At 46.0% G+C, this 126,641-nt stretch overlaps 1 protein-coding gene, 1 long non-coding RNA gene, 2 other non-coding genes and 1 pseudogene across 6 annotated transcripts; 2 read left to right on the forward strand and 3 right to left on the reverse strand.

The window, feature by feature from the left end:
* The first annotated feature begins 10,863 nt into the window (after positions 1-10,863).
* TEX2 (testis expressed 2) lies at positions 10,864-117,269 on the forward strand. 3 transcript variants are annotated; one of them, XM_044247632.1, is made up of 12 exons: positions 10,864-10,955; positions 56,453-58,118; positions 75,362-75,562; positions 76,733-77,072; positions 78,538-78,785; positions 89,493-89,639; positions 94,443-94,542; positions 103,989-104,121; positions 109,725-109,850; positions 111,958-112,167; positions 114,099-114,219; positions 115,813-117,269. In XM_044247632.1, the coding sequence occupies exons 2-12, from the start codon at positions 56,478-56,480 to the stop codon at positions 115,933-115,935; spliced, it is 3,390 nt and encodes a 1,129-aa protein (XP_044103567.1). In that variant the 5' UTR covers positions 10,864-10,955; positions 56,453-56,477; the 3' UTR covers positions 115,936-117,269. The 3 variants fall into 3 exon arrangements, with proteins under 3 accessions (XP_044103567.1, XP_044103570.1, XP_044103569.1); XM_044247635.1 differs by having other exon boundaries at positions 109,731-109,850; XM_044247634.1 differs by lacking the exon at positions 10,864-10,955 and adding an exon at positions 55,094-55,112.
* LOC122907943 lies at positions 31,236-31,390 on the forward strand (annotated as a pseudogene).
* Positions 117,270-118,371: 1,102 nt separating the features above from the next.
* Positions 118,372-118,506, reverse strand: LOC122908146. The gene has a single exon (XR_006384925.1). It is a non-coding gene; the product is annotated as a small nucleolar RNA SNORA76 (small nucleolar RNA).
* A 29-nt stretch (positions 118,507-118,535) lies between these two features.
* LOC122906079 lies at positions 118,536-118,921 on the reverse strand. Its single transcript, XR_006384516.1, has 2 exons — positions 118,832-118,921; positions 118,536-118,621 (listed from the first exon to the last, which is right to left on the reverse strand). It is a non-coding gene; the product is annotated as an uncharacterized LOC122906079 (long non-coding RNA).
* LOC122908123 lies at positions 118,700-118,770 on the reverse strand. Its single transcript, XR_006384902.1, has one exon. It is a non-coding gene; the product is annotated as a small nucleolar RNA SNORD104 (small nucleolar RNA).
* Positions 118,922-126,641: the final 7,720 nt, after the last annotated feature.

The following is a 126,641-nucleotide window of genomic DNA, read 5'->3' on the forward strand; positions in this document are numbered from 1 at the left end:
CTGTCCACCTGGGCCCTCTGGGGATGGAGGAGATGAGACCAGCAGCTGAGAGGGGGGAGGCGGTGTTGGGCATCTGCTGGGAGAGCGGTCAGCACTGTCCCAGAGAGCAGGAGCATGAACCTACTGGGGAAAGGCAGCCTTGCTGTCCGGCCTGGCGTGCCCATGCAGGGGGGAGGGGGTCTTTCGGGATGGATGTAAGCTCGAAGCACTGAGTGAGGGTGAAGGCAGAGGGTCCCCACGGGGGCTGCTGGTGGCTGTGGGGAAGGAAAGAAGCAGACACATTGGAGAGGGACTTGCCTGTGGACTGGATATGGCCAGGAGAGGATGAAATCAGGAATAACTCACTGGGGGCGCCTGGGTGGCTCAGTGGGTTAAAGGCTCTGCCTTCGGCTCAGGTCATGTTCCCAGGGTCCTGGGATCAAGCCAGGGAGCCTGCTTCCCCTGCTCTGCCTGCCTCTCTGCCTACTTGTGATCTCTGTCTGTCAAATAAATAAAAAAAAAAAAAAAGAAAAAAAAGAATAACTCATTGTTCTTGACTTGAGCAAGCAAGTGGGGCGGGGCCATGGACTAAGATAGGGGTGGCAGGGACCAAGAGATGCACGTGAGGAATTTTAACATGAGCTGACTAGGAGGCATCACAGAGACAAGCAGGCAGGTGGGGAAGGCTGGAGCGTAAGGGGGAGGTTTTCTCCTCTGCTCTGCTCCGCAGTGCATGAGGCTGACGCGGGAGCCGGGCCTGGGTGTGGCCTCACCATCCTGACTTGCACAAGGAGGAGGAAAGTCTCCAGCCCTTGACTACAAGCTCCTTGCAGACAGGGCCTGTGTTTTGTTCACTGATATATCTCCAGCACCTCGCAGAGCACCTAGAAGGCAGTAGGCTTTAATCGATATTTTCTGTGAAGGTAGATGAATAGCAGGCAATGGTCCTGTAATAGTGATCCCCCAGCCTCCAGAAACTAGGTGACTTTGTAGAGTCTGGGACAGATACCTTCAGAGCTTCACGAAAGAGGCCTTGCTAATTACAATGATGACAAGGATTTGGGGATGACTTACAGTCAGCGAGGACCAATTACTCTTCTGAATAATCACTTAAATGGGTCATACCATGATTGCTCAGAGCAACACGGGAGGGGTGGATGGAGGGGGCGGGGTGGTCAGAAGATGGGAGAAAGGCAAGTTCAGTTCCACCAGGGAGCTGGGTTTGCTTAGTGACCTCAGGCTAACTACTTGACTTCTCCCATCTTGTTTAATTTGTTTTTTGTGGGGGGGTTAATGGAATTGATAGAGATCTACCACCCCAGGTGGCCATAGGCACCACTAATAAAATTGCAGCACCTTTGTGGCAAACAAGGGAACCTGAGAAACCAGAAGCTGACACGAGTTCTCAGAAGCAGAAACTTAGCCAGGGGCCTGGAGTGTGTACGCAGCACAGGAAGAAAGAAGAAGGAACTGTGTGGGGTGAGGAACAGAGCTGCCACAGACACCGATTCTCCTATAATAGTAAAGTGACCACGTGGCAGGCAGCCAGGTAAACAGCCATAAAACAACAGACAGATGGACACACACAGAATGTAGGGCACGTAATGGCCTCACCTCTGTGATGTTAAAGGAGACTGAAGTCCAACAAAGGTCATTCATTTATTCACCGGGCATTTCTCAAGAGCCAATTATGAGTCAAGTGCTGGGCCAGCGTTTTGGTTAAGTATTGTGGCACAATACATTACCCCAAAACTCAGAGGCCTAAAACAACCGTCATTTTATGATTTCTCACATATCTGTGGTTCAACTGATCTCAGCTCTGTGGTTCTTTTTCTCCACAGGGTGATGGCCAAGGCCCCAAGTTATCTGGACAAGGCAAGACTCTGCTAGAACCTTCAAGATGGCTCACTCAGAAAGATGGTGGTTGGTGCCAATCTTTGGCTGGGAGATAACCCGTATCTCTCACCTGGCATGCCTCGGTTCTCTTCTGTATGGCTTCTCTGCCTGGCTTGGGCTTCTCAAAGCATGGTGACTGATTGCCAAGAGCCAGGGAAGTGGAAGCTGTCAGTCTCCATAATGCCCAGGCTCAGAAGTCCCGGAACGCTACTTCTGCTGCATTCTATTGGGGTAGAGCCAGTCATAGTGTGTGTAGTAGTTACCTACTGCTGCATAACAAGTGATTCTAAAACTTAGTGGTGTAAAATGATGATAAATATTTATCTCTCACATCTTCTGTGGGTTAGTTAGGAAATATGGAGCAGTTTTGCCTGCCTCTCTGCCTGCTTGTGATCTCTCTCAATAAATCTCTCTCAAATAAATAAATAAAATCTTAAAAAAAAAATGTCAGCCAGAGCTGTGCTCATCTGAGGGCTCAACTGGGATTGGAGGATCCATTTCCAAGATGGCTGACTCACTGAGTTGGCAAATTTGGGTTTGCCCTTGGCAAGAAGACTCAGTTCTTCTGGATGGGCCTCTCCATGACCTACATGAATATTCTTGTGACATGGTGGCTGGCTTCCTCAGAGTGAGTGATCCAAAAGACTAAGGCAGCCCTTTATAAATAAGTGAGCTTCGAAGCAGACTTCATCATGTCTGCCATAACTTTTTGTCACACAGGCCAGCCCCAATTTGCAATGGGAGGAGACTGTGAAAGGACATGAATGACCAGGAAGTGAGGACCACTGGGACCATCCTGGAGGCTGGAGGTCACACCAGGCCAGTCCAAGATTCCAACGGGTAGAGAAATAGACTCTACATCTGGATGGGGAGAATGACCAAGCCTTTGTGACCATCTTTACTCCCCCACAGCCCAAGGCCCAAGGGATTTAGCAGAGGACTAGACAAAAGAGCCTTGTGCTTACAGAATTTATACTCCAGACCACAGGTCTCGCTCCTACAGTCCAGGATCACACACACAAACACTAGTGCCAGAGAATGGCTGTGTCTATCATATTCTTTATACAGATGGCAAGCCTGAGGCTGAGAAGAGGAAAAAAAAAAAAAAAAGGCCAATAATATGCCCAAAGTCATACCATAAGTGGCAGAGCTGAAATTAACACTCAGACCCTTCTGACCCCCAGTCAAGCCCTGTTTTCCCACAACCTATACTGCCATCCATTATTTACAGTGTTAAATGTCAAATAGGGAATACAACATTGTATAGAGTATGAAATAACAGCTATATAAATCAAATTATGCTTTTAAAAAGAACAGAAAGAGGGGTACCTGGGTGGCTCAGTGGGTTGAGCCTCTGCCTTCAGCTCAGGTCATGATCCCAGGGTCTTAGAATCCGAGCCCCACATGGGGCTCTCTGCTAGGCAAGGAGCCTGCTTCCCCCTCTCTCTCTGCCTGCCTCTCTGCCTACTTGTGATCTCTGTCTGTTAAATAAAAAAATAAACAAAATCTTAAAGAAAAATAAAAAGAACAGAAGGAAATACAGACAAAATGTTGACAGTTTTTAATAAGTGGTAAGAAAATGAGGGAGGTTGTTTGTTTTTTTTTTTTTCCCCCTTCTTCTAGGTTTCTGTTTTTTTAATAATCTAAACTGAGCTTCTGTCACTTTCACAGTGGAAAACCACAAACCATTTCCTGCTGTGGTGGACCACACAGGCCTAGGAGGAGAGTGGGGTGCTGCGGGGGTTGAGGGGGAGCTGGGGGAGCAGTGAGGAAGGAGCCCCCCCACCTGTGGATTTGGGTTCTTCCTCTGCTGTTGGCTGTTAATTAGCTCACCTGTGCAAACAAAGCTGAGCCCTGCACTGAGGTGTAGGAAGAAGAACCTTGTCCTAGAGAAGACCTATGCTTCCCACTCTCCAGGAGTGGGCAGGGCAAAGGAAAGCAGAGGGTTGAGGTTTCTCCTTAATGGGATATATCTACCATGTTATTTCCTGGTCTGAGATCAAGATGACTTCCTCTCAAATATGAGCTTACATACTGACAGAATATTTGATACTGATGCTTTCCTTCAAACTCCAATATAGGTAGCCACCGTAGTTGAAACTGTTTGGTTGTTTAAAGTATTAAGAGTCCTTTTTTTTGTTCCCTACAACCATGTGATCTCTTCTTTTACTTTTATATTTGAGGCTTAAGCCTGTCAATCCATCGTCTTCTTCCCTGGCCAGAGTGTGTTTTCCCTAGAGTGAAAAAGCAACAGCTTCCATTAACTGAGCAACTACTATGGAAAGATGCTATATTAAGCATTTATGCATACAGTTAATCTTTACAATAGTATATGATGTGGGTATCTCAGTTTACAGATAAGAAAACAGGGCTCCAGGAAATTCAATATCTTCTCCAAGGCCACACGGCTCAGAAATGACAAAGGTGAAACCTGAACCAGGTCCAAAATGCCCCCAAGGCTACTCACCTGATGCCGATTCCCTAAAATGAACATTATAACAACATCAAAAGACATTTGAAAGCTTGTATCCCGATACCCCATGATGGCAGTTTGGGGAGGACTGTACAAGGTTCTCTTTTTGAAAATGGTCTTTGTATCAGAAACGTCTTAAGCACCACACCACTTGAGAACTTCCAGCTACGGCCACCATGGCCGATTCCGTGGCCATATCCCCACGAGCTTCCCAAACATTTCCTTTCCTTAAACGCTCCCTCAAATACAGACCATCCTTCTCTTCTGAACTGCAGAGGTGTTGAGTAGAATAGATATGTGGAAATGGCCAAGACGAGCAAGCCCACTTTCATTTCAATTCTGTTTAACAACCTGGTCAGGAGCTAACATTTCCCACTAACTCCTGGGAAATATACCAGGGTGTGAATATATAATACATATTGTATAAATCTCCTTTCCAAGATTTAAAAACCAAAAACAAAATGCCCAACCTTCCCCTATGTTTAGGTGGACGTATATGCCACTAAATGTCCAGCTGAGCCCTCCCATTTCTGCTGCTTAAGGGGTGATGTGTTCTGGTGGGGATAAAAGATGCACGGCTGAGGCTAACTTTATTGGCGGCACTCCTAAGCCTCTCATCCCCGGAGTCAGAACTATGCTCCAGGGTGATTCTGGGCAAGCTGGAGATTGAATTTCCCATACTGCAGTGGAGCAGTGGGCCTGGTGGTTGGAAGACAGCAGGGATGGTGGGTGACATCAAGATTATCGGGAAAGCAAGGGAATAACCTCTCTACTGTGTATTCATTCTCTATGAGCATTGGGGCAGGGGGCCTGGGAGGCAAGGCTTAGAGTGGACAGGGAACGGGAAGGAAATATCAGTCTTTCTCCCTAGAAATTTCATTCTGGCTGGTCCACACCAGTTGGAAGCCTCCATTCCCCCAGTTACCCCCGGGAATGACAGAGTTTTGAGACATTTGTATTTGATAAACGCAGGTCTCACATGCTAACTAGCAGAGCAAACAATTGACATCACCTTGCTGTTTGCTGTTCCATGATGGCTAGGAAACCTTCACAGAGCGGCAGCCCACTGATGGAGGCCTCTCTGAAGGCCCTGAAGACTTCTCTCAAGCATCCCTTCCCCCAGATGCTCGTGTCTTGACGATGGTGTGAGTCCTGATTATTAGCAGATTTTTATTTTATTATTATTTTTTAAACAAAAATATTTTTTTAAGATTTTATTTGTTTATTTGACAGAGAGAGAGATCACAAGTAGGCAGAGAGGCAGGCAGAGAGAGAGGAGGAAGCAGGGTCCCTGCTGAGCAGAGAGCCCGATGTGGGGCTCGATCCCAGGACCCTGAGATCATGACCTGAGCCGAAGGCAGAGGCTTAACCCACTGAGCCAACCCAGGTGCCCCAGATTTTTATTTTAGAAGGAAAACCAGATGAGAATATCTTCTCCCCACCGTGTACCCTCTACCCACTACCGCCGGTCGTTTTGAAGCCTCACCCCAGTGCTGGTGCAGAGTAAACAGAAAGTGCTAGAAGTCTCACTGTGGCTGATCATTCTTCATACAGAGCAGAGGGAAGGGAAACCCAGGAACTGACCATCTTCAGAAGTTCCAGTTCTTTGGCCACACCTGACATTGTCATCACTCGGAATCATTTTTCTCTGAAAACCTTGCCTCTACCATCCCACTCCGAATGAAGGCAACTCTGGTTTCCCTCATCTCTCCTGCCACCACATGTTCCCCCTGCCAAGCTCCCCTCCCAATCCCCTCCCAATCCCCTCCCCTGTCTTTGGGTTTCCCTCTATCTCTATCCAACATAGGACCAGAGACCCATCACTTCAAATTCCCTGTTGTCAGTATCTGAGCTGTTTTGTTTTGTTTTTAAGATTTTATTTGTTTAGGGGCGCCTGGGTGGCTCAGTGGGTTAAGCCGCTGCCTTCGGCTCAGGTCATGATCTCGGAGTCCTGGGATCGAGTCCCGCATCGGGCTCTCTGCTCAGCAGGGAGCCTGCTTCCCTCTCTCTCTCTCTGCCTGCCTCTCTGCCTACTTGTGATTTCTCTCTGTCAAATAAATAAATAAAATCTTTAAAAAAAAAAAAAGATTTTATTTGTTTATTTATTTACTTACTTACTTGTCAGAGAGAATGAGGAAGAGAGAAAGAGCACAAGCATGGGGAGCAGCAGACAGAGGGAGAAGCAGGGGTCCCTGCTAATCAAGGAGTCCGACGTGGGACTCCATCCCAGGACCCTGGCATCCCAGGACCCTGGGATCATGACCTGAGCTGAAGGCAGACACTTAACCAACTGAGCCACCCAGGTGTCCCTGGGCTGTTTTGTTTTCCTCCTGCTCCTGACCCTGTGAATTCGTGACTCTGGTTTCTGTGCACCTGGGCCCCCGCTGCCTAGCCCTCCGCAGTCCTGGGGCTGTGCATGGTAAGTGCATGAGCCCATGGCGCCGCCCAGAATTCTCCCTCTCAATCTGGCAGCTCCTTCTTTCATCTCTCTCAGAGGCTTTTCCAGTTCTTTACTGTTTCCTTCAAACCCTGTTATCACCTCCCACCTACAAGAGATGACTATGCTTCTCACTTTAGAGCTAAAAAAGTAGGAGCCAGCAGGCAGGAATTTCCTCAACTTCCTGCTTTCCACCTATGAATGAAGCTGCGCCCACACCCATTCTTAGTTGCATCGAACTTACTGTGGAAGCGAGGACCCTCTTCCTGCCCCAGGACAGCTCCCCTGCCCTGTGTGCCTCCTGGGACCCCGTCCTGTGGGTCCTCTCCTGCCCAACCTTTTCATTCTCTTTTCTTAGCTCTTCTCTTCAGCCCAGCTCCGGGGGTCCTCTGCATTTCCTACACTGCCCCACTACACCACTTTGGTCAGTGACCCAATAGTTGTCTAATATCCAAATGCCAAGCTTCACGGTTCAGACCTCTTCCAACTTGAACCTTCGGAGGCCATGTTGCTATCGACCACTTCTTCCTTCTCCAGTCTCCTCTCCCTTGGCTTTGGCGACAACGCTCTTTCTGGGGTTTTTATCGCCTTTCTGGTTTCTCTTCTTCATAGCCCTATTCTGGCTACCCCTAAAACCTCATCTGTTCCCCAGGGGTTAGTAGCATCTACTCTGTGCCCCCATAGCTCCTGGGCTTACATTCGCGGAAGCCTATAGTCGTCTATCAACTTGTTGATCTTTCTCTACTAGCTCTAGTGCCCAAATTCAACCTTCTTCTTCTTCTTTTTTTTTTTTTTACACTTTTTTATAGTTACCTTCATCTCTATCTTTAGTGCTTACAACACCACCTGGTACGTACTGAGCTCTCCGTGTTTGCTCATTAATGGTACAGCTTGCAGCATAATGGGTCCCTAGCCTTTGTTAAGCATACAAGTGGATCAACTTTTTTGTTTTTGTATATGTCGCAACCACTTCTCCCTTCAAAAGTGCAATGCAGTGTCAAAACATTGGACTAAAAGGGGGTGCCTGGGTGGCTCAGTGGGTTAAGCCTCTGCCTTGGGATCAGGTCATGATCTCAGCGTCCTGGGATCAAGCCCCACATCAGGCTCTCTGCTCTGCAGGGAGCCTGCTTCCTTCTCTCTCTGCCTGCCTTTCTGCCTACTTGTGATCTCTGTCTGTCAAATAAATAAATAAAAATCTTAAAAAAAATTTAAAACATTGAATTAAAAATCATCGAGCGTTTTTGTTTGTTTAGAGTTTCGGAGAAAATAAGGATTATCTTGAAATATCACAATGGGGAATAAGTCAAGTATACCAGAACCCAGGTAGGCTCAAGCTGCAGTCCAGGTTGTGAGAGAGACTGGGCTGATGGCTGGGGACAAAGAGGGGGGCAGATGCCAGAATAATACTAATAACTTGGGCTTGAATTTCTATGACTTTTACCTCTACTATAGGTACAAAAATTTATTTTACTTTGTATATGAGGTACATATAGAGCAGCTATTAGGGGGATAGAGTAAGGAATCTTGCTTCGTATCTGAATTTTGCATCACAATCCCTGCCCTTTGTCATAGGTCACCATAGGAAGTCACAGATGCCAAGCTCTAAAATGACTCATTTATAAGTTCAAAGTCCATGTAGATTCATATACATATTCTTTATTTGACTGGATTTTCATACCAGCCCAAGGGCCTGGTGAATGATCCCATTTTATAAAATGATTCCATTTTATAGATGAGCAATCAAGGGCCAAAGAGATTTAATTATGTGACTTGTTCAAAGTCAAACAGATGTAAGTTAGAGCAATGGAACTTCAACTCCAAGGCGGTGTCTATATCACAGGGTCTTTTGGTGAAGGTTAGTAATAATAGCTTCTTTTTGCCTTCTGAAGTTATCCATCCTGTTTCTGGCAGCAACAAAGGGCATTTTGCCAGGCACTGGAGCAGAGCAGTTAGGAGGATCCTGGTCATTAGGGTCATGAATGCTGGCTCTTTCTTTAGCTAGTCTTGTGATCTTGGACGTATCAGCAGTCCTCTCTGGGCTTCAGTTTCTGCATCTGTAAAATGGAGAAAATAGCAATCCTATCTACCACACAGGATTATTGTAAGGTTTCAGTGAATTAATATGTGCAAAGGTCTTGACAGAGTAAGGCACATAGTAGCCTCTTTTTTTTTTTTTTTTTAAGATTTTATTTATTTGACAGCGAGAGAGAGGGATCACAAGTAGGCAGAGAGGCGGGGGGGGGGTGTTGGGGGGTGGAGGGGAGGAAGCAGGCTCCCCACTGAGCAGAGAGCCTGATGTGGGGGCTCAATTCCAGGACCCCGAGATCATGACCTAAGCGGAAGGCAGAGGCTTAACCCACTGAGCCATCCAGGTGCCTCTTAATAGGTAGGAAGTGTTAGATTATTATTATATATTCATTTATTTTTCAAAGAATCCAAATTCCTCACTTTTCAAAAAGAAGGGATTCTTCTAAGTGTTCGTGCTAGATCTTATTGGCCTCCACTTTGAGGTCAGATTGATGAGGCATTAATTAACCTAATATTTATATAGGGCTTGGAATAGGCACAAAGGAGGGTGGGTATCCTCTGATGCACCTTGCCAGTTTCCAAGGACCCTTGCAGCCATGCAGCTTCAGGAGTTGCTCCCCTCCAAACCCCCACCAAGGTGGAGATTTTAAGATGTGGCCAAAAAGAATCTGGGGCTGTTTCTCTACTGATAATCACCCTTGTTGGACATTTCCACAGATCCATGAATGGAGCCCTCTCCTGTTGAGACAAGAGCTCATTTCCCTTTGGGAATGCCAAGAGGAGACATGGTAATACCAGGCAGTGATATCAGCAACCCCGAGACTGAACCCTGACAAGGGAGATCGCTGTGTGTGTGGAGCTGTCCCTGCAAACACAGCACCCAGCAGATACTACAACAAAATACGGGGTGTTTTGTGGAGGCCATTTGCTCCTCATAGGAGGGTTCTAGGGGGACAGGGCTGACCTTGAAACTGAAGGCAGTAACTTCTGGGTCAGATGTATATCTGGGACACTGGGGATGAGGAGAGGAATGTGGCTGGGAGGGCGGGCAGGGCTCAGGCGCGTTGGAGGGATGCTCCAGAGGGGCAAGGCGCGCTCCTAGGCTTATGACTGGGTCTGGGTGTGTTTGCCATTAAGATATTTCAACACTGTCTCACCAGTCAGAGGACAAGACTGGTTTCTTGCTTCATCCCACCCCGGTTCCCTTCAAATTCAGTTCTTCGCATGACGCTCTCAGGGAACTGCTCTGAGTTTCTTAGTAGGCGACCTCCAGCCCACTAAAGAGTCTCCTAGCCATATTACTGATTTGGAGGATAAAAAGGAATTTAGCTTTATTTTTGACAGTTATATTTGAATTTCATGACTATGATGGACTTGAAAGATGCACCTGAGCGTGCGTGGATCTGTTTGTACCATCTACATTAGATTCACCTCGGGGGAGGGATGTTGAAAAAGGCATATTTTCTCCAGACCCATTCCAGAAGCGGACAATTAGAGACTCGGGTGGGACCTAGGGATCTTCATGTTAAAATCCTCCATGGTGAGACTGAGAATGTGCCTTTTCAAGTGAATTTCTGGGACTGGACGGGATAGATGACGGCCTTCTAACACCCAAATTTTAGTGAATATGCCCCGCGCGGGACCCCTGGTTCTCGTAGCCTCGGCTTCTCCCTCCAACCCGGCCAGGTTCTGTCTCCACTTGTTTGCTAGACTGCAGGAAGAGTGAATTAATAAGTGCAAAGAACTGAAGAAAGCTTTGCAGCCCGAAGATAAGAGAAGCTCTTACCCCTCCCATCTGGACTCTTAACAGTAACGCCGCCGCCGCCCCTCTCTAGCCCCGTGGGCGGCGATCCCTTTAACAGACCTGGCCAATCGCGCGCCCATTTCCGCGGCCGCTCCCCGGCGCGCGGATAGGGGCTGGATTGGCCGGGCCTGGCGCGCGGCCTGCTCCGCCCCTGCCGTCCTCTGGTTGGCGGCGGCGGCCGCGGGCGCGGGGCGGGTCTGCCGGCGGGGCGGGGCGGCCGGTGCCCGGGGGCGGGCGGGCGGCAGGACAGCGGCCGGAGCTGGAGCCCAAGCCGGATCCGCGGCGGCCGCGGAGCACGGGCGCCGGCGCAGTACAATGAAGGAGCCAGCAGAGCCGGGGTGAGCGCGACTGGGGCCGGGCAGGGGGGCGGTGGAAGGGGCGTCCGCAGAGAAGGCCCGGTCTGGGGGCGGTCCAACCCCGCTGGGTCCCGAATGCGCTGGGGGCCGGCGGCCGTTGGTGAGGCGGGGCGCGGGGATCGGGCCCCCCCAGGGCTCCGCCCCGCTGTCACGGCCCCGTGTTGACGGAGACGCCCACCCGCGACGCCCCCGGGCGAACCCCTCTTTCCTTTGGGGTCGGGTGTGGCGGTTTAGGCTTGACCCCGACCGGTGGTGGCGGCCAGCCCGTCCGTTCTCCGCCCCCCCGTCCCCGCCTCCCGTACCTCGAGCCTGCGGTCCGCGGGCTCCCGGCTCGGCCCGGACCAGGGAGGGCAGTCCACACGCAACTAAGGGAAAACAGCTTGTAAATTTATGAATGGGGCCCCGGGTTCCTGCCGCCCCCCTCGCCCACGTCACGAAACGCTTTGCAAGTCAAGAAAACCGCGGTTACTTTTACGCGGATCTGTCAGGGGCTGACTGCGCTCGGGTTGTTTCCCCCAACTCCTGGAGATCGCGGGTGGCCGTGGACAGGAGGCGGCGGCGTGCCGAGAGCCGGGGGATCGGAAGGTTAACAAGTGACATTGGGCCGAGGCCTAACGCCAGGTGCCCTGCCCGCGAGCGCGGGTGTGACGGTGGAGGCTGTGGCTGCTGGCCGCTGGCTAGCACACCAGCGAAGCCGAGGGACGGGGAGAAGGAATGCACCGCAACTCCAGTTGCACCATGCACGCCGCCCGAATTGCACGGCCGACGCGGGAGTTGGTGCAGGGGAGTTTTCCCCTTTTGAAAACGGTTTTTTGGAAAACTTAGCCCCTCAGTGGGTTGATGGTTACTTAAACCATCGGTTGTTATGGTTACAGGGCATCAAATATAAGGGCAAAGTCTGTTCCCACCCTCGCTCTTTTTCTCCAAAGCTATGAAGTACTTTGTCACTACGTTTTACAGACGCTGCGCTGGGAGGGCATACTTTTTTAGAGTTGAAGGGAAAGCGTGGGCTCCTTGAAGGCAGGGGTGGTACCATATTCCTGTTTGAAGTCCACCGTGGCAGCTCTGCTCAAGAACTGAAAGGAACCAGCCTTCTGCATGTTTGATGATCCCCATCAAAGGATTTAAAGGAGTCCTTTCAGGAGCCAGATGTAAGGTGGAAGAAATCAATGAATGGCTGTTATATGGAAACCAATAAGGAAAAACGGAGGGGCAAATGATCCTTGAACTCCAGAGTAAGGGGGTATTTGAGGAGTCTAGGTTTGAGGGGTTAGAACTAGGTGACACTGTGGAGCTTATCTCGTAGGAGGTATTGGAAGAGTCATTCCAAGCAGTCATTCTTATTAGCTGTTCTTTTTTTTTTTTTTTTTTTAAGATTTTTATTTATTTATTTGAGAGAGAGACAATGAGAGAGAGCATGAGAGGCGAGAAGGTCAGAGGGAGAAGCAGATTCCCCATGGAGCTGGGAGCCTGGGGACCTTGTCGGGACTCGATCCTGGGACTCCGGGACCGTGACCTGAGCCGAAGGCGGTTGCTCAACCAACTGAGCCACCCAGGCGCCCCTTATTAGCTTTTCTTAACCCTTAAGCTATTTTGGTATTTCAGATTCTTCCAGGAATGGGTAGTTGGTCCAAACTTTCAGAAAACAGTAAGCCTTCTAAGGTGATGGGTACAGAGTGGGTCTTTAGGCAGACAGTTTCTTTCACATGGGGCTCTCCAGGAGTGTCAGTGAAAGCCTCCAGTCAGCGTATGGAGGGCTCTGGGTGAACTCAGCTTGGCCTGTTCATTTATCTGCAGGAAGAGGGGCTGTGCCTGAGAGGAAGGAGATTAACAACCCGATTCAAGTTGGAAGTTGGTGTTAATGGAGACAACCGACAAGGGACCCAGGGACTGGGACGGAGTGGGGGAGGGCAAGTGCAGGAGTTTGCTTGGGCTGAGTTTCTGGGGCTTGGAGGTTTGAAGAGAGTAGAATGTCCTCCTATGAGAGGGTTGGAGAAATCACATGTACCAAATGTATTGTTTGTTCATTAGAGATGATGATTTTAGAATACTTCTGGAAAAGCAGAAGAGATTAGGCTTTCAGGTAGAATAAATGTACAGGGTGTTTTGGAGTCTTCGTCAAAAAGAAATTTCATGTAGCTGAAAAATATTCATTTGAGTAATTTTTTTTTTTAAGGTTTTATTTATTTGACAGACAGAGATCACAAGTAGGCAGAGAGGCAGGCAGAGAGAGAGGGGGAAGCAGGCTCCCTGCTGAGCAGAGAGCCCAGTGCTGATGCTGGACTTGATCTCAGGACCCTGAGATCATGACCTGAGCCGAGGGCAGAGGCTTAAGCCACCTAGCCACCCAGGCGCCCTATCATTCGACTTATTTTTATTAAGTCGGTAGTGTACCAGAACCTGGAAGGCATTGTGGGTTATGGTGGAAAAAACCAAAAGGGGTGGAGGGTTTAGTTCTATGTGCCCTATGATTTGCCTTCCCTCCAAGTCAAAAGCTCTCTTCTGAGGTTGTTCTGAAGTTCTTGAGGAAAGAAAGGGGAGAAATGCACAGAATATTACTTAATGTAAGAACAAAATGAAACAATGGGAAATTCTTCCCACTTTAGTTCACTTCTGGGGTCAAACTGAAACTTCAAAGAGTGGTTTTCTGTTTCAGGTTTGGTATAAGATTATCTGCATTCTCATATCTATTCACTGGTATCATTTCATGGTATTGGTTCCTGTTCTTTCTTTTTTCCCTTTCTGCTATCTATTTATTAAAAAACTTGGAAGTTCGTTAGACAAATACTGTCCCTGGCCTCTAGGTGCTTCCACTTCATTTTCTTTGCCAGACTATCCCTCAGCATCTACTTTCTTCTCTCTGATCCTTATTCTCCCCTGAGGGTCCCCCTTGGGCATTGTTGAGGTCACAGGGAATGTTTGTTATTTGATTCTGTCCCAAAGCAGAAGGAAGCTAGTATAGAAAAGAAAGGTTTGTTGAATTTCAACTCTGCTCTGTACTACTATCTTTCTCTCTCTCCAGGAGATGTCTCTATCAGATAGATGTAGATGTGGATATAGGTATCTTCTGCAGTCCTTGAGCAACCCTCTAAGGGAGACAGATGGTGGGAGCTTCATTTTATGGACAAGCAAATTGAGGCTCTGAGCAGTCTCAGTAACTTGTCTAGAATGATAAGCTGGTTAGATAGTGGAGCAAGAATGTCAGTCGAGGACTTCGTGATTTCAAAACATGCTTTTCCCATTGTACTATGTTGCTTCTCCCAGAAGAGGTATGGCAGTTGTAGCACAGGGCCTTCTTTGGACGTATGAAAGGTCAGGTTCAGAGATGTTCAGAGAATTGCCACAGTTACTGTGCTTATGGTGGACCAAGAGTTAGCACCCTATGTCCTGTGTCTCTACCTGGTGCCTTTTTGGGTCATTCGTGTGGCTGCCAGGAAATTTGAGTTTACTGCTGTGAAAAGGTGACCTGACCTACCAGGGCATATCCCAGTGCTTTCATTTAGCAGCTCTGTGACTTTGGGCAAATTATTTTTTCTCTTTCTGTACATCAGTTTCTTTATCTGTAAAATGGGACAGTATTCACATTCCAACAATGGTAAGACAAGTACAGTTTGTCTCATTTTAACATTTCTGAAGAAAAATATCTTATAATCTATGGGGTCTCACAGTTGTAGTTGGCAATGATGTCCTTTTTTGGGTACATAATATAATGGTACGTCTTACAGTAGTGGTCTCTAGATCAGATGAACTATAGTAGTGCATTCTTCATTTAAAAAAATATTTATTTATTTGAGAGAGAGCATGTACATGCATGAACGGAGGGAGCGGCGGGAGAGGGAGAAACAAACTCCCTGCTGGGCAGGGGTCTGACACGGGGCTGGATCCCAGAACCCTGAGATCGTGACAAAGGCAGACGCTGAACTGACTGAGCTACCCAGGCACCCCAGTAGTGCGGTCTTCATAGGTAGTTGTGGGGATTACATGAAGTCACTCCCGTGCCTGGCACATAGTGGGCACCCAATGTCAGTTGATGGTACTGAATGACAGGGTTAGGGTTAACTGGTGGGTGGCTCTGGGCTGAAGCCGGTGAACACCTCCAAAAATTTGCCACTTGGAGCCTAGGCAATAATCCTTGATCTGTGGGCCGGAGGAACGTTTTCCTGTTTGCCTGGAACTCTGTCCTTTGGCTGACTCTTGTCCCCATGAGGAGCATTAACTCTAGGAGCTAACGAGCCATGGGCAGACAGCTCCCTTTGTCCTGCCTCTTCATTAAGGTCTTTGTCAACTTTAAATCCCAAGTTAAAAATAAATATCATTATAAGAAGATTGGAAACCTGCATAGTCTTACATGTGAATTTTAAAGCTCCTCAAGGTTATATACAGGATTCTGTGTTTCCCCTTTCAAAACTCCTTGTGATGTTTAATTGCTTTGGGTAAAGTATCATGAGATGCCATTACACAGTAGGGGCCTAGGGGGTCATGAATGTGTAGAAGCCCTTTACTAGCACTGGATGAGGCAGAGAGAGCTCTAGAGTGGGCATTGTAAGGCCTGCTCCCAGTCCTGGGGTTTATCTTGGTATTGTGTTTGTTCTTGGGCCCTGGGCCCAAGGGTGTCCCTGGGCCTCGAGGCTCTCTTTTCCAAAATGAAGACTTGATTTCTCAGTCTCCTCCGCTGACTCCCTTCAGCACAGTATCAGAGATTATGTGAGTTTATGAACTAAGGATCTGAGAAGTTATTTACTTATTTATTCTTTTAAAAGATTTTATTTATTTATTTGACAGAGAGGGACACTGTGAGAGAAGGAACACAAGCAGGGGGAGTGAGAGAGGGAGAAGCAGACTCCCCGCAGGGCAGGGACCCCGAGGCAGGGCTTGATCCAAGGACCCTGGGATTGTGACCGGAGCCAAAAGCAGATGCCTAATGACTGAGCCACCCAGGTGCCCCAGGATCTGAGAAATTGAATGGTTGAAAGGAGTTCCTTCATTCAGGGCTCGTGAAGTCTCACTTGGGTGTCTGTGATCATGCTTTGTAAAGCAGAAACCAGTAGTCGGGTGATAACAATACGGAGTAACTCTCATTTATGGAGAATTGCTGTGTGCCAGGCACTGTCTCTTTTTCAGTTTCACACGGCCCTTTGAGTAGGGGAGACCATGGGCAATCTTATTGTAAGATGAGAGCACTGAAGTTCAGAGAAGTACGAACCTCATCCAAGGTCACACAGCAAAGATGAGGGCTTCTGTTGCTCTCCAGTGCGAGCTTTTTGGTTGCTTTCTGGTGGACCCTGCCTGTTCTTGGAATCCTCCCAAGCCACGTGCATTGGGCTCTCTGCTCAGCGGGGAGCCTGCTTCCCCCTCCTCTCTCTGCCTGTCTCTTTGCCTACTTGTGATGTCTCTCTGTCAAATAAATAAATAAAATCTTAAAAAAAAAAAAAATCTGAGTTCTTGTTCAGGGCATCACTATGAATTGGGAGAATTTTGCTCAACCTTTAAAGAATAGCCCCTGTGCTAGTTGCGGGCGACCTAAGTCCTTGAAAGGCAAGATTTTCCTTTGGTGAACAGAAGCCGCAAGCTGGGTCACCGTGAGCATAAGTGGGACCGTTGAGAGCAGAATCCAGTCTTTCTCTGTGGAGCTGGTGGGATGGGAAACATAGGTGGGCTTTGAAACAATCAGGTAGCCTTTTGCTTTTGGGTTTGCCTGGAGTGTTGGTTCTTTTTTTTTTTTTTTCTTTTTAAAAGATTTTATTTATTCATTTGACAGAGATCACAAGTAGTCAGAGGCAGGCAGAGGGAGAGGAAGGGAAGCAGGCTCCCTGCTGAGCAGAGAGCCCGACGACACGGGGCTCGATCCTAGGACCCTGGGATCATGACCTGAGCCGAAGGCAGAGGCCTCAACCCACTGAGCCACCCAGGCGCCCCTGGAGTGCTGGTTCTAAGGGCTTTTCCCTAGGCAGGTTATTGGACCTAACAAATTGAGTGCCTCCTGGACTTATCCTAATAGTTGAGATGGGGGCGCTTGGGGTGCTCAGTGGATTGGGCCTCTGCCTTCGGCTCAGGTCATGATCTCAGAGTCCTGGGAATGAGCCCTGCCTTCTGCTCTCTGCTCAGCAGGGAGCCTGCTTCCACCCCCCCAAACCTCTGCTGGCCCCTCTGTCTACTTGTGATCTCTGCCTGTCAGATAAATAGATAAAGTCTTTAAAAAAAATTTTTTTTGAGAATAGCACAGGCAAGCAGAGCCCACTTCAGTCTTAAGCTTCTTTGGGATTTGAGATTTAAACCCACCCCTTCGGATCCCTCCTGCAGTAACCTTTCAGAATCACAACAGGCACTTCTGAGTTTCATTTCTCTGTTGTTTCTTACAGCTGGTGTAAGCTGGCCTGTTTTCGTATTCAATTTTAAATTCCTTTTTGCATCTAATGCTGCCTTTTAAACAGTGTTCCTAAAAATGGTCATATTTATCATTTGGGGCTTGAAATAGAGAATTTAAAAATCTTTTCACTGAAAGGACTGACTAAACAATGATTATTACGCGTTCAATAAATATTTGAGCATCTACTGGAGCCAACCATTGTGCCTGTCCTTGGAAATCCAGTGGGGAGCAAAACAGATGTGGTCTCTGCCGGCACATAGCACATTATCTAGACCAGACAGTAAACAAGTCAAGAGATGTATACATTGTGTATTACATTGTGATAAGTGTGAAGGCTCCTTCCTAGGAAGGGGAAGACTGAGAAGGAAGAAAGGGAGGGAGCTAGCAATTGGCAGTGTCCAGCAAAGCATTTCTAGAGGGAACAGGATGTATGTAGAAAGTGTGGCGTGGGGAGGAGAGAAGGGAGGAGGTGCAGAGGAGGTTGTGGGAAGGCCAGTCATCAGAGCCCTGCAGGGTAGAGGTGAAGATCCCCGGCTCAGGAGCCAGATACTTCTTTAGGGGACCTGGGGATTTCTTAGGCTACTGCTGCCTCAATTTCCCATCCTAAGTGGCCGTTAGGGTAGAATGAGCTGATGTCTGGGGATTCTGGAGGACAGTGCGAGGCACGTACAGGAAGGACTGGGGCTAAGGGTTTGCTGATTCTCACACAGTCGGCATCTTGACCTGGAGTGGATGAGCTTCTGTTCGTGGTCAGCATTTCCCATCATTCCATGTGTAAAGTAACCACAGGGCTGAAGTTGAGACCAGATGGCTAATATGCACGTCTGCTGGGCGCGTTCTGAGGTGGCTTGGTGTTAGATGCTCTGTGGTGTGCTAACCATGGAGCACCTGTGCCTGGGGAGCGCTTGGCAGGGAGCCTCGGCCCCGTCTGCCGTGGGAGCCGTGGTCAGCCGGAAGCTTCGTTGCTCAGCTCCTTCCTGCAGCGGTCTGCTTTGGGGTTTGATATGGAGGGTAGATTTTTAGCCCTTTTTCCCCCCCATAAAAGGAGGCAGAGGCCAGTGGCATCACTACCAGGCGATCAAAGGTGACAACTCAGAGTTGCTAAGTGGTACCCACCTGAACTTCATGCTCGATGAGATTTGGTGTGGTGCTTTCTCGGGGAAATGGCCACACCTCGGGATCATACAAGAGGAAAACTTCATGAAACGAGTCACTGGCTTTGGTTCTTTGGCCTGCTTTGGGATGTTCAGTAAAATAGAATCCCAGCCATATCAGAGTTTGTTAGTATCCTACAGGGTATTTTGTTAGAACTGATCAAATTTGTATATAATTGCGCTAGTTCCTTTTTAAAAAAAAATTATTCTGGAAACATTTTTTAAATTCACAAAAATGGAGAATAATATAATGAGGCCCATGTATCTATCATTGTTTCAATAATTATCGACATTTTGCTAATCTTGTTCCAAGATAGTTTCCCTTTGAAGCATTTTTGGTGGATTTTGTCACAGTATAAATTTATCTTTGTAATATAAAATTATATGGTAGATATGGTCCTAGAGAAAAAAAAATTATCACATGCTGCCTAATTACAGGACTGGTGTTAGTAGTTGAAATTCAGAATCCTAAATGAACATTTCTTGCAAGTCTGCATAGTCTTGCTTATGAAAATTAGGCGTCCCTGACCTGGCTGTATAGGGAAGGTTATAACCTTGGGGTCTCAGGTTGGAGCCCCATTCTTCCGATGACATACTCAGTGAGAGTGATGCCTCCTGAGCCTGGGACAGGAAGCCCACCCAGACGAGAAGGCCACCCTTAAAAGTTGGCAGGAGAATGCATTTCAAGTCTGGGACAAAGGCACAGAACATGCTTCTTCTGTGAGATGGGTCTGAACCCATTGGACAGCTCCAGGCATGGATTCCCAAGACTCTTTCCCCCCTTATTTCCCGTTCTGGATTATTCTACTCTAAAAACTGTTTGACTCCTTCTATGGACCCAAGTTTTGAAGAGCGTATCTCAAGTTTCTCCTTGTTTTCTACCATGCTTGCATTCATTCATTCATCACCCAACAAACATTAAAGGAGGTTGTGCAATGGGTCAGATGGTGTGCTAGGTACTGTGTATACAGCAGTGAGCAAAACTGACAAGGTCCTTGCCCTCCTGGAGGAAGGAGAAAAGCAGAGGTCTGCTAAAGAATAGCGAGAAGTGCAGAGGTCATCCTAAAGAATAGTGAGAAGTGCCACAAAGGAAAGCACACATGGGGAATGAGGTGAGGGGGTAGAGCTGTTTCCTGAAGAGGGAGCAGGTGGTTCAGTTCATGAAAGGCCTCGCTCCCTTCCTCCTGGGAGCAGGAAGGTGCCTGGAATAAATAAACCAGGAGGAGAGAGGCATGGGCCCAGCTGAGGCAGAAGGCAGGAGGGGCTGGACCATATAGCACTTTTCAGAACATGGATCCTAGTCCATGAGCCACAAGAAGCTCTCATAGGTTTTTTTTTTTTTTTTTAAAGATTTTATTTATTTATTTGACAGAGATCACAAGTAGGCAGAGAGGCAGACAGAGAGAGAGAAGAGGAAGAAGGCTCCCCGCTGAGCAGAGAGCCCGATGTGGGGCTCCATCCCAGGACCCTGGGATCATGACCTGAGCCGAAGGCAGAGGCTTTAACCCACTGAGCCACCCAGGCGCCCCTCTCATAGGGTTTTGAGCAAGGATATGGTACGCTCATGTTAGGATTTTGTGTTTAAAATTTTTAAAAAGATTTTAATTATTTATTTGACAGATAGCACAAGTAGGCAGAGCAGCAGGCAGAGGGAGAGGGAGAAGCAGGCTCTCCACTGATCAGGGAGCCTGAGGTGGGGCTCGATCCCAGGACCCTGGGATCATGACCTGAGCCCAAGGCAGCTGCTTAACCGACTGAGCCTCCCAGGTCCCCCAGGATTTTAAAAAATTTTTAAATTTTGTTTTTAAGTAAGCTCTGCACCCAGTGTAGGGCTTGAATGCAAGACCGATCCTGAGATCAGGAGTCGCATGCGCTGCTGATCAAGCCAGGCAGCGGGCCCCCATATTAGGAATTTTTAAAACCACTTCCACTGCAGTTAGGCGAATAAATGGAAGTCCTGGTAGGGAGAGCCATGAGGGGTCTGCTACTGTCTTCCAAGCAAAAAGGTGGTCGTTTGGACCAGAGTGGTGGCAGCGAAATTGGAAAGAAAGAGAGAGGAGAGGTTTAAAGATAAAAATCACAGTACTTGGTAAAGGACTAGGTGAGGGCCAGCTTGCATTTGCAGTGAAAAGAAATGTAAATTACTTCTGGCAGAAAACATTGGCTGTGCATACTCTGCAACTCACTGGTATTACACTTCCCTTGGCACCTGTTTTTCAGAATTTCTAGATAAATTTAAAGCTGTTCTCCTTATTTGCTCTTAAATCTATTCTTGAAAACTGTCATCCATTTTTGAAACATATTCATCGAGCATCTACTATGTGCTGGGGAGAAATAGGTGAGCAAGACAACCCAGGCCCTCAGCCCATCTCCTCCGCACCTCTCCATCCTCCGGGCTGGGGTTGCCTGACCTCCTGAAGCCTTCATATGGGCCAAGTTGCCAGGGTTCCTGCCCCAGCCTCAGGAGGCATCACTTGCTGAGTATGTCATCGGTAGCATGGGGCTCCAAACTGAGGCCTCAAGGGCAGAGTCTTCCATATGCAGCCCACAGTCAGGGACATAGTAGTCTTCCTCTATGTCTAGAAGGTGGAGATTGTGCCCTGTTCCTATTTGTATCTCCTCCGTCTCACACTCCCCGCTCCCTCCCCAGCTCCCATCAGCAAACCAGAGTGCTCTACCCTTGGGTGTTCAGCAGGTGTTTGTGAATAGCCCCCATACTACTCAAAAATAATGCTAGATGGGCCCTAAAGAGGGCGCTAGACAGCAGTAGGGGTGGAGGGATCTTCCTGATGTTGGGAGATTCACCACTGGAGAGAAAAGAGGCAACTGTGTTTAGACCTGGCCCTGCTGATGGGCCGACTTGCCCTTCCCTCTGAGGCCAACTTCTAGATGAGGGGAGGAGTCTGCCTCCTCAGATCACCTGTCACTTGGGAGGGAGTCATAGGAAACACCTGGATCTTCACCGGAACTTTCAAGTTCTAAACAGGAAAAGTACTTGAGGCAGAGATGGCAGTTAAATTTCCTCTAGAGCTTTTGCGATTGTGATTCTGAGAGAGAAAACTGATGTGGGACGTTATTACCTGGTTTCCTAGGTAACTTTCCTTTTTTTTGTTTTGTTTTGGAAGAATGGATTGGGTCCCCAGACCAGGTCCTCTGATAACCAGAGTGGAGGTATTTATTGAGGACAAGAGTGATGTGTTTTCTGGGAGACTTGCAAGTCTGAATATTAAGGGGATAGAAAAGTATATACATGTTTAAAAAAAGCATACAGGAAATTTGCAGAACCAGATAACATAGAGACCTAAGTGACTCAGCGGTAGTGTGGGCCCCAAAGTGGTGCCCAGAAACTCTCCAGTGGAAATTAGCACCGAAGCTGCTTGAGAACAGCGCAGAGGGAAGGGGTCAGGTATCTGTCAACTCATGCCTGAGGGGGAGCGGCCAATGTCTCCAGGCACTGGAAACCTTAACATCACAGCCAGATAAATAAGTGATCTGCTTATTGGAATTGGATTGGCATAGACTGAAATAGAGCAAAGGAGTATGGGCACACATGGCCCCCCAAAGGCACACACTCCTCTGTGTGCCTTGACCGCAGAAGGCTGGCAGCAAGCCTTCCAGTCATGATGGCAGGACCAGGTATGTAATCGTAGGACGGCCTCCCAGACTGAGCTGGCAATGATTTTGTTCCACAGGCAGATCTTAAAAGAGGCCCCTGGCAGATGTAGTAGACTGTGAAGATGTTTGTAGGTGAGTGTTAATAGAAGTGGACCACATGGTAAATTTTAATACCACCTTGCTGATATTTTACCTCTGAGAGCAGGTAGAGGGATGTGTGTGTGTTTGTGTGTGTGTGTGTTGGGTGGGTGCTGTTTGGACCTAATGAAGACAAATAAGGAAAAGCCAGTTGACGGCATGGATAGGATAAAGCCATCCAGAGGGCAAGGGAGCCGGGAGATAAGCCCAGAGCTGGGGCTTAAGGCAGGCTGGCTCCACAGCCCCTGCTCTTGGAGCATCTCCTGCCTCTTCCTATTTCCTTTGATAAAAACAATGGAACCGCTCCTCCCATTCGTTCTACAGGAGCCATCTTGGTGTCCTCAAATATAGATGCCCTTTGGAAATGACCTCTAGAGTATCAGGCCATGGCAGTGACTAATTTGATGTGGCTCCTCCTTGGGCTGCCATCTGCCTCAACTCCCCCACCCCCCGCCCCGCCCCGGAAGAATTCGGAGTAGAAACTGCAGTACCTGTCCCAGAAGTCTGAAGGGACTCGTCCTCAGGGCAAGTTGAGTTGCTTGCCCTGGCGAAGTTCAGAGGCAAAATTGAAGTGGAAAATAAGTCAGAGTAGTAGAAAACCCATGGGAAAGGAGTTGCTTTTGTTTTAATATCCCAGGGTAGACTAATGTCTGTGGGGATATGATGAGTGGTATTCGATCCTGATGGGGAAGGTTAATAGTAAAGCAGGAACATTAATTTTTTTTAAGGCTAAAACTCCCAACAGAAATGACTATTGATCATACTCTGAGCCAGGGGCTGAACTTCTTTGGTCAGCCTAGCTTTTGTTTTAAGGTCTGACTGCGATCAAAAGGGCTGTTGGCAGAGGCTTAACAGCCTGAAGCGAATTTTATCTCATGAGGTCTGATTTGTGGGACGAGAAAGTCTTGTGGAAGGGAAAAATATATCTTGAGATTCTGAATTAGGTGAGAGTTGCTTTGGCAGCAGATGTAGCAAGGGCAAGGCCCAGAATTTTCTGGGGGCAGGTGATCAAGAGCTCCTTCCAACTGTATGAATTTATAATGCCAGAGTGTTTATCTCAAACAATAGAATTTTAAACGCTTAAAATATATGACCCACAGCTTAGACGGCTTCCAGGAATTGCAGGATTCACAATCTCAAAGTCCTTAGCTGTACTGTGGCCTAAGAATTTGAGCATTTTGTGTGATTTGGCAGAGTTGACCCAGTAGCTCCAGTTTCCCCGCCCAGAAACATCCTGTTGCTCCTTCTGGACTCTGGCACGGCACTGCAGCAGGGGCCGGTGGTCCCTCGCCCAGCACGGCACGGAGCGTGGGTGGGCACTATTGGTTGGTAAGTGTTCAGTACTTCATAGCAAGCTAAGGGAAAAAGTATGACTTTTTTTTGGCCATGTTTTTCTATTTTTGGAGTTCATACAGATGCCCCAATGGGCGCATAAAGGGAAAATGAGGTTTTTGCCACCGTAAAGCAGGATGGTTCCCTGGGTCAGTCCTGTCAGTTTGTGTTTCTGCCTGTTGTCGTAGAGTACAAACCCGGATCTCTCACTGGTTTGATGCTATTGGTTAGGGAGGGGGTGACCCTGTGAAACAAGCAGGGAGCCCTGGAACTAGCTTTGGAAGCTTTCATCGAGCCAGCTTGTAGATTTCATGGTGATTTGGGGCTAGAGAAAGGACTCATCAAACGGGTTGTCCCCACCTTGAGTTAACCTGGGCTGGGCATCCGGTGACGCTCGAGCATTCAGCAGATGACGCCGCTCCCAAAGCTGTGGCTGTACTTGGGGACTGTCACAGGGCAGGTCCACACTCTCCTGGGCAGTGAAAGGCAGTCTTCTGCGAGTCTCCTAAATGAGAGTCTCTTAAAAGTGTTCACCCACTTTGCATTCTTTTTAAGGAAGGTCTCGAAGAATCTTAAAGCAAGTATTTGCATAGCATGAAACATGATACATTCTTAATTAAAAAATGGCTAATTCAATTTTTTTCTTCCTGGTTAATAACTTAAAAGTCAGTGTGCCAGTTTTTCTTTCTTTTTTAACTTAGGCAAGCACTTAAGTATGTTTTAGAATATTTGCTTTTCAACTTTTGGTTGTTTGTAGAGTGTCTAGAAAGGAACCACCTATTTTCCCATGAAAGTCTTGGCCACAGGAGTAAAAAAAAAAAAAAACAAAAAAACCCCACAAAGCTTTTGTTGTTTTCTTGGGGCAGGACTTCACCTTGCCCTCTCTCTTGTCCTGCCCAGACTTCTAAAAGACCGCATACCCCACTACCCAAAGGGTATACATCGAACCTCTATACATCTTCCTGAAAATAATGTAATGAGTTCTTGAAATCCGGGTTGTCGTTGTTGTTGTTGTTTTAAGATTTTATTTACTTATGTCACAGATAGAGAGACATAGAGAGAGGGAATACAATCCAGAGAGTCAGAGAGGGAGAAGCAGGCTTCCCGCCGAGCAGGGAGCCCGTTAAATCGGGGTTTTTAACCTTGGGGAGGGGAAGGGAGAAGTCTGTACCTGCTTGCAAATTGAATGTGAAATCTTGCGGGTGTTTGTGGATTTGTGTTTGGTGGTGGTAGGGTCATATGTTCGTCAGGCTTTCACACAGCCCTCGAAGGAGCTGAAGTCTCTGTACCTCTCACTTAGAAAGCTCTGAAGCCAGCTTTTGAGAAAGGAAGGACCGATTAACAGTAGGGAAAGAACCTAGATCACAGTCTGCCAGAGGCATGGTGGGAGCCCATGCACGCTAGCCTGGCTTCTCACTCATCATACCTGGCTACCTCTGGGTCCTCGAGAGCCTCTTTCCTCCCTACTGGCCCCTCTCCCCTCTTCAAATCTGTAAGGTATCCTTTGCTCGGAGAGCACTGGATGAACTTGTCCTACAAGCCCGGTGCCATGCGCCAGGATATTTTGTCCTTGGCTTCTTTAGTTACTTTCTTTTGGTCAATGCCCTAACTGCCTTCTAACTTCTCCTAGGCCTCTCTTCTCATTTTTCTTGGGTTTCTCTCTTATACCACCTTCTCTTCCTCCCCTTCTTCCTCCCCCACTCCCCTCCTCCCCCGCCCTTAATATATTCTAAGTTAATCTGTTCCCTGCCATTGGCTTTTCTGTTCGGTCTGGTAATTCTTGTCTGCAGCCAGAAAGGGGGCCCTGAGCTAGACAGAGAACCAGGAGGCCTCCCAACCCTGTGGTTCTGGACGGTGGATCCTGTCCCTCCCTGGGATGTCTTGGGGGTCTCAGCTTACTACCCGCTTCCATCCCCAAAGTCCAGCCATCTGCTCTGGTGGCCTCCACCCAGCCAGGAACACACATGCATTTGCTGTCACAGGCTCCTGCCTTTCCTTGTGGACCTTATATGTATCCCATGATGGTGAGCTCGGTTCATGAAAGTATGATTCTGTTCTATAATCCTTATTCCAGTGCTTCCAGAGGCAGAAACAACAGAAGTTATTGCTTCCAGAAAGACTGTTCTTCCAGGGGCAGGCCAGAATATAAGAGCATTGGTGACAAATGTGCATCATTGCAACAGCAGAAATTTCAATTACAGTGAAAGATGATCATTTTCTACCTTTGGTAGTTTAAGCTTCTTTCCCTCTCCGAATTTCTCCCAGTGCTCTGGGGAGCTAGGGCTCTGGCCCTGAAAGCGTTTGGTCAGAAGGTCTCCTTTTCCTGCTTTTGAGGACTCATTAACTCCTTGGCAGTGCTCACCTTCACATGGAGGTGGGCGTGCGGTCCAGGAGGCTCTGCTTAGGAAACCAGATCTCTTCATAGATAGAGCTGTCTCATGAGCTAGTAATGCAAGCTGTTGGTAATTACACAAAACCTACCGTGAAATTCATCTAAAATTAATGAAGACTCAGCACTGTGGCTGTTAAATACAGAGGAAGTTATGGCAGTGGCCCTCAGTTATCTGAGTAGGTTATTTCTTGCTCGTCTTTATGCCTTTGGCTGGCTTCCCTTTGCACCCCATTGTGCCCGGGGTCTCCCTTCCCACTCCACTCTGCTCGCTTCACGTTCCTCCCACGCAGACCCATTTTAATGGGAAGCTACCCAAAAATGCCATTTATTCCCAAATCAATTGCTTGGGATTATCCATTCTACTTTTCTGTGAACACAGAGAAGTGAAAGGTCCGATGTATTTAAAAGAAAACAGTATGGGGTGCCTGGGTGGCTCAGTTGGTTAAAGCCTCTGCCTTAAGGTCAGGTCATGTTCCCAGGGTCCTGGGATCAAGCCCCACATTGGGCTCTCTGCTCGACAGGGAGCCTGCTTCCTCCTCTCTCTCTCTACCTGCTGCTCTGCCTGCTTGTGATCTCTGTCTGTCAAATAAATAAATAAAATCTTAAAAAAAAAAAAAGAAAACAGTAAAAATGTATGGAGAACAAATATGTGTGAGTGACAACTAGCTAGATTAATAGAACATGTCTGCTCTTCCTGACATTGATTTTTTTCTTTTAAAGGAGCATTGTTGGGGCGCCTGGGTGACTCAGTGGATTAAGCCTCTGCCTTCGGCTCAGGTCATGATCCCAGGGTCCTGGGATCAAGCCCCAAATCAGGCTCTCTGCTCAGCAGAGGATTTTTAATTTTTAAATAAATTTTAAAAATCTTTAAAAAAAATAAAAATAAAGGAGCATTGTTTATTACTTCATTTAGTGTGTAAGTCAAAATTTAAAGATCTCAAGATCTGTACTTACATAGACTTGAGATAAATGGTTAGGATACTTTGAGACTAAAATTTATATTGCTTTGGTGATATGCTTTATAGGTATTTCATGCCTTGATTTAATAGGAAGGATCTCAGGTCTATATGTGCTTTTTTTTTTTCTTTTTTAAGATTTTTATTTATTTATTTGACAGAGAGAGATCACAAGAAGGCAGAGAGGCAGGCAGAGAGAGAAGGAGAAGCAGGCTCCCCGCTGAGCAGAGAGCCCTATGCTGCGGCTTGATCTCAGGACCCTGGATCTTGACCCGAGCTGAAGGCAGAGGCTTTAACCCACTGAGCCACCCAGGCACCCCTATATGTGCTTTTATGTGACTTGAAAATCAACTAACTATTCTATTTGAACAGATTTCAGTTAGGACAATGGTTTTCAGACATCTCACAATGGTGCCGTTCTCAGACTCTTACGACAGAATTGTCAAATTATAGCAAATAGTGTCAGAAATAATTTTGCAATTTTCTCAGCAGATTGTAATTTCTCCTTCTGTACATCTCGTTGTTCTGGAAATAATAGTGTGAAGGTACCTTTTTCCAGAACTGATTATTTTCCAAATACAGTGGTACCTTTTGGTTTAGAAGAAACAATAGAGGAAGATTGTGGTCCAGGAGACAAGCAGAGAACAGGGTTTTTTTTTTAGTCTTTCTTTTATTACACCTTTGGCCACATTTTTGAAGAGAGACCAAGAATTGCCATATGTGTGAAAGAATATTGGCAACTGGATAGAATCGAGATGAAAGTGAGATTTTCAGAGTAACAAGGTCCGGTTTCTTACGTAGGTTGTAGAAACAAAGGATATGTGATCACAGTAGGTCTAGCAGCTGGGGTTGGTGGAAGGGGAGAATTCATGAAATCTGAAGGATATTTAAGTTGATATGATATATAATTTCCAAGTTAGAAAAACCTCATCAAGAACAGTGGTTTGTTAAGACCAAAATAGAAAATCAGTTTTTAAAAAATGGGAGGAGGAATGTGCACATATGCATCTTACAGGATGTTGAAAAAAGACAGCCCGGGCCACAGTCCGGTGAGGGAGTCAGAGCGCAGTGGGAATAGTGCTTTAAGGATTACATTTGATGTAGAAGCACTCAGTCAAAGAAGAAACTTGCCCAGGAGGAAGGTCTCTGTGGAGATGTGCCCTGCATTTTGAGTGATGTACTAGAGCATTGCAGACTCAACATTAATTTTGATCTTTCTTACGAAGCTGGATAAAACAATATTGTTTCTGAGGAAAAAATAGTCGTTTTCATGAGGTGTCAGAGCCCCTGGGGTGGAAAATGCCAACAGCGAAGAATCCCAAACAAATTCCAGAATCAACATCCTCAGTGTAGACCTCACACTGACATGTCATCTTGATTTACCCTGCTGGGAGGTCCAGCGGGCTCTTGTTGGGCACCCCAGAAATGCACGAGATCCACACCCAGCAACCAAGTATGGGAGCCAGTACTCTGGCTTCCTAGTATTTTTCCTGGGAAAAACTGTTTGATCTGAAACAGTTCAAACCAGAGCTGGCTCAGAGAAGCTTTGGTTTTGGCCGCCTGGGTGGCTCAGGTGCTTAAGCATCTGCCTTAGGCTCAGGTCATGATCTCTAGGTCCTGGGATCGAGCCCCACATCGGGTTCGGGCTCAGCAGGGAGTCTGCTTCTCGCTCTCTCCCTCTGCCTCCTCCCTGCTCACGCTCTCTCTCTGTATCAAATGAATAAAATTTTTAAAATCTTAAAAAAAAAAAAAAAAAAAAAAAAAGGAAAGAAACTTTGGTTTCCCAAAATAACAGATGAAGTTCTGCTACTCCCTCGAAAGAGCAGCGTTTTAACTTTTGGAACGTGCACCCCTTTGCGCCTCTGAAAGCTACGCACCGTCTCCCAAGGAAACCACACGCTTACGCTCAGACCAGATTTGGCCCATAGGATGTTAAGAACCCTTGATGTAAAATAGTAAGATGGAAGGTTTGGAAGAGAATGTTAGGAAGGAGTATGCTGCTGGTGCTGGTGCTGATTTTTCTCTGGAGGGTCGAGGCGTTTGCTGGGGAGTGTGCATTGTGGGTTGTTGGACGGTAAGATTTAGCAGGGCTGGAATACGCAGCTAGGCCTTTTTTTTTTTTTTTTAAAGATTTTATTTGTTTGACAGGGAGGGATCACAAGTAGGCAGAGAGGCAGGCAGAGAGAGAGAGAGGAGGAAGCAGGCTCCCCGTGGAGCAGAGAGCCAGATGCAGGGCTCGATCCCAGGACCCTGGGATTGTGACCTGAGCCAGAGGCAGAGGCTTTAACCCACTGAGCCACCCAGGTGCCCCAGCCAGGCCTATTTTGAGAGAGTTGTACAGTTTGAGAGTAGTACTTCCAGAAGGTGCAACTCCCTGCTCCCCTCGAGATCTGGGCCCAGTGTTTGCTGTCAGAGGCTTTTTGGAGAAGGTCTTTCTAAGTGCGTTATTGATTATGTGTGTGTGACAAAGCAGGACCAACTCTGCATTTATTTCCCTCATTGCTCATATCCTTTTCCCCTTAAAAAAGACTGATACATACTTTGACCTAGTGGGTTTTAAGAGCCGAAAATTAATTTGTTAGATAAATTGCTTGTTATGTAAGTTAAAAAGGAGGCATTGCATACTTACTTATGCACAACAGGATTTCAGAATTCTCTCATTTGAGAATATATATTCTATAAGAACTGCATGTATTGGATTTGTGTCCTGCTTTCAAATCCTCTGCTCCACTTTCCAGTGGGCCTGGCGTGTGATACAAGCTGGGAGTGGGGTGGTTCTGCTCCAAAGGCAGGCCCAGGAGCTACAGGTGGATACCTTGGAGTTCTATTGATGGCAGCAGCTCTGCAATTTCCACTTCTGAATCCCTGGTAGATGGTGACTTGCTGAGGAGCTTTTATTTGTGCCATCGAGATCTATAGGGCACCTGGGTGCCTCAGTTGGTTAAGCATCTGACTTCGGCTCAGGTCATGATCTCTGGGTCCTGGGGTCGAGCATCTTGTTGGGCTCCCCGTGCAGCAGGGAGTCTGCTTGTCCCTTTCCCTCCTCTCTGTGCCTCCCCTGCTCCTGCATGCATGTGCACGTGCTCTCTTTCATATAAAAATTTTTTTAAAACCTTAAAAAAGTGATCTGAGAAACCACTACCACCCAGAGGTATACCCCCCTTCTCCTGAAGGATCCTTTCCTTTGACAGCGGCTGGCTTGGAATTTCAGTTTCCTAGAAGAAATGCATTTTCCCAGCAAAACAACATTTTGTATATACACAGTGGTTCTGTAGAAAAGAGTGGTACCGTGCTCACAGCCTGCATTAGGAAAGGCTTGTGTTGCTGCAGAGGATACCAGTAGAGGTGATCTGGGTGTGAAGTTAGATCTCACTTTCTCCTAGCAGGTGTTATAATATGTTACATTCTGGCGCTAAAACTTGGTGCCCAGTTGCTAAAAATATACTAGACTATAAATGATATATTCATTTTCTATACCATATGGAATATCCTGAAAAGGCCATAAACAGGTTACGTAGGTATTAAGTGCGGTGTTCTTTCATTCATTGAACCAATAAATATTTAAGTGCCTACTCTGTAGTGCATATATTCTGCGGGCTAAGAGGTAACAAGTAAGTAGCCTTGTAACACGATGTCAGGTAGTATTATTGTTCTTAAAAAATAAAATAAGGGGCTGGGGAGGCCTTGCTTTTAGAATGAAGTTGTCAGGAAGATCTTTCTGAGGAAACCTTAGAGCTGAGTCCTGCCATTGTTTTTACTACAACAAATTTTGGGGAGTAACAGTTGTCTTGGGGGCCTTGGAATTCAGTGAGGCATCTTTGCAGAGATTTTGACCGACTAATTTGAAGCATCTTTTGAGGAGTTGGGACTTTGGTATCAGTGACCTTTTGAGAGAGTGACTGGCCTTATTCTGGTGTTGGTATCCTCTTTTTTTTTCTTACTGTCAGTTTTCCTGTGGCAGGAATAGGAGGACAGCAAGTTGCCTCTGGCTGTCATGCTGGTGGTTCAAAGCAGACCGAGCATCTCCCTACTCTTGGGTTGCCTTTGAACTTGACCACTGAACCTCGCTTTCTGATGTTATGCGTGCCCAGCAGTCTTTAAAATGCACGAACTGACCCTCCACTTGTCGCTCCATGAGGTCTGACATCCTGAGTGCTTTCCCTGAAAGGGTCCCCACATCCAGAGGCCAGCTGACCTGAGCGTGGCCGAGTCCCAAACACAGGGGCCTGGGTACAGACTGAAGGGTTATAGCTATTGGCCTAAGGCTTTTTTCTCCCTCCTCAGTGTCATTTTTAAGCACGGAATCACATCGCTTCTCGGCCTTTTGGCTAAGATCAAGTGTAAGCACTGAATCATAAAATTATAAAACAACCTTTTTGGAAATAGCATATACTTCTGCCAGCGATGCTGCCTTTGTTCACACGTGGGGCCTGTTAGACCCATGGTTACTGCCTGTACTCAGTCGTCCCAGGATACTTTAATAACCAGTATTTGCATCGGGCTGCGATGGACAGAGCCAAGGCCATACCGCTGCCCTTAATCATCACAACATCCTGTTGTTACTGCTGCCCCTTTACAGACCAGGAAACTGACCACACCTGTCAAGGCAGGAAGGGCACTAGTCACATAGGGAGAAGCCCATATAAAGGCTTGTGTGGAACTCCTTTCATCCCCACACAGATGCCACGGGGTAGAGTTTATTTTTCTCATTCTGTAGATTAGAAAACTGAAGCGCAAAAACATTGTGTAACTAGCCCGAGGTCACGCAGCTGGCGAGGGAGTCACCCAGGTGGGGTTTGGAAAAGCATGCTCTCAGCACCCCTCCGGGCGCCTGCCTCACCTGGCTGAGGCCACCTGGCCCTTGCTCCCTTCTTCCTTTGTAACTCCTGCTCTGCCCCCGCTTCAGTGTCACCTCAGCCACTTTGCCTGGTACCTGAACCTGGGTCAGGCAGGCCAGGCTGTGCCAAGCTGAGCAGTGCTTCTGAGATCCCTGGGGGGCTCACAGATGTTACACATTTGTGGGTGAAGAGCTTTATACACACACATATATGTACATACATACACTTACATATGTGTCTGTGTGTGTGTGGAGATGCAGCGGAAAATTAAACTCTACATTCTTATATTTCTAAAATTGTGTAAATCAGTATAGGTGCTAGTTTGTGTTTTTTCCTCATTTATCATTATTTCATTTGCATATCGCCCCACTTCTGTACATACTTGCTATGTGTTGTTGTTGTTTCAAGATTTTTTGTATTTATTTGAGAGAGAGCATGAACAGGGGGAGGGGCAGAGGGAGAAGCAGATTCCCTGCTGAGCAGGGACGACCCCCCCCCCAACATGAGGCTCAGTCCCAGGACCCCGGGATCATGACCTGACCTGAAGGCAGATACTTAACTGGCTGAGCCACCCAGGCAGCTCCATACTTGCTATTTGTAAGGACTATGTAATATTTCCCGTTAACACAGTTAGGATCCTTGGTTGTCCATTTAAGTTGTTAAGCTCTGGGGCCTGGCAAGGAATGTACCTGATAGCATTTCTTCTTCAGGAAGAAAAGTTCAGAGTTTGGCTTAAGAATAAATAAATGGTTTTTGAAAAATTGTTCTGCAAGTTAGAGGCACTTATTCACTATAGTTTCAGTGGATTTTATTTGGAAACGTGTAGTAGACATTTGATGAAAAACAAATACTTGGTTTTTCCAGATAGGAGTTTACATTTGGATCCCAGTGTTATAAGCAATCATAACTAAAACTTTTAAAAACTTTCCTTGGGTGTGATTTACATATCTAACCAGACAAAACCCTTTTCAGAAGCTAAAGCAGAGAGGATTGAATTGACAAAACTTTTTAAAAATTAAGATTATCTCGGGGTGCCTGGGTGGCTCAGTGGGTTAAGCTCGATCCAGCCCCATGTCAGACTCCCTTCTCAGTGGGGATTCTGCTTGTCCCTCTGCCCTTTCCTCTACTCACTCTTTCTCCCATATCAATAAAATCTTCAAAAAAAATAAAATAAAGAAAGTGGTTACAGCTTAGAATTTTTTTTTTAAAGATTTTATTTATTTATTTGACAGACAGAGATCAGATCACAATTAGGCAGAGAGGCAGGCAGAGAGAGAGAGGGAGGAGGAAGCAGGCTCCCCGCTGAGCAGAGAGCCCGATGTGGGGCTCGATCCCAGGACCCTGGGATCATGACCTGAGCCGAAGGCAGAGGCTTTAACCCACTGAGCCACCCAGGCGCCCCCAGCTTAGAATTTTTTTAAAAATTAAGATTATCTTGAGGCAAAGGATGGAATTGACAGGTGATCACAGAAAACCCCTTCTGAAATAAATATCCCAACGTTGGACTTCTACAGCAGAGGATTAGCATCAAGGAAATAGCTGCTTCTTCCTTTTCCCCTGTGGTGTTGGGCATCCCTAAAGGGAGTTGCCCGGACCCCATTTGCTTTGCATTTCTGCCCTTAACTGGCAATGATGCCTTAGGCAAGTCTCTCAACTTCCCTGTCTCCTATTCCTCATTTGAAATGAAAACACGGTTCCTGCCTCTTAGAGCCAGAAGTGAAATGAGGAGTGTCTTGATGTATCCAGGACTTATATCTTCAATCATAGTTTTTCCCCGTAACTCAGAACTTCAGATGAATTGGTGCCTGCCAAGTGAGCTGCCCGGGCAATGCCAAGATTCCCCCCCAACCCCCAACCCTGTTCCTCATTTTAGGAAACAGTTCTTTTTCCTGCTTTAATTTGAAGTTTCTTCTTTGCCGCCTGGTTTAAATTAGGGTCCTAAAAGTTGAAGAAGTGTGTGTGTGTGTGTAGAATAGTGGATAGCATTAAATTTCTCTTGAAAGATGTTCTAAAAAAGTTGAATGTAGGCAGACATATGCAATGGTTTATTGCATATGTTAACTTGCACAGTATTGTTAGAAGTTCATGACTTTGAACTTTGACTTTGAACAAAGAAAATACTTTGTTGGGACGCCTGGGTTGCTCAGTGGGTTAAGCCTCTGCCTTTGGCTCAGGTCATGATCTCGGGGTCCTGGGATCGAGCCCCACATCAGGATCTCCACTCAGCGGGGAGCCTGCTTCTCCCTCTCTCTCTCTGCCTACTTGTGATCTCTGTCTGTCAAATAAATAAATAACATCTCGGGACGCCTGGGTGGCTCAGTTGGTTGGACGACTGCCTTCGGTTCAGGTCATGATCCCGGAGTCCCGGGATCGAGTCCCGCATCGGGCTCCCAGCTCCATGGGGAGTCTGCTTCTCTCTCTGACCTTCTCCTCCCTCATGTTCTCTCTCACTATCTCTCTCAAATAAATAAATAAAATCTTAAAATAAATAAATAAATAAATAACATCTTAAAAAAAACACAAAACTTTGTCATTCAGCAAATTCTCTCTCTACTGTTTGTTTGCTTTTTTAATTTTTATTTTTTAAGTATTTATTTTAGAGAGGGAGAGAGTGCGTGTGCATGTGCAGGAGTGGGAGGAGAGGCAGAGAGAGAGAAAGAGGGAGTGGGTCCTCAAGCAGACTCCCCACTGAGTGCAAAAACCGACACAAGGCTCAATCTCAGGACCCTGAGATCATGACCTGAGCTGAAATCAAGAGTGGGATGCTTAATGGAGCCACCCAGGTGCCCCTTGTTTGCCATTATTTGTAAGGAACCATTAGTCTCCCTCCCTGGTGGTTGTGTAATAGTATCAGTTAGTGAATCAGAACTTCCAGCACCTTTCTGACATCCACCCTTGGAGGCCGCCAAATATCAGACTCTCAAGATGTCCCAAACTGAACCTACTATGTCCTCCTTAAACTGATCCTTCTCTTATCCCCAGACTTGATAAATGGGATTGCTGACCACTATCTTGTAAGCCCAAAGCCTAAGGCTTGTCCTTAAAAGCACCTTCTTTCTCATTCCCTATCCTCCCCGTCAAGTCCCTCGCATGTCATCTTCTCTCTCTCAGTCCCCTTCTTTCATCTTCACAGCCACCTCCTTTGTCTGGGCTATTGTCACCTCTCGCCTAAAATGTAAGAGTGTAACTGATCATTCTGAGTCCCTTCTTGTCCCTTTCCAGTCTGCTTCCACACTGTACCCAGAGTAAGCTTTCAGAATGTCCATCTGATCACTGTCATGCTGTCTGTAGACCACAAACAATAATCCTTCAGTTGTTCCTCATTGCTCTTGGGATAAAAACCAGTTCCTCAATGTGGCCTTCAATGTCCTGCATGACCTGGTCCTTACCCACCTCTCCAGTCTCATGCTGTGTACACTACACCTACATCCAAGGGTTCTCCTTTGGATTCCTCCATTAGGCTGTGCTCCTGCCTCAGGTGCCTTACTCGTGCCATTCTGCCTGTGGACCGCCCACACTATCATCCCAGCCAGCTCTGCCTCATCCTTGAAATATCAGCCCAGTTCCACTTGTTCTAGGGACCCTTCCATGACTGAGCCTCAAACTGATGGGGTCTCCCCTCTGGCTGTACTCTCTTGGCACCCTTTGTGTTCCTTCATAGCCCTTGCATTGATTATTTGATGGTCTCTACCCCCTGTCCTCTAAGCTCCCTGAGGCCTGCTCCAATACTGTGCTGCTATGACATTGTAAGGCAGGAGGCAGGTGGCAAGCACTGAATGCTAAAACGTGTCTCTGCTCCCAGAGCTTTAGTTCCACATGTCCAACTAGAAAGGTTTGGCTGAGATTAAAATGTCTGTGCAAACAGACCTGTACCAGTGCGTAAACTGTGAAATCAAGAGAGCCTTAGATCTACTATCAATGCCAAATGCTTGTTTTATATACATAATAAATGGAGAGGAAAATGAATATGTCTTTAGGTGCTGTTTTTGAAGTCAGTTTCTGAATGGTCACACCTTTACACATTTTGGATGAACATTTCGTGGAATGGTCATGTAGGGAAAATCTGTGGTAGCGACTGCCTGTGATGGCTAGTATAAAAGGGAAGGCAGAAACATCAGTAAAGTCACCAGGTAATCAATAACATGGGTGGACCATTTGCTACAAACAGCCGTCGCCTCTGATGCCACCTTCCACTGTCTCCGTGAAGTCCCAGCTAATTGTGACCAACTTCCCTGGATGAAAATACGTTCCACTAGCACACAAGAAGAGATGTGCCATATTTTTAGGGTTTTCTTAAGATTTTTGTGCATGCAATAGAACATTTACTTATGTACAGCAATAAAGTGTGTGTGTGTGGGGGGTAGAACACGTAGTCCCTAGGGCTGATACCGGCCTGCTGGATTTCTTTTTGCTGTAAATTGTGATCTACTATAAGAAAGTCTTCCCAACGTGGAATGTAGTTCCCTAATAGGTTGATTACTATCCCAAGTAGGCTTTGAGGGTCCTGGAAGAGTAGAGTGAAGAATAAAGCAATTTATAGCCTGTCCTATGAATTACTGGGACTTTTTAAGAAGTACTTTTCATTGCTTCACTGAGTTATACTCAGGGTCCACCCTGGAATTGATGCTCCCTCCTGGACAGATAGTGTGAATGTCTTTGTCGTTCAGCAGTGAGCTTGGCATACAGCCCGTGCTCAGTAAATGTTGAGTGGTTGGAAGCTTTTCTTGAAGCACAGACCACTGGTAGAGAGCTTCTGTTGCCCATGGATCGATTTGCCTTTGGAAATACATGAACGAGGCAGTTAATAGGGGTGTAGGGCACGGCCTTGGAGGGTGAGCCCCAGCTCTGCTAGTTGGTAGTTTTCTGTTGCCTTGGTAAGTTGCCCAGAACATTCCTCCTTTTTCCCCATCTGCAAAATGTGGGAATAATACTCGCTCCCTACCTCACCGAGTCACTAGTCTTCGGTGAGATCTTGTTGGTAAGGCCCCGAGGCCCGGCGTGTGTAGAAGTTAATTATCAGAATCCCTCTGCTACATCCTCCCACGCCCAGATCCCCAGATCGTGTCTCACTTGGATCTCTGTGGGCCTTGGCCCTCCTTTCCTCCAGGAAATAATTCCTGCTGCTTTAGGTGACTGGGGCATGTATGCTCAGGACGTGAATGGTGTTCTTTACCATGGACATTTAAATGGCTCTCAAAGCTTTTGGAGGAAAAAAACCCCTTGTATGATGACCGTAATACATTGTTTTAAATAAAAATAACTGCCAAACAGAGTCTTTTGAGAACAAGTAATAATATTTCCTTGATATACTTTACTCCATCCTGTCCACGGGGAGAGAGCATCGTGGTTAATTATAACATTTCTCTGCCATCGGTGCCCATAACTTCACAGTTCATGAAGTGCTGTCCCATTTATTCTTTCTCCCAGCAATTTGAGGAGTGGGTTTTCACCATCACGACCCTCATTTGACAGCTCAGGAACTACAGTCCCAGCGAGGCTGCTCCCGAGCCAGAACTCTTCCCAGTTAGCCTCAGCTGTCCCGGGCTATGCCTTTGGGTGTTGAGTTATCTCTGTGGGATTTTATGGTATCCTTAATTACACTTCGGTAGCCAGAAAATTCTGCTCCTGTTTTGGCATTTTCCTTTGGTGGAGAGTCCTCTCTGAGGACCCACATGAGCTGGAAGAAAAAAGCCAACAACAGACTCAGCATTGTCACCTGGAAAGGGCAGGACACTGCTGTTAGGCAGTTGCTGGACCTATGAACAGAAGAACATCAAGATCACAACTTTATAGCGTTCACCCCTTTGAGATGTCAGATGGAGGCCCAGTACAGCCGTCAGGTTTAGAGTGCCTCTCAAATTCGATGAGGCACTTTGGTTCTAGGCTGTGTACTCATGTTTCTGGTGATGAAACAGAAACTTGTGTGTGTTTTCCGATTCGCCAAGAAACAGCTTTTTCTCTTGTTACTTTGTGCGTCCAAGTTTGTGTATTTCACTTGCCCTTCATTTCTGCCTTCTCTCCTGCTTTGGGCCCTTAGACAGTGATGAAACAGACCTTCAGAATGGGCAGCTGTGGAGGCCCTGGCTGGGGTCAACTCTGTACCTGGGGTCTGGATTTGCGGGGGGATAGGCTAAGCCCCAGGAGATGAGGCCACAGTTCCAGGGGCAAACAGTGCAGTCAGTTATATCAAAGGTCAAGAGCAGAATTCAGTCCAGTGGTGTCCTGTGCTCATGGAAGCAGGGACCCACCTCTCATTCTTCATCTGAAAGATCTGAAGTAGTTCACTGATTAACCTTGATGGAGGTAGGCCTGCCCCTGCCTTTCTAATGTAGGCACAGAGCCTGTCACCTCTTACAAAGGAGTTGCCTCTAAGGTAGTGCCTTCTAATGTAGATGTAGACTGGGTTAACTAGTTACTGTAGACTGGGTTAACTAGTTACTGGTGCCGAGGAACGGCTGATAATGTGCCTCAAGCTGAGTTCCTGGGGATTTCATGATTTCATCACCCTTTCCAGTGTGTGTGTGTGTGTGTGTGTGTGTGTGTAAGTTAATAAGTGAGTGAGTATACTGTGTTCCTGATATTCCAAGGTGATTTAGACCGGTGAGTCTTAATTCCATGGCAGGTATTGGGGCAAATGTGTGCACATACATAGGCTGTGATTACTGGGAAATTGTTTCAAATTCTTTGTCTTCTAATCCCCCCTTCTCAGTTATGACATGTCCTGAGATGGGGAGGGGTGGCTGTGTCGTTGGCATGAATACATTCCCTAGGATTTTCTGGCACACCTCCGCTCTACCCAGTCCCCAAATGCACTTGCCCACTTGCCCTTTGGTTACCAGGGACAGGAAGGTGCTCAGAGCTGGGTGGGAAGAGCCCACCGCAGTGTGCTGGGTGGGGCTGATCTAGGCTGGTGCTTCCAACCTGACATCTGCAAAGGAGCCCAGGGAGCCAGGGAGCCATTTTCAGTATTTCAAAAGGCTTTAGACAAGCTGTGCATTTACCCGGGACAAGGACACAAAAGCTAACCAAATCATCAAGTTTCTTTTCTTCTGTTTGGAATTGTCAAGTCTGTGTGGTTTCATGCTGATTCCAAGTGCTGATTGGCTGTGAGTTACATAAGAACTTCTGAGACAGGATTGGTCTAACTCTGGATATTGTTATTAGAGCTGGTATCAGGTCTCTTTCCCCAAGCTGAATGTTCTTACTGCCTTTAGAATGGGGTTGACCTTGACTATCAAAGTTAAGCAACTGATTCTTTCTTGCTTACTTAGCAATGTTTATCATCCTTATACCTATGGCAGTGATTTGATTTCATAATGTTATTTAAAACCCTTTATAGGGCGCTTGGGTAGCTCAGTCAGTTAAGCATCTGCCCTGAGCTCAGGTCATGATCCCAGAGTCCTGGGATCAAGTCTGTGTTGGGCTCCCTGCTCAGTGGGGCATCTGCTTCTCCCTCTCCCTCTGTCCCTTCCCCCTGCTCGTGTGCACATATGTGCTTTCTCTCTCACGTGTGCGTGCATACACACACATGTGCTGTATCTCTCTCTCAAATAAATAAAATATTAAAACCCTTTATAAGTATGGATTATTGGTTAAAATTTGGATCAGCATTGAAATGCAAAAACAGTATATAGTATTAACCCAATTACTACTAAACATCATTTGTTAGAATCTTGGCCACAAATATGTGGCCAAAGTGGAGAAGGGACAGAAAAAAATGTTGGTAGGACTGCATATGTCATTCAGTGTCTTTATTTTATGTATTTTTTAAAAAAGATTTATTTTAGAGAGAGAGAGGCTACACATACACACAAGTGTGGGGAGGGGAGAGGGAGAGAGAATCTCCCGGCGACTCCTGCTGAGTGAAGTGCCTGATGCTGTGCTTGGTCCCATGACCCTGAGACCACGATCCTGAACCGAAATCAAGAGTCAGACGCCCAACTGACTGAGCCACCCAAGGTGCGCCTGGTGCCTTCATTTTAAAAGTGATCCTTTTAACCAGCTCTACAGTAAAAGCAAAAAAGACAACTCACAGTAAAGCACCAACTATTAACCTTTCGTCTCTGTAGCCTCCTAGGATCCTGTTGGCCGCACTTTCTTTTTTTTCCATGCACACCCCCCCAAGTTCTACTTTTTCATGTTGTGCTATAATGTATAGACTTTTCCATATTTCTACTTTGCCCCTATGTTTGTAATTCTTTTTTTTTTTTTAAAGATTTTATTTATTTATTTGACAGAGAGAAATCACAAGTAGATGGAGAGGCAGGCAGAGAGAGAGAGAGAGAGAGAGGGAAGCAGGCTCCCTGCTGAGCAGAGAGCCCGATGCGGGACTCGATCCCAGGACTATGTTTGTAATTCTTAATGGTCACAGCTGCCTGAACTAAAGCTGCAGTCAGCCAGGCGGGACAGTCTAGTTCAGGTGGTTAGAGAGGCTGGGGACAAGCTGTTTGATCCTTGAGAACGTGGTCGGGTGGGGTCAGCTCCGGCCCCGTGGGCATGGATAAAAAGATATGCTCGAGCCTGCTGCGGATAATGATAATTATAATTTCCATGTGCTAAATTCATTTTCCCAGCAGCCCTTCTGAGGTGGGCACTGTTATTTCTGTTTTATTTGAATAATGAGGAGAAAGAGGCCTTTTGTGATAATTTGTCCAGAGTCACACGCTGGTCAGCAGTGCAGCTGGGGTCGGAAGCTGGGGCAGTGTAACAGCCGCGTTTAAACTGGTAACCGGGTTTCTCTGACTTCAGAAAACTTACCACCTTCTATCTTCCACCTTCATGCTCGCCGCAAACACGTCTGTTATCTGCATTAAAGTCACAGAGGCTTGATACTAGAATAAGCCGGAGCAAATGCTTCAGGTGAGCCCGAGCCCCAGGAAACCCCCCTTGGCATCAGAGCTTTGTTTGTCCTCCTTGGGGCAGAGTGGGGCAAACAGCCAGGTCACAGTCAGGCATTTCTTTCACTCCATCCCGTAGTCGGCCTTGGAGTTTCTCAAACTTGACTGCGCACAACAATGACCGCACAAGGTCACCTGAAGTGTTTGTACCGTGCTTTGTAGGCTAATCTTGGCTCTTGGTAGATTTTTGCCCTGACCTTAGAACTTAATCGCCACTGATGAGTGGCCACCAGCTTCCTAATTAGAAGTTATTTATGTGCCCTGCTCTATCCTCTGGACAAATTAAAAACGTTCCCATGTTCTCCCTTATGCCTTTTGCCATGTCAATGCTTGGAAGTCATTGAAGCAGTTCTTTCGTTACCTGGAGGGGCCCGAGAGGAAGTGTTTCCTCTGACTGCCGCCTGGCCCCTCTGTGTCTGGGACTGCGGTCCAATTCCTCTGTTTTTCCAGGGTCTATTGAAGTTTTACACAGGAGTTAAAACAGATTCATGTCCTTGAGCTGGATTGGAGATTGGACTCCAGAAGTCCAATTGGGACAGGTGGGTGAGAAGTGTCTGGGTTTACACCCTGGGTTTCTGGTTTCCTGTTCTCTAGAACTATCTTTTTCTGGAGTGTGTACAGGGGTGTCCTAGTTCTAGGGTCCTGGCATTATCTGAATTCAGAATGTGATTTTGTTTTGAGTTATGTTCTGTGTGGTCAAAAAGGTACATTTGTAGCATGGTGGCATTGTGGACTACGTAAATTTTGTGGGCTTAGGAACAAACCTCTTTCCCATGTATTTTCCTTCAGGATAAATGGATTTTAAATTTCACACAGTTGACTTACCAATGAACTTTTGAGACTCAGCCGGCTCTTGGGTGAGAACTCACTTACTATGATTTCTTGTATGGCATAAATGTTGTAGAAGGTCAGCTGACAGGCCAGAGTTGTCTAGGAGGAAGGCCTGGGGCTCAGTTCAAGCATCACTAGCTTCATGGAGGACATTGCACTTGACGAGGCAGAGACAAGAGGGGAAGGCACTTTAAATACAGGGAGCTGTCTGAATGAAGGTGGGAAGGAGGATGGTTCTCACATGAGCCAGTGGCTCATCAGACCCAACCAGAATGTTGGGAACACGTTGGAGAGTAACTGAAAATAAGGTTGAGTAGATAGAAGGGACCGGGTTATGTTGGACCCTTAAAGCCAAAGAGATTAGATGAGACACAAGATAGGTCTTTGAGCAGAAGAGGGACATAATGAGAGCAGTGTTTAAAGAAGGCTAGCTGAGGCACCTGGGTGGCTCAGTTGGTTAAGCCACTGCCTTTGGCTCAGGTCATGATCCTAGAGTCCCAGGGTCGAGTCCCACATCGGGCTCCCTGCTCAGAGGGGAGTCTGCTTCTCCTATTGACCTCTCTCCTCTCATGCTCTCTCTCTCTCTCTCAAATAAATTTAAAAAATCTTAAAAAAAAAAAAAAAAGAAGAAGAAGAAGAAGAAAAGAAGGCTAGCTGGATTGCAGAATGCCATGTGGGCTGGATTCTGGGGACGAGGGATGAAACCAGAAAGAAATGTTGAGGTATGAGATGATGAAAGAACTCCATCAATAGGACTTGGGGAACAAAAGAGGCTTAGAGGATAAAGAAGAGGAGAACATTGGAGATGAACCATTGGGTTTGGAGCCTTGGTGGTTGGAAGATCAGGGGTCCCTTGATGGATGAGAGGGAGTTAGTGTTGGGTCAGGTTGGGTGGGCAGGAATAAAGGGACAGATGGGTCCATTCGGTTTAGAATTAGGACTCTTTAGACCTAGATAGGATCTGTGTGTGGGTGTAGATTAGAGAGGAACAGCTAGAATTTCTAGCCAAGGGATGGATTCGTGTATGTAGTTGGGTATGGGAGACAAGATGGCAACTCCTACCATGTTCCCAGTGAATTAGGGGCAAGGCCATCTGCTTAGAGGGAGAAAAGAGGGAGACAAAATGGGAGGCCTGGATGAGAGACAAGGCCTGATATCACACCAGTGGGGGATCTGACCAGGAAATCAATGAGCTAATTCAGGAATTTCCTGGAAACAGCAATGTCCTAGCCCAGGTCTGCATGCTGTAGTCACCTATGTAGCTGGGATCTGGAGCATCCCCCACCTCGCTCTCTCCCTACACACCCTCCCTACCCAGGATGAAGATCCCTAGCAGTGGGAAGGACTTGTAGGCATGGGGGTGGGGATGTCTTGCAGGCGATAGATAGCGGTGTTAATGATTTAGACGGGGTAGTACAGATGGTGGTTTGATCTGACAATACAGATGGTGGTTTCGTCTTAAAAACTAGGCCAGCCCTTCTCTTACCTTGCTCTCTTCCCCCATTTAAAAAAAAAAGCCAGGCAGAGTAGGAGGGGGATCATTTTTTGTGAGAGGGTATGGAATGTGTCCTGTAAGGATAGAACCTGGAGGAGGTATTGTTTGAATCCACAAGAGGGTGAAGCCTTCTGTCGCCACAGCACACGCGAGCGCTGATTTTCTGTCTGCATCTCATTCTTCGTAGACTCGGCAGACTCTCCACCTAAGACCAGAAGAAGTGAGGGATGTTTCCACAGCTGGGCTAAGCAAGACAAGATCTAGAAGTATTTGGTTTTTTGTTTTTTTTTCCAATTTATTTATTTTCAGAAAAACAGTATTCATTATTTTTTCACCACACCCAGTGCTCCATGCAAGCTGTGCCCTCTATAATACCCACCACCTGGTACCCCAACCTCCCACCCCCCCGCCCCTTCAAACCCCTCAGATTGTTTTTCAGAGTCCATAGTCTCTCATGGTTCACTTCCCCTTCCAATTTACCCAAAAGCACATACCCTCCCCAATGTCCATAACACTACCCCCCTTCTCCCAACCCCCCTCCCCCCAGCAACCCACAGTTTGTTTTGTGAGATTAAGAGTCACTTATGGTTTGTCTCCCTCCCTATCCCATCTTGTTTCATGGATTCTTCTCCTGCCCACTTAAGCCCCCATGTTGCATCACCACTTCCTCATATCAGGGAGATCATATGATAGTTGTCTTTCTCCGCTTGACTTATTTCGCTAAGCATGATATGCTCTAGTTCCATCCATGTTGTCGCAAATGGCAAGATTTCATTTCTTTTGATGGCTGCATAGTATTAGAAGTATTTGTTAATCTGAGATAAACTGTTTCAATATTATTAGAAAAATATTTTGACTTAATTGCCTTAGGCACGTTAATCATTTCAAGCGTACTCCCATCCTTTTGCTTGACTTGGGCAATTGCCAAGAGTTTCTCTGGGCAAAATGAAAATGTTGGAACTCTAAGTAGGTTCTGTTCCATGAACATTGAATCATAGAACCATAGACGTACAGAATCTAGAGCTTTTTGGAAAGCTTTCTCGAAGATGAGGAGGGTCCCCTCAGTTTACAGTGAAGCAACCCAGGGTCAGGGAGGTGAAGTGGAGTAGGGCCACCACTGTCACTTGAGGGTCTTGGTCCCCCTCGGAGTTCCTGGCCCTGCTGCCTCATGGCTTCACTCGGTATGAATTTTCAGAGGCTGATTCTACCACCAGCTGAACAATTATCAAAATCTCACACTTGGGTAGAACTATTGGGCTCGGTCATATCACTGGGCTGCCGCCAGCTCCAGTCCTTCCCTGTCACATCCACAATGGTGGTTGCGTGGGATGGGAGGGATTTTACCTGATGGGGCCTATAGGCAAGTAGTCCTCCTCAGAGGGAACTGCAGTGTGGCCATTTGGCCATCCAGGACTGTGTCTCTACCAGGAACACAGTACATCGTGACCTTGCAGGTCTTGAACATGGCCTTGGGTTTCTTGTCTCCTTCCCTTTTCTCATGGTCTGTCCTTCACAGAATGTACTTTCGACACTCACTGAGTCTTTGTGGTCAGCCTGTCAAGTCTATAAGAGCCAGCTCTCCACTCTCTTCAAGTCACCTTCTCTTACTTTCACCCGTCTCTTCCTTTCTCTCTCTCTCTCAGAGATTTTTTCCATTTCTGAGGAATTAATCTGAAATACTTTCCTTTTCCATGGAAAAGCTGAGCCATCTGTTGGTCGGAATGGATTCAGATATGTGAACTAGGTTTTCTAGTTTACAAATATGATTTGGAGGGGAAAAAAAATCCAATACTTTACTGTTTATTTTGACTAGAAAATACAGAGGAATGATTGTTCCTGACAGTCTGTTTAACTAAAGTTAAGAGTGTGATCCTTGTGTGGGCACCAGAGAACAATATGCATGTTACGTATACTATTGTCATCGTTTTCTGCAGCGATTTCGGAGACTAATGTTCTTAAGCTGATGGAATGGGGAATACTTTCTTGGGAAGTGTAAAACCCAGAAACTGCAAATAAGAGATTGAGAGAGTCAACACCTCAAAATCCAAAACTTTGTATATTTCAAAATTAAAAGGCAGGTCAGAGGTGGGAAGCGATATTTGCAATAGACAGTAGACAAAGTGGTAACTGTCCATGACTCATAAAGTAAATTAGAAAAACCCTTGAGCAAGAATGATGAATGACCAGTTGACAGAAGAAGGAAAACAGATGGGGAAAAGCTTGAAATGATTATCAAAGCATTGAGATGCCTTTTTACCATTGATCAGTTGGACGAAAATTAAAAATAATGTTCGGTCTTGACCAAAGTTCGGGGTGGATACTTTATATGCTGCTGGTAGGAGTGTAAATTAGCAAATCGGGCAAGTTTGCAAGACAGTTCCAGAATTGCCAATATGCACTTCCTTTGACCCATCAGTTCCACTTCTAGAAATGTATCCTACAGATAGGCTTGCCCTGGACACAAGATTTATCTTTTCAAGATAGCATTGTTTCTAATAGCGAAAATTAAAAAAAAAACTCAAATTTCTATCAAAGGAATGAGTAATTGGATGATAGTGTATCTGTATTACTTAAAGAAAGCATGTGTGTGTATGTATACCTATCAATTTACTATATAGGCATACAAAAAAGTTCAAGAAATAGTGAGGGTTGCCTGGATGGCTCAGTAACTTACACACTTGCCTTCGGCTCAGGTCAAGATCTTGGGGTCCTGGGATAGAGCTCCGAATTGGCCTCCCTGACCTGCAGGGAGGCTGCTTCTCCCTTTCCTTCTGCCTACCCCCCACCCAACTCATGCTCTCTGTCTGAAATAAATAAATGAAATCTTAAAAAATAGTAGGTGAAAGGGGCGCCTGGGTGGCTCAGTGGGTTAAGCCGCTGCCTTCGGCTCTGGTCATGATCTCAGGGTCCTGGGATCGAGTCCCGCATCAGGCTATCTGCTCAGCGGGGAGCCTGCTTCCTCCTCTCTCTCTGCCTGCCTCTCTGCCTACTTGTAATCTCTCTCTGTCAAATAAATAAATAAAATCTTTAAAAAAAAATAGTAGGTGAAAAACAAACTGCAAAGCAGTATGTGTAATATGATCTCATTTAAGACTGAGAAACAGCTTTATGTGTTTGTGTGTATTTATAAATACAAAAGGACAAGGAGGAAGGGTACTTTTTTTTTTTTTTTAAAGGAAAGATACATTCCAAGCAGTTGATTTGAGGGGAGCAGTTTTGGAAGGTTTTTACAATGAGTTTGAAACTGGTTTTTGTTGTTGTTGTTGTTGTTGTTTGTATTTTTTTAACTGGAGTGCAAATGTATAGATGTTATGTAACCATATATTTTCACTTCTAAAACTTCATTTATTGAGGACATAATAAGAGACAGTCAAAGGTTGCATATAGGATCATAATGCATTGTAGAGTTGTTTGTGATAACAACAAATTCCAAGTAGTATCTTGTGTTGAAACAGTTATGTTATGGAATAGTCAATTTTAGGTAACTATTTAAAATCATGTGTAGAAGATTTCTCTTGTTGACTTGAGGAAATACTTAAAAGCACAGTTAACATCTAGGGAATGCTTGCTTTGTACCAAAGACCATGCTCAGTGCTTTACATAAATTGTTCTATTTAATCTGAAGTCTTTTGCCATTCCCATTTTACAGATGGAGAAACAGAGGCTTGGCTAGTGTAAATAACTCGCCTGAGGGTCAGACTCCTCCCAGGTTGATGGAACTGAAGCCAAAGTCCTCACTGATACCCATATGCTAGATCACTTCACTGTGTAATCTTGTGTATAAAAACATTGCAGGCATTCATATGGTGTGACTCATTTTATAAAAATGAATCTTTCTGTGCCTTAGTTTTCTTTTGGGTAACTTATAGGAGATGGGCTAGTGCAATTTTATGTTCCAAAGATCATGATTTCATTTTAAAGATTGACATCCATTTACATGTAATTTTTTTCCAGATTATGAAAATATTTTGAAATACTTAGATCTAGAAAATAAAAATTACTGATAAGCTCAACTGACATTAGTGCTGCCCGCCTCCCTCTGGTTTTGGCTGGTGTATGTGTGGAATGAACCTTACTATTTTTTTAAGATTTATTTATTTATTAGAGCACATGCAAGCAGAGGGAGGAACAGAGGGAGAGGGACAAGCTTAGGCTCCATCTTACAGCCTTGAGATCATGACCTGAGCTGAAATCAAGAGTCGGACGCCTAACCGACTAAGCCACCCAGGTGTCCCTGGAAAGAACATTATTGAATGTACTGCAAAATTAGTTTCTAAAAAGTTCTTACCAATTTTGTTCCAACCATTAGTGCAATAGTGGGTTTATATCAATGTGCCCTTGACAACATCATACATTATATTTTAATGATGGGATGTTGGCATTTGATGACCCAGATTGTTTCACTGATTTATTTCCCAGCTGATATTTTTAGTAAGTTGAACTTTTTTTGTTTGTGTATTGTCCATTTGAACTTTTGGGTGAATTGCCTGTTTATGTTATCTATTGATGATGTATCAGGAATTATCTATTGATGATACCTGCCTAAACTTGATCATTTAAGACTTAAGAAAGACTATCAGGAAGTCCTTATAAGGGGAAGTTTCACTCTCAGGTAGAATGCATTTTTCTTACAAGGATGAATTGGTGGTCTATGGTTAAAATGTGATTTCTTACCCACTTGAGATTGATTTGACTTTAAAATTTAAGGAATGAGGGGTGCTTGGGTGGCTCAGTCGGTTAAGCATCTGCTTTTGGCTCAGGTTATGATCCTGGGGTCCTGGGATCGAGCCCCTTGGCCAGCTCCCTGCTCAGTGGGGAGTCTGCTTCTCCCTCTGCCTCTGCCCCCTCCCTGCTCCCGCTCTCTCTTGCTCTCATGCTCTCTCAAATAAATAAAATCTTAAAAAAAATAAAATAATAAAAATAAAATTTAAGGAATGATTAGTGAAAGGTACACGGCATTTCTTTGTACTACTTTTGCAACTTACTGCAAGCCTCTGATTATTTCAAAATAAAGTTTTAAAAAGTTCACGTTATGGTAAAAGTCAGGGTCCCTCCTGTTAGTACTTGTTGAAGGTCTTGATCATTCTGACTGGTAGAGCTGGTGGGTGTGGGAGGCAGCAACATTTGACAACAGATCCAATGCCAAACAAGGGCAAGGAACGCTGCCTTTTTTGTTTTTGTTTTTTGTAACTTGAAAATAATTTCAAAATTTAAAATGGTTGCAAAAATAAAAACTGAATAAGGAGCACTATGTACTCTTTCCCAGATTTGCCTTTTGTTAACATTTGACCCCATGGACATCAGCAGTTGAAACAGTTGAACCGTGTTTGCGTGGTGACCACAGGCACTAACCACTCTCCTTCTAACCCTCTTTCCAGATTTCTAACACTGGTCTCCTGGGTTCCAGGCAGGAACTCACCTGAGCAAAAGCATCTACACCCAGTTTTCAGATATCTTAAGAACCTACAGGAGTTCTGTTTCCTAAGATTTAAATATAAATCCATACACTTTAAAAGCTTTGAACAGTTGATTCCCTGCCCCTCAACTCAGATATTAATCTTCCTCCCCTGCCCCCAAGCAGAGCCCCTCAGCTGTAGCTAACCCAGCTGTTTAGCTGCCTTCTTGTTTCCGACTTGTTCCCATCTCAGGGGCTAAGGTTTCACGTCTGCAATTTTCTTTTCATGTCTAGGCCATAGACCTGATTTTTCTGCTTAAAAAAAAAAATTCATTTCCAGACTTGTTTACTTGATTAGCACCAACTGATCTGGGCCTACCTGTTCTAAGTTTCTGTTTTACTTGAGGGTCTTTTTGCTTTCACGTAGATGTCCTACACGAGTCCATCTGTTGTCTCCTTGAGTTCCCCTCTGTGGATAGCACTAGCATTATCCTCTTTCGGCCTCGTGTGGTTGTGCTGGAGGCATCACCTGGTTTTGAAGGAGTTATTATGAACTGAACTTGGATTCCATTATTGGAACCAGCTAGCAGTCTATAAAGCAAAATTCTAACTGTGTCGCTGCATTTGAACACCTTTTTCCTCCCAGGTGGGCCTTCTCTGTGGCAGGTGAAAAGGTCCATGCATTGGCGAAGAGGGTGCCTTAAGAAGGTGGCGAAGAGGGTGACCACAGTAAGCCTGTGGTCGAGGCACAGGACCCTGCTGGGTTGGAAGAGACTTTGGGGTGTGCGTCTTAGAACCTAAAAACTAATGGGAAAGGTGTTCTGAGTTTCTGACAGTCAGAGTGCCTTGGGAAGGCTCCCTGCTCTGAAAGTACTTTCTTTCCTCTTTCATTTCTTTTTTTAGATGAAACTTAAGGCCAGAGCTAGTTCATTATCTATAATGTCAATATTGATTTTTGTTTGCGAGGTGGAGTATTAACAGATTAGAATGGCTGGCCATTCTCAGCTGCTTCATTGAATTTCAGTGAATCAAGAGACAGCTATTCGGGTGCACTTGAAATTTTTAGACTAAGTCAGACCTTCCTGTGATGGTTGGTTTGACCAGATTCAGCTGTTTTCTCTGCACCATCAAGGCAGAAAAATAGTCTTAAGGACTCTTCCCTGCTTTTTATAAAACCAAATCCTATTTTTAAAAAAGCACAGATAAGGGGTATTAAGCCATCCTCCGCCACACAATGCAGCTTGCCTCTTTTCTCCTTCCACGAGAAGGTTTTGAATTAAAAGTATTGACTGACACAGCCCAGGCTAGCAGACGGTACTCACACATCATACGTCCAAGTGCAGGCTTGTTCAGAGGCAGCAAATATCCAACAGGCTGAATCTTACAAAGACAAAGCATTTTAATAATGATCTTGAAGGATTAGTGATACTTCTGAAAAATGAGGCATATTCCAGACAGGCTTGCCTCCTAAGATCTGCTCTATTACTGTGCCCATGTTATCTGGAGACTAGCTGAGTTTTTAGTCAAAATTGTTCTTTTTGGGACCCCTGGGTGTCTCAGTCGGTTAAGCGTCTGCCTTCAGCTCAGGTTATGATCCCAGAATCTGGGGATTGAGCCCCACATTGGGCTCCCTGCTCAGCAGGGAGCCTGCTTCTCCCTCTCCCTCTGCTGATCCCCTTGCTTGTGCTCGCTCTCTCTCTCTCTCAAATAAATAAATAAAATCTTTTAAAAAATTGTTCTTTTCTTCCTTGCTTCCCTTCTCCTCTTTTTCCCTCCTCCAGTGCTTTCTCTAATCTAGTATATGATTTAGAAATTAATAGTAATGATAATAATAATGGTCACATCATTTTTTTAAAAGACTTCTTATTTTAGAGAGAGAGAGAGAGTGTGTGTGTGTGTGTGTGTGCGCGCGCGTGCGCATGTGAATGGGGGCAGGGACACAGGGAGAGAGAGAGAGAGAATCCCAAGCAGACTCCTTGCTGACCTTGGGGCCTGATGGGGCTCAGTCTCAGGACCTTGAGATCATGACCTAAGCTGAAATCCAGAGTTGGACTCTCAACTGACTGAGCCACCCAGGCACCCCTCGCTATTTGTTTAATGTGGAAGGACCAAGTAGATGAATTGCTGGTCAGTGAGTGACCTGGAAGGAACTGTGTTCTCTTTTTATGGCCCTGTAGGATGCCAGGATTAAATTGTTTCAAAGACAGCTAGAAGTAAGAAGGACAATTTTTATTAGAAAATTAGCTCCCCGCCCTGAAAAAAAAAAAAATCACTAGAATTCAGGAAGGTTATTACATCTGAGTTAACAAATGCCAACACTGAGTCTTGAAATAGCTTTTCATTTTTCATTATATAGTCTGATTTATTGTTGATTGGTTTTTCATGGCCTAATTAATGATGATAACCTTTTTGAGTGACTAGAAATAAAATAAATTTCATGGATGTTTCATATCCTAACCTTGACTGTACTGTTTGAGAGCCTCATGGACTTCACAATAGGGAGGGCAGTTGGCTCCTGGCTTCCTGTTTAAGGTCTTTGTTTTTTATGAGTTCAGGTTAGATGGGAGCTGAGCCATTGATTTATTCCTTGTTTTCGACTGGATAGAATTGAATCCAGCATAAATGCTAGGGAGAGAAGCCCTCCTTTGAGGCTTTCTCAGTCTTATTTATTCATTTATTTAGAGAGTGAGTACAAGCCCGTGCCTAAGGAGGGGGAGAGGCAGGCAGAGAGCGAGAGAGAATCTTAAGCAGGCTTCTCTCTCAGTGCGGGCGGAGCCCTATCTGGGGCTCGATCTCACAACCCTGAGATCATGACCTGAGCCAAAATCAAGTGTCAGATGCTTAATGGACTGAGGCACCCAGGCGCCCCTTATTTATTTATAGAGAGAGGAGGCTTTCTCAGTCTTAATGAGAACAGTGACCATCTTTACAAGGCATAGGAACTTTAAAGGAGAATTGCAGTCAGGATCTTAGGAAAGACCGGTCAAGCAGAACAGTTTGAAATGTCCTTTTTCCCTGAAACATACCCAACCAAGGCTAAGGTTCAGGGAGCATTGGGCTCTAAATAGCTTTTTTTTTTTTTTTTTACTTTCCAGAAGTATGGGAGCATAAATACAATTGCATTTGTTACTAGAATGTAACCACATAGCAAAAGCTGAAGAACAGTATGAACTTTGTGAGTAGAATTGCTTTCATTGGCATGATAAGGAGTTCCAAGTATTTTAGTATTTCATTGTAAAGTTTTGAATGAATATTTTAAAAATATTTTTTAGTTTGAATTTATGCCAAAACATACACAGCGTAAAATTTACTGTCTTCGCTGTTTTTGGGTGAATGATGTTAAGTATATCCCTTGTTATGCAAGCAAGCTCCAGAACTTTTTTATCATATGAAACTGAAAACCTGTACCCACTAAACAGCAACTCTCCATTTCCCTCTCCCCCAGACCCCATAACTGCCATTCTGTGTTCTTTATATTGGAATTTGTCTACTCGAGGTAACTCAGGTAAGTGGAATCATTCGGTATTTGTCTTTCTGTGACTGGTGTACTTGGCTTAGTGTGATGTCCTCAAAGTTCTCAGAGCTAAGGGGGCCCGTTGGTCTGTCATTCACTTGCTGCTGAGTGGATGTAGCCCTCTTGGGTTCTAGTTCATTGTGGTAAGGTCTTCAGTTAGTGCTCTACCTCGGTCAGCCCGGAACTTCGATTTCTGCTCAGGAGATCGTGAAAATGAAAGCTCCAGTTTGCCAGGAATCATCCAGTGCTCTAAGGGCTAGCCTGGCTTCTCCAGAGCTCTTCTCTGGGTTCCCGTTGGCCTTAGCCTCAGCCTGGTTTTTCCTCTCCCAATTGTTAAAGCTTGAGTGCTTCTAGAAGATTCTTTTTTCTTTTTAATAGCAAATTCAGTGTTAATTGTTTGCAGCAGAATGGTGAGCCCGATGATAGGCCTCCCCTTCCTAGACACCAGACCTCTAGCTTCAGTTTATCAATGTTGCCTCTGCTACCCCCCTCCGTTCTGGGGCTGGATGTGGTTAATCTTTAGCCCCATTTTGCTCACAACCAAATCAGACTTCTGTTCAGACTCACCTCTGGCAGGAAATCCTCCTCTGTGGCAACATGAGCTAGAGGCCCTCCCCTCGTAGGATCAGAGCCCAGGGTCCTGTGATCTGCTGATGGCTTTGGATGAAGGAGACCTGTTGGGAAAGAAATTTCCTTTCTGGCCTTTTACTTCCTGAGGGCTTGATAAGGTTGTCTCCTTTTCTGGAGCCCGGTTATAATTGAGTTGAAGTAGAGGGCAGGAGCTAGTTATTTTTTAGGATCCAGGATTGTCAGGTGGATGATGAGATGAATTTTAATTTCTCTGCACAGCTGGTCACAGGCTGGTGGCTGCAAACTTGGCTTTTAGCTCCTGGGAGAGCTGTTCCTAAACGTCGGTGAAGGAGCGCAGAGGGCGGGTACCAAGTCCAGGACAAAGCAGTCATAAAGAACGTGCGTGACATGCCGGAGGAGGCAGCCTGCTGTGGTGAAAAAGGCATCAGGACATCAGTGTCAAAAACCCGTGTCTAACTGTCTCTCCCTTCCCCCTTCTGAGTCAGTGCCGTGGCCTTGGACAAACCACGTTATCTTCCTGGGCAGCAGTCAGGTGCTCTTTTCTCTTGACCTTGGTTGTCCTGCAGGACTGTGACTGAGAGGGTCTGTTTTGCGGGCCCCAGCAGCCAGCCATTGGGAGGACCGAGCGGAGGCAGTGACCACTTGAAGGGTTGTCCGGAACCCAAACCATTTTCTCTGATTCCACGACATTCCATTATCCAGCAATGTTGGTCCTAGAAGCAGCTTTTCTTCAGTCTCATCTCTTCATTTTGCAGATGAGCAAACAGGGCCCCAAGATTTTCTTGTGTTTAAACAGTAGTAGTGCTGCTGTGGCCTCACAGGGCTTGTTTTATCCATATTTTATCAAGTGAAACTGAAAAGAACCGATAAAATACAAACAGATAAAAATAAGCATTGAAAAAAACCCCAAACTGGTGAAATAGAGCAAAGGCTTTGGTCAGCAGGGGTGTGGGGGAGTTTACATTGGGTCCCTGAGGCTACCTGAGCCTTGGAGAAGGACACTGGGGGGTAAGCCAGATTGCCCGCCCTTAGTGGGCTTCCTGGCAGCCAGCTCTGCATGGGGTCCAGCTTGGGCCCTATTGGCTGACACAGGCCGTGAAATAGTCTGATCAGAGATGAGTAGAGGCGCTTTCAAGTCGCAAGTCAGGGGACCTGACTGTGTGCAGGAGGACTGGGCAAGTAGGCCCCTGGGGGTGGCCCTTGCTCATGGTACCACAGGCTCCTGGATACACTGTTTTCTCCCTTGGCTGCTGCCTGGCCCTGACTTTGCCCGCGGATTCCCAGGCATCCCATCCTCGACTACACTCAGGCCTCTCTCCATTCTTGCCTTGCTCCCAGGGGACTGACTCACACTGTTCAGCACCCAAGTCATGCTCTGTCTTTACCCCTGCGCCCACAGTCATTTTAACATGTTAAAATTGCTGCCCAGGACGCAGACTCCGAGCAGCAGAGCCTACAGGTCATCCTTTATGTTATTAAAGCAATTTAAATATTTTATTTATTTATTTGAGAGAGAGAGAAAGAATGAGCAGGAGGAGGAGAGGGAGAGAGAATTTCAAGCAGACCCTTCACTGAGTGGGGAGCCCAACAGAGTTCGATCTCACAACCCTGAGATCACAACCCGAGTCGAAGTGTAGGATGCTTAACCGACTGAGCCACCCAGGTGCCCCATTATTAAAGCAATTTCAGTGAAGCTTATTTTTCAGCCTACTGAGAATTATCAAGTATCAAACTTTTCAAACCTCTATAATTTTCTTCTTAAATTACTCATAAAACTAGGTGACAGTTAAATGAGAAGAAAACGTGTGTTGGGCTTGGTATTTTTCTCCTTATTAAGCTTACAAACCTGTTGGTTTAAAGATAACCGGAGAGGATTGTCCTGGACCTGAGGCCGTGTGTTTTCAACTTGCCATCAGCTCCTGGATTTAAATTGCTTTCTCTGTCCATAAAGATCATTTTCTTTTCCTGAATCTGTTGGGGATAGGAGAACCTGAGGGTCATGGTAAGCATGGACAAAACTCTGTTGGAAAGTTTCTACGAATGTAATTTCTCTTAAGCATTGATGCTAAAAATGTGTAGTTTCAGATGTGTCCATGTTGCGACTGTGCTCTTGAATGGTCGTTCTTGTCATCACTAGGGTATTTTCTGTTCTCATGACACAGGATCACTCCCTCCCAACCCCCCACCACGGATTTACTTTTTCTCTCGTTGGTAGTATCAGGTGCCCGGATTTTGCACATGAATATTTGACAGAAGACTCAAATATAGGAGTTCTTCAAACTAAAGAAACAACACGCAACGTGACATTGATCGTCTATCCTAGATTATTTGTCGAAGTGTGTTATGTTGGGTTGTATGCAACCATCTATGATCATGTAGGCTTTAGATTTGGAAAGAACTCTCGATCCTCCATTTTACAGATGAAGATTCTGAGAACCAGAGAAGTTGTGGCTTGTTCCGGGTCCCAAAGAGTCAGCTGCAAAAGGAGCAGGTCCCAGGAGCCCTATTTGCGTGCCCGCATGTATATACCAGCAGCCCCCAGGGCTGCCCTTCCGCTCCCCATGATGCCGCTCTTGTGCTGCTGGTCTCCCACTGCTCCCCAGCGCCCGCCCACCCTCCTGGAGGTAAAGGCCCATCTGGCAGGACACATCAAGCCCATGCTCATCTTTACACCTTTTCGCTTCTTTCTGATCATGCTCCTTCCGCCATAACCTGCCCATCCACTCATAATTTTAATTTATTAAAATTTTAAGTAGGTTCCATGCCCCGTGTGGGGCCTGAACTCCCAGCCCTGAGATTCAGAGTCACATGCTCTACTGATGGAGGCAGCCAGGCGCCCCATACCCATCCGAAAAGGCTGAGCAGGTGTCCTACTTCCCACACTGCTCTTACCCTCCTTAGAACATGTGAGGTTCATTCCTCAAGTGTGTTTTAGCTCCTTTGATATGGTCTCTTTCCAGATTGTGGTGTTAATTTGCATTTTGTAGGATCTGTCATGGTGCGTGGTGTCCAGGAAACGGGCCTTTAGCGAATAGGGGGAGAGGTAATGTACTAGATACCACAGGGTCAGCTTGGTGTCTTCTGTTGTGCCGCACAGCTTTTCAAGTGTCTGTCTTCTTCCCAGCTGGCTGCTGAGCTCCAGAAGGACAGAAAGCATAGCTCCCATGTTTTTCACCGCAGCTCTTAACAGAGTTCTTGGTTGGTGGTAGATTATAGCATTGAGACTTAACTTTTCTGCCCTCTGAACCTTGGGTTCAGTTTAAAATACATTTCCTTTGTCCTGAAGCCCCAGAATATGACCTTGTCTTCATGGCTACCCAAGTACTCTGCCATTTGGGGAACAAAGAAGCCAACAGTTGATCGCAATCCATTTAGAGATTTCCCTTTCCACCCTTGGAGACTTGGCTGCTCCTTTGCCGTGGCAAGATAGTATGAGTCCTGGTGGGAGAAGCAAGCCAAATAATTGTTAGGATTGCTGGGAAAATAGCAATGGAAGCAATGATCCTCCTGGGTTGGCTTTTTATAGCTAGAAAACAGTGGTGACATTTTTGTTCCAAGATCATCAAAATCCCCAGGCTGCTGCTTTCTAGCCTGTTGGCTTTCTGAAATGACTCTGGTAACATCTATTGTGCAGGCATTTCAAGGGTTGAGATATGGAAAGGCTGGTAGAAATGAGCCAGTTAGGAGGGAGGAAACAATTACTCAGCTGTTGTGAAGTCAGACAGATCGCAGGGCCTCTGTAATACCGGTTTGTAGCTTGCTCATAAAAGAGAATGCCTAACTGGGATTTATCTGGTGAAAATTAAACCATCAAACCCGCTCAGGTGAAAAACAGTGGCCATCTGCCAAGTAAAATCATAATCACCATTTGGAAGGGAGCTTCATCTGCGCTCCCGTGTGCACACGGCAGCCCCTCCTTGGAGAAACGGCTCCCTGACTTCTGGTTTCCTTGCTGTTTCCACAGAGCCTGAGCCCTCGTGAAGCTGGCGATGACAAGTCTGAATGGTCGCCATGCCGAGAAGACCACTGACATGCCAAAACCATCTGCCCCCAGAGTGCACGTGCAGAGGTCCGTGTCCCGAGACACTATCGCCATTCACTTCTCGGCGTCCGGCGAGGAGGAGGAGGAAGAGGAGGAGGAGTTCAGGGAGTACCTCGAGGAGGGGCTGGACGACCAAAGCATTGTGACGGCGCTCGAAGCCAAGGAAGACCTCTACCTTGAATCCCAGGGTGGCCATGACTCCACTGGCCCTGCCGGCCAGCCCATCGTGGCAGATGGCCTGTGCGTGTCCCCTGCCATTCTGCCCGTCTCCGAGAACACGGTAAAGCTGTTGGAGTCCCCTCCTCCGGCAGTGCAAGTATTAAGCACAGTGCCATTGGCTCTGTCCCCAGGGTCGTCTTCGCTGGGGCCCTTAGCTAGCTCTCCCAGTGTGTCTTCCCTTTCCGAGCAGAAAATCAGCTCTTCCTCCCCATTGTCCTCCCCTTCCAAGTCTCCTAGCCTGTCCTCCAGTGCCTCGTCCTCCACCCTGTCTGGTACCAGGCGCTTCATGAGCCATGGGAAGTCCCAGTCAACCGAGGTGGAGCCAAAAGAATTCCCACAGCCCTCGAGGCGCAGGCACTTGGTGAAGGCTTTAGTGAAGTCTCTGTCCACAGACACCTCCCGGCAGGAGTCAGACGCCGTGTCCTATAAGCCCCCTGACTCCAAGCTCAACCTGCCCCTGTTCAAGCCGTTCACACAGCCACGAAACACGGGCGGAGACTCCAAAACCGCCCCCTCTTCCCCGCTGACTTCTCCCTCCGATACGCGCTCCTTTTTCAAAGTGCCCGAGATGGAGGCTAAAATCGAGGACACGAAGCGACGCCTTTCAGAAGTCATATATGAGCCTTTACAGCTCCTCAGTAAAATTATAGGGGAAGAAACTGGCAGCCACAGGCCCAAAGCCTTATCGTCAAGTGCTTCGGAACTCTCCAATCTCTCCAGCCTGAACGGTCACCTGGAAAGCAGTAACAACTACAGCATCAAGGAGGAGGACGGTGACTCAGAGGGGGACGGCTGCGCCAGTGACCCCAGCGCCCCCACGGGTGACCACCCCAGGGCCTCCAGTGAGCCCCCAAGAGAGGCGGAGCCCAAGAGTAGTTCCCAGGGGGGCGGCCTGAAGGACTCAGGCCTGAAGACGAGCTCACTAGTTCTTGAGAAATGTTCCTTGTCTGCGTTAGTGAGCAAAGAAGATGAGGAGTTCTGTGAGCTGTACACAGAGGACTTCGATTTGGAAGCAGAGGCCGAGAGCACAGTCGAGAAGCTCCCGGAGAGCCCTCTCAAGCCTGCGGTGCCGGCGGAGGACGGTCTGGCCCTTGACAGTGGGTACGAGGTCCAGTCGGCCATGCTGCACCCGGAATTACCCGTGAAGACACTGGGCTTCTTTATAATGTGCATGTATGGGTACCTCGTCCTCCCTTTGCCCCATTACGTGAACGGACTCCTCCTGGGAATTGGTCTTGGATTCATGACTGCGGTTTGCATGATTTGGTTTTTTACACCACCAAGTGCTCATAAATATCACAGGTTACATAAAAAGCGACAACACTGGAACACGTGGTCTCTGGATATCCAAGAACCAGAAATGCTAAAGGTGAGTCCCTGCCGCGGCCGAGTGCACATGCTCCCTCCGGGATGGCCGGAGTTTAGATCCAGCTTCGATTTCCTAGTCGATGGTCACGGGTTTTCACACAAGCTGTGTGTCTTAGGCTTTGGGGTCTCTCTTCGTTCTCCGGGCATGCGAGAGGCTTCTCTGGTAAACCTCATTCTAGATCCGGTGCCAGCAGCTCCGCGAGCTTCTCAAGGATCTCCGTTGCGCTGGAGAGCAGCATTTGCATGCGGTTCGTATTTCGGTCTCTCTCGAAATTTCCGGGGATTTGCGACTTGCTGAGGATTTGTTACAGCTGAGTCTGCCAGGATTGCATATTCTTGACACCCTGGAGAAGGGTTCAGCACTCCTGGAATGCCAGCAAAGGAAAGGAGAAAGAGAAGGCAAGTCGATGTCCGTGGTTGGCCGCCACGGGCACACCTCTTGCCTTCGTGCACAGGGAGATGCGGGCTGGAGAAGGGACCTCACTCTCCAGGCTGTGACAGTCTCGGGATCTGGGCCCCCTGACGGCTGCTCGGGTGATCCGTTAGGGCGTGGGAAGAAAATAGGAGAACTTCCATTCACATTTGTTTTTGTATATTTAAAAAGCTGCTGTGTTTTTCGTATGTTTCAAAATATACAAGATATAAACATACAGTTGTAGCTTATATAGCTTGTAAGTCATAGGCTCATATAAGCTTTTTTTAAATTGTGGTAAGATACAAATGGCATACAATTTACCATCTTAACCACTGTACATGTACAGTTCAGTGGCATTAAGTACATCCCCATTCTTACGGCCTCATCACCACCATCTACCCCCGTAGCTCTTTTCATCTTGTACCACAGAAGCTCTCTACGTATTAAATGGTAACTCCTCATTTCTTCCCTCCCTCCAGGCCTTAGCAACCATAGTTCCACTTGGTCCTTTAGATTATGTCATATAAGTAGAATCAGACAGTATTTGTCCCTTGGGGCCTGGCTTATTTTACTTAGCGTAATCACAATTAGTCAGAATTTGCTTTTCTTTTAAGACCAAATACCATTCGGTTGTGTGCATGTACTCCCATTTTCCTTATCCATTCATCCAGCAGTGGACACTTGGGTTGTTTCCACGTTTTAGTTATGCTGAATAATGCTGTGACCGTGGGTGTATAGATGGCTCTTTGAGCTCTTGTTTTCAGTTCTTTGGGGTACACACCCCAAAGTGGGACTGTTGGATCTGATGGTAATTCTGTTTCAGATTTTTCGAGGAGCTGCCATACTGCTTTCCACAGTGGCTGTACCATTTCACCTTCCTACCCGCAGAGCACAGGGTTCTAATTTCTTCATAGCCTTGCCAGCGCTTTTTTGGGGGGTTTGTTTGTTTGCAGTATTTTGGTAGTTCAAAGCTGGTTTCATTTCTCTGTTAATAGGTTTTTTTTCCTCCCCTCTGTTTAAATAAGAATGCTTAAAAAATGGCAGCCTGTCTTTCTACTGCAAAAAAAAAAAAAAAAAAAAAAAGGAAAACCAAAAAACAAAAGCAAAAAAGCAAAACAAGGGGAGGAAGAAAGCTAAGGGTCCAAAACATTGTTTGTTTTCTAGTTTCATAAACTTTTTATCTTATTCAAAATAAATACACAGACAATATTTTAAAAACATAGGAAACCCAAAGAAAAAATTTATTTTTTTTATCACACTAGTGGGAAGGGATTAACAATTTTGTTATATATCCTGGTTTTGTTCTTTTTTTAAATTTCTGCAAGTATATATACACCACATGCGTGCATACTCAATCTTTTTGTTTTGAATTAATGAATCATGTATTTGATTTTTTTCTTTTTTCTTTCTCATGGCAATATGAGACTTCTTTTTAAGAGAAGCTGGTGCTGAGTCTTGAGGATGTGACACACATCAGCTTAGTATTAATATGTGAAGTGGAGTAGGAGGGACTCATTATGGTTGCTGTGTTTGTCATAGGGTGATGCTGTGACTACCTGAGTTACATGCCCTCGAAATCAGTTACTATAACTTTAGCAAAGAAAATGGTACTTCTATATTACTCCAGCGCCTAACGATGATGACATTCACTTTAAACTGGTTCGAGCACTTGACTTGTTTAGGGGGGCTTCATTATTATTGAGGAAAAGTTATATTTTAGCGGGAAGTCTTCTGTTTGGTATACAGGGCTGTTTTTAGAGGCGTGATTAAATACTTTATTTTTAAAAAGGAACACTACTACAGATTAGAAGGGTAGGTTGTGTATTGTAAGGCAAAGATTTCAAATGCAAATGTTCTTTGGGCTTAATTTTACTGAATTGGAGATCATACTCTTGGGAACCGTTTGAAAAGTATGACACTCTAAAACATTTAGCAGTGTTGACATTACATTTAGGACTCAAATGGTGTAATAAGAAAAGGAAAGGGTAATGGAGTCTTACTTCGAGCATCTGTTTTCTTACATTTTCTCATTGGACATTGTGCTTTATTTTTTGTAAGAGGTAGGATAACACTAGCTATTACAACAAATGAGAAGTTGTTTCTTGCCTGTGGAAGAGTCCTGTTTGGATATTCCTGGTGGGCTGGTGGCCATCCCTAGGTGTTGATTCAGGGGCCCAAGCTCCTTCCATCTTGTGGCTCAGCTAACTTTCTTAAAAGGCCAGATAGTAAATATTTTATGCTTGTGGGTCATATAGTTTCTGTTGCAATCACTTAACTCTTCTTTTTTTAAATCACTTACCTCTTTATTGTAGCAGGAAAACAGCCAGACAATGTGTAAATAAATGGGTGTGGCCCTGTTCCAATAAAACTTTATAGAAACAGGCCTCAGGCACAGTTTGTTGATCCCTGCCTAGGGTACTAGGATTTTAGAGTTCTTTACATCCAGCTGGTAGAAGGAGAATGAAAAAGCAAAAGGAGGCATGCCTTCAGGCGCCTGGGTGGCTCAGTGGGTTGGGCCTCTGCCTTCCGCTCGGGTCATGATCTCAAGGTCCTGGGATCGAGCCCCGCATCGGGCTCTCTGCTCGGCGGGGAGCCTGCTTCCTCCTCTCTCTCTCTGCCTGCCTCTCTGCCTACTTGTGATCTCTCTCTGTCAAATAAATAAATAAAATAAAAATAAATAAATAAAATAAAATAATAAATAAATAAATAAATAAAATAAAAATAAATAAAAAAAAAAGAAGGCATGCCTTCTTATAATGCCTAGACCTAGAAGTGACACACAGCACTTCTCCTCACATTCCATTGTGAGCTAGTCACATAGATCCTCCAAAATGTCTGGGGTCATGGGGAATCTGGGACTTGGCTGGGCAGCTTCTTCCCAGTAACAGCTATAGACTATAGAAAGGAGTACCCCAGTTTGAGGGACAGCTAGCCTTCTCTGCCTCACTTTTATAGTACTTGTGAGAGCCCTAGTTATATGTATGTTTATTGCCCATCTCCTCCAGTCCACAATGGGCTTCCTGAATGCACAGGCCACGTCCATCGTGTTCATCATTGTGTCCTCAGCACGTGGCACATATTGGGCACATGATAAGTAAATACTGGATGAATAGGTAGGTAGATGGTTGGATGATGAATGAGTAAATGAATGAATGAGGCTTTATCAGGAAATGTAGGTGGTGAGGCAGTTTTGGCCTTGTCATCTCCTAATGAAGTTTCCTTTTTTTTTTTTTTTTTTTAGATTTTATTTATTTATTTAACAGAGAGAGAGATCACAAGTAGGAAGAGAAGCAGGCAGAGAGAGAGGAGAAAGCAGGCTCCCCGCTGAGCAGGACGCTGGGATCATGACCTGAGCCAAAGGCAGAGGCTTAACCCACTGAGCCACCCAGGCACTCCTCAAGTTGCTTTTTAAAAGAAATCCTTGATATATTTTTTTTAATTTTTAAGGATTTTATTTATTTATTTGCAACAGAGCAATACAGAGGGAAAGAGCATGAGCAGAGGGAGAGGCAGAGGCAGAGGGAGAAGCAGACTCCCTGCTGAGCCAGGAGCCTGATATGGGGCTCCGTCCCATGACCCCAGGATCATGACCTGAGCCAAAGGCAGATGCTTAACCATCTGAGCCACCCAGGTGCCCAGAAATCCCTGATACTTAAAGAAAAAATTTAGTTGGATTGAAAGGGGTGGTCTTTTAAGAAGACAAAAAATAATTACCAAAAAGTACAGATTATGAAGAGGTTTTTCTTTCCCCACAGCAGTGGAAAAACCAAGGTGGTCCATCTTTCACAGGATTTGGAACTTGATTTTTACTGCTTAGAAATCTCTGGCAGCAAATCTGCTCTTCTCTTGCCTACACTCCTACAGCGCTGGCCTCCTGATTCAAAGGGGGAGAGGACTGCTGGCGTCTGCCAAGTTGAGCATTAGAGAAATGGGGATCGTGGCAAGTTCTAGATTTCTGCTCTCTAGATTTATGGCTTTAAAAGTGATGCAGGGGAAAAAAATAAAATAAATAAAAGTGATGCAGGAGATGGGCCTTGGTTTCTTTATAAAGCAGATCTGTGAACCTGTTCCTAGGGCCAAAAAAGCCCCTTTTTGAAAATAGGCTTGAATTAGGGGAATTAGCTGTTACGAATTATTTTCAGTGGACCTGATACTATTCTGTGGGTTTTTACAGAGGATGTAATGGTGCAAGTGTTGAGGGCAGGCACTGAAACTTTAAAAAAAATTTGCAGACATGGGCTGTAAAACCTGCGTGTGATAAAGATCTCTAGCATAGAGGCCCAGTATGCACAGTGATCCTCCAAGCTTCGTGCCCTAAGTAGACTGTATCTTCAGGGCCCCATGAACAAGACAGGCAGGAGGGTTAGTGCTCCAGGAGTATTTTAGGAGACTGTGTGTTTTTAAGCCTCTGAGTCATGGAGGTTCTCACCTGTGGGCCCAGGACTGAGAGTCTAAGTCCTAAATTGGCTCCATAAACAATTCAGAAAGCACTGCAGTTTCTCTTCAGCGAGACTTCACATGAAAGGGAGGAGAAAAGTAAAGTAAAGCTCTTTTGTACTTTCTCCTGGTGATTTTACTGTTCCATCCACACTGTGGATATTTGTATTTAAAAATGACCCTGCTACAGGGGGTGCCTAGGTGGCTCAGTCGGTTAAGCATCTGCCTTCAGGTCAGGTCGTGATCCTGGGGTCCTGAGATCGAGCCCCACAGCAGGCTCCCTGCTACAGTGGTGAGTATATGGGATGGAGAGTCACAGAGGCTGGCTAGCAGCCAAGAAGTAGCTGTTCTCAAGGACTGTATGTGACTGATCCGGCCTCATGACCCTTCGCCATCTCTCACTCAACCCTGCCAGCCAGCAGCTCTCTCATCTGGAACGGAAGCAGTCAAAACCCCTGTAAGGCCAAACAGTTGTCACCAAGTCCATAGAATGACTCTTAGAACCTCCTTGAAAGCCGGCTTTTTCTTCATGTTTGGGAATTCATACATTGTTATTTCATACATTCATGCTGCTGATGAGAAGCAGCAAATAGGAGAAGGGCGGCTACACAGGCACCAAGTGACAAGTCGAACACGTGAGAGGAAGGGGGGCCACCAAAATGCTAGGACACACGGATGTGACTGAAAGCTTGGCAGTCTGGGTATGTTAGCTCAAGACGGAGACTCATGTGTGCTGCAGAGTCCCAAGGGCTTCATTTTGAGCAACAACCCCTGTGTAGGAACCTTCTGGGGGTTTTATTTTGGGCGACTGGCTAGATACTGTGAGCTGGGGACCCTGGGAAAGAGTGGGGTTGGGCACGGGGAGAAAGACATTCAGAGTCAGCACTGCATTTGGGATGTGTGGTTTTGCTGAGCATTCTTAAGCAATTTGGGTGAGACTTCTCTGAGAATGTACTGTCCCAGGAAGCCGGGGTGGCTCTGTCGGTGAAGTGTCTGCCTCTGGGTCAGGTCATAATCTCAGGGTCCTGGGATTGAGTCCTGCATTGGGTTCCTTGGTCAGCAGGGAGCCTGCTTCTCCCTCTGCCTGCTGCTCCCCCTGCTTGTGCACGCGCATGCTCTCTCTCTCTCTCTCTCTCTCTCTCTCTCTCTCACAAATGAATAAATAAAATCTTAAAAAAAAAAAAAAAAAAAAGAATGTACTTGTCACTTGACCAGGAGTGTACCTAATTCAGTGCCATTCTTGTACACTGAGGTTTCCACGTGTCTGTAATGATAAGCTTCCTGAAGATTCCATAAGGTTCTTTGATGTATGTTTGAGTGTATGGCTCATGCAGTTTTGAATTATAGTCACGGGTAAATTTTTTATCTCTGACTTACAAACCACTTGTGGAACACAACCGTAGAATGTTGGTTTCTAGAGTGATGACTGTCGCTCGCTCTCTCTTTTTTAATTTTTCTAAAATTATTTTAACATAAACATCAAAACAACTTGGCTCTTTTTAAAATATGTGGTTCACAGGGCACCTGGGTGGCTTAATCGGTTAAGCATCTGCCTTTGGCTTGGGTCATTAACCCAGGACCCTGAGATCAAGCCCTGCATCAGGCTCCTTTCTCCGTAAGGAGACTGCTGCTCCTTCTCTCTCTGCCATTCCCTCTCCTCCCCCCACTTGTGCTCTCTGGCTCTCTCTACCTCTCCATAAAATAAATAAAATCTTAAAAAAAAAAAAAGATACGGCCCATAAGGTCAACTAAAATTACATTTTCACCATCGCAAAACTAACAGAAATAAATTTTGGAGAATTTTTTTTTTTTTCCTTAGGTTATATCACATTTAGGTTTTAGTAAAGGGGGATAGATTTTTTTTTAAAAAATCATTGCAGTCCCTAAATACAGGCTTTGGTATTGACATGTAAAAATAATTTTGTAGGGAGAACTTTATAGATTTTGAGAAGAAATTCAAACTTGTAAATTTAATCTCAATTTCATGCAATTCTTTCTTTCAAGAAATTAGAGTGTTCAGATATTAAGGAGAGAACAGCTCCATTACAACCAGAAGAGACTTGGGTTGCTTTTTGTTGATGTCTGTAACTCCTAATACAGTGAGTACAAGAAATAAAAGAGCATTTCTTTCTACATTATTCTGAACTGAAAATATCCTGCTCCCATAATGGGTCACTTGAGTTTTTATGGATGGCTTTTATAAATATGGCTATTTCCCAGTGTCCCTTGTTGCTTGAGAAATACCAGGTGGTGAGATGTTTCAGTGCAGGCAGATACCATGTTTTAAAGTTGGTTGGAAAGCTAACTGTAAGAAAATGTTTCCTAAATTCCATCGGAATAGTGTGGTTAAGGATGTCAGGTGACTCCAGAATGATTTTTTTCTTGAGCTTGTATTTTCTAACTTTTTATTGTAGAAAACGTTTAGTATATGCAGAAGTAAATAGTGCAATGAAACCCCATGTACCCGATGCCCCGTCTCAGCTTCAACAATTACCAACATTTTTCCATTTTCTCACTCAACTCATTAGCTTACAGCATGGCTAAATGGTAATTCTGGTTCACTTATATGTGACTAAGTTTATAGCATCATTTCCTTGAGAAAATATATTCTGGATTCTGGCTAGGATTCTGGCTAAAAGGACCATGCTTTTTAGTTTTGTTGCAGGTTTCATCTATGGAGTGAGGAGAGAAACTGTGGGCATAGTGGATCTGAGAGAGTGGGTCTGTGTGATCTAAAATTTAAGAGGCTCCTAATTTATTGGCTTGCTAATCTCTTGTCTTATAATTTCAAAACTTGTTGAGAATGATTTAATGTTTATCATGTGTTAGTGTAAATCAGACCTTGATTATTTCAGTGGTTTATCTGAGATCATGTTATTTTTCTGTCAAATTTGAAAGCTCAGGAGCGCCTGGGTGGCTTAGTTGGTTAAGCATCCAACTCATGATATGGGCTCAGGTCTTGATCTCAAGAGTCATGAGATCAAGCCCCACGTTGGGCCCTGCACTGGGTGTGGAGTCTGCTTGAGATTCTATCTCCCTTTCCCTCTGTCCCTCCACTTCCTCTTTCTCTAAAAAACATTGGTTTTTTTTTTGAATGCTCATTTTCTCTTCTACTATTTGCCAGTACATTCTAAAAAGTGTTCTTTGAGTAGATGCTGCCCTGAAGGATGGGAAAAGCTGAGATAAGGGCCATTTTGCCAGGCAGAGTCTGTGGCTTTAGCTCTGACTCCACAGCTTCTAGTGACGTGGCCGTGAAGGTGACCTTGGAGTGGGCTGTTGGAGGATGTGGATGGTATTGATGCAGGTGCTTCTCTCCCCTAATGGACTTTTTTTTTCCCCCCTTCTTGGTGGTTTCTTTGAGTAGCATCTGTTTTGAATGTTGACTATTTGCTTGAGGCTGTCATTCATACTATGAAGTCTATATATCTGTAGGTTTTTTTGTCTTTTATAGGTAAAATAAAATTTGTATCTAACGTTCTATAAATTTAAGTAGACTGTTCCTGCCATAGTCTCTAAGTCCATGATCTGTGAGATCGTGTTTTAACTGATGACTTCCGGTTCTAAACCATTAATACATCAAAAAGGGTCAAAACCAGCAAAGAGATGACTCTCGCTTATGCTTATGCTCTAGTTCTGGGGACAAAAGTCCCCAACCCTTTTTATCAGCTTCACAGAGGATTTCCAGCAGCCAGGGCCTCGGGCCCTGGCTCTGTCCTTATATTTAGGATTTGTTCCTCTCCTGATAGGCTGGGTGAAGGAATGATGCAGGGGAGCTGAGTGACAGACAGCCTCAAATGCCAGCACAGCCATGTGACAGCAGGATGTCAGCCCACACGACACCGAAGATAGAGAAAGCCCCATCACTTCCTCGGGCGCATCACTCTGGTCAGCACAGCATCAAGCTGACCGAGAGAGAGCATTGGTCTTGACCTCCTGACTGGCACTGTAACTGAAAGTGAACACAATAGTAGTTCTTCCAGACTTTATTATTTTGCAAAAGGTTAATTGCAGCTTTTAATCTTTCTGAGTGTTAAATGAGTCCCTTTATAGATTGTGGTTTGTACTTTCAGCCAGATATGGCTTCTAAATCCAGTGGAGAATTGAAGAGAAACCCCTGACCTTTTACAGACAGGATCACAGGACCAGTCTGTGGGCCAGACAGCTGCGGGCCAGCTGACTGTGGTCATTGTCCCCCAGTGTGTGCAACTGTCTCCATTTTAACAGTTCCAGCCTCCGAAAGAAACGAGGCTTGTCTGAGCTGCTTTAGTGTGGGCTGAGAGCATCTCTGAGTTTTTTAGTTGAGCTGTTGAAATGGAATGAGTTGCTAACTGTATACTCAGTCTCTTTATACTCCCTCCTGTGTCTCATAACAAAGTAAAACTGGAGAAATAACCTTTTTTGTTTTTAAAGATTTTATTTATTTGACAGAGATCACAAGTAGGCAGAGAGGCAGGCAGAGAGAGGTGGGGTGAAGCAGGCTCCTTGCCAAGCAGAGAGCCCGATGTGGGGCTCGATCCCAGGACCCTGAGATCATGACCTGAGCCGAAGGCAGAGGCTTAACCCACCGAGCCACCCAGGCACCCCAAACTGGAGAAATATCTTACTTGTTAAGAAGTGGAACGTTAAGAATTGTAGAACAGCTAAGCAATAGACAGCTGGGTACTATATGGGGAACTGGGGGAAGGCCTGGAAGTTGCTGTACTGCTCAGTAGATTTGATATTTGACTGCTTAGGTCTGGAAATTCCATTTGCAGCTTTATCTAAGGAGTTGGTCAGACGGCTGGAAAAATTTGGCCAGTTGAAGGTATCAAAAGCCAGCAGGGTTTGCATTGGGAGATCACTTTCTGCAAGGGCAGCCTCGGTGGTTTGGGGACAGTAAGGCACATTAGGGGACAGAAGCAGGAGAAGCATGCCTGGCCACCTCTTGGCCAGAGCCTTCCAATGGCCATCAGCATCCTGGATGCCTGACTGATGCAGGTCAAGTAGCAGCCTTGTGACTCAAGTTTTCCTATCAAACCTCATAATATTCTGGAAGGAGCCCTGCATGGGAATCAAGAAACCTGAGCACCAGTCACAACACCTACCTCTCTGTGTTATAGAGAAGTAGCTAATTCAGTTTCTGCCCTGAAAAGCTTGAACACCTTTTACTCTTAAGATTCTTCCTGAGGTTACTTACTCTTTTGTTCTATTTTGTGCAGTTAAAACTTGGTTCTCTCCTTGGGAGCAGTGACCAAGCCTTCTGCTTCAAAATAACCTCTGCTGGCCTCTGCGCTCTCCACTCCTTCTGTGCTTCTCTCTGCTTCTGTGAGTAGAACAATACTTCCAGGCCATGAAGGGCACGCCAGCTTGTCCTGCTCACTTGTGCTTGATGTACAGATCCCCTGTAACCCTCACGGGGGCCGTCTGAATCAGGGTGCATTCAGGTACTCGGTCAGTGAACGTGTGCTATGACTCTGATTGTCTTGCCGTGTTTGTACGCAAGTAGACCAGGCAGTTAACAGGTACAGTGATAGGAGGAAGGCAGTAGACAACAGAGCCTAGGTGATCAGAGAGGTTCCCTGGGAAAAGTGTCACCTTTGCCATGACCTGTGGGATGGCTAGGTGGACAGATGGAAGGTGGGCACTACTATGGAGGGAAGGTAGGAGCCTGGGCCTCAAAGTCAGATAAATTTGGCTTAAGTCCTGGATTTGCCACTTGCTGGGCCATGTTTTTGTTTTTGTTTTTGTTTTTGTTTTTGTTTTTGTTTTTTTAACCCCTCTTTAGGCAAATCACTTAACCCCTCTCCCCATCTTGCTCACTTAGAAGATCTTAAGTAATCGGCAGAAGTAGCTAGTGCAGCTGAAGTGCCCAGATCATAATGTGAGCTCAGATGTCAGCTAATATTACAAACATTAATATCTTAAAAATCTCATGGGTAAGAGTTTTTCCTTTTACTATGTATGAAGATTGTACCTCACTAGAGTACTGTTAGCGTGGAGGAATTCATTACAGCTGGAGCAAGAGGGTGAGGTGGGGAGGGGGGAGGCACGAAGCTGGGTTAGACCCCCTCACAGGCAAGAAGACCAAGCATCTAAGGATAAGTACCACTCACCTTGGCAGTTAGCAAGTGGTGAAGCCAGGATTAGAACACAGGTGTGCCAGGCTCGGCAGTTCTGCTAATGTTTGTGGGCAGGTTGCAATGCATGTGTTTTGACCAGCAGTCTGTCATGTGTGGTCAAGGGTCAGGCCTCACTGAAGCTAACAAATGATTGTTCACAACAGACATGCAGTTGAAATACTGATTCATGGGTTGTATTTATCTGTTGGCAGCTTTGGGCTTTAGCCTCTCATAGCTCCTGAACACAAAGAAAAGCAAATGGTAGTTTAGGGAACAGGCACTGTGAAGATAAAAAGGAAAGAGAAGCCACAGGGCCCTTTGTGTTGGAATGCAGCCAGTGGTGGTTGCGAAAGGAGCAGGTGATGGGGAGGAGGCTCAAGCCAGCCCTGAACCAGAAGAAGGCAGCTTGGAGCCTCCTGGACCTTTCCTGAGGAAAGGCATCTCCTAGATTCTCTTCTTAGGCCTACTCCTGCCTCTACCCAGTGTCCATTCTTGGGACAGGTGTGGGGTTATGTTCCCGAACTGGTTAGGACTTGAAACTCTCTTCTCCTCCACATGCCTCTAAATCAGGTTGTTCTAGTATTTCTGCAACTTGGCAAACGGTAGATGGTGACCTGTTTGTTTTCTGTCAGAGCAGTGAGCAAAGACGACCACGTATCATCTTGGAACTGTGGCCATGGTGGGGGTGGGGGTGACAGGCTGCAGCCCAGCAACAACTCCGGAGGGCTGGCTCTCTGGGTTGGGTAGGAGCTCAGGCTGCTGGGTCAGGAGCAAATCCCCAAAGCACTGAAGTGTTTGCCCTTGTTAACTAGATACAGGAATAGTAGCTAGGCAGCAGTTTGTTAAACTAGTACGGAGTGATGGCTCTTCACCAGGTAATCCTGTAAACAGATGAGCTGAAGCAGTGTGACCTAACACATGTGCCTCTGTAGCCTATCTTCTTTTCTGCTAAAAAACAGAAGAATAAGCTAAAAATTTAATGTAAGTTTGTTTGCAAATTGAGTGTCTTAATGACCTTATAGAACTGTAACAGTTTTCAAAAACTTTAGCCTTTTACTTAGATAACTTTTACTCTTATTCCTTAGTTTTTAAGATTGCATGTTGGCTTTTCTTTAAAGTTTATTTTTTTTTAGTAATCTCTATACGCAATATGGAGCTCAAAGTCACGACCCCAATCAAGAGTCGCATTCTCTTCTGACTGAACCTGCCAGGTGCCCCACATGTTAGCTTTTTAAAGTGGTTTGAATTTCTGAGATTGAATGCTGCATCTGGAGATTACTTAGACCATCTTCTCTCATGTGATTCTGTAGAGCACCTAGTAAAACACAGCATAAAACTGCTTATGTTGGAAGTGTCAGCAAGAGGGGCACCTGGCTGGCTCAGTCAGCAGAGTGTATGACTCTTGATCTCGGGGTCATGACTTTGAGTCCCATATTGGACGGACATAGCGATGACCTAATGTAAAATAAAATTTAGAATCCTGGAAGTGTTGGCAAGAGAAGAGAGGGGGATTTTGATCATTCTGCTTGAGCCAGGTGTCTAGGTTCGAAAAGGCAGAACCCACGAGTCGGCTGTGTGCTAATATAGTAGCCACTGGCCACATGGGGCCATTGGGAGCTTGAAGTGCCGCAAGTTCGAACCAAGCCATGCTCTAAGTGTGAAATATGTGCTGGATTTTGAAGACTTAGTACAAAACAAAGAATGTAAAACATAATCAATATTGTTAATGTTATGTGTTTACATGATAATATTTGGATACACAGTTGACCGCTGAACTGTGTGGGAGATAGGGGCACCGATACCCTGTGCAATTGAAAATCCTTGTATAACTTTCGACTCCCCCAAAACTTAACTACTAATGGCCTATGGTTGACCAGGAAGCCTTACCAGTAACAGAGGTGATTAACACGTATTTTGTGCAGTATATGTATTATATACCATATTCTTAAAATAAGCTAAAGAAAATATTAAGAATGTCCTAAGGAAGACAAAGTAAATGTACAGTAGTATACTGTATGTACTGAAAAAAATCTGTGCATAAGTGGACCTGCACAGTTCAAACCCATGTTGTTCAAGAGTCGACTGTATTGAGTTAAATAACATAGTTAAAATTAATTTCACCTGCTTTTTTGCTTTTTTATTATGGTTACTAGACAATTTAAAATTATGTGTTTTCATGGTACGTATTTATGGTTTGTGTTATATTTCCATTGGATCGTGCTTCCCTGCACAGTTCTGCATTTTCTGACTTATTAGGAAAGGCAAAATGAAAGCAATTGGAGAGAAACAGCCTTTTATTCCCAAATGTCTCTTATTCATAGATCAGTTAACCTGTGCGGTCTCAGACTTTCAAAAGGGAAGACCCTCTACAGCTCACATTACTTTATTTCTCAGAGACTCTCCTATTATTTGAGAATAACTTCATGATATGCCTAACTTTTTTTTCTTCCTGCCTTTCTGGTCTGGTGATGATGACAACTATAATGCTGGGTATTTTGTCCAAAATTCCAGTATCGTGTTACTTCTATTGACTCTTTTACATGTCCAGATACTTAGCGAAATAAACCTCCCCGATTTCACATAGCTAGAAACAAATGAAAAATCTTTTATATGGAAATATTATTGTAGAAATGTTTGACGTATATCAAATTATGATCATCATAACTCGAGAATCAGAGGAAAAAAAGGTTTAACATCTTAGGTAAGATGTAATTATGGACCCCAGGAGGGTATCTCACATGCCGTGTATCCTCAAAAGCCTGTAGTCTAGGCAGGAGATGTACACTCAGAGTGAAATAATTCAAGAAGAGCAATCCCTGGTGGGGACTGTATGGCTAAATGGCTCGTAAGTGACACTGATAGAAGTGGCTGTTTTAATCTCATTGTCATTCCCTGGCCCTAAGAAATTCTTCAGCACCAGCCCTTTCATCCCTCCCTCCACAGATTCTTCTTGGTTTTAGTAGCTCTGCAAGTAAATACAGCCTGACCTTTGAGCATGGCTCTGAAACAGGCCAGAAAAATCAGATCTGCTTCAAGTTCTTTATTAATCTAGTTGCCTTTAGAACTTTCGGCCTAGTATAAACCCATTTAGGTAAGAAAGTACTTTCTGCAACCAAAGTGGATAAAAAGAAAACTGGATTATATGCCAGGAGATCTTTAGCAAAAATGTTGTTGTGAAACATTTTAGACAAACATTTTTTAAAAAGACAAATATATTTATAGAAAATGCATATTTTTTATAGTATACATGGAACATTCACCAGATACACCGTATACTGGGCCATAAAAACTTAATGAATTTAAAAGAACTGAAATTATAAAAAGCATGTTCTCTGACCATCATGAAATGGAACTAAAAATTAGTAACAAAAAGATATCTGGAAAATTCCCACACACTTGGAAATTAAACAGCACACTTCTCATTAGCCTGTTGGTCCAAAGACAGTCACAGGGGAAAGTAGAAAATATTTTAATCAAATGATATTGAAAATACAACAAATGAAAAATTGCAGCTGATGCAGTGCTTAGAGGGAAAGTAATAGCATGAAGTGTTTATTTTAGAAATACAGATTACCAATATTAGGACTAAAAGAATATTACTAGACTCTACAGATTTTATTTTTTTTTAATTTTTATTTTTTTTAAAAAGATTTTATTTATTTATTTGACAGAGAGAAATCACAAGTAGATGGAGAGGCAGGCAGAGAGAGAGAGGGAAGCAGGCTCCCTGCCGAGCAGAGAGCCCAATGCGGGACTCGATCCCAGGACCCTGAGATCACGACCTGAGCCGAAGGCAGCGGCTTAACCCACTGAGCCACCCAGGCGCCCCAGATTTTAAAAGCATAATAGGGAAATATTACAAACAATATTGTGCCCACAGTTTGGGCAACCTATATGAAATAGACAAATTCTTTATAAGACACAAGCTACCAAAGCTCACTCAAGAAGAAATTGATAGCCTAATTTCCAGTAGAAATTAAATAAATTGAATTCATAGTTTCAAACCTTTCTATAAAGAAAACTCCAGGCCCAGATGGCTTCCTTGGCAAATTTACTCAACCTTTTAGGAAGAAATATTTTATACAAACTCTTCCAGAACATAGGAGAAGGAACACTTCCCCAGCTCATTTTATGAGGCTAGCTAATATTGAAAGATATTACAAGAAAACTGTAGACCAGTTTCCCTTATGAATTTAGGGGGACAAATGAACAAAGTATTAGCAAGCCAAATTCTGCAATGTAAAAAAGGATAATATTAGTACTGTGCTGATAAAATGGCTCTCTGGATCAAAGGGAAGCCCTATTTGTACTTTTCACTGATTTCCATGATATAAAAACTTCCGCCAAAAAACAAACAAAACTCTCCCACCGTGGCCAGCTGTAAGCTACCAGTGTGAGGTCCCTGACAACGGGATCAGGAAGAAGCATGTAGAATTAGCTCTCATGAGCTGGTGGAACCCAGCTTCGGCACATCATGACCAATACCTAATTTTCCCAAGAATGCAAGACTGGTTCAACATTCAAAAATCAATGAATATACTTTACCATAATAACAGACTAAGGAAAAAGACAAAAAACTATGAACCAAAGAATGTCCTTAGTTCTATACTTAGCAAAATAAACCTTCCCAAACTGATGCTCCAACTGTACAGTCCACGGCAGGCCCCACTGTCTTGCTTGTCCCTCTTTTCATTTCATTGCTCTGATCATTGCAACATCTAGATTACACCCTCTCCCTGTCGCCATGCGCTTGGTCATTCAACACTTTAATAGATGCAGCGACGCATTGGGAGGATGGAGAGCTACTCCTAACTCATGAAAAAAAAAAAAAGAGATACATAAAACTATGTAATTGTCTCATAAATTTCACAGGTCAAAACTTAAGTGTGAGACCCAAGTACTCACTGTGGAAAGGGCCATTATTTGAAAAGAAGGACATTCCCAATTGCACTGTGATTTTTAGTACCTCTCTGCTCGGCTCAAAAACATTTATAAAATGAGGGGAGTAGAGGGGCGCCTGGGTGGCCCCTCAGTTGATTGAGCGTCAGACTCTTGATTTCTGCTCAGGCCATGATCTCAGGGTCGTGAGATTGACCTCATTCAGTGGGGAGTCTGCTTGAGAGTCTCTCTCTCTCTCCCTTTCCTTCTGCCCCCCGCTACCATGTGCACATGCTCTCTCTCTCTCTCTCTCTCAAATAAATAAATATTTTAAAAAAAAGAAGAAAATGAAGAGTATGGAAGAGAATCAATTAAAATTCCCTAGAGAGCTTTTAAAAAGATCTGGGCCACTGTATCATCTGAAAAAGGACAGTGGGACAGGAAGAGTATTACATGATGAATATTGATCATCCCTATGAGAGGAGCTTTACCATAATTTTATGGTGTGTTAGTCCTTACACTTTCATATATGTGCTGTATGTGAAGATCAGTGTATATGTTCATTTATGTTGACCGGGGTGGGGGGCAGACCTGGGGCACAATTTTACTCATTTAAGTTACTATATCTCTTTGGATTGTGACATACTGTGGATCATATCTGTCATTTTTTTGAGACTTTATTTATTTGACAGAGAGAGGGAACACAAGCAGGGGAAGTAGGAGAAGGAGAAGCAGGCTTCCCGCCGAGCAGGGAGCCTGATGTGGGGCTCGATCCCAGGACACTGGGATCCTGACCTGAGTCGAAGGCAGAGGCTTAATGACTGAGCCCCCCGGGCGCCCCTGATCATATCTGTAATTCTTAATGCCTAATTTCTGATCATCTGCTTTACTGTGTGATTTCAGTGAGCTAGAAATAGAGTGTAAGGTCTCAGTCCTGGAATGGGAGCATGAGTTAGTATGATCTGTGAAATTCCAAAGATGGTTTGCAGGTGAGTGAGAAGAGGATGGGTTTGGCTGATTTAAGAAGACCAGACTGGGTAGTAGTGTTCACCCTGAGAGGAGGTTAGGCTGAAAGACTTGCTCTATTTACATGAATAAAACTTTTGAGTTTCCTGATTCGCTTGTTACCTTTTAAAAAAAGAAAAAAAAGAACCTTTTATTTAGAGAAATGGGCATTATCATTAGTCCCCCATATCCACATTTTTAGTTATCAGAAACCTAGCAGTTTACAGCTCTACACCGATTATCCTTCAAGCTTTGCACCTGTCTGAGCAACTCCCAGTCACCACTGAATCGATGTTTGCGTCACAGTCAGGTTTGGTTTCAGTGTCCCATCGACCTCAGTGATCTTCATTTTTGTTTCAAATAGGATTTCTGTTCACTCTAATTTTACTAATGCAAGTTTTTCTCTATCAGGGATGGATGAATGAGATTTACAGCTATGATCCAGAAACTTACCACGCAACTTTGACACATTCAGTCTTTGTTCGACTTGAGGGCGGGACCTTAAGACTTTCAAAGCCCAATAAAAATATATCCAGGAGGGCAAGCTACAATGAAACAAAGCCAGAGGTTACCTACATCAGCCAGAAAATCTACGACCTTTCAGACAGCAAGGTGAGCCTGGCCAATTTGAGAGACCGAAATGAAAAAAATCATTTGGAATCTTGATTGTTTTACTGCATTTTTCCTCCTCAAAAGGGCATGTGTGTGTTATATGTGTGTGTGTTATATGTGTGTGTGTAATTTCATGCAATCACCCAAGCATCTTTTTCAATGTAGATTCTATTTCAGCAACTCTGGGTGGGGCCCGAGAGTGCATTTTTATGAGCTCCCAAGTGATAGCCTTGCTGCTGGTGGTCCATGGACCACACTTTGAGGAGCAAAGGCATAACACAGTCATCTGACTTTGAGAGTTAATTTTTAACTTTTTCAGTCCAACAAAAAGCCAAGTGTGGTGGCGCTAGGGTAATAATGAGTGAGGACTCTGTATATGTGTAAATTATGGAGATGCAAAATAACTACATTTGGTAAGTGTTATATACTACTGTTGTTGAGAAATGTAAATTGTCTGTTATTCCAAAAAGCTGTAGGTTTTCTCTTGTTATAACTCATGTGAAATGATCTTTAAATTTACCTCAAATGACAGAAGTATTTAAAATAGTTTTTGTATAAGTTTATTCTTTTTTTTTTTTTAAAGATTTTATTTATTTATTTGACAGAGAGATCACAAGTAGGCAGAGAGGCAGGCAGAGAGAGAGAGAGAGAGGAGGAAGCAGGCTCCCCGCTGAGCAGAGAGCCCGACGCGGGACTCGATCCCAGGACTCCAAGATCATGACCTGAGCCGAAGGCAGCGGCGCAACCCACTGAGCCACCCAGGCGCCCTGTATAAGTTTATTCTTAAGAATGATAAACTTGAGCTTCATCTAGATGTAGTTTGATAAACTTTTTTTTTTTTTCAAATGTATGGTTGGTCCAGGTCATGAAACTTAGTTGATGATAACCTCTTAAATAATTTTTGTGCCACTGTTACCTAAAAATTATAGATGCTTGTAACTCTTGCAGAATTGTTAAACATCTACTTCTGGAATGAGTTCGAAGAATAACAAGTCACTTCTAAAACTCTATCCCAGTTTCTATACTCACGTTGTCGACAGGTGGTAGTTTACACTACATTATCTTAGTCAAAAAGGCTATAAAGTTTGCTTTTGTGTTCTGCATAGTATTAATGCACAATGTGGCCAGTTCTTAATTTTGTATGTCAACCATCATTTCCCTTTCCCATAGATTTATCTTGTACCCAAAAGTTTGGCTCGAAAACGAATCTGGAATAAAAAGTACCCCATTTGTATTGAGCTTGGTCGACAAGATGACTTTATGTCTAAGGCCCAGACTGATAAAGAGACTTCTGAAGAAAAGCCTCCAGCTGAGCGAGAGCTGGGAAGCGAGGACCCCAAGAAGCCACCCCATCCTCAGGAGGGAACCCGAGCTGGCCAGCGAGACCAGATACTCTATCTCTTTGGGAGAACTGGCCGAGAGAAAGAGGAGTGGTTCAGGCGGTTTGTTCTGGCGTCTAAACTGAAGTCGGAAAGCAAGAAGGCCCCTGGTGTCTCTGCAAATAAACCAGGTAATGACATGTGTGCTAGATGCTCCGGTGTTTTTAAAGGGTCCATAGGAAAACGGACAGAGATTTCCAGGTAGGAAGGAAGGAAGCCCGTCCCGAACCGATGACCCTGTGCCACCTGAGGAGTGTCCTCAGGACCCATTCACCTTTTAGGCCAACCGCTGTAACCCTTTGTACTGGATCATTTAACCTGTGAGGGAACAGCTTGCAGATGTATGGGGTTTTTTGCCATCACTGGTTCCTTATTGTTATATTTATTTGCACATACTGTGACTCTTCTGAGAGAAACATCAGGAGAACCCTGGTGAGGATAAGCAGGCAGGTGAGTCAGGACAGCATATCAGGCTAGTGTTCTCAAGCTCCTGGCCCCGAACAAGGTTCTCCAAGCCCCAGATCACCACAGAAAGGCAGAGTCCTCTGGTCTCCTGACTCCCCAAATTTGTACTGATGAATGAGCCTCTGCTCATTTCCTGTCCCTTCTGCCCCGTGTAGCCCACTTGGGCCTTCACTGAACCAGACATCCAGCGTTCCCCTGTCATCGCTTTTTGCATATGTTCCTCCCTCTACCTAGAATGTTCTTCCCCCCCGACCTGCACCAGGAAAATGCCAGATGTTTCTCTGAGAGGCAGCCTGGAGGACACGACCTGTGGAAGTCAGTCCTGGGGCTCTCTTGGGCAGAGAGAGCACCTCCTCCTTTCGGCCCTGAAAGCCCTTTCAGTCACGCTTCAGTTACAATGGTTATTTTACAGAGCTGTGATTTATTTGCCTAGGTGCCCAAATTCAAGGGCAGGGATTATGTCTCATTCTTCTTTTCATGTGGAATTGGCCCAGAGAAAGTGCTTGATAAAAACCTTTTTTGAATGAAAGATGACAGGTCTGGAATTGCTGTGAGCTGCGGGTGAACAGTTAGCTTTCTGCCCGTTTTCCATTTGGCTGGGGGTGTGGCAGCTCCGTATTTGACCCTAAGTGATCACCAGGAAAAAAAAGGTACTTACTTACCACATGGACTTCATGGCTTTCAGTTCCTCTGAATTGTCTTAGAGAAGACTAAAAACTGTTCTAAAAAATGAACTATTATTAGAAGGGAAGGTATTTTTCAGGATAGGAAGTACCTTTATAATATAACCTTATTTTCTTTTTCTTTTTTTTTAAATTTTTTTAAAAAGATTTTTATTTATTTGACAGACAGAGATCACAAGTAGGCAGAGAGGCAGGCAAAGAGAGAGGAGGAAGCAGGCTCCCCATCGAGCAAAGAGCCCAATGCAGGGCTCGATTCCAGGACCCTGGGACCATGACCCAAGCTGAAGGCAGAGGCTTTAACCCACTGAGCCACCCAGGCGCCCCTATAACCTTATTTTCTTAAACAATCGTTTGTAAGCATTTTCGTTGGGTGTTGACTGAGCCCAGTAAAGTTTGTTCGATGTTCCATTGACTTTGTGTCCTAACAGTCAGCCCCTCTCTGCTGCAGGGGTCCTGCCCTCGCACAGCAGGCACAGCAGCCCCTCTGGGCACCTGACCCACAGCCGCAGCAGCAGCAAAGGCAGTGTGGAGGAGATCATGTCCCAGCCGAAGCAGAAGGAGCTGGTGGGTGGCGTGCGGCAGAAGATGCTTCTGGACTACAGCGTGTACATGGCCAGGTGTGTCCCCCAAGAAAGCCGAAGCCCCCAAAGGAGCCCAGTGCTGAGTGCGGAGAGCAGCCCCACGACTGGGAAGAAGGTAAAGCTGGCTGCCTGGGCTGCGGCTTTTCTGCTTTTCTACTCAAACTCCTTTCTGCCTACAGAAGCACTTCGAGTGCTTCCTGTGTACCAGGCCCTGCCCTAGGCACTGGGGATACAGTAATGAACAAGACAGACAAGGGGCCTTGCCCTCAGGGAGCTTGTGCTCTCAACAGGGAGTCAGAAAGAAACAAAACAGCTGGTGGTGGCAAGGATTAAAGCCAAGTAAGAGAGGATGAAAGGTGGCCAGACTGCTGTTTAGAGTGGTGGTCAAGGAGGGCCTCCTTGAGGAGGTGACGTTTGCACAGAGATCTGACCAAAGTGAGGAAGTGAGCCGTGGGGGGTGTGGGGGTGTGAGAGGAGCCTTCCAGGTGAGGGGACCAGCAAGTGCCAAGGCCCCAAGGCAGGGATATGGTTGGAGTATTCAAGGAACCACGATGAAGCTGGTGTGGTGACGGTGAGCAGGGGACAGAGAGCGGGGCCTCATGGGTCAGTTCTGAGGAAGAGGGGAAGCACTGGGAGGGTTTTGAGTAGGGAGTCATGTTGATCTATTTAAGTCTAAAAGTGACTGTCTATGGAGAGTGGGCAGGAGGAAGAGAGGGGGTGGGGGGCACTTCGGGCTGTGGGCGATGGGGCTGTGATGAGGGTCAGCAGCAGGTGGTGAGAAGACTCGGGATCTGTATCGGAGGGGAGCGGCTGGATCTGCTGGTGAATTATGTGTGGGGCGTGAGAGAGCCAGAGGGGTCAAAGATCACTCCTAACCTTTGACCCGAGCAAGTGGGCAGCCAGTGGGAAAGTTAGTAATAGAGGCCTGATTCCCGAGTTACCTTTGTATTCTCAAATTCTCAGACTCATTAGCAATGTCCAGGGCTTTTGAAGATTTGCCACGAGCATTCTTCCCACAGTGTAACCAGCTGGCCGTGCACTCAGCATCATCTGCAGTGAGATAACTAAGCTGCCTTGTGCCAGCCTCCATGAGGCCCTGTCGCGGAATGCCTCTGCCCCCTTTGGCAGCCTTGCAGACGAGATGCTCTTCTCTCCCCTCTGTCAGTGGAGAAGCAGGTTCACACGGGTTAAGTAGCTTAATTTCACAGTTGCCAAGTGGTGGCATGTGTAAAACCAGAGGACACTCGCAGGCCCCCAGCTGCCGCCGCTGACATTTTGGTGGGCATCCGGAAGCTGTGCGGCCCGTCAGGCCGCCTGCCGCTGCCGCACTGGTCCTCTTAGCACCCGGGCAGCCCATGCATGCAAAGCCAGTTCCCTACTGGAGTGTCTGGCCTCTTCCAGTGGCTGTACCTCTGCTCTTAATGGGAAGCACTGGGTGCCTTCCTTGTGCTGTTAACCCGTTGCGGGCTTTGATTCATTCCGTTGATCCTCTCCAGTGGGGAGGAGGTCCCGAACCCTCATCCAGCAGACTTGGTCAGGCCCAAAGAGACCCTCTGCCTCTGCTGGCCCCTCCCCCACTGCCTCCACCCTCTGACCTAAGTTACCAACGAGGGTGGGAAGTAGGCCTTCCTCTAGGCTGGAGTCGGGTGGTACCAGACTATTCTGGGAATGTCCTGTTTACCACCCGTGAATCCCTCTACCCCAAACCCCTTTTCTCCCTGGGTTGTCAGCTGTCTGGACTCTCATCACATTGAGGGAAATCAGGAGGAGCCGTGTAGACCAGTGTATTTCATGAAATGCTTGCTCTTTAAAAGAGTTCCTTAAGTTAAAAATATGAAAACAAAACCATGTTTTAGAATAGCATGTCCTCAGTATGTGTTGCATGTGCTTGTCGTGGCAATGCTGGAGTTTCTGGAAGCCCCAGGAGGCGCTGGGAGGCCCCAGTGGCCCATAACCCAGCCCCTCAAGCCAGCATCCCTGTCACCTGGGGGCTTCTCTAGTGCAAACTGTCCTTTCTGAGTCCTTGGCATTTACCGCTTTAAGCACCAAAACATGTTTTTCCTTTACTAAGTCTGACGAAAATCTTTAAAAACCACATTGCATTTCCTGACCCCCTCAGGCAGAGTAGGCAGAGAGGATTTAATCTTGATAATTTAAGGACTTAACAAAACAAACAGAAATTCAGGCTTGTGGGTCATGCAGGCCTGCTTGAGGTCAGAGGCCATCTGAGCAGCCCCAGGCTGCAGATTCTGCATAGTTTCTCTCAATGGTCAGCTGGCTGCTGTTGGTATATGTCCTTCTAGTTGCTTCTCCTTGAGTGCTTATCCCCCTCCCCCACCCCTACCCTAAATGTAACCACTCTAGTCTGTGTGGGCTAGGAAACCAGAAAGCCGAACCCTGTGCTTCGAAAGGGGGCTTCGGAAGAAGTGCCTGAGGTCTGGTGCTGGGCTCCTGCATCTACTTGGCGTGAAGCACGTGTGGGCCGTGTCCTGGCTCTCAGGGGTGGTCTGTTGCTTGAGATGGTCTTGACTAAGGTACGGGCGTGTGTTCCAGGTAACTATTACTGTGAACAGCCCCAGAAGTGGTGGCCTAAAACCCTACCAGCTACTCATTTTGCTTACCAGTTTGTAACTTGACCAGGCTTGGCAGTAAAGGCTTCTGTCTGCTCCATACGGCATCAGCCGAGGCGGCTCCGCGGGGTGGGGTTGGGGGGCTGGAGGAGCTGCTCCCACGATGCCTCACTCCCGGGGCCGGCACACAGATAGATGCTGGTTGCTGGCTGGGAGCTCACTTCTCCACGTGGCCTGGCCTTCCTTCGGCTAAGTCTCCCTCGAGAAAGAGCCGGGCGGACGCCATAGCACCTTTTATGACCTAGTCTCGGAAGTAAAGTGACGTCACTTCCGTCAGGCTCTATTGGAGCAGTCAGCACACCTTCCCAGGTTCGGGGAGGGGCAGAGCTTCTCCTTGCTGAGAAAGTAGCAAATTCTTAGAAGAGCATTTGGGGTGGGAAATATCGTGTCACTGTTTTTGGAATGGAATATCTGCTACAGTTTCCTCTGCTATTTTGATTACTTTTCACACTTTAAGGCAGTTCTTAACTAATTTTATTTCTTATTAACTTTGCTGTTTGAGCACACGAGGACCTTCTCTCTCCATTTTTAACTGGTTATGTTTTGTGCATGTGAAACATTAATGTGGTTGCAGAGATCAAAGCTGGACAGAGACGTTCTCAGAAAAGGGCTCTCTCTCCTACCCTATTTCTTCTATTCTTCCATTCCATTCCCACTCACACCCTTGAAGTAAGCCAGTCTCCTTAGTCTCGGGTTTATAATTTCTGCCTTTATTTTCCCTTCTGTCTTAGTCAAATGATAGCATATTATGGATCCTCTTTTGAACATTACTTTTTAAGCTTCCTAGTACATTTTGGAAATCACTCCACATCAGTTCATAGAGGCCTCTCCCTCCTCTTGTTTTTAAACAGCTGCCAAACTTGCTCCATTGTACAAATGTTTCATAGTATATTCATTCTCTCTTTCATATGGACATCTAGGTTTCTAGTATTTTGCAATTACAAATAATGGTGCAGTGAAAAATTTGTGAACTTGTATTTTTGTGCCATTGGCAGTATATCTTCAAGGTTAGGTATTTGTTAGGTATTATCACATTCCCTTCTCTAAGGGTTGCACCAGTGTTCATTCCCACTAGTAGTATGAGTGCCTGTTTCCCCATGGGGTCACCAAATGTGGACCCTTTGGATGTGGTCAGTAGTATTGATCCTTCCTGCCAAAGACTGGGCCAGGTTATTTCTTAGAGTCCATATCACCTCTGATATCATAAGTCCAAGAGAAACTCAAAGGGCTCAGAGACACAAATGAACCTCTGACATCTCTTCAAGTGACACTGTCCCACCGTCAGTGTTGGCCACCAGCCAGAGCTCACCCAGAGGGAGCTTGGGACACAGCTCTAGCCCTTGTCTCAGCTTCTCCTCTCCCCTCTCTCCCCCTGCTGCTGCCTCTTGTAGGCCATGGTCAAAGCATCGCTTACCCTGAGGGCTCCAAGTCTCATGGCAACTTCTGCCCACTGAGCCTCCTTTCTCGCATGTCACCCAGTGCTAAACTAGGTTTGGAAGAGAATGGGGCCACTGGTGCACAGGAGCCAAACTGATGTTAAAAACATCCAGGATACAATTAGTAAATACAGACAAGGTTTGTGTTAAACAATGCTGAAATAATTTTGGTGATTATTATTATAATAATTAAAAACATACTCAGGGGATTCTGCATATGGAAACCACTTTTGGAGCTCAAAATTGGAATGATAAAATCACTATTTTGGAGGAAGGGCCTTATTCTCCAGATGTTTAGTGCTCAGTGACCAGTCACTGAGCCCTGACTTGCCCTTGTGACTGCTTTGTCCCACTGCCACAGGCTGTGCAAGCCTCCGAATCCCCAAACCTCTATGGTATTGGCACCATTTTCTCACCCTTCAGAATAGTTGAGAGACCGTGAGGCTGGCGGAAGAGACCAGAGCTGTATTGTCTTGTCAAGGTAGTCTTCTTGGTTAGAGGAGGAGATTTTAATAGTAATTTAGAAAATAAGAAAATAAGGAGACTGTCTTTTGAAACTATAAGTTTCAAACATATACGTTCAAAAGTTTAAAACACTGTAAGTTTCAAACACTATATGTTAACTAATTGAATTTAAATAAAATATATATATATTTTTAAAGGAAACTCTCTTCTTAAAAATGTCTAAAGGTGGCATAGTATTACCCCTAGTGTGGTCACCTCAGGAAGGGAGACCGCACAGCCTACCTGCAGATTTGCTTAGGGGTGTGAGGCCAGGGAGGCTGCTAGTTCTGTATGCCCCTAAGTGGCCTGGCTAGGAGAGAGGACCATCAGTGGGGCTGGGCTGTGTCTGTGTCCCAGGCAAGTGCAAGACCCTGATACTCTGATTGGCCACACACTTCCCACACTCTTTATCCAGGGAAGACCCTAAACGTTTAGAGATAATGTAGGCTTCCCAGGTTTGGAGAGTTCTGACTTCATTATTTCTGGTTAATTATCTTGTTACCCATAAACTGGATCATGAGATATTACTCCCTGTTTGCTGTTATCAGGACATGAGAACCCTAAGAAAGCAAATAGGAATCAAATAGAAACCAGGAAATCTTATTTGGCAGAGTGGTTTTTCAAGGCTTCCCCTTTCCTGAGCAAAGTCACCTTTTCAAACATTTAAAAGTAGACTTGGAAAGTGTTCCTCGTACAGTGAGTAAAAAATATGAAGCCATAGAGCCAATTTAAGCTAACATTTTAGAAAGGATCCAGAATAGAGTGCCAAGGCAATTCAAGGAGCAGGGACAGGGAGGGAGAGAATAGTCTTCAACAAGTGGTGCTGGAACGACTGGTATCCACATGGCAAAAGAATGAAGTTGGACCCCTACCTCACACCATACACAAAAATTAACTCAAAAGGATTATAGACCTCAGTGTAGGAGCTAAAACTATAAAATGAAGAAAACGTAGGTGTCAATCTCTGTGGTTTGAGCTTAGGTAAAGCTTTCTTAGTTAAGACACCCAAAAGTACATGCAACCAAAAAAATTTAAAAATGATAAAATAGATTTCATCAAAATGAAAAACTTTTATACTACAAACAATACCATTAAGATAGTGAAAAGACAACCCGCAAAATGGGAGAAAATTTCTGCAAATCATTTATCTTATATACTAGTACTTAGAATAAACAAAGGATTCTTAAAACTGAGTAATAAAAAGGTAAATGACCCTATTAAGAAATGAGCAAATGGGAGCACCTGTGTGGCTCAGTCCATTAAGTGTCTGCCTTCAGCTCTAGTCATGATCCCAGGGCCCTAGGATCAAGCCCCTCATTGGGCTCCCTGCTTAGCGGGGAGCCTGCTTCTCCTCCTCCCTCTGAGCACCACTCCCCCTTCTTATGCTTTCTCTCTCTCTCTCCCTCTGTGTCAAATAAATAAATAAAATCTTAAAAAAAAAAAAAAAAAGAAATGGACAAAGGATTTGAACAGACATTTCTCCAAAGAAGACCTACAGATGGTCAGTCCATAAGCCTAGAAAAGATACTCAGTTGTTACTCATCCAGGAAATGCAATCAAAACTGTAATGAGATACCACTTCACAACCACTACTATGGCTAGAATAAAAGAGGTAATAGCAAGTATTAGGATGTGGAGAAAGGGGGCACCTGGGTGGCTCAGTGGGTTAAAGCCTCTGCCTTCGGCTCAGGTCATGATCCCAGGGGCCTGGGATCAAGCCCCACATCAGGCTCTCTGCTCAGCAGGGAGCCTGCTTCCTCCTCTCTCTATGCCTGCCTCTCTGCCTACTTGTGATCTCTGTCTGTCAAATAAACAACAACAAAAAAAAAGGATGTGGAGAAAGCTTTGTGTGTTGGCAGTGGGAAGGCAGAATGATGCCGCTGCCGTGGAAGACACTTTGGTTGTTCCTCAAAGTAAACACAGCTATTCAATCTAGCAGCTCCCCTGTAGGTGTTGGCCAAGAGAAGTGGAAACCTACTTCTGCCCAAAAATTTGTACACAAATGTTCATGGCGGCATTATCACAGTAGTCAAAAGTAGAAGCTACTGAAACGTCTGTCATGAGTGGATAAAGTGTGGTATATCCACACAATAGAATGTCATTCTGCGATGAAAAGGAATAGTGTGCCAACACCTGCTACAGCATGGCTAAATCTTGAGAATGTTATGCTTATGAGAGAAGTCAGTCCCAAAAGAATACATATTGTATGATTCCATTTTTTAAAAAAGATTTTATTTGTTTATTTGACAGAGAGAGAGATCACAAGTAGGCAGAGAGGCAGGCAGAGAGAGGGAGAAGCAGGCTCCTTGTTGAGCAGAGAGCCTGATTCTGGGCTCGATCCCAGGACCCTGAGATCATGACCTGAGCTGAAGGCAGAGGCTTAACCCACTGAGCCACACAAATGCCCTGTATGATTCCATTTATGTGAAATGTCTAGAATAGGTGCATTTTCAGAGATAAATTAGTTTGCCTGGGGCTGGTAGGGATCTGGTGGTGGGGGTGGTGGGGACGGTTGTGGCAGGGATGGAGTTGGGAAAGAATGGCAGGTAACTGCTAAGGGGTACAAGGTTTCTTTGGGGGGGTAATTCAGATGTTCTAAAGTTGATGATGATAGCTTCACAACTGTGAATATGATAAAAAACCATAGATTGTACTCTTTAAATGGGTGAATTGTGTGTTATGTGAACTATATTTCCATAAAGCTATAAAAAAGATACAAAACTATGTTAATGTGATCCAATTTTATTTTTTTTCAAGGTATGTATGTATACATTGAAAAAAGACTGATGGTAAATAAAGGAAAATGTTTTATGTATTATATTTGGATAGTGGGATTATGGGTATTTCTTGCAATAAATACGTACTGTTTTTATAATTGGGGAAACAGGTAACAGACCTGGGGGAAGGGGCTTCCGTTGTGCCTTCTCCTGGACCCAGCAGTCCTTTTTGGAACCCTGGTACCACATTTGTTGCAGGAAAGATTACACCAAAAAATTAAGCAAATTTGTACTTTCCTCTGGAGGTTAGCTTTTCCTAAACTATATCCCAAGAGCTACTCAGACAGTCATAATAGCCTCCTTCAGCTTCAGGCTGTCGGACTCTCTACACCTTTTTTTGGAAGTCATTTTGAGAAAGTTACCCTATCAAAATGGATCTATATAGTTGAAATGGTGAAATGAATATTCTTCTCACATTCCTTCCTGCAGGCAAATGGCAGTGTTAGGAAACGTAGGCATATTTATTCTTTAAGCTCTCAAATTTTTATGACACTCATTGGAAGTGAGTTCTTTCTAGTAGCCCAGTGAATCCAGATTTTGTTCATAAAGCTGCTTTGATGCATTGTCAGTGTTCTGCTGCTCTTGGGTTTTTTCTTTGTTCCCAACAAGTCTGTGGAGAGAAGCCTGTAGAAGGAACTGTGGAAAAGAAAAAACAACCTGCTTGTCAGTTATTTCAGAAATGTGTTTCCACATCATATGTCTTTGGCTTGGACATAAATTGTGAAATAGCCTTTGTTTCTTGCTATTTTGTGCTCAACCTGCTTGCTGTGAATATCCGGGTTTGTAAAGAAAGGTTAATAGAGGGTAGACTCTTGACAGGGGAAAGTGACCAATTTTCTTGGGTCGCCTCCAGATCAAAACAAGACACGCGCTGCTTTGTGTGGCCACAGCTTGGCACTACCGAACTACCTGGGGGAGGAGAGCATTGTCCTTGGATGGGTGTTTACTCAGAAGACTGTGTAGACCATCAGATGTGATGTGATAGACTCAAAGACTATAACCTCAGAAACGCTAGACCACATCCCCTCGGAGGGTGGGGCGCAGATGTTCAGGCAGAGAGAAAAGTGAGTCTGAGAAACACATACCGCCTGTGGCATGACCAAGTGCCCAATGATCCCAGACATCTGCTCTTGCATCCGGGACCTGATGGTAGAAGCGTTTAGGTGAGGGGCACCTGGCGGGCTGCATGCGACTCTTGATCTCAGGGTTGTGACTTTGAGCTGCACATTGGGTGTAGAGATTGCTTAAAAATAAAATCTTAAAGGGGCGCCTGGGTGGCTCAGTGGGTTAAGCCGCTGCCTTCGGCTCAGGTCATGATCTCAGGGTCCTGGGATCGAGTCCCGCATCAGACTCTCTGCTCAGCAGGGAGCCTGCTTCCCTTCCTCTCTCTCTGCCTGCCTCTCTGCCTACTTGTGATCTCTCTCTCTCTCTCTCTGTCAAATAAATAAATAAATAAATCTTTAAAAAAAAATAAAAAATAAAATCTTAAAAGTCTTGGTTAATATCGAAAGATAGTACAGCACTAGGGAGCACAGAGATGCTGTAGAGCCATTGAAATGAGTGAGGGAGAGCCATGTCTTCTGAAATGGAATGACCAATATGTATTGTTTTTTAAACCAGAGTTTAATTTTTTTTTTAAAGAGATTCCCCAACATTCATAAGGGAGACCTGTGAAAATACCTGAATTTGAAGGACTCCTAGAACATAAAATATCTCCCCTTACACGGGATAATGTTAGATTAAAAACCACAGGCAAACTCCCAGACCCCCAAAGGGAGAGATGGCGCATGCTCTGACAAGACTAGTGGACAGGTGGGTGCTGGGCAGTCCAGGAGCCCTGGCGCAAGCTCAGCGACCACTTCAGACCCCCAAACTCCAGGCTTCAGAAAAATCACACACGGGAATGTGCCATAGACCTTTGGAGTACTCGGAAGTCATCAAATCTCCGAGGGTCAAGTCCATGAGCACCAGGCCACCTGGGTACAGTCCCCCTGGCCTGGGCACACGGCTGCCCACCAGAGATCGCGTAGGCATGAGCACACGCTTACAAAGTGTGGAGATGACAAGGGTGTCTCATGTGTGTTACGGCTGCAGGCAGCACATGAGGGCAGGGTGGATGCATTTGTACTAACCACAGAAGGAAGAGAAAGGGTAAACCGTTGATTTCTGCTTTTCTAGGTTTGTTGGGGATTTTTGTTTTTTTTTGTTTTGTTTTTTTGTGGGTTTTTTTGGTCCTTGCTTTCCAAGGCTAATTGTTTCTGTGAAGACTAAGTCTAATTAGAGACCTTGGCATAAGGAAAGGTCTGTCACACCAGGTGCCTATCCCACCGCCACCTCCTTCCTCCCTCAGGACAGAGCAGGTGGAGATCAGGGAGAAGGAGGCTCTGAGTCAGGCTGTGCTGATGAACCAGGGGCCTCAGGCAGGACACTGCATGGTTCCAAGTCCATTTCCTCATCCCTAAAATAGAAGTCACGGTTCCGTCTTTCTGGGGTATCATAAGATGGAAACCAGCAGCCTGGGAAGCGGTCTTCTTGCAGGGCCTGGCAGGGGGTCAGTGGCAGCAGCGGTGACCCACGGTGGCAGTCAGCAAGCATTCCCCGCGCTGCCAGCTGGCTTGCCCCACCCTCAGCAGCCATCGCTGCCCACTTCTGTCTCCTGCTTCACCCCGCAGGGCCCTCTCCAGGCAAGAATCCCTCATCTGATGAGTAACCTGGGAAATCAGAGACTAACGTAGTTTGCTCACACTGGCCATGCTAGATGTTTAAGACAGATTGTCCCCGGTGGAGGGGAGGCCCCAGGGGATGTCACCGGGCTGGGACTGGGGAGAATAGCTACAGGAATTTTCAGAATTCCTGGGAACAGGTTCTCTCTAATCTGAGGCTGCAGTTCTCAATCTCACCTGTTCATGACATCTGTGAGAGCGCTTCTGGGAATTTTGATACCCACTTAAATTAGTGTCTCTGGCTGTAGGGCCCAGGCACCTGTATTTTTAAGTAGCCTCTGCCCCTCGCCCCGGAGGGCTGTGAGTTCACCATAAGAGTCCTGGCCACGGGAGGCCTTGGGGCCGCCCCGGGAGGACCAGCCTGACCCTTGCATGTCCAGGGACTTTCAGCTGGAAGAAAGAGAGGCAGACATTTGATCAGAGGTGCCATGAATCAGAAGTGCCATGAATCCCAAGCTCATTTGGGAGGCAGGGCAATCTGGTTGAGCTAATTGTGTGAAATACTAGCTCCATCACAGGACGACTAGCAAGAGAAGAAAACAAGGAGGAGTTTTTATCTGGGGTGATGGCTTTTGTTTCTCCCTTTTTCTATTCACTGACATAACATGAGACTGGTAATTTGTAGGGAAGGAATACAACTGCCGTGGGCGCCCCTCTCTGTGGGGAGGGACCTTCAGTGACTTTGTAAAAATAAGCACCTGTCTTGTTCTCCAGTTGCTTTCCAGCTAATTTTGGTTCCTTTCTTCTGCCAGTTGCCAGAGGCCCCGCCCTCTGAGGAGGAAGAACAGGAAGCCTGGGTGAACGCCTTGCTCGGAAGAATGTTTTGGGACTTCTTAGGAGAGAAATACTGGTCTGATCTGGTGTCTAAGAAAATCCAAATGAAACTCAGCAAAATAAAGGTATCGTTTTCCACATAAGAGATTTCCAGTTCCTCGTATGTCTTGATTTAAAAGTTTTGTATCATTATATCCTAAGTGAAAAGCATATAACATGAGAACAATAACATACCTGAGCTGTGACCTTGGCCGTATGACTCACCGTACCTGGGGACTCAGTGAGTGTTCCTGTTTACTTTTTCCTTGGTGTTGCCCTTGTGGTTAGCCATTCTCGGTGATAATCCAGAATCTGGTTTGGGACAATGTGAGCTCTTGTAGCTGGTTTGTCATGTAGACCTCTATTTTCTTGAAATGAGTAAGGAACTTAAAGTGTACTTCAGGAGCCCACCCAGCCTCACAGTCTGGGGGCCGCAACATCTCTGCTGAGGAAAGTGCCAGACTCCAGACCTCTTTCTCAAGTTGTGCTCCCTCTCAAAGCCGGGAAAGTTAGCACGGCACTCTAAATGTGTCTGGGCCCGACCTTTACTTCTGGCCAGATGGCATTTTATTTTGGGCTCTGTCTTTCCTGAAAAACAACAGTCCTGGTGCTGATCAAGCCCACTTGGAAGTAAGTTTAAACTGTATAAATATTCCTCACGATTGCCACTAAATGACACATTTAGTATCACCTCTGCCAACCCAGAGACCTCGGTGGGTTACGTAGAAGTAAGTTTTTGACCCAGGAAAGACCTAGCCAAGGAAGAGTTCCTTCGGTCCCCAGATGAAGTTGCACAGTCAGCAGTTTAAATCCATGGATCTTTCTGGGTCATAGATACCTTTGAGACACAGAAACGAATGGATCCTTTCCCTAGAAAAATGCACAGTGATGCAGAATTTTGCCCATGACTTCAGAGGGTTCAAGGTCTCCAGGTTAGGAAACTGTGAGCTAAGGGAAAACTACATTAGAAGGAAAATATGGGCATGAAGGAGCTTCGATGTGGCTTTGCCATTCCTTTGGGTGACAAACCAAACCCCTTAGGGCTCAGTCAAGCTCTGGCAAGCTCTATCTGCCAGCTGCAGGTCGTTGTCATCATTTTCCTAATCCCTGATGAAGAGGAGAGTCTGTGCTCTGAGCTGGTAGAGCAGATTTTGAGGCAGAATTTGGGGCAAAGATTTGGGAGGGTTCTATTGACACGAGTCAGCCTGTTGTTTTCAGGTAGATCGAGGGTAGAATGCACTCTGCTAGCCAGGTCGGGCGGGGGCGGGGGGGTCAGGAAACAGCAGTGACCCTCCCCTGTTCACAGACAAGCAGCCGAGCTGGGGCGCACTTCACCGCCTCCCCCTTTCTGGAAAAAGATGGAGAGCTTGATGAATTCCTGGGTCAAAACACACAAGCGGGGTTGGCACTCCTCTCTTCCCAAAGACTGCTGCAGGCCCTTCCCTGCGCATGAGGGCTGGGGGTCCCAGCCGGGGGAAGCAGAAAGCAGGGTGCACCTCAACTCCAGATGGGATACTCCTGTTCCTGTTACACACATTCCAAAACAGACAGGGGTAGGGCAGCGTGTCGTGCTTCCCTCAGGTGCTGGAAGCCCATGGAACCTCTGCCGTCCTGGAGAACGGTGGCTTCTTTCATCCCAGAGGAAGCTTTTCTTCTTCTCCCCCTTTGCTGGCCATGTGAGCTTTTCAGTTTGCAGACTTAAAACAGAGGTCAGAAGTGCTAGAAGGTGGGGATGGAGACAAGGGGCCTGGATCCAGGAGTGGGCTGCGCTCCCTCCGTCACCAGCCTCACACCTCCACCCTGACCTCAGGGCCCTGCGAGACCAGAGGGGCCCCTGGATGTAATGGAAGGAAGAGATAGATAGCAGGCTGTTACTCTAGTTCTCAACCCACCACCACCCCTGCCAAAAAGACTCTTATTATCACTAAGAGCCAAGTATTCTGGGAAGAAGGAAACCTAGTAGTGAGTGTTGGCTAATGGCCAGTCCAAGAGCCAGAATGGCCAGAGGAGCCTGAGCTGTCCGCTCTGACCAAGATCTCCCCGGTCTCCTGGTTTTCCCTGAAGGCCTGACATACGGAGAACTCTTTGCTGGCCTTGCCCTGCAGTCTCAGATTGTCACCCTCACATGTGACAGTGACTCATGCTGTGAAAGAGCAGAGCAGTGTGTGTATCTGATGCCCAGGGATGGTTTAAAACAAGCTGAGTTTCTGCCCCCACAGCAAGTACATTCCTGGCCTCAGCCAACCCCTCCCAACACCGCCTCGGGGCCATCAGTCCTCAGGGCCTCTTGTGCCCTGTGTCAGCAAATGTTACGACTGCAGACAGCTTCCAGCAGTTCCCCCCACCAACCTGAGAATGTTCTATACACCTGAGTGTCCAGCTGGGTTCACTCAGGAGGTTAAAGAACATGCAGTGGGTTCTTGACTTACTGTCGTGCCTTTGGATGGGAAGAAGAGAATTTCTGGTTGAAAAGAGCAGGAGTGACCTTTCGTTGCCTTTCCCTGCAGAGTAGGAAGGAGACTGACCAGACTAGGGCCTGGTCCTTAGAGTTTTGATTCAAATCAGTTGTGATTTGGAGGGGAAGGGTGCTTAATTCCAGAATTTTGGAATGGGACCCCCAGGGGAAGAAGTAGGAAGCAGGCCCTTGTTCTACCTACTGGTGATTAGAGCTCAGCCCAGCCCAGCTGAGTCTGTCCCAGTCCCGGGTTCCTCAGTCTCTTCTTTGTCTCCCTCCTCTGCCCTGGTAGGGCCCACAGGGTGCAGGATGGGAGGGCTGGGAGGTGGCACAGGGCTCCGGGAATGCCATCCTGCATTCACCCCCTTTGCTCAGTGTCACACTCCTGTTCCCACAGGAACCCAGCAGGCCCCTGACTTGGTATCAAGTGATATTAATAGACAGTCTGGGGCAAGGGTGCAAGAATTTGGCTACATTTTTGGCCAAGTAACATTCTGTGGGCTGATTGGGAGGTCAGCCACCATGTAACATTGATGCCTTAGAAAAAGGTTTTCCAAACCCAGCAATTCACATTGTGCATTTGAGTACTCTCTTTGGTCACGTTCTGTTCATCACAGACATTGTAACTTTGACCGACCCACCCCTGCAGAAAAGCAGAGAGGGAGTTCTCTGGCGAATCGTCAAAGTGTATGCCTTTGACAACCGAAGAGCTCCAGCCAAAATAGGCATTAAATCCATGCCTGGCTAAATGCTGCCTCGTTTTATGGGAAATGTTCAGTGTATATTTATTTTTAAAAGGCAGTTTGATGCTGGTAGAAAAACAGGGTGTCATTACAGGTGCCAGTGTCATGAGAATCTCACATTTAAGGACACTGCTGCAGGTTAGTAGGAAAGTATTGGGTGTTCAGTAAGACGCCTAACAAGCCATTGGGGGAAAAAAAATGAAGGTGGATCTGTAACTATATCTTACACTGAAATGGGAAATGGGCCACAGGTTTAAAAAAATAACAATATATACACATACCTAAATTCAGGTGAAAGAAACAGATGAATTAATTCTGTAGTCTTGAGGCAAAGAAGAAATTTCTAAGCATGATATTAATACTCAAGTTATTTCCTTTAGAGCAATTCCTAAGACACTGTATTAGTTGGGGGTCACAGCAAGAAACAGATGTTACTCTCCAGTGGCGTCACCTGAGAGGAGAGTTCATTAAGGAAAGATTTATAAATGTGTGGGCCAATGTAGAGAAACTGAAAGGGCTAGGGTAGGACCAAAGCTGGCAGCATTGGGAGCTGTTAGTACTCCCTGTAGGGGCAAAAGTGGGAAGGAGTTACCAGACCTTGGGGCAGCACAGCCGTGTGGAGTGGTTGGTTGCCTGTCTGACAGAAGCCATGGCCTTCAACAGAGGGAGGGGACAACTACCTGACAAACACCCTACCTCCGCATTACCTCCCATCTTCCCTGCCCATTGGTGTTTCCCATTGGCCAAGCCACAAGCCAGAGGGCAGGAGAGCCCATCCTCGTGGTTTGCACAAACTAGCCTCTCGGGGGAACTCAGATCTAGGCCGGGGGCAAACAGAAAATGTCCAGCACCGGGTCAAGGGATGTGATTCTCTTTTTTCCCCAAAGATTTAAATAAATATTGTGAGTTTGCCTGTCAGACAGGCTGTAGCAATTTCTGAACTCCTCACTGAGCGTCTCAGAGGGGTTCACTGCTCCACACAATCTGGCCAGCTCCAGGCATTGTTAACCTGACCAGGATGGCCGACTCTACCTCCTCAGTCAGGTCGCCCGGCATTCTTCACCGAAGCCTTCACCGACTTCCTTGGCCAAAATAGCCACCCCGCCCTACACCCCGGCTCCTTCTGTCCCACCACTTGCCTCACTCTCTGGAACACTAATCCCTCTCTCAAGTTATCTATTTATCTTATTTATTTATTTACTTATTTATAATAAATAAGATTACAAATAGATTTATCTGTTTATTTATCCATTTCTGCCTCTCCAACAAAAACCCCGCGAGATGGGGCGCCTGGGTGGCTCAGTGGGTTAAAGCCTCTGCCTTCGGCTCAGGTCATGATCCCAGGGTCCTGGGATCGAGCCCCGCATCAGGCTCTTTGCACCGCAGGGAGCCTGCTTCCTCCCCTCTCTCTGCCTGCCTCTCTGCCTACTTGTGATGTTTGTCTATCAAATAAATAAATAAAATCTTTAAAAAAAAAAAAAAACCCATGAGAGCAAGGACCTTGCCTGACTGCCCACAGTTCTCTCTGTAGGATGATGCCTAATATGTGACACATGCTCACATGCTCAGTAAGTTTCAGTTAAGTGAATGTGTCCCCAAAATCTTGACCTTGACTCTTCCTGAGTGGATGCTGAATTCTAACATTGACCAGGTTACTAACGTCTCGTTCATTGTTTCCTTCTCTCCTCCAGCTCCCCTACTTTATGAATGAACTAACTCTGACAGAACTTGACATGGGGGTGGCTGTGCCAAAAATCCTTCAGGCCTTCAAGCCTTATATTGATCACCAAGGTAACTCGAGCAGAGAACTGACTGTGCGCAGGTTGAAATGTCTCCATCACTGCAGGTGGATCACCGAAGCTTTGTGTTGGGAGGGGGTCGGGGACAATTTAAGCATCTGTCTTATGTTGATTATCTTTTGTTGGGAACAGTCACAGCCTTCAACTGATGGGCAACAGATCAGGAATAGATCCCCCTCCTAATTCTTCTAGTCTCTCAGATCCCTGCCAGTCCTGCCCCAGCCCAAACATGCTCATGTGCCCGTTGACAGGGCCGGGCTCTTGTGTGATTCAGAAAATATCCCCCGTCCCTCGTGGCCTCGTGTGTGTGCCCCCCACAGTCCTCATCTCTCACCAGGAGCTGCTACTGCTCCATCCGTGTTCACGCCTTTGCCTTGCCCCAACTTCTAGGTTGCAGGTTCTTTGACCTTCATGTTTTACATCTTGCCTTCCTTCCCACACCTAGTAGGTGCTCAGGACATGTTTAAGAAATGAAGACAGATGTTGTCAGCAGTATTTTGAGAGTAGAGCTCCCTGCTGGGGGAAGGTGCTCAAGTTTGATTTTGAAGACCCTGTCCTGACACAGTATTTATACTACTCTGGTGGGTTGGGGCAAGAAGAGTTGATTAGGATGTATAGAGTTTAAGTAAATTATGACGTGAAGATTTACATGTATTTTGTGGCACGTGGTTTTAAAAGGACCATGATGGAAAATTTCATACAGAGGAGTGGGGTGAGAAGAGCCGTGGGCCAGACAGGCCAGAATAGTCCAAGAACAGGCAGGAAAATCTCCCCACCATGGAAGCGTTCGACTTCTTTTTTAGAGTATTCCTTTCCCCATGTACCTCTTTCCGCCTAAACTGGAACGTCATTCCTCAAAAGGTAGGGGAGGAAATAAAACTTTCTAAGAGTGACGTTTGTTTTGAAGTAAGTGTTCTTTATAAATTTATAGACTGCAGTGTCTACTTTTGTCTCTGTATGGCTGCATTGGATAGCTCTTAAATCATACTTAGTGAAATCATTTTCTGTGTTTGATGTAAATACAGAAATTTTTTTCCTAGCCCTACAATTAGCAGCTCTGATTATCTCCTTAGCGATATATCAGCTGACAGCAAGCCCGTATTTCCGTGTTTTTAGCATTCCGTGGATTTCAGAGATAGACCAGAGTGCTATTTACAAATCCAAAAGTCCAATATCTGCATGTTGAGGTCACCTGTAACCCCTGGATCCTGTCCACACGTTGATAAATCTGTGAGATCCTGGATTTGGCGAATTTCTGGTGCACTGAGGGTAAATCTAGAAAAGATAATCTGCAAATGGTTTAGCTAGAGTTCTTTTAACCACATGTGAAGTTTTAAAAGATGTATTATTTATGTGTTGAGTACCTGGCTAGGATCTCCACCTCATCTGTATGCAAGGGACTGCCTGCCTTTCTTCCTCTGGCTCTGGCGGGCTCTGGGCTCCCCTTTGTTCTTTGCCTCTTTAGGGATTGACTTGTAACGAGCTGGTAAATGATCAGCTAACATGCACCTCCACAGAGTCAGGCTTAAGGAAAGTAAATAACATGTGGACATGCTCTATTTCCTAATGTGTTGGCAGTTTCTTATCTCTGTCCTTTGTTGAATTAGTAGAAATTTCCAGCAAAAAAGAAGCCACAGCTGGGCTTTGCCGCATCTCACAAGTGTCCCCTGTAGCTTTGAACTCTGCAGACTCCCAGGGCAGCTTTGTCAGGCTTTGAGGGAAATTCACCAAATGCCTAAGTCTCTTTCCTCTTCCTCTGGAGCAAGACATTTCACTACGCAGATCAAAGCTTTGCCAGTTTTTAATCCATCCGAGGCTTATTTCACTCCTTTCAGGGCAAGTTTTAGACATCTGCCTGCTTATGTAACAAGGGAAGAAATGTTACGAAGGGAGTGATAAAAGACATAAAGCCTGTGGCTTTTAAAAGTTTGATCAAATTTGGTTTCTCCAAGTCAACAAAGGATGCATGTGGTAGTTAAAACAGAAATAAACGTAAAGGAAACGTTCTGTTTTGGATTCCATTGCTCTAAGGTAAACTTTTCTTTGAAGGAAATGAAAATCAACAGTGATCGGCTAAAACTGATGCTGGGAAGCAGAGCTTACCTTGTGGGGGGAAATGTAGGCCCGTAGAATGCTCCCACAGCACTAGGAGGGGGCACCTCCTGGGGGAATCCCTCCCCCCCATACACACACACACACACACACCCCTTTCTTTTCTTTCTTAAGTGTTTCCTAACTTGTGCGGTTTTCTTGGAGGCACATGGCTGGGGAAATGGAGGAGGGTGGCTATTCGGGCGAGTTGGTTGGATCACTCCATCCTCGGAATGAGGAATGAGCTCTGGTTCTGAGCATAGCTCTAGGGCCAGGCTTTGGGATTCAGGGCTCTGGGGCCTGGGGCAGGTTCTGTCCTCCCCGCTAACCTCTCTCTCCAGGGAGGAGACTAGGACTCGGTAGGCTAGGCTGGTCTGAGGACTGAGTGAGTGAGTGTGTGGAGGCTTCTAGAAGCCCAGTGTGATAAGTGCTGGCTTCTGTTACTTCTACCACCCATTGTGGCCCCTGTGCTGTTGCCCCTGGAGACTTTAGAATGTGGGCGGCTCTGGTGCCCATTTGACCCATTTTACAGGAATAAATGGAAAGAAAAAGGCCATTCTCAGGTTTTGAGGCCTTGCCACTAAAAGGAGCAATGTCTATAGTTCTGAAATCACTTTTGGCCACCATGGATGGGCCTGTCTGAGTCCCAGGACTCACAGCTGGTGTCGCAGGTTGAATGACCGCCTTTCCCAGGGGCGTCTTCATTCCCCACCAGAGCCAGGTGGCTGGGAGATAGAGAAGATCTGTCCCTTGGAAACTGGCTGCACGCCTCGTGCCTCATCTCTGAGCCCTGCTCGCTCCATGCGCACCTCTGACTGAGGCCGTGTATGGGGGCACAGTGGGCACAGACGCCCAGGGGAGTCCGAGCGTGCGTGCAGCATGTCAGCCAGTGTCGGGATGTACCACGGGTGTGCGCTGCGACCCCTCGGGTTCAGATCAGTTCCTTTAGTCTTCAGGACGTTTGGTGCACGGTTGTGGGTCTGCTGAGCGTCCCCCACAGACTGAGTGCTGTGCTGATTATACCCCGTTTCAAGATACCCAAGTAACAGCCTGAATTTTGACGAAGGTCTTGGCTTCTGTGGCAGGAGTGTAAGGGTGGGGCAGACTGAGTGGAGTCATCCAATCAGTAGGCCGTATGTATATCCACTGGGAAGGTTGGAATTCAATTGGCCACCTGTGTAGGGGCGGGGCTTAACCACCCCCATAAAGGTTGCTCTGCCAGGCTGCCAAGGGGGGCTGCTGCAGGAGAGCCGGGGCTGCTGCAGGAGGGCCGGGGGCTGCTGCAGGAGAGCAGCGGCTGCTACAGGAGGGATGGAGTCCGCGGAGAGCGGTGAAGTCGGCGGAGAGCGGTGGAAGTCCGCGGAAGGCGGTGAAGTCGGCGGAGAGCGGTGAAGTGGAGCGGAGAGCGGTGGAAGTCGCAGAAGAGCAGGGGAGTCAACGGTGTATAGAAGAGCTGTAACAGCTCTTGTAAGAGCTATAACCGCGTTTGGCGGTCCAGCCTCCAGCCTCCGGCGGCCCCGAGCGCCGCCGCCTGCAGCTTCCAGCCTCCGGCGGCGGCCCCGAGTGCCGCCGCCTGCAGCTTCCATCCTCCAGCGGCGGCCCCGAGCACCGCCGCCTGCAGCTTCCAGCCTCCGGCGGCGGCCCCGAGCCATCGCCTGCAGCCTCCAGCCTCCGGCGGCCCAGCAGTCCAGTCGTCTGCGGTCCAGTTGTCAGCGGTCCCTCGACGCCTGCGGTCCTGAGACATCTGCGGTCCAGTTGTCAGCGTTCCCTCGACGCCTGCGGTCCTGAGACATCTGCGGTCCAGTTGCCAGCGGTCCCTCGACGCCTGCGGTCCTGAGACATCTGCGGTCCAGTTGTCAGCGTTCCCTCGACGCCTGCGGTCCTGAGACATCTGCGGTCCAGTTGCCAGCGGTCCCTCGACGCCTGCGGTCCTGAGACATCTGCGGTCCAGTTGTCAGCGGTCCCTCGACGCCTGCGGTCCTGAGACATCTGCGGTCCAGTTGTCAGCGGTCCCTTGACGCCTGCGATGCTAGCGGCCCTGCCCCGCACTCCAGGACCCTCAGCAGTGACACAGTGAGAAACGACCTAGATGTCAGCAACCTCATTGGGAGTAGGCTCGCCGGGGTCAAAGTTGTCATCTTTTATAAAAGAAAGCCCTGACCGGTCAGTGCGATTCATGATGCTTGGCGCGAAATAAAGCTTTGCTTGACCTTCGCTTTGTATCAGTCTCGTTCCTTTGATCATGGACCCTAACAGGAGTACCATGTCCCACAGGAACAGGAACCTGGTCTGCTTTCAGAGACGTGCTTGGCCGTGACTGATGGTGTCCCCCATCAGTGACTTGTCTTTTGGACCTTATCCTTTAGTGCCTCGTGCCTTTTTCTAGGGCTGAGGCTGAAGAGATTTTGTTACTGAGTATTGCAGAAAACTGGAACCACTGGGACCTGCCCATTCCTTCCACTGGGCCCTTTTAAAGAGCAAATAGGAGAGCAGCATCCCAGCACTGAGCCCCGTGGCAGGGCCAGACCGTGGGGCTCAGTGCTGATAGAGCGGGCCCACACAGTCTAACCAGATCATGTTGCAGAAGAGAAAAGGACTTTTTTCGCGGAAAAGGAGAAAAATGCTATTTTGGGGGAACTTGGTTGGGGTGCAAGAGAGGGGACTCTTGATTTGCAACTAAATCAGTCTTGAGACATGGAGCTGTTTCTGAGAACAGACAGACAGACAGAATGGCATCTCTCCTAAAAGACACATTGTCATAAAAGGATTGCTAGTTTTCTGGGGTACATGAGCCAGCAGGATGGCACCAGGAACAAAACAATCACTGGTATGCTTTTCCCAGAACCTCTAACTCCCAACATCTGTTCTTGGTCATATATTATTAAATGTTCCATTTTAAGAAGTTTGTTCTTTGGATGCCAAATGTTGCCTCTCAAAGTGAAAAATCAACCAGTAATAGTTACAATTCGAGAGAAATGGAGGAGCGGATAAGGGCCCAGCTCAGATGGGCAAGGCTTTGGGTTCTCTTACCCCTTCTAAGCGGCAGGTACCCTGTTAAGCCCACCCCAGTGAGACGGATGCATTTTTGCTATTTTAGTGGTAATAAAGCAGTGGGCTCTTGAGTAAAATTATTAGGTTTGTGGGGCCATAGTTGGACTGTTCCTGAGGCCGCGGCATCTATGAAATAGAACACCAGGGAAGGCTGAGGGACCCTTAGTCTAGTTGTCCCTGGTGACGCACACTAAGGCATGCTCATCTCTCCTGGCGCCATGGTCAGTCTGCCCCAGGTGGCCCCCGCCATCTTTATTTGTCTTCGAGCATCAGGTGCCTGAGGGTGGGGATTTACCTCATGGTTTGCTCGGATGTCTTGCCCTGAGAACTCGAGGAGCATTTTGGGTGGAGCAGGCTGTAACTTCTGCTGCAGTCTCCCTCGGAGTGGCGATGATGGTAACCAATCCTGCCCTCAGCTGAGGAGTGGAAAAACCGCCATCTGAGCTCCTCACAGCTCCTGGCGTGAAAATCGACTGAAGTTGTCTTTGTCAGAGTATGCCCCATGTTGCCAAATGATGTGCTGGTTTCATAGAGACTTGGTGGTAATCAGCCGCCACTCTTCACCTCGTGTGTGTGTGTGTGTGTGTGTGTGTGTGTGTGTGTGTGTGTTGGCGGGGGGAGTCTGTTAGGGACTCAGCATCCCTCCATCCCCCAACCGGAACTCAGATGTTGAAGCCCTAACCTATGACATGGTGGTACCTGGGCTTCGAGGGGTGACTAGGTTTAGATGAGTTCCTGAGGGAGGGGTCATGATGATGGGTTTTAGGAGCAGACGTCAGCAGGCTGTGTCTGTCTGCCATGTGAGGACGACACAGTGAGAAGGTGACCTTCTGTAAGCCAGGAAGAGAGCTCTCACTAGGAACTGAGTTGGCCAGCACCTTGATCTTGGACTTCCAGCTCCAGAGCTGGGAGAAAAAAATGCCTGTTGTGTAAGCTGTTAACGGTAGCCCCAGCAGACTCATTGAGACCCTCTGTCTTCATGGTCTTTCTGGAGAACCTCTGTGTGCACTGACGGCTTTCCTCCTGTTGAGCGGCTTAAAAAATTATCCTGCTCAACTTCTGGTTTTTGTCCTTGAGCGCTACCAAGAGCAGATGGTTACAGAAAGCAGCATTTCAAATGAAATGCCTCACAAAAGAGTCTTAACATTTGTCAGGAGCATAAAAGAAAAACCTCTGGGACCACATTCACATAGACGAGCCGCAGTCAGCTGGGTCCGAGCTCGGACGCCACTCGTGGAGCCGCGTGTGTCCCCGTCCTCACACTGTTGACGTGCTTGTCCGCAGTGGGAAGACCGCCTCCCCAGGAGCTGTGAATCTCATCTTTCGGTCCCACAGGCAGGTGCCTCCTGACTCACCCATTACATAACCGCTCGGTCTCAGCGCCAGGTTGTGTGTGCTGCAGGGTTTTCGGGGTGCTCTTTGGCTCGCTGAATCATTGTCACAGAAGCAAGTTTTTCTTTGCACCTAATGCTAAAATAGTCTCCTTACCCTCATCTAAATGCAAGCGTGTCATAGTAAAATAATTTGTTGGAATGGTTGCAGTTTAGATCTGTTTTCAAAAGTTGTCAAGCCATTCTTGATTTCTTCCGATTCTTGCTGAGAACCGGGGCGGAACAAGGCCATGGGGGTGGGTCTGTTGGGATGCTTACAATGATATAAATCAGACCCCGTTCCTCACGCAGAGTCTTGGTCAGAGGGTGCATGCTTCGTGCCCTCCCCAGCCCAAACAGGGCTCTCTGCCTGCCCGGTGCCCCCTTGGCCCAGTGGCCTCCTGTGGTCTGGTCCCCCTCTGCCATGGCAACAGCAGGAAGCTAGGTGGGCACAGAGAGTCCTGGAGGCAAGGAAGTGGGCTGGTGACAGCAGAGTGGGGGAAGAGCCCTGGCTGGAAGGACCCAGCCCTCCCCCTGAAGAGGCAGTACAGTCCCTCTTGTGCTCATGAGGAGGCTGGTGAACAGAGGTCTAGAAACTTCCAGTGGAGCTCAAGCGCTGGTCTGAGTGACAGCGCCCCACATGCCCCTTTCCTCTGCCTGCCTTCCCTCAGCTCCTGGCAGAGGGGGCGCTGGCCCACACATGCCTGGGGGGGTGTCGCAGTTACTGGGGTATAAGCCAGCAGCGCCCTAAGCCATAGCCTTGTCCCCTCATTTAAAAAACAGACAAACAAAACCACCTACTTGACAAGAAGTAAAATTCTGGTGCCTTTATTAGAACAATCCTCAAAGGCACTATATACTATTAATATTTATTAGAAACCTGACCAGGATTTTCAGAAGTTATTTCTGAATACAGACAGTGGCCAGGTAGTCGGAGCCCATTGATTCTCAAGTTAAAAAAAGGTGGAGATATTCTACAGTAATAAGTATCTTCTTTTTTTTTTTTTTTTAAGGTTTTTAAAATTTATTTGACAGAGATAAAGAGATGACAAATAGGCGGGTGGGGAGGGGTAGGCAGGCTCCCCGCTGAGCAGAGAGCCCACTGTGGGGTTTGAGCCCAGGACCCTGAGCTGAAGGCAGAGGCTTAACCCACTGAGCCACCCAGGCGCCCCTACTTATTATTTTTTAATAATCTCTACTAAATGTGAGGCTCAAACTCATGACCCTGAGATCAGCAGTTTCCTGCTCTTCCAACTGAGCCACCCAGGCGCCCCAATAAGTATCTTCTTTACTGATGTTCTATCTATATTGAGTTTAAAGCCTGTTCATATCTAGCCTTTGCCCTGTTCCTTTCCACCGGAAGTGATTGGTGACTGTCTTCATTAAAGCCAATGTAACCTTTATTTCTAGTAACAGTACCTTTGAAGAGCAAGCTAATTGATGACTTTTTATTAATTTAAGCAAGAAATAAAGCAGTTTTTTGAGCTGCTACCAAAGACAGGCACATTGAGCTGCATATCACTTAATATCATTTGTGGAAAACAATTACCTTCAATTATGATAAAAAGAATTTTGTTGAAAACAAAATGGGACTCATTCCGCCTTTAGTGAGGAATTACACCATTAGTGCCTCTTGAGGTGAAGCAGAGCTTTCATCTGAAACAGTGGCCAAATGGGGGATTGGTTATTTACTGTAATTGCTTGAAAATCCTGCTGTGTGTCAACGATGGTTTTAAATTAGTTTCCTGCTTCCTTTTCGATGTTGTCATGCATCTTATGAGGATCTATAAAGTTGATAAACATTTAAACACCCACTTGAGGGATCCCACGTTGATTGAAAGTCCGTGAAGTGTTATGGAACCCTGAGTCTGAACACTCACGGCATAGCATGTTCTACCCCCAAACCCCAGAGTCCTGGTGTGGAAGGTCGGGTGATGGTCCCTGATGGCATTGTGGCCTTCTGGTCAGTGGCCACTTCTGTCAGTGGCTCATCCCAGTGCAATTCCACAAGGCTGAGAACCTCTTACATACGAGCTCACTGACACTGGTGTCTTTTGTAAAGAACAGCGTTTTCGGTTTTTTTTTTTTTTTTTTTTTAAGGATTTTATTTATTTATTAGAGAGAGAGAGCACACAAGTAGGCAGAGAGTCAGGCAGAGAGAGAGGGGAAAGCAGGCTCCCTGCTGAGCAGAGAGCCTGACTCGGAGCTCCATCCCAGGACCCTGAGATCATGACCTGAGCCAAAGGCAGAGGCTTAACCCACTGAGCCACCCAGGCACCCCAAGAATGGAGTTTTAAACTTAGTTACCAAGAGGCTACCCTACTTTATCCAGGTAATTCTGGGGCTTGAATGTGAATTCTTTGGTGCATTACTAAGCAATTTCCAGAAATAAAAGGGTGCTAACGATGTTTGTCCCTCTCCTTATCATACTGAGCTCAGTCTGAAGCATTTCCTGTGCCCCATTCCCCCACCATGAGATCATTTGAAGGCAGTGGTTCTCACAAGCGTCTTTAAAGAATAGCCCAGCATTCAGTGAGGTCTCCGCACCTCTCTTCTGCCTCCTAACTGGCTGGGAATCAGCAGGCCTTGTCCTGACTTCACCCTGGGTCAAGCCATCCTCCTGATGGGAGTATATTTTCCTACTACATGTGAGAATGAACCCAGAGAACAGGACGCCTCCAGCACTCACAGGTGCACTGAGCTCACCGTTTTAATGGATATTTACGTGTTGGCAAGTTGACAAACGCTTGAACCCTTTCCAGGAGGACCTCCTCTTGCACGCATGGGTAGTCAGGCAATATAAATCTACAGATTTTCAATGTGATACCTACTTCGATACTTTAAAATACATATTTTTATACTGTCATCTATAGTCATGTTTTTCTGGGGTGAAAAAAAAACTTCTGTTTTTTCACCATTTCTCCAGGACTCTGGATCGATTTGGAAATGTCCTACAATGGGTCCTTTCTGATGACTCTCGAGACCAAAATGAATTTGACCAAACTAGGTAAAGAGCCTCTTGTTGAAGCCCTGAAGGTTGGAGAAATTGGCAAAGAAGGGTAAGGGGCCGTATGAATTTACTAATCCAACCCTGGGGAACCAACCTCTCCCTCTAGTCTTTGAGAAACAGCTTAGATGTGTAGTAGCCTTAGATGTTGAGTGAGTTTCCGGGCAAGTGCTTCCGGACCACAGAGGATTTCAGGGGTTTATTCCCTGTTTTCATCCCCACCTCTGCTCAGCGCCTTGTGACATCGGTGTTGCCGGTGGGGCGCACAGCATCAATTACCCAGAAAGCATCACTGACCCAGACCTGTAGGACAGGCTCATCTGCACAGTAAAATGCTCTGTGAAGAGAATCATCATCCAGAAACGTCCTCCTTCAACTTGCAGCCCCAGATAGCATTGTGTGGGCAACGCTAAGGGCCCTAGGGGGTATATGTGCTTTAATCACGCAGAGTCTGAATTATTTCTAATAAGACGATTAATTTTGCAGCCAACATGGTGCTCCTAAAGTGTTTTGAGATGTATTTTCCTTAAATAATACAGTATTGATTTGCTTAGTAGTGAATTCTTCTCTTTGTAGAAGATCTTGCATCTGATGCCCAGAGTTTGTCTGATTTGGTAAATATTTCAGATTCGTGAGATAATTAATGAAGGTTAATTTTTTCCCCCTTAGATGCCTAGAATGGGTAAGCTAGAACTTTACATTCCCATGTACCTTAAAATGACTGCCTCTGACCACAAATTTAAATTATCGTATTGTTTTGACCAAACTAAAAATGCTGAGTAGAATCTGCTTCTCACATTTTTATCCCTTTGGCATGGAATTAATAGTACGTTAACAGGAAAACCCCACAAGGAGCCACCTTCTAGGTCTAGATAAAAGACAAGGTCTTTTAAAGGTCTAGATAAAAGACACACAGACTCTTAGATTTTTGCTTAGTTACGATGCTGACTAATGCGTATATTCATACATGCGGTCATAGCAGATGGGGGGGCTCATACATTCGAGAATGTGCTTTTACTTAGATTATTCTGATTTAATGAAATAATTAGAGAATTTCCCCACCTGTATGCAATCTAACCTGTATCTGTGCTATTTTCCTTTCGTTTTTCTGCTATTTGTTAAAATGTGTTTGGATTCGGCAATCTGTGGATTGTATTTTCTGGTGAGTGGTGTTTATCAACTCTCCGTGTAGCATTTCATACCCTGTAGGTGCTGAGTCTTGTTTTGGTCCCATGTGACGCCACTAGGAAGCTTGTCCTTTCATCATGTTCCTGGACATAAAGGCTCAGTGTGTAGACCTAAGAGGATTGAGGTCAGAGTCTATAAGAGGCTTTCCTGGGAGGGAAAGTCTTGCCAACTTCCCTGATCTGAGTTGCTGGGGTTTTGATCTAGGTCTCTAATCAGACTCAGTTTCCTGTGTCTGGACGCCCCCACTGCACTGCCAGGGACAGAGCGCGCTTCAGTCAGAAGGAGTCCATTCTGGAAACAGATCTGTGCCGGCACCATTGGTAATGGGCGTCTTGGGCAGCAGGTGGGGCCCTGACACAGCTAGGTCCCTGAGATCCTGGCCGTGTAGGCATTCCACGTTCACCCTTACTCACATGGCTCTCTTGGCACAATTTCAAGTTCATAAACCCTGGCTGATTAGAGGAGAAATAGGTTTCTGAGCAAGCAGTGTTTCTCCAGACTGCATGGAAAAAAAAAAAATCCTCTGCTTTGGGAATATGGTAGAATGATTTTGTAGTATACTCCTGAAGTACCATTTTTTTTTTTTCCTGGTGGAGTCTGGTATAAAATATCTTGCTTCTTCCTATGAGGGTGTTACCTTATATGTTAATGGATAATCGGCTGTCATTTAATTTTAAATTTTTTTTTAAATTTTTTTTTTTAAGGTTTTATTTTATTTATTTGAGAGAGAGAGACAGTGAGAGAGAGCACGAGCGAGGAGAAGGTCAGAGAGCGAAGCAGACTCCCCATGGAGCTGGGAGCCTGATGTGGGACTCGATCCCGGGACTCCAGGATCACGCCCTGAGCCGGAGGCAGTCGTTTAACCAACTGCGCCACCCAGGCGTCCCTTGTCATTTAATTTTAAAGGCAAGGAAAAAGAGCCACTCCGAAAGTACTTCATTCGGGAAAAGAGGCCTGGAAAAATGGACCGTTGATTTTTTTTTTTTTTTAACATGAAGAACCCCTTTGGGAATCCGAGAGCTCTGGATCCTTCTCCCTGAAAATGCCTGCGCATATACCATTTGGGTTCACAATTTCTGGGAGTATTGAGAGCCTCTGAAAGCCCATCCATGACTAAGAACCCAATAATCCCAGAAGTGATTCTAGAATCCACGCCTTTACTTCCTCAGTCCTGAGCATATTGGAACGCCCTTAAGAGCGAACCTCTCTGAAGAGTAGCCTGTGGCAGGGCCTCTGCTTTGTTTCACGGCTTTTTTTCAGTCCCCCTTCAAGTGTGCAAGTAATCATGCCCCGGGAGGGTGGGGGTGTTTCTCTAGAAGATGCTGCTCACCCTGCGGGAAGCCCCACTTATAGAAAGTTTGCTTGTTTCCCGTTACTACCCTGAGGATGATAGGAAGAAATGGCGACCTGTGTGGCTTTAGTCCGGTGAAGTCCTTTCTCTTTTAAATGTGTGTATACTTTTTATTTGTAGACTTTTTTCCTTTAGTCTTTATTGCCCAAGTAGCTGCCCTTTTATATATTGTAGTTAATATCACTTTGGGGCAATAAGGTGCTTGAAGTGGGATTCAGGTAGCAAGCTGAGCAGTCGTAACTTTAGGACTTGACCCGAAGAGGACCAGAGGGAGTCAGGGAAATGTTCTCCATGCTGGGGGCTCTCTGAAGGGACCGTGGCTTTGGAGGAGGGCGTTTTCTGTAAGGCAGTTGGCCTGTTCATGCTCTACCTCAGCAGCCTGTGTCCAGCGAGCCAGTCCCCACAGGGGTGTCCCTGCCACCTCCGTATTGGGTCTGTAGTCCACAGCATACCCCAAACCACCACTATCACAAAGCTCCTGGTTTTGGGGAGCCAGGTGCCTACAGCCCACCCCGTGACCCGGCCTTTCTCTGTGGGTGTGCACACGTGCGTGCCTGGGCCACATGTATGGTGGCCACCTCGCTGGGCTGTCTCATCCTTCACTTAGAGTATTTTTTGGAGCTGCCTTTTAGAACTGTCTCTCGAGTCTGTGACATTCTTTTAACTATTTTGAGCATCAGCAAATCGTCCTGCTTTGGATCCTGGAGAAATTGCTAGTTGTTCAGAGGCAATGGTGATTATGAGACCAAGAAATGAAATGGTCTGTCCAAGATAGAGTATCAGTGATACAATAATTCACTTTTTCTTATGTGTCTGATTCTAAGCACATTCCAAAAAGATTTTTAGCAGCAGCAGCAAAACTAGAATTAGCCCTTTAAGGTGGCTTTTTGAAAGGATATCATACTCATCTGGATTCTAAGATGCATATTAAAAAATGAGGCTTATTACGTTCTAGCGTTCTTATACAGGAACATGCAATGTATCTTTCTCTGAAGCTCATGCTGCCATCATGAGATCTTCAAATGCACGTTCAGTTACAAAACTATCTGCCAAACAGAGTGACACATTTAATTAGCTGGTGCCATGTAGAGGTACCGTTTGTTCCAAAATCACAATTTGATGTCACCCGGTCTACTTTAACTGATAGGGTGTTGTCTCCATGACTAACTTTGAGCCACAGAATGCTTCCTGTTCTCTGGCCTGCTGAGGGTGTATTTGGGAACCTGAGAGCTCTTTGCAGTGCTCAGCCCTTGGCATCTTCTGCTTCAGGCCTGGGGGCTGCCAGATGACAAGTACCAGTGGGGACAGGAGGGGATGGGGGCTCAGAGGGTCTCACCACAGCCCCAGATCGCAAGGCAGCTTTCTGTGCTGCGCGGCTGAGGAACCAGCTTCCTGAGCCGGGAGCACACAGATGCCTCGCCTGCTAGTGCTGGGTCTGTGAGCCAGGGAGCCCGGGCGCTGTGCTGCTGGATGAGCAAAACAGACGTCTCAGGTGGCCGCGTGACCTTCGGGGATTTGCCTCCCTGACTTTCCTCAGGCCAACCCGCAGCTTGGGCTTTCTTGGGAATACTATTTTGCTGTGCACATTTTATATAAAAGAAGATCTCTGTGAGGGCTGCCTGACCACGGGAGACTCTGCCATGGCTTTGAGAGCAACGGGCACCCATAAGTGTTCCCAATCTAGCCCGGACGCTGATGGAAGGAGGCGGAGTCAGTCCGGTCCTGTCGTCTTGGCCAGGGACAGGAGGCTTTCATATCTGCAGGGGGAGCTCCCCTTTAACTGTACGCTCAAGCCTGTTGGCTGAAACAGCTGGCTCTCATGTTTCTGAGCTGGGCTTGGGGAGGAGCCGGGTGTCCTGCCAGGGAGGACACTTGCGAGGTCTTCTTACAGCCCGGCTCCTGTTCAGGGGTGGGGATTTCAGCCCCATCCTTCCAGGGCTGGGGCCTCTGCTGGCCCTTCAGGTCTGCACTCATGTGTGTACTCTGCCCTTGGGTGCCCTTGGCCCCCATTGGCCAAGAAATGGCTGTCTCCCCCCAACCCCCTCCTTGAGCATCAGAGGAATCCCAAAAGGGATTGCACCTGTAGGGATAGGACCTAAGCCCCGCTGCCTTCTCCTGTCCTGGTAATTTTGTCTTGATCAAAAATACGAGGCCTTGCCTCTGCTTTGTGACCATTTGGTTGCTTAGTGTAGTGTTCAAAGACTGATCTGTCCCTTGTTCATTTCATCCCAGTTAAGTGTCTGAGCCTCAGAGATGGACCCGGCCTCTCTGCTTCTCTGAAGCAAAGCCACCATCCAGGGAGGGAACTGCCTTTCATGGGGCCAAAGCTCAGCTAGGAACCCCGCCCTGTGCCATAGAGGGGCACTTGCCCCTGCTGGGGTTCTAGTAAACCCCTGCCTCTGGACACTGAGTATCCAACCTGGAAGGATTAATGAGGGACTTTGCTCCTCGATGAGGCTTCGTATTACTTTATTTTTAAAATGGTTTTTTAATTTGTATTTCTCCAGGAAACTTCCTGGGTTCTCCCATCAGTTGCTTCCCAGAGTCCCCTGAGATTTGTCTCTTGTGATTGTTGAGATTTGACACTTTTTCTATGGCCTTTAGGAGCTAAGGCAGGTATGGGGTAGGCTACGTAGTTTCACTAGGAAGGAGTCTTGAGTCAAAACGAATCTGGAGGCGATAAAGGAAGCATCATAGTTATGGAGCTGAGCCAGTCAGGGGACTTGCCTGAACATCCCTGTCATGGGTGAGAGGAGGTCATGTCACCAACATAAGCTGTCACCTCCCCCCTGCAACCATTGTTCTTTCCATTCTCCCTCCCACATGGCTCCTGCGCGCTGCTGATGAGGTCACTGCATTCTGTGTCACACCCCCACCTGTCCTGACGCATGCGCAAGATGGAACTCCTGAGGCCCAAGTCCTCCGTGCTGCTCTCAGGGGACTTGGTGCTGAAGAGTCTCCCGGGTAGCCTGACCAATCCCAAGGCTCTTGGATTGGGCCTCGTCTTTTCTGGGTGGGGTGGGGAGAGTGAGGACACGTTTGCGGTGGGGCACGTGTGTTCTCTGTCGACGCGGAGCCCCATGGGCAGGCTACGGTGGTGACTCTGCCCTCATCAGTTGCAGGCCCAGGGCGTACTGTCTGGCGGACAGCGAGGAGGAGTCCTCCAGTGCTGGCTCCTCAGAGGAAGACGACGCTCCAGAGCCCAGCGCAGGAGACAAACCCCTTCTCCCAGGGGCCGAAGGGTGAGTGGATCCGGTTTCCAGGGTCTCCACGGGTCAAGGTGCCAAGTCGGGAGTGAGCTTTCCCCCTCTTCGCAGTAATCTTTCTTACTCCTTCACGTTGAGCGAACGGTTTTTGCATTAAGAACCCAAAGTGGCTTCCAACCCCGGGCCCCACAGCAAAAACACCTGAATAGCTTTCCTGAGCTGAGAAGGTTCCCCCATCAGAACGGCTTTCCCAGGCCATTGAAGAAAACTAGTATTTTCTGAAGATGTTACTTAAATTCAAGTTAGTTAGCATATATTGTATTAGCGAATTAAAATAATTAGCATATATTGTATATTGTATTATTAGCATATGTTGTATTATAATTAATATATTAGCATATACTGTATCATTAGAATTTAGTAATTCATCGCTTGCATGTAAGAAAATAATATTGAGTACAGAATTGAAAGGCCTGCTTCCGGCCAGGGGCACAGCTTACGCAACACCTCCCCCTGGTGTCGGCAGAGGGCACTGCGCCCCCTTGGTCTGGTCGCGTTTCTGTTGGCGCTGCGGGAACCTTCCTGCAAGACTGGAACACTGCGGGGGATTTCTTTGGTATAGGTCGAAAATGTGGGTCACTTAGCTGATCTTTTGGATCATGAATTTTATTGCCTGTTACTTGGATTATGGAATAGTTGGAGGGTTTACACAGCTTCTCCATAAGGAGCTTTTTGTTATTTAAAGTGAGTTGAAGAAATGAAGATTATAAAGACACCAGAGATTGAGAAGCACTTAGTAAGAAAAGAGCAGCCTGTTCGCTTTTGAAATCCGACAGAAGATGGAGAGAGTGTGGACATTTGAGGAGTTGATACTAAAGTTTGTATATGTTATATAAAACCTACTCTCTTCACCTTCCTAAGAATGACTGCTTTTCCCTATACACACATACTGTGCCTGACACTCTGAAACTCTGGAGGATTGTTAAAGGCAAATATCCTCTCTTCTGAGGGAAGTCTTATGTAGCTAGGACCTGATAGAAAAGCTTGCTTTCTTGGCCTGCTGGCGTGCCAGCTTGATGGGTAGTTTTCTTTAGAAAGGAGTTCTAAGCCCTTTGAAAAGTAGTTGCCACTTAAAGTTGATAATAACATCACCTAAAAGGCAGTCAAGGGGCGCCTGGGTGGCTCAGTGGGTTAAGCCTCTGCCTTCGGCTCAGGTCATGATCCCAGGGTCCTGGGATCAAGCCCTGCATCAGGCTCTCTGCTCGACAGGAAGCCTATTTCCCCCCTCTCTCTGCCTGCCTCTCTACTTGTGATCTCTGTCTGTCAAATAAATAAATAAAATTCTTTTAAAAATAGTAATAATTAAATAAATAAATAAAAGGCAGTCAGTTAACTGCTGGATTTTATGTCCCTGTTGTTGCAGGGACATGATTTCTTTTATTTATTTTTTTTTTAATTTATTTTTTTATTTATTTGACAGAGAGAGATCACAAGTAGGCAGAGAGGCAGGCAGAGAGAGAGAGAGAGGAGGAAGCAGGCTCCCCGCTGAGCAGAGAGCCCGATGCGGGACTCGATCCCAGGACCCCGAGATCACGACCTGAGCCGAAGGCAGCGGCTTAACCCACTGAGCCACCCAGGCGCCCCCATGATTTCTTATTTGATGTGTAGAGATGGGGCAGTTTCTCCAACAGGACGCAGGATGTATAATCAGTCATAGTAGGTGTAGTAGTAAGAGGAGGGGGTAGGAGGAGGAAGGTGAGATGCCTTCTCTGCGCTGTGAGAACTCTGTCTCTCCATTGGTCATGATGTGGACTCTGTCTACTCTCTGCAGCTTCTCTAATGTAGTAGTTCCTCAGCTGGAGGTTATTTTGCCCCCGGCAGACCTCAAGCGATGTCTGGAGACATTTCTTACTATCATGACTAGGGAAGCATGCTGTTGAGGTCTAGAAGGTTGAGGCCAGGGATGTGGCTAAGCCACCTACAGTGCCCGGAACAGCCCCGAGAACGAAGACTTAGTCCAAAATGTGGGTGGCGCTTCGGTTGAGAAACTCCTGTCTAAGGTGAGGTGAATGCAGAGCCACAGGGTTGGCGGGGAGAGAGGGCAAAGTTTATTCTAACACCTGTCTGCGTCCCTCATTTAAAGGTATGTTGGAGGTCATCGAACAAGTAAGATCATGAGGTTTGTCGATAAAATTACCAAGTCAAAATACTTCCAAAAAGCAACAGAGACAGAGTTCATTAAGAAGAAGATTGAAGAAGTCTCCAACACACCCCTGCTGCTAACCGTGGAAGTGCAGGAATGCAGAGGAACCTTGGCAGTCAACATTCCACCTCCGCCGACTGACCGAATATGGTGCGTACCGCCAGTCACGTGACCCTACATATCCCGCCTGCCTCCCCCCTACCCTGAAATGATGGAAAGCGCCCACTCCTGGGCAGAAGCACTCTCAGATATTCCATCATGGAACCTTCATGTCCATTGCAAATCCAGTTCTGCTTTCTTCTGTGAATGCTTGATTCCCATTGAAAGCTTCCTCTTCACATGTTTCTCTTCTTGGTCTTCCTCCCCTTGGAAACCAGCTCTTTCTACCAGTTAGAAGAGCCGCCATCGTAGAGCTCTTATTTTCTGCCTGGCCTGGGGTGTCGCTGCTTCGCCGTCAGTTCTCACAGCACCCCGTGGAGATGGGTACCACTGTCACCCGCTTCTGCATTCAGCAGAGCCCGAGATGCTTAGGGAAGACTCCCTGGGTTGGACCTCCGTGTTAAGGGGGCAGAGCCTCTGCACTTGGTAACTGTGGTAGGCAGTTTAACCAAGGAGTTGTCATTGCATGAACCAGTGGTTCTCAACCCTATCTGCGTATCACAGTCAACCGCAGATTTGTTAAAAACAAAGATTTACCCAGCCCCAGGATCCAGGGCATGGGGCACTAAGGCAGGATTGAGAACCACTGAAATAACCTATTATTCATGGGTCCAGCAGAAGAAAATCACTATCTGTGAACTGCAGTTTAAAACTGACATTCCAGATCCTTTAAAATGTATATAATAAGTGTATACAGTGATTGCAGGAGACCTTGTTGTACCAGAAACTATGTTGGCATAAAAAAGATAGCTCTGTTCTATCCTAGAGTTGAAACTGTCATGCTGGTACATATTCCTGGCATTCAGAAGGGTTTATGAGAATGATCAGAAGACAGTTTTTCAGTCGACTAACCATTTGGAGATGATACCAGTACTTCCCAGTAAAAACTTTAAAATGCCTTTTTAGATTTTATTTTTCGAGACTAGTATTTTCATTGGGAAAAAAAAAAGTGATTGGGAACAAATGAAAAAAGTGGAGGGGAAAAAAAGCCTCTCATCTTACCACCCACAAATAACCATTATTAATATCTTACTGTACAGTCTTCCAAACCTAACAAAAAATATATTTTTTAATAGAGTTGACACATTTCTTCACTTTCATGCTTTAAGATGTATTAGTTACAGGTGCCACTGCTTAGTGGAAGACAAAATTAAAGGCTTCTGGGGTCCTACTACCCAGTGCCTTTATTATGAATCCATAAAGTTAAGTATAGATCTTGGGAGTGTTTAGAAATGCTTGTAGCAATTTGCCATTTTTGTTGTAATTTTTAGAACATTGATCCATGACAAATGGAAGTTTTTAGGTAGTTTGATAGCACACAGTCTCGTGTCTGGATCCTTTGCCAACAGTTCTGAATGCCAGTCTGCTCTACTGGGAGGCCTTAATAAGTATGCTGTGGGGGATGGGAAGAAAAAGCAGGTTACAGAATGATCTTTGTTTACATATGCATGTTAGGAGTGTGGGGGAAGTTGACCCTGGTCCTGTCTTGGGGGTGAGATTCAGAGAGAGGCAGTATCTTTCACATTCTCCTTCGTACACATGTATATTTTGGGGTTTGCAATGTACATATACTACCTTTATTAAAATAGAAACAAAGATCTTTGCTGTTTCAGGAAAAACAACAACACCAAAAACCAAACAGAAACTAATGCCCACGTCAGACTTTTCCAGTAGTGCTTCCTAAATTTCCCAGCTTGTCAGAACTGTTCTCGGATCATCACAGCCTTACACATAGTCCAGGGATGTGGGAGCTCATGATTCCTGTTTGGTGCCTTGAATCATTTTAGAGGGGTTTTTACAGCAAGAGAACATTTAGATAAGCACATAGCCCTGGGTAAATGAACAGTGCTTGCTGTTGGTACTTGTCTACTTCCTCTCTTTGCATCTAATCGTAGTTGTTTACTACTTGTTTTCTTCAAAAGGTACGGTTTCCGGAAGCCACCACATATAGAGCTGAAAGCTCGGCCAAAACTTGGAGAGAGAGAAGTGACTTTAGTTCATGTGACAGACTGGATAGAGAAGAAACTGGAACAAGAGTTTCAGGTAAACGTGTGGTGTCACCTGGTGTGCCTTTCACCAGAGTCTCAAAGCTCGGGGCAGAGCAGAGGTTCTGAGGTCCATCCAGGTCAGGATCTGCTTTTGAGAATCTACTGAAAGCTATGGGCCCTCATCCCAGGAAAGTACCCATCATGATCAAATGGGCATACCACTTTAGGTACAGTCTCAGAAACCCCGAGCCCTAGCCACAGAACCCCGTTAAGTTGTTTAGAGGAAGCTCCAAAGGTGGGTTCGCTAAGCCAGAGCTCATTCTCCAAGCCTGGTTTCTGCTTTCTGCCGCCCAAGCAAATAGCGGTATAGCCAAGGCCCTGGGATCAACTATCAGGAATTCGAGGCATGGTTGTCTTTTAAGGTGTTACGAATTGGCAAACAATTTACTTTGTAAATGAGTTTCACCTTTTGAAGGAGACCCCTAATTTTGCAGGGGTATATCTTGAGCTCTTGCCTTTAAAAACTTATATTCATATTTAAAAGCTATGGATGAATGTTAACCGAAAACCAGTTTCTGGAAAGCCTAGCAATATCACCAAGTGGAAAAGTACTTTGAACCTAGGGAGGGGAAAGACAATCTTTAGTTTTTTTCCTTTTCCCTAGATCTACAATAGGCATTAGAGTGGGTCATCTCTTTCAGGGATATTGGGGTACAAGGAGCACAAAGAAAGGACAAGGGGTGGAGGTTGGCACCTGGGTTTTGTTGTTTTTTTTTTTTTTTTTAAGATTTATTTTAGAGAGAGAGTGTGAGGAGGTGCAAAGGGAGAGGGAGAGAATCTCAACCAGACTCCCTCCAGAGTGCAAAGCCCATTGCAAAGCCCAACTCGAGGCTCTATCTCATGACTGTGAAATCATGACCTCAGTTGAAATCTAGAGTCAGACACCCAATTGACTGAGCCACCCAGGCACCCTGGCATCTGGTATTTCTGAGGCAAGTTGGGAAGTTGATGAGTAATTGCTACAACCTCCCATAGCCATCTTTTTTTTTTGCTTTGTGTATGCTTTCGTAAGAGGGTTATTACTGGAGACTGAACGTATTGCCAAAATTCACTTGCATATAATTAGTTTATAAACAGGGTAGGCAAAGCACCATTACTATCAATCACTGCTTGTTTTTCTTATGTTCATTATAAAGTAGGATTTCTTTCATTTATAGCTTTGTCTGGTTCTGGGTGAAAAAAAATGAGCTTACATTTGGTGCTAAGATCTAAATGAATAAAATTCACTTGGGATTTGTGTTCTGGACATAGCAATTTGGAAATACTAAAAGTCCCTGAAGCAGATTTTCATTTCTGAAGTAATGGTGTTGATTATTTATGAATTCATTTATGAACTCATTATTATTTATGAATTTTATCATATGTACATGAAATCAAAAGGCTGCTTCTGCCCCAGAGCTGAGTTCTTGAGTCCATGTGCTAATGTGATTCAACTTTTTAAATGTGGCAGAGAAACTAGTTTAGAATGTGCACAAAGTTGTTTCAGGTATACTTCTAAAACTTCTCCAAATCCTAAATGATCAGAACAGAATAGGGTGACACCCTGAGAACAGCAAGCATTCTTCCACATGGCTATTTCTTTCTACAGAAAGTTTTTGTCATGCCAAACATGGATGATGTCTATATCCCTATAATGCACTCGGCCATGGACCCTCGCTCCGCTTCCTGCCTCCTCAAGGACCCACTTGTGGAGGCTGCTGATCAGCTGTGATGGGTGAAGATCTGACCTTCCAGTATTAGGAGACCTAGCTCAAGGTGTGGGGTTCTCGGCTGCCACCCGTGCTGTAGCACTGGCCTCTCCTCGTGCCACAGCTTCTGCCCTCTGCCTGCTGGTGCCCATTCCACTGCGAGGTATCATTCCACGTGTCTGGGGAACTGGTATCCAGGTTGCTGGCTGCAAAGCTTAGATTCAGCCAAGGGGACTGTGGGACAATCACCACAGTGGGCCCAGAGGCTACAGATGACTCACTCCATGGCTTTTTTGAGTCTACCAGTTTTTGTGGCAGCCAGAGCACAGTAAAAGCAAAGCTGTACAACTGGAAGGCTTTCCCTTTGCCTCAACTCCTCCAAAGCTTTTCCTCAGGCGGCTGGTGCACAATGGAATGATTTTCTCACTTCTGCATCTTGTGGGTGATATAGCCCTCCACGCTCCCAGAGAATGTCAATTCAGGAACATGTGGAGGGTGGGGAGTGGAATTTTGTGAACCATTTCATTGATGATAAAGAGATACGCATAGCAACTTAACTTCTTTTCATATTGTGCATTTTGGAAGCAAGTAGCCATAGAACACATACACACTAACATCCGATTGACAGGGGTGGGGACAGTGGGATTTATGTGAACATTAGGCAAAGCCATGAGATCAAACCATCCCAAGCCTTCTACCAATGAGATACAATCACCTGGTTTTAACTAATCCCAAATGTTTTCCTGAGACATGAGCATATGTGAAAATGTCAAATACTGCACATGAGTGGATTGGGGTCAGGGTAGAGCCAGATCCACATCTTTCTATCAGGCACCTCCTATGTGCTCTGTGCTTTATATAGGCATCTACATGCTTTGTTAATCTAACTGGTTTAGGGGTTAATCTAACAGGTTTTGAGGTTGTGGGCAGTTTCCTCTTCTGACAGCCAAAACAAACTGTCACCTTTGAGAGTCCAGACCAAGTTTGCTCAACATTAAACACTACATTATCTAAAAATCCATGTGACCTTTCTTTAATGTTGCCAACCTTATTTGGTGCATTTGTGTCAGAATCTTTAGTTTACAAGTTTGGGGGCTCCCTAGTTGTAGAATTTGCTTTGAGAAGTACTCTTAAAACACAATTTTTTATTGTTTAAAAAGCTGCATTCAACATCAAAACTACCATGGGTAACTTTTGATAACTTACATCTGTGGACAAAGCTAATAGTGGTTTTTTAAACAGCACCTTGCCTGAACATGACTTTAAAGAAATTAATACATTGAAAAAATATATTTGAATCCTTGATTACTTTAATTGCACCATTAAAACATTTGACTTAAATTATTTGATCGTTCCAGTCGGTGTACTGTTCTAATTTCTGTGTGTAGGCCGATTTGCCTGTCAGTCCGCATGTCTTGTTCACTGGTCTATAATTTTTGTGCAATAACTAAAGGCAGAGGACTAGATGCACTACTGTGTAAAGAGATTACACATGACTACCTTATTGCACTTAAATAGTATGTGGGGATTTACAATCGCTTGCGTGGTTTCACAAAATAAATATCTCAATGTCAAACACTAGATAAGCATCCAAGTTATTTCTACTCAATCCATTTTGGATAATAGGGAGAGAATAAAGTGTGTACAAGTCACTTGGGCACTCAGCTGCCCAAGTAGCTTCCAATTCCTGGGTGACCACCAGATGGGCTAATATTGCAAGGTGGTCCTCATCAGACCCTGACATCGTAGATTTTAAGAACCCAAGAGACAGTCTGGTTTCTGCACTCATCTTAACACCCTCAATAGCGTAGTTAATCCTGTTAACTTAAAGCGCCCTGCACTTAAGATATGCCAAAGTAGTTTAAACACTGCCCTCGTGCATCCTTGCCCTTCAACAGTGCTGCCTTGTGCTCAGAACTGATAGACCTTTCACCTAAACCCGGGTGAGAGATGGATCATCACCATCAATCTGGATTGGGAAGGAGTGTGCATTGCATTTACTTTGGTGCCTGATGGGCCCAGTAATGCATGAAATGTAGCTTTACAACGACCTTGTTTAGGCTAACTGGGCTAATTTGCCCAAAGCCTTTATCTCATGCTCAGCACAGTATACAAATACGCAGTTGGCCCTAAATGACAGTTTTCCTAAGTGTGTTGCTGCTACACCTTAGCCAGGCTAGTTTCCAAATTCATGCCGCATCAAGACTGAAACCAGTTCCTGTGAAGTATACCGGGGCTCTTATACTGCTCATTTAGCAACCCCCGCCTTTCAGAGGTCATCCACGCCACGGTTAATCAGGTCTCCAGGATCACGGTCAGGAACGTGCGGGGCACTGAGTAGCAAAGCCTACAGGATCCCCGACGTCTCTCCAGGACGCTTCAACCCGGCTACGAGACAGAGGCTGGAGTCGTCGCAACCCCCCGCGGAAAACCTCCCAGCTCCCTGCAGCCGAACGCAGTTCTGTAGCTCGCGGTTAAAAGGGCCGCCGGCGGGGGAACCAGGCGGCCCCAGTTATGCGCAAGCGCAGTACTCTGGCGCTGCAGCCTGACCCCCGGCGCCACGCGCAGGCGCAGCGGGGGCTCAAAGGCAGCGCGTCGCGACAGGAACACCCAACGCAGGCGCTGGCATCAAATTGTTTTATTGAGGGGCTGTGGGGAGAGGTCAAAGGGGAGGACAGGGAGATCCGACGCCCTCGGCCCGGCCAGAACCTGCAAGAACGAGAGGGGTGGGTTAGTGGGGCTGCGTCCGCAAGCCCGGTCCCCGCCCGCCGCAACCTCGGAGGCCCGGCTCAGATTGTTGTTCGCATCACCCGCATCAGCAGTCTAACACGTGCTTTTTTTGGGAATGTCATCAGTGCAGGACCCCCAGCGACCCACCCGGCTCCCGGGCCGACCCGCTAGAGCCCATCACAAACACACCTCAGCCTTCCAGCGTCTCAGTCCCCGAAAGAGTGAAGCGCTGCTTCTGGCTCCTACTTAATGGAGCTGACGGGAGGCGGTTGGGCGGGCCTTGCCGGCAGTAACCAATAGCAAGTGAAACATCCGGTCACGTGCCGTAACGCAGCCTAAGAAGCGGCTGTGCTCGTTGAGTCCTCCAGAGTGTAGAGTGGTCACATGCCAACCATAGAGATGGGAGTCAAAGAAAGACTGCCAGTCTGCATTTTTCTCTCTCTGTGTTGATTGCAGGCTTTTAATTAGCCCGTTTCTCTGCAGTTTACAGAAACGTTTACAAATAGGACCCAACTGATTCACTTGTTTGTGATGTTCTGTGCCAGGAGGTAGGCTAGGAGCTGAGCATATAAAGGTGATAATCTAACCTTGTCCTTTTTTTGAATGTAACCTGTTTGGTTAAGAAGAGTCTGTCTTTGAATGTCGAGGACGCGCAACCAGATCCTGACTTTGTGACGAATTTGTTGTATGACCCTCAACTGGAGATTAGGAATATCCAAAAAAATTGTTGTGAACATTAAATGAAATGATGTCAGTTGCCCTGCACATTCTGAGTGGTAAACAAATAATTGTTCTTAAACCACTGCTGTGATGTGGAAAACTTATGTGAGGGCAGTGCTTTAATAAATGCTGAAACGGGCGCCTGGGTGGCTCAGTGGGTTAAAGCCTCTGCCTTCGGCTCAGGTCATGATCCCAGTGTCCTGGAATCGAGCCCCGTATGGGGCTCTCTGCTCAGCAGGAAGCCTGCTTCCTCCTCTCTCTGTGTGCCTGCCTCTCTGCCTACTTGTGATCTCTGTCAAATAAATAAAATCTTTTATAAATAAATAAATGCTGAAACAGAGCTATGAGCCATCTGCTGTGGAAGCCCCAAGGGCAGAATGCCCAACTTTGGGCAAGTTAAAAGTACTTCTAAGTACTGAACTCTTACTATATAACCCAGGCACCCTCTTCATTACAGGTGACCCTTGAACAAGGAAGGGGGTGAGGGAGGCGTTGGGTCACCCACCACCCAGCGGTGGAAAATTCCTGACTCTATTATGATTCTCCCACCACCACCAACGGGTGGTGTCTGGGTATCTCAGCAGGTTAAGCTCCTGATTCTTGATTTCACCTCAGGTCATGATCTCTGGTTGTGAGATACGTCTCAGGCGGGGCTCTGGAAGGCGTGGATCCTGCTTGAGATTCTCTTCTCCCTCCGCCCCTTGCCCTGCTCCTGCGCACACTCTCCCTCTCCCTATTTCTTTCTCTCTTAAAAAAGAAAAAAAAAAAAAAAATCAGGGGCGCCTGGGTGGCTCAGTTGGTTAAGCGGCTGCCTTCAGCTCAGGTCATGATCTCAGGGTCCTGGGATCGAGCCCCACATCGGGCTCTCTGCTTTGCTCAGTGGAGAGCCTGTTTCTCCCTCTCCCTCTGCCTGGTTCTCTGTCTACTTGTGTTCTGTTTGTCAAATAAATAAATAAAATCTTTTTAAAAAATTCTTAAAGAGGAAATACATTTACAGTGTTGTATGGTATCTGTTTAAAAAAAAAAAAAAAGTGGACCGCGGCAGTTCAAACCCATGCTGTTCAAGGGTGAACTGCAATGGAGAAAAATATGGCACTGTCCCATGAGAGCTTAATTTACCTGGAGGGAGAACAGCAACCAGTCACAATATCTGGTTTTCTTTATTTTCTCAATGTTCTCTTGGGGAAATTTTTCCTTTTTTCCTCCTAATTAAAAACAAGAAAACCATTTCAACCTGAGCTTGTAGTTACATTGTACTTATTTTCTACACAGTCTTTAGTTAAATTTAATTTAAATTTAGCTACAGGTTGCATTATTGCAAAGGAAGCTGCTCAGAATATTCTTGTGGGTGTGCCAACAAGTTCCTTTGGGATATGTAGATGGAGGCACAATTGCTGGGCGGTAGGGTAGGCACATTTCCAATTTTCTAGATAATAGGGAATAACTTTCCAAAGTGGATGCTCTCCTTTGCACTCCCGCATTGGCCTACACCCTCTCCAATTCTTGATATTGTCAGACTTTTCATACGTGAGTATACAATGGTATCTCAGTGCAGTTAAATTTTGAAAGCATTTAGTAATTTTTATAGGATCATTGAGCAATCAGCTGACAATCGGGTTTTCTCTTCTGCAGTTGCTCTTTTAAAATTAAACTATAAAAAAATTAAACTTTATATACAGTAAAAGGTACCCATATTAAGTGTCCATTTCCCTGGGTTTTGTTTGTTTGTTTTTACAAATAGATACATTTGGGGGTGCCTGGGTGGCTCCGTTGGTTAAGTGTCCGCCTTCGGCTCCATCATGATCCCAGGGTCCTGGGATTGAGCCCCACGGCCGGCTCCCTGCTCAGTGTGGGGCCTGCTTCTACCTCTCCCTCTGCCTGCTGTTCCCCCTGTTTGTCAAGTAAATAAATAAAATATACTTTTTAAAAAATGTCTTTAAAAAACACCAAAAACCACAAACCAAATAGGTACATTTGTGTGACCTCCCCCACACTCAAGACACAGAAAATTCTCACTGATCCAAAATGCTTCTCTCTTGCCTCTTTGTAATCAGTGCGCCCCCCCACCCCCGCCTTTAGTCACCAACTCAGGCAGCCACTGACCCATGTTCAGTTATTACAGAATGGTTTTGTCTGTTTTAGATTTTCTTGTAAATGGATTCACGCAGTTTGTACTCTTTTGTGTCTGGCTCCTGTCCCTTAAACGAATGTTTTTGAGATTCGTCCATATTATTGTTATCAATGATCGATGCCGTTTTGTTGCTGAGTAGGATTTCATTATACGAATATGCCGCAGTTTGTTTTTCCATCCGCATGTTTACAGAATTTGGGTTGTTTCCAGTCTGGGGCTCTGATGAATAAAGCTGTTATGAACATTAGTGTAGAAGTCTTTTTATGGACATTTGTTTGCATTCCTTCTAGGAATGGAATTTTTAGATCATGTGATAAGCATGTATCTTTAACTTTATAAGAAACAGCCTATTTTCCAAAGTGATTACACCATTTTACATTCCCACCAGCAATGTATGAGAGGTCTGGTTATTACAAATCCTGGTCAGCACTTGACATTGTCACTCATTCTAATGGGGCTCATCACGGTTTTAGTTTACAATTTTCTGATGTCCAAAGATGTTGACCCCTTTTCATATGACCATGACTATAACTATTTTTGTAACGTGCTCAGATCTTTTGCCCACTTTTAAAATTGTTCTCTTAGTAACGAGTTATATGAGTTCTTTAGATCCTTTTTCATATCTAAGTATTGGGAATATTTGCCTTTTTATTTTCCTGATAGTGTCTTTCAAAGAGGAGGCATTTTTAATTTTGATGAAATCCAATTTGTCATTGATGGGTTCTAAACAAGAGAGTGACCGTGTGGTGGAGTTCAAGCTTCCTGTGACATTCCAGAGCCCAGATTTATAACCCCCCTGCCCCGAGAATAACATGAGCTACTAATACGGGAGTGCCTACCACAGGCAAGGCACTTGACATATTTTAGTTCTAATTCTTGGGATAGTCCTGAAAGGTAGGGAATGCTATTTCTGGTTTTTAGCTCTAAGTTCCAGAGCAATCAGAACCAGGACTCAGAGAGATTAAGTAACTCAATTACATTTGCAGAAGTAACAGATGGCCAAGCACAGCTGGGATTTGAACTCATAACAATTTGATTTTAAAGCTTATGCTCTTTGATCACTATTCCATGCAACCTCCTAAGGACCACCCATTTAGTCAAAACTATTCCTCGTTATCTGAGAATGTGGAGCTCATCCAACATACAGACCTACACACCTCACTTTTTTTTTCCAATTTATTTATTTTCAGAAAAACAGTATTCATTATTTTTTCAACACACCCAGTGCTCCATGCAAGCTGTGCCCTCTATAATACCCACCACCTGGTACCCCAACCTCCCACCCCCCCGCCACTTCAAACCCCTCAGATTGTTTTTCAGAGTCCATAGTCTCTCATGGTTCACTTCCCCTTCCAATTTACCCAAAAGCACATACCCTCCCCAATGTCCATAACCCTACCCTCCTTCTCCCAACCCCCCTCCCCCCAGCAACCCACAGTTTGTTTCGTGAGATTAAGAGTCACTTATGGTTTGTCTCCCTCCCTATCCCATCTTGTTTCATGGATTCTTCTCCTACCCACTTAAGCCCCCAAGTTGCATCACCACTTCCTCATATCAGGGAGATCATATGATATTTGTCTTTCTCCGCTTGACTTATTTCGCTAAGCATGATACGCTCTAGTTCCATCCATGTTGTTGCAAATGGCAAGATTTCGTTTCTTTTGATGGCTGCATAGTATTCCATTGTGTATATATACCACATCTTCTTTATCCATTCATCTGTTGATGGACATCTAGGTTCTTTCCATAGTTTGGCTATTGTGGACATTGCTGCTATAAACATTCGGGTGCACGTGCCCCTTTGGATCACTACGTTTGTATCTTTAGGGTAAATTCCCAGTAGTGCAATTGCTGGGTCATAGGGCAGTTCTATTTTCAACATTTTGAGGAACCTCCATGCTGTTTTCCAGAGTGGTTGCACCAGCTTGCATTCCCACCAACAGTGTAGGAGGGTTCCCCTTTCTCCGCATCCTCGCCAGCATCTGTCATTTCCTGACTTGTTGATTTTAGCCATTCTGACTGGTGTGAAGTGATATCTCATTGTGGTTTTGATTTGTATTTCCCTGATGCCGAGTGATATGGAGCACTTTTTCATGTGCCTGTTGGCCATCTGGATGTCTTCTTTGCAGAAACGTCTGTTCATGTCCTCTGCCCATTTCTTGATTGGATTATTTGTTCTTTGGGTGTTGAGTTTGTTAAGTTCTTTATAGATTTTGGACACTAGTCCTTTATCTGATATGTCGTTTGCAAATATCTTCTCCCTTTCTGTCAGTTGTCTTTTGGTTTTGTTAACTGTTTCCTTTGCTGTGCAAAAGCTTTTGATTTTGATGAAATCCCAAAAGTTCATTTTTGCCTTTGCTTCCCTTGCCTTTGGCGATGTTCCTAGGAAGATGTTGCTGCGGCTGAGGTCGAAGAGGTTGCTGCCTGTGTTCTCCTCAAGGATTTTGATGGATTCCTTTCTCACATTGAGGTCCTTAATCCATTTTGAATCTATTTTTGTGTGTGGTGTAAGGAAATGGTCCAATTTCATTTTTCTGCACGTGGCTGTCCAATTTTCCCAACACCATTTATTAAAGAGGCTGTCTTTTTTCCATTGGACATTCTTTCCTGCTTTGTCGAAGATTAGTTGACCATAGAGTTGAGGGTCTATTTCTGGGCTCTCTATTCTGTTCCATTGGTCTATGTGTCTGTTTTTGTGCCAGTACCATGCTGTCTTGATGATGACAGCTTTGTAATAAAGCTTGAAGTCCGGAATTGTACACACCTCACTTTTGAGGAAGGCTTACTAACTTCCCACCCCAGGAACTACCCAGTGAACCAAGGGACCAGGAGCAGAAGGGATAGTGGGGAGTCCCAACTCAGAATGGTAGATGGATCCAGAAGTTATACAGAAGATCTAAGACCTGAGTCCCTGGGAGGAGAGTCAAGAAGGGCACTGAGTCTGGAGGGGCCTGAGGTGAATGTGGAACAGGGCTCCTGGGAAGCGAGAGGGACACCAGCATGTGGGGATGAAAGATGGAGAAGGGGCACCTGGGTGGCTCAGGGGGTTAAAGCCTCTGCCTTTGGCTCAGATCATGATCCCAGAATGCTGGGATTGAGCACCACATCAGGCTCCCTGCTCGGCGTGGAGCCTGCCTCTCTGCCTACTTGTGATCTCTGTCCAATAAATAAAATCTTTTAAAAAATGAAAGAAAGGAAGATGGAGAAGACAGAGAACACTGTCTAGAACAATCATCCAGCCAGTGTTGTGACTTGCTCCTATGGCTACCATGGGTGTATGTGTGGAGAGAGGTAATGTGTGGAAGCCAAAAGGGACCCAAATCATCCCATTGTAACTTCCCTCAACTTTCCTCTTCTCTACCTCAACCTAACACAACCCTTGAGACCCTTCTCTCTGGTCTCAGAAGATGTGGCCTCTCATTCACTCTTTCAGGAAAAATTTAAAAGTCCTTCCACGCTTCATCCTATTCTGGGCGCAAGAAATACAAATGTGAAGCGGCCCACAGTGTAGATGAGGGTAAAAAGAAAACCCTTACATTTTATGTACTTCATGTCCCTTTTTTTCAACCTCTTTCGACCAGAGCCATCTTCAGAGTGCTGGTGTAGGTGGGGAAGAAAAAAGGAGAAAGAAAACTCTGCTTTACTAAAGGTCAGCTGTGGGCCACGTGTGGTCAAACCCATTGTTGATTTAGTCCTTCTAGAAATGCTAAGCCAGCATTTTAATCAGGGTTTATTGGTTTTGAATGATGAACCCAACTCGAGCTAGCTGAGGTAAATGGGGGAAGGTCTTCTGGTTCCGTAGAGGAGGCCTGACAGGCTGGGCCGGCCAATCTCAAGCCAAATCAAATCAGAACGTACACTTGTCCTGGGCACCTTGACTCCATCTGTGCGTTTCTTGTCAATTTCTTTCTTTTCTGTTGGCTTTCTGTTGGATGGAGGCAGTTCCTGGGCCTCCTACCTCCTGGCTCGGCCACTAGAAAGGAAATGAGTTTCTTTTTCTGACTCTAGGTGGAGTAGGGTCAAGTGAAGGTGGCCAGATGGGTGGCTGTTTTGCTTGTGCAATACTGCATATCCAAACCATGCCATGAGTCAGAGCTAAAAACATCAGCCATTTTAGTATCTCTTGCAAGTGTGAGAGTTCACTAGGCTCAGCTGAGAAGTTCTTCAGCTCCATGTGGCGTCCGATGATGACACCTAGGGGCTTGACTGGGCTGGAACATTCAAGGAGGCTCACCCAGATGGCTGACTGCTGGGGCTGGCTGGCTACTGGGGGCTCAACTGGAGCTGTTAATTAGGACAACTCCGTTGTCCTCCAGGTGGCCTGTGGGTGGCTTGGGCTTCTCCCAACACAGCCACCAGGTTCCAAGAAGGAGTATCCACAAAGTGAGAATTCTAAGAGGAAGGAAATGGAAGCTGCCAGGTCTCTTAAACTTGGACTGGTAAGTCCCTGAACGTCACTTTTGGTCAAGACCAGTCCTGGAGCCCATCTAGAATCAAAGGAGGAAAAACAGCTCTATCTTTTTATTTTTAACTTTTATTTATTTTCTTAATGTTTTTTAAACAGATTTTATTTTATTTTTTTAAAGATTTTATTTATTTATTTGGCAGAGATCACAAGTAGGCAGAGAGGCAGGCAGAGAGAGAGAGGAGGAAGCAGGCTCCCCACTGAGCAGAGAGCCCCATGCCAGGCACGATCCCAGGACCCTGGGATCATGACCTGAGCCGAAGGCAGAGCTTTAACCTACTGAGTCACCCAGGCGCCCCTATTTACTTAATTTTTAATTTTTATTTATGTACTCCCCACTGGCCCATCTGGCTGCCTTCCCCACCTCATCTCCTACCGGTCCCCAGTGTGGACGTCAAGCACGGGCTCACCGAAGAGTCAGCTCAGGCTTCCATGAAGCCACACAGGGTCACCCCTTCCTCCTGCCTTTGTTCTGGCCCTCCTCTTCCCCTGCCAAATCTGAAAGGACCCAGTGCAGAAACCACTGCTTCCATGAAGCCCCCACTGCACGCCTCTGCCCCGCTCCTGCTCCATCCATCCCATCCCTTTCCTTCCACGGGGTCCATCTCTCTCTTGAGCACCATAACTCTGTTTCTGAGTTTACTCCTGCTTTCTCAAACTTTTCACAGTCGCCCTTGCGTGGT

The sequence above is a fragment of the Neovison vison genome, chromosome 5 (assembly GCF_020171115.1).
Source record: "Neovison vison isolate M4711 chromosome 5, ASM_NN_V1, whole genome shotgun sequence".
In the NCBI taxonomy this organism is placed as follows: domain Eukaryota; kingdom Metazoa; phylum Chordata; class Mammalia; order Carnivora; family Mustelidae; genus Neogale; species Neogale vison.

Excerpts from the sequence above, each read along its gene's own strand:
- TEX2 (XM_044247632.1), top strand. The coding sequence starts at position 56,478 with ATGACAAGTCTGAATGGTCGCCATGCCGAGAAGACCACTGACATGCCA. Across the intron at positions 77,073-78,537 it reads TGTCTCTGCAAATAAACCAG|GGGTCCTGCCCTCGCACAGC; the intron begins GTAATGACATGT and ends TCTCTGCTGCAG. Across the intron at positions 109,851-111,957 it reads CTTCTCCCAGGGGCCGAAGG|GTATGTTGGAGGTCATCGAA; the intron begins GTGAGTGGATCC and ends CCTCATTTAAAG.